Source organism: Cavia porcellus, unplaced genomic scaffold (assembly GCF_034190915.1).
Source record: "Cavia porcellus strain 051 isolate PalLab524CR breed Dunkin Hartley unplaced genomic scaffold, mCavPor4.1 scaffold_21, whole genome shotgun sequence".
NCBI classification, from domain to species: domain Eukaryota; kingdom Metazoa; phylum Chordata; class Mammalia; order Rodentia; family Caviidae; genus Cavia; species Cavia porcellus.
In genome coordinates, this window is record NW_026947504.1 from 34,782,126 (window position 1) to 34,926,304 (window position 144,179).

Below are 144,179 nucleotides of genomic sequence, written 5' to 3' on the forward strand. Positions count from 1 at the left end.
TAATTGTCCCCATTTTCCAGCTGTGTCTCTGTGCTGGCCCCGGAGAAGGAGCTCCAGCCTGGGCGCCCAACTGCTGTGGTCAAGTGGGGGCCCAGAACTGGCTGAGCCGCTGGGAAACCTGAGGCTCACTTGGAGCGCCTGAACTCAAGAAAGGAACCAATTATAAAAACCAGTTGGTTTCTTTCACTGCAAAAGTGGGCTTTCCTGGCAGAAGCAGGACCCTTACTGTACTCCTGGGGTTTGGGCTGTTCGATAAGGGAAAGGAGTTGGTAAATTACATTCATGGGCAGACTCTCCAGAGTGTGTGTCCCTTCCAGTGTACTGGGTCTCCTCTCCACCAAGAGATCCTGCTGGATCCCCTAAAGTGACAGGGTTCTGGAAACAGCTCAGATTTTTGTTGAAGGTATCAAAAGGGCCTGGGTGTCTTTTTGCCTGGGCAGTCCTAACCCACTGGCACTTCAGTGGCCCTTGCCTGTCCTCTGGGAAACTGCTCTGGGCTGAAACATTTTCTCCAGCCTCTGAGTACAGGTCTGTGACCGCCTTGGCAGGATACAGAACCACCTGCATCGTGTCACACATGGCTGTCTTAGTCATGAGCTCAAAGTGCTTGTCAGCTTCTTAAAGACTTTTGACCTAACTCAGGAAGCGCCTGGTATGGGTACCCCAACCCCAGCTCCCGGAGGCTCCCTTCTTCCATCCCATAAAGTCGGGGCCAGGGAAGCCTGCAGCAAGTTGCTGTAGTGGAGGCAACTTGTTTGGGAAGCTTGGGACTAGAACTGGGCTGGGGCTGCAACTGCAGCCACACGGAGCTCGAGCTAGCTTTTCAGGGGAGGAGAGGGTGGGAAGAAAGAGATCCAGGTAAATAAAGCAACGGAAGAGGCCAGGGCAGCCCCAAGCAGGTTATCAAAGGGATGACTCTTTGTTACTGTGTAGAGGCCATTCCACATTCTTCAGAAAGGGTCCCAGCCTGCAGGATCTCGGCTGGTGGCCCAGGCCAGGGCTCCAGAAGGGGGTGGGGAGCAGAAGGCTGCCGGAAGGGGCGGGCTGCCCTGCCAGGCAGATGAGACACTCCTTAAATCCACAGATCATTGACTCAGCTCCCTCCCTGCTCAAAGGTCCCCAGTGTTTGCTCCAGCTAGGGGGACCCCTGATCTGCCTGATATTTTTGGCTTCTGGGAACTGGGGCGCCCAGAGATAGGGCAGGCTGTCTCACCCACCTTAGCATGAAAGTCTATGTTGTGATCCCTTTTAGGTCAAGAAAATTACCCAAATGACACAGCCCATCCATAACTCCTCTTCTCCCTGTGCTGGCAATCCTTGTTGTACTGGACCCCAAATTCCCAGGACAACAGGACAATTAATGAAGAGTGAGAAGGAAGAAAAAATGTTTCCTGGGGATATGACTCAACTTAGAAGTCCCTAGTGTTGTGGAAAACTGTTCAGTCTCTACTCAATCCCAGGTTTAGGCCATCACACTCCATGGCCATCAGCTCACACAAAGAAAGACTCAATAATGGATGATCTGACCTCCACAACCCCACCCTGCCATGCCACAGCCCATTCGCTCAGCTAAATCTCTGGGAAGGAAATCAATAAGAGTGTCCTTTCCATAGGGCCTCCCCAGAGCCCACCACCTGTCCAGCCCCATTAGGCCACAATGGAGACCAACATGTTCATCCCGAGCAGCAAGGAGAGGCCGCAGCTGCCCACAGCTGCCTGGGCTGCATTCGATGTGACCGTACCCAATGAAGAGTGTTTTCCTCCCCAGCACGATGGCTGTCTGGTTCTCTCTTACCAAGCCAAGTCCCCAAACCCACAGGAAGCCACAGAGGTTTGCCACACAGAGCCGGGATGGGGGTGCCTGGAGAAGGGTCCCCCTGATTCCCTCTGCCCAGATGGGGGGTACCATCATGCCTGCGGACCCAGGGCAGGATGGCATTTTTTCTACTCACCTATCTGAAATATATTCTCACAGCCAAAGAAATCCCCAAGAGAAAAAAGAGACTCAAGAGAAGGGGTAGCATTTGGATGCAAAAACTTGGTTTTATTCATTGGGTGAAAGTTATACAAATAAATAGCAGTTGCTCATTTTCTTTGTTCTGAAAGGAGGGTCTATATGTAATCATTGTGTAATGAACTCTAATTCTGAGCACAGAAAGCAGTTTAAATTCGAGAGACAGAGAGAGAAGCATCCAGCATCTCAGGACTGGTGCCCTCAAGGGGATCTACAGCCTCTATCACCAAGAAATTGACGGATGGCAGAAAACAGGCTCTCCGGGCGGCCAAATGTTACCACGTGGCTTGGCGGGGAGGCCTTCAATTAACATTTGTTCACTCACCATTGTCTCGTGCCCACAATGACCTCTGTTTGTCATATGAAAATATATTCCCAGGAAGCCCTAAGGGGTAACTAAGCTCTATGTGGCTGTCAGGGAAGGGACTCAGATAAATATTTTGCTCTCCTGATTCACTGCACCCATCGACAAGTTGTTTTCCCCAGAGGGGAGTCAGGGATCTTAAGAGCCCCTGTAATCCATCTTCTTTATACAGGAGACTCTGGGGCCCAGAGAGGTTAGATGATTTTCCATAGGTTGCACAGCAAGTTGTTCAAAACCCGGAAGTTAAATGAGCGACTATATGTGCATTCTCTGCAGCCCACAGTTATCTGTACAGATGTTAATTATTACTATGCCTGTTGGTGCCACCTGGAAACACATCCCCAACACAGAACCAACAAGCACGATCCAAGGAACCAAAACTCCCATCCATCCACCAGAGGGTACCAGATAAACCAGTGTTCTTACAATTTTGAACACTTTCTCAATACTATCTATTTCTGTCTTTCAAAGGCACTTGCTAACTGCAGTTTATTATTTTATTGAGTGGTAAATTTTCCATAAATTCCATCCTAGATTTTTCTCAAGTGACAGAGAAGATTGCCACCTACTTTTGCCTTAAGGCTTTCTGCAAAGAGCTCTGTTTCTCAGTCAGAACTGATGTCCTCTGGTTGATCTCAGGAAATGGGTCCAGTCTCGAGCAGTAGAAGTTAGAGGTACAATTGACGTTGGCCTTTTTTCCTTTCTCTCCTCCCCACATTAGTGTTCGTGGCTCTTTTGGGGGAGGCACACGGACCACAAAGTCTACCTTTCTAGGTGCATTTTTTGAAAAAAGCCCATTTACTTTCCCAGGTCAGTGACAGCTCGAATTGGGCTCCGGAATCCCCAGCCCGAGATGCGCTGAGCTAGGTGGGCATTCGCAGGCTTGGCTTGGATATTTCAAAATGCCCTAAAACGTGGCGCAGCCGCTCCCCACCTCCTAAAGGTAGATTTGCATGGGGGGCGGATGTCAGTTTATAGAAATTTGAAATCAGCTTTTTGCCTTGGACTCAGTAGCATTGCCGCTGTGGGTTTTATTTTTTTTCAACGAATTGATCACTAAAATACTAATTATTGCCCCTGGAAGCAGAACCAGCCACTTCTGTGGCCTCTGACGTTCGCTGGGCGCGCTGGAGAAAGAGCAGGCTGCACTGTCCCCGAGGCCAGGGTTTGGGTCCCGCATCCTGCGCACCAGAGGGCAGAAGCTAGAGCGTGGCTGCGCCAGGCAGAGGGCTGCAGAGGCCCGGGCCGCAGCCCTGTGTGGGGCTAGACGTGGCCGGAGAAGTGGCTCTGCCAGACCTCGGCAACCACGGGTAGCCTGAGCGAACCGACCTCAGCCCCCGCGCTTCTCCCCAGCGGGAAAGCAGGAACCACCCGTGGCTCGCGTTGTGATCCGAGCCAGGCCCGCGTCCAGACTCCTGCGCTTGCAGCTCTGGGCGCTCAGGCAACTTCGGAAGAGGTGATTCTGGAGCCTGCCCTGCAGCGGGTCACCCCCGACTTCCCCTGGATCCAGCGATGGCCCCTACTGTAGCCTGCCCTCCCCCCACCCTGGAATAAACAATTTCCCGTACACGCTTTGAGCTACTGAAATGTACTTGCGTAACTGGAGGACACCCTGATCCGTCTAAACAGCCTGGACTCTGCGTTTTAGGGCCCATTTATCAATTCGTTGGAGTCACCCCACCGATGGGCAGGGTGCTGTGAGAACTAGTGAATTATTCAGCTTAGGTTTCCCTGTGGGATTCGGATCCTGAGTCCAAGACCAAAAAACCAAAACAAACCAAACCAAAAAAAAAAAAAAAAAAGTCCTCTTTATCAAGAAGCAGGTGCTCCAGTGTCTCAGGAAACCCCCCAAGTTACCCTGGTTGGTGGGCGTCTAGCCCCAGGCCTAGGGCTCCACCACTGCCTGGGGCCCCGCATTACTGGAACTAAGTCAAGGAGTTTCCTGGAACCCCCTCGAGGTGTTCCTACAGCCAGGGGCACCTAAAGCCTCAGGGGCTGGTGGCAGCCACCCTATCACCAGTGCCAACAGCTGGCACTCTCACTTCAGTAGAAAGCACCTGTGAGGTGGGTGACAAGGACAAAGGCTCCTCCATTCAAATTCTTACAGCTCGGGGAAGGATTTATTTCTGTGACCCATCAGCCTCGGAACCGGACAGCTCCTTAGAAAGAGAGGGATTTTGGTTTTGGTGTGGTGTGGTGTGGTGTTTTTTGTTTGTTTTGGACAGTAGCTAGCCAGGAATAAGCCTGACCACTAACAGAAATCCTTGTCTATAAGAGGGTCAACGCTGCCTTCACTCCTCACCCTGCTTAGGGAGGACATGAATAGTTCGTTTCTCCTTTGCCAGGAAAAGTCTAAATAACCATATGTGTTGGGGCTTGTTATGCTTTTGCGTGAGACAGAATATGTCTGTGAGTATTACTGTATGTATGCTCTTCTTGCATGATGCTTGCGCTCCTTCCCCAGTGGTCATTCCGGTCGCCGGTGCAGGGAGCTGCTCAGCTCACCCCTGGAGTTCAGGGTGGCAGGTCCCAAGGCCGGCCTGTTGGGCAGGGAAGGACTTCTGTGGATACAGAGCGCCTTCCGTTTCATCAGCGCTATGGGGTCCTCTCTTCATCTTTGGGTCCACGACGCCTAGTTCTGCCCGAAGAGTATTATTCTTTTTAAAATAACTGATCATTTTTGGGGACCCTCCCGGCCACCCCAAGGGCTAACCTCTGAGAGACAAGAAACCTACCTGCTCCTGGCCCGTGCGGTTTGGAAATACCACTGCACCCTAAATTGAACTAGTCCGCCCGTCGCCACGGGGTGCCTTCCCGACCGGCCCTGGCCCCCCACTCTCCTCCCGGAGGCTTCCCAGGCGCGCCCGACTCAGACCAGCTTTTTGCTTTGCTAGCTCCGGCTTTTGCAGGCGCCCCTTGGCGAAAAAACCGCTTCCGCTCGCCCCTTAAACATCAGGTGCTGCAAATGAGAAGAAGAAAAACCAACCAACCAACAAACAAACCTACAGGCACTCTGCAGTGGGAATAAAGACCCTGCTTCCATCCCTGCCTGGCTGCTAGCAGTTAACGGGGGCGGGGGGGGGGGCGCGAGCGGTTAACAAGAGCTGGACGCGTGCTCTGGAAGCCACAAGGCCCGCGGTGTCCGCAGGCGGCAAAGCGAGAATTGGAGCGATGAGCTGGACGAATGGGGCGAAGCGCACAGCCGCGCATCTGACAGCCGGCGCGCCGGTGGGCGGCGGACAAAGGGGCTCGGCGCTGGCGCTGGCGCTGGCACGGTTGTCCCATGTCTCCCTTCTTTTGTGCCCGAGCGTGACGATGCTCCAGGCCCAGCCAGCCTCCCGCGCGGGGTCTGCAGCGCCGCATCCCTCCGGGGTCCGGGCTCCCCAGCCCTCCGTGGGGCGGCCGATCCTCCTCGCCTCGCCGGGGCGGTGCGCAGCGCAGCCCGGGGTGCAGCTCTCGTGGCCCCGCAGCCGGGTGGCGGAGCGCGCACGCGCTGGTGGCCGAGCTCCACTCCGCCCGCGACTCTGCAGTGAGCCCGCCGGGGACGGCTCGCGGCCGGCCAGCTCCGGTGCAGCGTGGGGCGCCCGCTGCGCTCTCGGTGGGGTCGTGGTGGCAGGCGGGGACCCGACCCCGGTACCAACCCCCCTTGCCCGCCCCGAAAGTGGCTGCGCGAGGAGACCCGGGTCCCCCCGAGGTCCCGGCGGAGGACGCGGGTCGCGCGCCAGTTGCGCCTTCTAACAAGTCCCAGAGCTTGCGCCCCTCGATCCCCAGCTACATTCAGTCCAGAGCGGGCCCGGGGGCGGGACGAGGAGTGACAGCTTTGTCCTTTGAGACCTGGAGCCTAGAAGAACGGAGGGGAGAGAGAGGCCGCGGAGGCCCGGAATTTACGACCTGCTCGGCGGTGAGCAAGGACGCGCGATAAGGAGCCCGAACCTTTCGTATCTTTTCAAAGTCCTTTGCTCTCAGGGGGGCTTTGATGTTGAAAGGGGCCGGACGCGGAGGCCTGAAGACTTCCTGCAAAGCCCCAGAATGGGTTTCGTTCTGCTCCAAAACAGAAGTGGCAGGGGCGGGGCGGATCCTTTGGGGTAACATCCATGAGGCTTGGCAAATAAATGCCCAAGGTTTTGTGACCCTAAGTGTGAGTTCTGGTTTTCTGGAAACTCACATCCACAGAACCTCCCAGATTAACTGCAAAGAAACCCATTTCCCACCGGAACTCCGAGGTCCTTTGAATGGCTGCGGCTGTCTGTCCTGTCTTTAGGAAAATTGCACCCAAACACTATCACCCTGCCAGGCATTTATTTATTCCCCTGTCCAGCTATGGATCTCAAAGCGCTAACAGAAAATAGGTTTTCTTGGAAGAAAGTTTCTCATAATACCCGTTTAGGCCTAAAAGTGGGAAACCCTGGCGTGATACCTGGGGTTCTAATTCCTAACCTGGGATGGGGTGCAGACTGAGCCCTGGCTGACATGCTTAGGTCTCTAAAGGAGAATTCAGATTTTCTGGACAAATTTTCTAGGCAAGGTCTAGACTATGCTGAGCAAAGAATGCCTACCAATGAAACGAGGGTAATGGCTCCTGACTTGCTGAGTAGTTGTGAGGATTAGAGAAAGTCATTTACCTAAAGCAGTGCCTAATGCCTAGTAAATATAAACAGTCATTATTGTTAGCTGCAGTAAGCCCAGTTGAACTGAACTGAGGCACCACAGGAAGTACCTGGCCCTTTCTAACTCAATAAAAAGGTTGTCCCCTTTAGTACTAGGAAATGGGGGACATTTAAAGCATCCTTTAACCCAACTGTTTTGGTGTGAGTCTGTAATCCCAGGTACTCCGAGGCAGGAGGATCACAAGTTCCAGGCCAGCCTGGGCAATTTATCAAGGCCTTGCTTCAAAAAATAAAATAAAAGGGCCAGGGTTGTAGCTCAGTGAAAGAACCCTTTGCGTTCAAAAATAAAACAACCACAAAAGCAAACCATGTATAACACTGTATCTCACTTTTTTTTTTTTTATCGGTACCAGGGATCGAATTCACGACTGCCTGCTTGCAAAGCAGGCTCTTATGCTGCTGAGCTAAATCCCCAGCCCCTACACTGTATCTCAATAAAACTACAAAGTTTAAACTCTCTTTAAGTATGGTGTAACCTCTTCCTTGAACTTTATATTTTCTTCCCAATTAAAGATGGTTCAGATTGTGCCATCAACTCAGAGCACTGTGTTCTGGGAAGCAGAGAGAACTGGGGGCTGCACAACATCTCCATGAGAGAATATTGGCAAGGCACAGCAGGGGTTAGGTGACCTGGCCAAGGTCACACAGCTGATTGTACCTGAACCCTCAGTTCCAAACCACAGTGGTGTTGGGGAGCCTGGCTGCTCCAGGGAGGTTAGGGAGAGTTCAAAACACAATGCCCACTAATAATTCCACGCCTGGAGCAGCGGTGCTCAGAACTCCCACCATGGCTGCCCTGTCCCTGGGCCACAGCACACAACAGAGCCTTCTCTCCTACTCCTTTCACCGGCCTGTTGTTCAGGTGGTGTGAAAGTGTGGGTGTTAAGTTCCCCACCTGTCAGTGTGGCACTGGCCCAGGGTGGGAGTCCCACTGGCCCAGCACCCAGATCCCCAGGCAGCCGCCCAGGCCTGAGAGGAGCCGCAGGCCCTGGCTGTGGGGAGGAGCAGCCGCATAGCCTGGCGCATGTCTGCCCAGGTCTGCAGGACAGCTGCCTGCATGGCCCTACCTATATGGAGGGTTTCAAAGTAGGCTCTCAGCCCCTTTGCCCAGCCAGGGCCTCCAAAACCCCACTTAGGACTCTCTAGAGGATCAGCCCAAGTTTCCAGGGACATAGTTATTGGTGGACGCCCTGACACAGGCGTGTGTCCTCTCACAGTCCCGCCCCCAGCCCGGCACTGGGCGCAGCCCAAGGTGACTGGTTCTGCTCCACAGCGCCACCCCAGAGCACCAGCAGGGTCCTCCCTCCTCACTTACTGAGGATTTATGCTCTGTCTTGAAAGCCTCTGTCTTGAAAGCATCGCTTGGGGTTAATGTTTGCCTAGGACTGAGCATGTGTTTTCCACTCTTGGGAGAGGAAAGGAGGGTGGAGAGAAGAGAAAGGAGGCCGAGAAAGGGCAGAGCAAAGGGCAGGAGAAAATAGACTAAAAAAGAGGAACTGAAACTTACACACACAGCCTCACACACACACACACCGACACACACAACCTCTTCGGCTACGAACAGCAGGAAAAAATGTAAAGTGTGCAGAGCGATGTTGGCAGGGAATGATAGCCAACACAGGAGAAAAATAACCGTCCCTCCCCCAGCCAAAGGCCCACGTTCAGTGCCACGCTGCTGGATCCCTTGCTACTGTGGCAGGGTGTGGCGTCCACCTACCCATGGGCCTTCCTCCGTCTTCCGCACCCCTTCCCACTCACCCTGACCAGGGTGCATTGCCCTGATACTCCCCGTGCAGCCAGGAACCCCAGGGGGAGGCTGGAGATGGACTGGACTATTTGCTGGAACCACAGCACACTGATCTGTGCATGTAGAAGTGTTCCTGGCAGATCCAACCTGGTTGGACAGGGTGGACAGAGGAGGCCACTGACCAGCAGCCAGTCAGCTAGCCCCACAACAGCCCACCTGCCCCTTCTCACTGGTGTTTTCACCCCCGGAACTGCGGGTGATCTGTCCCTTTTGCCAAAGACCAAGCCCCCATTTATATTCTTACAGTCACCCTCTCTTTCCTTCTCAAAGCCTCTGCATTGTTGACATCTATTTTTCCATTCCCATCATCTGTGTCCACTTGTAAACAGGCTTTTGGATCACTTTTCCCATAAACAGAATTAAATTCCCTTTCATACCCTGTAGTCCTCTAGTTTATTTCTCTGCTCTTCCTCACTTCAAAGGAATTGCCTGCTGGCTTCTCCACTCCTCACCTCTCTCTCTTGAGTTTCAAGCACGCTTCTGTCTGATTACATCACAGACTGCACTCAGCAAACCATGGATGACAGACACCTTTTGCTGAGCCCAGTTACCAAAGTCCCGTCCTCTTTTTTCTCTACGCTAGCAAGCATGGAAGCTGTCCCGGGGTTGCCCTTTCTGTCTGGCTTGCGCACTCTGATGCTGACCTGTCAGATGGGCACGAGTGAAGTGCCTGGCACTTATGTATGCTCCCTGCATTTGCACAGAGGCACTAAGTGCTTTTATCCAGGCCTAGGGTTCTAAGTGCCATTGATTCTTCGATAACACCCAGATCCAGGTTGGCCATTAGTTTTCTGTCGAGATCCTCCATTTTGATACAGCCGAGGGTCCAGCACAAGAGTTCTAATGCCCTTTTCCTACAGCCCACCTGCTCAATACTTCCTTCCTCGCATCAGAAAAATGGCACCAGCATCAACCCAATTGCTGGGACTGGAAACTTAGATGTTATCTTTAATATTTGCTTCTGATGGGCTTCTTGTCAACCCCAACCCCTAAAATCCCATCAACTCTAACTCTAATATTTATTCTAAGAAGTCAGATAAATCTCTCCATCTCTGCTACCTCAATCCTAGTCCAGCAACCTCATCGCTCACTTTTACTAGTGTGACAGCACCTGGTGTGGCCCCTACACAACCACTCCATAGCGGCAATCCACTGGTGTCTCACTGAAAATGGAGGAAACACAAACTTTTTTGGTGGCTGGGTGTGGTTTTGGTGTTGGGTGTGGAACCCTGGGCCTGTAGAAGCCTAGGCAAACGTCCCACAGCTGATCCATGCCTCCAGCCCTGAGGTCTTTATACCAGAACCCTGTCCATCCTCTGACTCCTGCCTGCTTGCTTTCTCTCACATCCCTCACTTTTCCCTCTCCTCCAATCACTTTTTCTCTCTGTGGCCCCAAAACATCAAAACATGCTAGCCTCAGGCTCGTTTTCTTAGAGTAACCTGTCCTGGCACTTGACTCTTTCTTTCTGATCCTTTAGTTTTAAACTTAAATTCTACTGCTTAAAAAAGACTTCCTTACATGTTTCCTGCCATATACATATTTTTCCTATAACTTACATATTTTCTTATATTTTCTAGAGTCTGACATGTTCATACTTATGTATGTTAAACCTGTCTGTCTTTACCAGAGTGTCGGCTTATGGAAGGTAGAGCTCGCCCCCTGCCCAGAGCCCAGGACACTGCCTGAGGCTTCGGTGGGAGGCACCCTAAAAGAATTCACCACTCAACAGATCCCTGGTGGGAAGGAGTGTTGATTTTTTATTTTTTAATCAATGTAGAAATGAATATGTTTTAATAGCTCTATCTAAATCATTTGTAACTTTATTATGAGCAAAGTATTATATCTAATTCCTTCATTAATTCAACTAATATATTCACTGCTTAATATTAAATATTAGATTATGGGCTTATTGGAAATGCCCCAATATATGCACAATTAATTCTTTCCTAAACATTTCATTGTGTTGTTTTCTTCTTCTTTTTGGTGGTGGGGTGCTGGAGATTGAACCTCGGGGCTCTCAAAAGCTAAGCATTTGCTGGGCACTGATACACCCGCTGTTTCGCTTTTTAGCACAAATCAGTACTGAATTGGTTCAAATTGTGTGTGTGCTTCGACTTTCTTCCCTTCACTAATACTGTTCTGTTGCCTGAAGTTGTTTCTTCCTTCTTTACAGAAACTACAGTAACCCTCTGGAGCAGCAACTCTGCCCTTTAGTCCTGCAGCTGAATATTAATCCTGGCCCGCCCTCTACTGGCAGATAATCATCATAACCTAAGTGGATTGAGCCTTGGTTTGTTCTAGAAACCCAAGCGTAGGCTTTCTGTTCATGATAGGTTTTCTTAGATCATGTAAAACAAATTCTTGACAGATAAAATTGCCATGTCCTGGGTATTTCTCTATGGTCTCTTCTAGTTCTAGGATCCAAAGACTATTATTTCTATTTTGTTCCTTTCTATCCAAAGTTTAAAGATAGACTGTACAATAAATCCTGTTTTATTTGATCTCACGGACCAAAATCACGGTATTTACGTTGTACAATGTGATGTTTTGATACATGTATGCACAGTGAGAAGATTAAACGAAACTTTAACATATGCATTACCTCACATTCAAACCTTTTGAGGGTAAAAACATTTAAAATATATACTGTGACCTAGAAGTCAGCTGGGGAACGGTTCCTGAACACTGGGTCCACCCTGGGCTCAATCCTCAGCACTGTCAAATAAGCAAAAATCTGTGCTCTGAGCAATTTTCAAGAATATGGATCATTATTAACTGTGTTGAATTAACTATGCTGTAAAATAAGCCACTTTGTTGGACCATTTTTTTTTTTTTTAATAAAGTGAAGAAGAAAGCAGTGAGTGGAATGCTCAGAAACTGTTTTCAGACTCTGGGTCCCTGAAAAGTCCCGCAAGTCACTGAGCTGACTCCTAGTTCTGCCGTTTTATTTAAAAGCTGTGCGATTAGATGGACATGGGGGTGCACATCTGTGACCCCAACTACTCAGGAGACTGAGGCAAGAGAATTAAAAGTTCCAGGACAGCTTAGGTAACATAGAAGGCCCTTTCTCAAAATACAAACATAAAAGGGACCCGTGATCGAGAACTGGCCTAGTATGAGTGAAGCCCTGGGTTCAAGCCTCAGATCAGAAAAAAAAAATTAAAAGCCCTTGTAGTGACTATCAGAGTGATTAGAATTCTAGCTATATCCTTTCTAACTGTGTCCCAGCTCAGGTTGTGTAATCTCTTTGTGCCTCAGTTTTCTCGTCTCAAAGAAAGGAAGAATAATAATACTTATTTTAAAAGATTATTCTGGCCCTGAATCAAGGCCGGCAGCTTCCTGACGCTGTTGGTTTCAAGCAGGAGCCTAAAGAGATGTCTTTCTATGGTCTGTTGGCATTTCAGAACTTGGGCAGTGAAATGGTTAATTCATTAGAAAGAAACAGCTTGAAGCAACCTCTCCCTGCGCTGGTGAGCGGATGTGAGTGTGGCAGGCTGCAGTGGCCCAGGACAGGAGCCAATGGTGTTTACTGGGACTGGCGTCATGCTGGGACCTGGAGCAATCGGGAAACCAAGCAACACTTCACCCCGCCTATTTTGTTTTGTTGAACTTCAATATGCATGAAAGTATGGACAGCTATTTTGAAGAGAACAAGAGATTCTGCGACAGCCATTGGTAACTTCCCTATTGTCTGGTTCTGAAGACCTACAATGCCTTCCTCATTCTGTTTGGATCAGTTTTATACTATGTTGTTTTGTATGAATTCTCTGTATGAGAAGACATAGACAACTATTTGGAAGAAAACAAGAGACAATATGATAGATAGTGAAGATCTCAGGTCATCTAGCTTTGAAATTTATATCTCTTACATTGCTTTCTTATGTCCTATTTTGTTTTGTTTACTTTTACCCCCTTTAAAATAAAAAAAAAAGATTATTAGGAGGATCGAATGAGTCACCAGTTTGCAAAGTACCTGAAAGATGCTTGGAACACACCAGCAGTAAAAGTTCAATAAATGGTAGATATCTGTTATTATGAACACCATTGCTCAGATCACTTATCTGATGCCATTAAGATTGTTAGAGACAGCAGCCACCTAACAGCTCTGTGGCTCTGCTTCCAGACAAGCGTGAACCAGCAGGGGGCAGGGGCCCACTCCCCCAGCAGAGATCCAATCCTCTCAAAAACACATATCTAGTGCAGAGGCAAAGAGCCTTCCAAGTGGCCCAGCCAGCCTCCCCCAGCCATCCGTCTCACTGGCCCTTCACTAGAGTGGCCCAGTTAAACTGTCCGGGAAAGAATTATACAAGGTCCACCACCTTTTAACATCACACCATGGACAATTTCATTCATTCACTCATCAAACCTCTAGTACGTCCTAAGAGCTTACTCACTAAATGATCTAGAATTCTGAAGCAGTCCAGAAGGCAGAGGATCCATTGGATCAGGGAGGGAATGGAGATGAGCTTTGTGGGGAGGGTATCTGAGCCCCACCCTCCTCACACCCAAAGTGCTCAGGACCAGGTCTAGGTGCACCCTTAACCTGTAACTCAGTCAAATGGGTTGGGGTGAGTGTTGGAGGGAAGGAAGATGGAAACAGAAATTTTTTTTCTATTATCTAAGTTCCAAGCACTGAATAATAAACCCCAAATACATGTTCAGTGAGCGGAAAAACCAATGAGTATTAGATTTCAAGTTACCCACAGTATTGTTATATTCTCTCTTCATCCATTCGCTCCTCCTCCTCCTCCTGGCCTCATGTATTAAGACAAATCTTGGGATATTTTTCAACCTTTCTTTCATGATAAAAAAAAAAAAGGGTCACACAGACTATTTGGGGACAGCGTGGGGATATCTCGCAGGCCTCTCACAGGCCAAGCAAGTGCCCTGTCACCGAGCTTCAGCCTCAGCTCTCTTCCAAAACGGCTTCCCCAGGAGGCTCTCACACTGCCTCCTTCGCTCTCCTCTCCGGCCAGACACTGTGAGCACAGGCACCTGGGCCACTTGCTCTTTGCCTGTTGCCCTGGGATCTGACTGAGCCTGTGCGTGGGTCACCTCCCTGTACAAGCTGGAGACAGCTGTCCCTGTGACTCACAGGTCAGAGGACTCCAAACCTGCCAGCTACCTGTGGCTAAGCAAAAATTAGAGAAACCCTTAGCAGTGGGTAGTACCCGCCAGGCTTGGTTTTTCTGTCGGCCTGATTTTTATGACACCACTTTTGGCCCTTCTCAATCCACAGCCAGAAATGCCTCAACTTTCTGTCTTGCCTGGAGTAATCAAGAATTTCTTTTCATGGTCCAGAGGGTTTCCTTTGATTCCCCCTCCTTTCCAACTCGCTCCCCCAGACGGTAGCCCGTCAAGTGCCTGCACTTTCTGAGGTAGTCTAGTCCAGACTGGCCCTCTCTGGCAGTTTCCACCAGCCTTCACCCATTCTCTTTTGTCTGGGTTTCCAAGATTCCCTGATATCCAGCTGCCTCCTCTTCTACAGGACACAGCCAAAGCGAACTCTGGGTGTTCAGGAGGGGTGGGTCTTCAGCCTGGCCTTTGGCCCCTAAATCACTATGAGGTCTTTCACCCTGTCTTCTCTTACGATCACACACTCTAATATTTAATAACCATTTTACCTCTGCCCATGTATGTTCCTTCCCTCATATCTGGCTTAACACTTAGTAAATGCTTCACTCCTGTTTATACTTAAATGAATACATCAAGTATGAGCAACTAGACTAAGACACCCAATGCTATTTTCAATAAGTGGGCTTGAAACCCCTTTGCAGAGAACGTCTAACCTTGAAGCCTTACCTGACTGAGGAACAGCATCAGTAAAGGCAAAAAAGTGCTTCTCTAAATCTTCCATATCTGAGAACGAGCGTCAGGACCAGACAGCAGCTGCAATCAGTGGACGTCCCTCAGTGAGGCTCCCAAACATAGCCACAAGCTCACCGAAGCCCATGGAGCTGACCTTTTCTGTGTCCATTGCTGCTGCTTGACTGGAGGCAGCAGGTCATCCAGGTCCCCTCTTGGTGACTGAGCGAGGCTGACTCACCCGGAGGATTATATTTCCAGAATGCACCTGAATGCACCACTCAACGCTCAGCGTGCCTTTGGGAAAGCAGGTTTGTAGTGCTTATGTAATGAGTAAACATGGGCTTAAAGGTTTTTAGGGGAGGTGATCAAACCCAGGGCTTTTGCAGGCTAGCCAAGCATTCTACCACTGACCTACACCCCAGCCCGGGATTACTGTCCTAATCCAGGGAGCAGAGATTTCTGAGGGGTGGACAATTTCCAACCAAGCCATTCTCATAATCAAAGTCAGCAGGGTTCGTGTTTGACTCTGGCATTTGAGCTAGATGGACTCCATTGTTATCCCAGAGGGAAGTTTCCCCTGATAATTCACACGGGTTAGAGGCCAATCCACTTGGAATTTGGTTTCCTGTCTGTTACTGCTGCAGGGTGCTATGTTTCACTCCTCTTTGCTCCAAGCACTTACTTACCACAATAGCCACTTAATAAAAAACCTGGTGGCACAGAATGAGGTTTCAGAAACCTTCTGCCCCCTTGTCAGTAATCTCTTGAGCACCATTATGTGTTATTTTCTTCTTGAAGATATCTGTCCTTATCTGAAATCACCTTGGTGATTGTATTTATGTGTTTGCTTGCATATAATCTTCGTTCCCAGTGATTCCTTGTGCCTATAGACTGTGTCTTACTGCTTTCTAAGAGCCTTGACCTGTGCTGGAGGTAGGCAGGCAATGTGCTCACTAGGACTGAATCATTTGGCCAATTGACTACTAGATTAGATTTCACACCTTAACATCTCCCATGTACACACAAAACAAACAATGAAGAAGATATCGAAGAAAAGGAGGAGGGCAGGTTGCTTAGTGGTAAAGTGATTGCTGACATTGTGAAGTTCTGGGTTTAATCTCCAGCACCATTAAAAAAAAAAGAATAAAAAGCAGGTGTCAGAATTTAAAAATAGAAGACATTGCTATTTCTCCTTAGAATTAAAGATGCAAGCATACTGTCAAAGTTGTCCACGTTTGCTCCCATGTGAGTCAAACTTAACTGAGAGAGCATCAGGGTGACTGCGCCAGGCACAGGAGCCTCTGTGGTCTGTGAGAAGTAGGTGACAACAATCACTCTACAATCCATCAGCAGCGATGATTTTGTCCTAACTCTGTAGAGCTTTTCCTCCGCAAGGCTCTCACCTTTCCTCCTAGGACATGGAGACCTCGCTCCTTAAAAATAAGTTGATGAAGTTTCCTTTCCAAGTGAAAAGCATAAATGCTTATATGCACGGTCCCCAACCTACTGTAGTTCAACTAAAGGACTTTGCAACTTTAAGATGGTGTGAAACCACTATGCACTGAGTAGAAACCTACATGGATATTTGAATTCAGACTGTCCCTGAGCTGGCACTTTGAGCTCCTAGCCTCTTTCTCCATGCTGTGTGGCAGCAACGATCACAGCTCCCACACAGCTCCGTGATCACAAGGACATAACTTATGCTCCGCAGTGTCTTGTGTGGCTACGCTAGAACATGTCATAGGCTAGATGCCGTGCATACATTTCAGCTCGTGGTATTTTAGTTTAAGATGGAAGTAACACCATTGTGTGTTGAAGAGTATCTCAGTTACTTTTCTCTCATTGCTGAGACAAAATGCCTGACACCTAAAGTTAAAGGAGCAAAGGATTATTTAGCTCACTGGAGTCTATATCGGCCACCACCCTCCGAAGGAGATCCCCTCCAGATGCCACACTGTATATCACTATCCTCTGAACCTATCATCAGACCACTGGCCCTGGACCTGCAAGGTCAGTGAACACTAAACACCACAATCATCAAATTGCATTTTACCTCCTTAGCTGTCATCACAGCCTGTGTTTCTCCAGATCAGCTGGTTGCTTACAGGAGGTGGGAGTGGGGGTGGCTCTTCCTGGGGCTGGGTTCTGGCTGTCTCTTTGCCAGTGATGGCCTGAACGTGGCACTGGCGCTGGTTTGCAGGGAGGGCTTCATTCCTGGTGAATCCTTGTCTTTCCCTCTGCAGTCTGCAAATAGTGCTGACTCAAGGGGGAAAGGATTGGAGCTCGATGTTGCCCCTGTTATCTTATCCGGACTGCTGGGATTAGGACGGTGCCAATCTAATCAGTGGTCTGATCAAGCAATCACCACCCTTAATCCCAGCATTGCAAACTCTAGATACAGATTCCCCTGAAAAAGCCTGCCCCCATGACTGCATGAGGCTTTGCAGGGACATGTAGACACAAACCCTAACAAAGAGTATGCATATACAAAAAGTAGCTATTCATATGCAAAAATCACTGCATCACATGGTAGGTACATAGCGTGGGGCAGTGTAGGCTCAGGTCCAAGAGCCTGAACTCAGGAGCCATCAGGTAGAGTACGTTTGCTCCACCACTTACCACCTTCCTCCTGGAAAAGCACTAAACTTTTGGTAACTCAGTATCTTCATTTGTAAAAGTAATAGTATTTTTGCATGGGAATTTTGCAAAAATTAACTGAACTAACATGCCAAGTGCCCAACACGGTTCCAGTCACACATAACACTATACAGGTTCCTTCCACCTCCTTCCTTCTCCCTTCTCCTTTTCAACCTCTTCCTCCTTCTCCTCCTCCTCCTCCTCTGCTGAGCTACATTCCCAGCCTTTTAAAATTTTATTTTGAGACAGAGTCTTGATAAGTTACCCAGACTCTCGAACTTGCTATCCTCCTGCCTCAGCCTCTGGAGTAGCTGGAATTAGAGGCATGTGCCACTGTGTTTGGTTTGTGATGTGCTCTTGGTTTGATATTAACAAGACAAATATGAGGTGGTTTAATTGAGGCAGTTTGGGGGCTGGGACTCATGTCATCTTGCTGTGAGCAGTCCCTTTCCACGAACTGGGGACTGAGCTGCAGGCGATGAAGCACTGGCCTCTGGTCCACTGAGGCCTAAGGAGGTGGGCAGGTCTGGACCCTACATTTATTAGCTCTGCGTGCCTCAGTGATTCATCCTCATTAAAACTTAGTTTCAGCATCTGTTAAGCTGACACAGAACAAATTTCTAGCTCACAATTGGGGCTGTATTTTGCTGTTCTTCTTTTTTCTTTTTTTTGTTTGTTCTTTCCTGTGATTGCTAACATTACTATGTAATTTTCTTTTATTCCTCAATAGGTCCCCTTCTCACTTTTTTGGCAAGCTCATATCCCAGTGATTAGTTTTTCAGACTTTACTTTTTTCATTCTCCTGTTCCCCATCTCCTCTACATTAACTGGTAATCTCTAGGTAGCTAGTTAACCTTATGCTATTACTACTGAATACTGTATTGTTGTTTGTGGAAGTAAGGGTTTAGTAGATGTTTATTGTAGGCTAATAGTAGGTTAATATTTAGTTTGTCTCAGTGTTCATACTGTAATTATAGCTCTCTTTTCTACAGTTGATGTTGATACAATATTGGCCCTTAGAGTTTGTTGAATCCAGTTTGTCTTTGATGATCTGTCACTGTTACTGACTTTATTAGTATAGTCAACGTGACATAGTTCATACTATTAATTGGATTTCTCAAGAGGCCAATATCTAGATTGTCCAGGGGTCATTAACAATAGTGTAGCCTGGCCAGGTATGTGCCACATACCTGTAATCCCAGCACTTGAGAGGCTGAGGCAGGAAGATCAACAAGTATTCAACGCCAGCACAAGTGGGGTACATAGGTGAGTACAATGCCAGCCTGCACTACAGAGCAAAACCCTGTCTCAGAAACCACAAACAAACAAATACCGTGGCCCATACCTGGAGATCTGGGTACTGGGTCAAATATGCCACATTTCCTACCAAATTAATAGAGGGATGGATCCTGGGATGGAGCAAAGGCCAATATTTAGCCAGGCCTAGAGGGTACCACTGAAAAACAGACAGTAACTGAAGAAGTCTCCATACTAGCAACAAAGCAAGCCTCAACACAAAAATATAAACAACAAACTAGAAACACAAGAAGACAAAGTAACGAAATGCCAAAAAAAAAAAAAAAAAAAAAAAAAAAAAAAAAAAAACCCCACAAAAACACAACTCCCCAAATCCCCCAAAACCTATGCATTGCAGGGAAGGAAATCAAAAACCACACAGCTGAATTATTTGAAAATATAACAGAAGAGGTAACAAAACAGATCAGAAGATTTAAATAAACAGATAATAGTCCAAATAAACAGTGAATCTGTGAGTCTACAGAAGATACTATGAAAAAGCTCGTAAAGCTAAACACAATGATACAAAATCTGAACAATCAACAAACCAGAATCAGAGTCAAAAACGGGATTCTAAGATGTCTAAAAATTTTGTCAAACTCACTGGCAGCAGAAGTGACCAATGTGGTCAGAGCATCAGAATTACAACACAGAGCTGTTGTCTGTGACCCATTAATGAGAGGTATCATAAAACTAGTAAGAGAATATAAAAAGGGAGCCAACGCCTACATACTGAAATGAAGACTAATTTAAGGTTAACTGAAATCAGTGAAAAATCATATGGTAGCATAAATGGCATAAAAAACCCTGATAACTGAAATAATAATAGAAAAATTTCCAATGGGAAAAAAATTTAACATTTGTATAAGTGAGGCATATAAAATCCCCAATAGCCTCAGTCAGAAAAGAACTCTATGACACATCATAGTTAAAATCTCAAAAACAGAATCTTTAAAAAACAAAATAAATAAATGAAAATTTAAAAAAAGAACAGAATCTTACAAGAGGTCAGAGAAGGCCAAAAGTGTGGTGGCATACACCTGCAATCCTAGCACTTGAGAGACTGAGACAGGAGGATTGCTGCAAATTCAAGGTCAGCCTGGCTTACAAAGAGAGTTTAAAACTAGGCTGAACTGCATAGTGTGATGCTGTATCAAAATAAAAAGTCAAAGAAAAGCAAAAATCCTCTTATAAGGGTAAATCCATTAGAATTACAGCAGACTTTTTAACACAAAACTTAAAAGCCAGGAGACCTTGGTGTGAAGTGTTTAAAGCCCAAAAAGGAAACAATTTCTAACCCAGGATTATAAATCCTGCAAAATTGTCTTTCAAAACTGATAGAGAAATAAAATATTTCCATGATCAAGAGCAATGAAAGAAATTCTTGACCACCAAATTAATGTTCCAAGAAATTCTCAAGGATATCCTGGAAAAAGATAATGAAGCTCATGATAAAAGGTCTAACAGAATGAAGAGAGCAGGTAGGGTGAACAGTTAAGTAGAAGGGAGGGACAGGAATCAACAGCAGGAAAACAAGGCAATGCCAGAGAATAAGTCAATACCTAGTGGTGATAATTCTTAAGGTGAATGGTCTCAGTTCCCTCAATCAAAAGACAAGTTGGCAGAGTGGATAAAGAAACAAAAACCCAGCAATAAGCACTGTACAAGAAACATGTGTGATCCAAAAAAGAACACGCAGATTAAAAACCAAAGGATAAGGGGCTGGGGATTTAGCTCTGGGGCATAAGTACCTGCCTTGCAAGCAGGCAGTCGTGAGTTCGATCCCCGGTACTGATAAAAATGAAAAAAACAAAAAAACAAAACAACAACAACAAAAAACACCAAAGGATAGAATATTCCATGCAATGGGAGCTCCCCTCCAAGAGAAGGTGTAGCTATCCTATAATCAGACAAGTGGACTTCAAGACAAAACTCATCAAAAGATACAAAGAAGGTCACTATAGATTGGTTAAGGGAACACTGCAACCAGAAAAGATAGCAAACATTAACATATATGCACCAAACAACAGTACACCCAACCTCATAACACGATTACTAATAGAGATAAAAGGTCTCATAAACATAATTTACTGGGGGACTTCAATATTCTACTATCACAAACAGATCAACTACACAAAAAAGTCAACAAAGAAGTACAATTGTACTTTGGCTCATGGACTTAATTCTCTCCATGATTCTGGTCACACACCGAGTTGGATGAGAACTGAATCAAATTTCCCCGTAAGGTCAATATTGAACCTAACCTGAACTTGATTGTTTTTCATTCAATTTGCTTTGTGATCAGAATCATGGAAATAATTAAATTCATGAACCAAGGTATCACCGTATCAGAGATGAACAAAACCTTCAAATAAAAGGATTTAATAGATGCCTACAGAGTGTTTCACCCAACAACAGAAAATATGTTCTGAGCAGCACATGGAACTTCCTCCAAAATAAGTCACTTACATATTAGCCAATAAAGCAAAGCATCTTAAGCAAATGGTAAATAATTTATACTATGTACATTACCAAATCACAGCACAATGAAACAAGAAATTAATGGCAGAAGAAAGCAGAATTATACAGACAAACTAAACAATGCACTATTAAATGCTCAATGGATTAGAAAACATCAAGGAAAAAATAAGAGCATTGCTAGAACAAAATGCTAACAATATACCAGAACTTATGGGCTGTAAGGAAGCAGCTCTAAGAGGGAAGTTCATACTTCTAAATGTCCACATCACAGAAACAGAGTGAGCCCAGACAAATGACCCAACAGTACACCTCAGGATTCTAAAAAAACAAGGAGAATCCAAACTCAAAGCTAGCCAAGGAAGGAAATTATGAAAATAAGAGCAAAAATCAATCAAATTGAGACCAAAGAAACAATACACCAAACCAATGAATTAAAGAGCTGGTTCTTTGAAAGAATAAATAAAATAGATAAAGCCTTAGCCAAACTAATGAGAGAGAGACCCCAAATCAATGCAATTAGAAATTAAAAAGGTGAAGTCACAATAGACTACCAAAATCAAGACTTCTAATAACTACTTTGCAAACATATACATAAATGAATTGAAGAATTCAGAAGAAATGCATAGATTCCCAGATACATATGAATTATCACAATGGAATCAAGAAGATTTAAAACCCTGGATAATCCAATAACAGGCAATGAAATTGAAGCAGTAATCCTAAATGTGCCACCTAAGAAAATCCAGGTTCACATGAGTTCACAGCTGACTGCCTCAGAAACTTCAGGGAAGATCTAACATAGCTCTTTAATGAAATCAAAAGTTACCCTGATTCCAAAACCAGACAAGGGTTCAACCAAAAAAGAGAGCTATAGACAAATCTCTTTAATGCATATAGACATAAAAATCCTCAACATGATAGTCCCAAACAAAATGCAACAAATCATCAAAAATCATACATCCTGGGGCTGGGGATTTAGCTCAGTGGCATAAGCACCTGCCTTGCAAGCATGAGGTCGTGAGTTCAATTCCCGGTACCAAAAAATAAAAATCATACATCATAACTAAATAGGCTTCATTCTAGGGATGCAAAAATGGTTCTATACATGCAACCCAATAAATGTAATGTATCACATAAACCGAAGCAAGGAGAAACATCTCACTATCTCACAAGAGATGCATAAAAAAGTCTTCGTAAAATCCAGTATCCATTCTTCATAAAAAAATCAGTGAAGAGAATAGCTATCAAAAGACTTTATCTCCATCTGATAAATCTACTAGATTTATGATATTCTCTAGAGAACTGGGTAAAATAATCCTAAAATTCATATGAAACCTGAAGAAACATAGAACAGCAAAAGCAATCCCGAGTAACAAGAGCAAAGTGGGAGGGATCACAACCCAAGACTTCAAGTTATATCACGATGTCCATCAACAGATGAATGGGTTAAGAAAACATATTTAAACAATGGAGTACTACTCTGCCATAAATAAAAATAAACTTGAGTCATTTGTGGGAAAACGGATGCATCCTGAGTTTATAATGTTCAGTGAAATAAATCAAACATAAACTTAAATATCACATGGTTTCTCTTATATGGGAAACTCAAAATATAAATTCAGAGCAAACGAAGAGACAGATAATAGGAAGTAGGAAGATAGGTTTTTCTCAAACAGGAAGATCAAGAGATGCGGGAGGGTATGGAAAGGGGATGAAAAAGTTACATGTTATGCATGCAAAATTATGTACTGTAGACATGTATGAATAAAAATAAAAGAAGAAAAAGTCACAGCAATAAAAGGGTAACTATGGATGACAAAAGTGGTTATTACAGAAAGCCGGTCCAAGGCATGGGGTGGAGCTCTTTCCTCACATGCACAAGGGCATGGATTTGATCCCCGGCACCATAAAAGGAAAAAGAAAAAGAAAAAGAAAAAATAGTAAAGAAAGAAAAAGGAAAGTACTAGTGGTTGTTGAGGCCCAAGAGGATGGCGTAGTGGGGGTCCCTGGCTTGGAAAGATGCAAGCTTTTCAGAGGCAGATGGTGGCGGTAGCTGTGCAGCGATGTAAATATACCTCATTGACCCTGACCTGTCCACTTAAATTTGGTTAAAAAGGTGAATTTTATGTTATGTGTACTTTGCCGCCTCATTAAGGTAACTTGAGATGTGACTCACGGTGGGCACCTTAGGAGCAAAAATACACACAGCTGTAAGCACAGGGGGTGAGAAAACCAGGTCCCAGCCTTAGGCTACTTAGGGCTGGGATTGTGCTAATGCACACAAAATGCACTCATTACCAAGACTGACTCCTGAATAAAGGAGATAATTTGCATAGGGCATTGTTTTTCTTTCTAACCAACGGACTGACCTCTTCTTTAATTCTGCTACTTAAAATTTGTCCTTTCAGAAGAGGATAAAGAGAAGCAATGAAATCAGACCTGGGAACGCGGGGTCAGTTTACAAGCTGTGGTGCTAGGGCGCCATCTTCTGGCAAAATCACTGCAAAAGCCTAGCGAGCGCGGCTGGAACCACCTACTGCTTCTCAAGGGCGTTTATGAGTGGTGGTCCAGCTGTTTGATGAACGTGGGCAGTTATGCAAGGACACAGCCAGCCCCAAACTAAAGCCGAATCTCCAGTACGAATTGGTTTTAGTGAAAGTAATTTCATTGTTCATTCAGAGGTGGTTTTTTTTTTTTTTTTTTTTTTTTTTATCAGTACCAGGGATCGAACTCACGACTGCCTGCTTGCAAGGCAGGCGCTTATGCCGCTGAAGCTAAATCCCCAGCCCCCATTCAGAGGTTTTAAGCTCCATCATTCCTCCAGAGAAGGTTGACTTGTCCGTATCACACTTGGCACACAAAGTACAATCCTAGGAAGAACATCTGTACACATTACCCAATTTGGCACAAGAAATCTCTTAACGAATCGCCAGTGTGGACACGACTAGAGGTGAATGAAGCCTCGTTGGCCCCTGCAATACAGCTTGTGTATCTCTTATACAAAATGCTGCAGACCAGAAGCATTTTGGACTTTATATATATATATTATCTGTACCGGGGATCAAACTCACGATCATGCGCTTGCAAAGCAGGAGTTTATGCCGCTGAGCTAAATCCCCAGCCCTGGACTTTATATTTTTAAGATTCTGCAGTATTCTCATATACATAATGAGATATCTTGAGGGTGGGACCCAAGTTCAAACACAAAATTCCCTTTCCTTCTGCACTCACCTCACCCACTGAAGGTGATTTTATACAGTGTATTAGATGTACGGTTAGTGAGTTACTGTTTGACCATTACCCGTCAGAAGGGGTCAGGCATGGGATTCTCCCCTGATGCTGCATCCTGGTGACAGGAATGCTGCAGATTTTGGGGGTGGGGTGCAGTTTGGTGGTCGTGTGAGGGTTGGGCTCTAACTGTAGCACCTGCACTGCCCCCACCCCAGTACAGATTTTGGAGCATTTTCAGTTTCAGGTTGTTGGTTGAAGGATGCCCAATCTATACTATGAGTAAATCTTAGAAGCATAATGCTATGTTTAAAAGCAAGCAGGATCTAGAAGTCTACATAGACTAGACAGGTGAATTCCTTTGTAAGGAAATCAAATCTTTGTTGACTTTATCACTGCACCACTGGTGATCCCAGATACAACACATGTGTCTGAATCCATCCCTCAAGATGTCACACAGGAAATACGCATGAGCCCTGACCAAAATCACCAAGGCCCAAGGAAAAGGAGGACCTGCTGTGAACGGCGAGTTACACTGATTTGTCTCGTCAACGTGCACTTTGTGACAAGCTGTTTGAGAGGATTTGTTGGACTGTGGTCATTTCCTCCTTCAACCACATCAGAGTAGCAGAGGAAAGAAAGAATCTGCAAGCACTCAAGGCTGGAACAGCCACTGGCAGGGCACACAGAGAGGCCTCTCCACAGAGGGGAGGCGGATGCAAACCTTACTCCCCAGGGCCCTGTATGTCAGCGCAGTTCTGCATTGAGATTCTCCAGGTGATTTGCACCGGAAGGGGATCTGCAAAGGCTCTGGCTGCCTCACAGCATGGGGGCTGGAGACCAAGGCTCAGGAGAGAGGAAGGCCCAGAGTGGCTCCAGGATGGGGGAAATGGGACTTGCCGACTCTCTTGGCAGCACTGGCCCTGTGTACACAAGCTCCTCTGCTCATCATGGGCCCAATTTGGTCCAGGCACAAAGCTCCAGAATAAGAAAATAACTGTATCAGCCCAGTGTAGGTCAAGGACTCTCCACATTAGAAGGCCAAGCCCCCTGCTGAAATCTCCCCAGACCACCCACGCCATGCAGAAACAATGCCTTACTTCACAGTGTGATTCCCTAAAACTGGCACCGCTGGATGGCCAAAGAAACAGAGGATCACTACAACAAAGCCTTTACAATTAGTACACAAGCCAGGTGTGCTGGGCTCAGCTGAAATCCCAGCACTCGGGAGGCTGAGGCAGGATTGGCGCAAGTTGGAGGCCAGCCTTAGCTACGTTGTGAGTTCAAGGCCAGCCTGCACTACAGAGTGAGACTCTATCTCAAAAAATGATAATAAATGAAACAAAAACTTAGAAGTAGAAGCACCATGTGATCCAGCAATTCTACATCTGGGAATGTTAAGCCCACAAGAACCGAAAACAGGATCTTGAAGAAATATGTGTACATCTATATTCATGCAGCATAATTCATACTAGCACAAGAGAGGGAAGCAAGCCATACATCCATGGATAGATGTGTGAATAAATAAGACGTTCTGTGTGCACACAATGGAATATTCTACAAGCCTTAAAAGGAAGGAAATTCTGACATATAGTATAACACAAGCGACTTTGAGGACATCACGCTAAATGAAATAAACGAGACTGGGAGAAGATAATACTTTACTATTCCAATTTTATGGCAGAACGGGCTCATTCATGCAGATAATACAACAGTGGACACCAGAGACTGAAGGGTTGGGAAACAGATTTAATCTTTAGTAGGCACTGAACTTTAAATTTGCAAGACTCAGAGTCCTGAAGACAACAATGTGTACATATTTAATACTACTGTATCGTATTTTTAAAATGGTTAAGATGGTTGTGTTAGCTTTTTGTTGCTGTGGCCAAATACCTGAGAAAATCAGTTTCAGGGAGGGAAGATTTATTTTGGTTCACGGGTTCAGAGGTTTGAGTCCCTGGTCTGCTGGCCCCCATTGCTTCAGGCCTGCGGTGAGGCAGAAACCTCACACTGGAAAGTGGTGATGGAGGAAAGCTGCTCAGCCCAGAGACCAGGAAATGGGGAGGGTGAGAAGCAGCCGGCCCACACTCACGGTCCACCTCCTGCATTTTTCCACCCATGTTCCAGTGTTTCCTCTCCACAGTTTATCATCCCAGAAGTCAATGACCCTGGATCACCCTCAGACGTGCCCCGAAGTGCTTGTTAGTAAACTCTCTCTTCCTGCTCTCCCTCCTCCCTTCCCCTCCCCTTCCCCCTCACCCTTCAAACCACAGCACGGCTTCCTGATGGGGCTGGGCACCAGAGCACAGGGGTTCCAGCTACTTGAAGGGTGAGGTAGGAGGACAGAGAGAGCCCAGGAGAGTCTGAGATCAGCCTGGACAGCAAAACAAAACACACACACACACACACACACACACACACACACACACACACACGGCCCGGTTATGAGCCTGGGAGATGGGATATTGGGATCGAGGGCTTAGTCACATAGTGGATGGGGAGAAATGCGCAGATATGACACCTGCCCTTCGCCCAGGGAGACAGGGGTCAGAGAAGATGAAGCTGGACCTGCGGCACAATCCTGTCATCCTGGCTACACAGGAGGCGGGGTGGGAGGATCACAAATTTGAGACCAATCTCAGCAACCAAAAAGTAAGTGAAAATGAAACATCGACCAGGCACGTGGCACATGTCTATAATGTAGTACTCTGGGAACCTGAAACAGGAAGGCTCACAAGTCTTAGTGAGACCCTGTCTCAAAATAAAACAAATAAATAACAGGCTTACGGATGTTGCTCAGTATAAAGCCCTTGGCTTCATTAGCACCATAATAAATGAATAAATTTAAAAATTAGAAGGGTTGGGGTTTCCATTCACTGGAAGAGTGCCCCTGGGTTCAATGCCAGGTACTCTAAGTACTGCAGGAAAAAAAAAAAAAAGAATCTGATTTTCAAAAAGGTTTTTTTCTATAGAAAATATACACATACAAAGCACTGTTCACGACTTCAGCTAGCTCATGCTTTAAATGTCCCATCCACATATGATTCCAAAATAAACATTTCTATGTAGAAAGTTTATTTCCATCCATAAAATATATCACTGAGTGGCTGAAAAAGTTACATATCATTTTAAAACATAGATTTTTAAAAATCATATTAGCTTCTTAGCAAAATGCTTTCATGGTACGTATTTACAAGATTATACTATATATAAGGTACATTTTCTCCCTCTGGCCAGCCTTTGGATCTAGGTGAGGACACCAAGAAAGCTACTCACTGGCTCCTCCCACCTCGGGCATGAGATGATTCAGTTTTACAAAAGTCCCTTCGAAAATAAGAGCAATTGCAGACAGCTTCTAGAGAAAAGTCCAGCGAAGCAGCAGGTGATAATATGTTTTCTTTGAATGGTGGGATGAACCTTGTTTTGGTGATCTACAGCGTGACCAGTCCTTGAGGCTAATTTGTTTCTCTATGGCTCTGTGGGGACAGCGGCTCTGGAGCCATCTCTCTGCCGAAAGCTCGCCTGTTTTGGTAGATGGAAGGACGCTCTGGAATGCTGCCATCCACGTTCTGGTACATCTGCAAACGGGGAGAGACCTTCTCGTGAAGACATGCACGCTCTGTGCCCTCTGCCCAACTATGTAAATCAAATGACTGCGTGGCATAGATGATGGCTTTTACTACGCATGAGTCTTAGAGAACATCCTACATATACGTGGTCAAAGCAATGTTGTCCTTTCATTTGTAGGGAAACAAATCAGAGTCCAGTAGTTTCATTATTTTTGTATCTGTGGGACTGAACCGAGAGCCTGAAGTACCATTATAGCGTCTCTATTCTTAAAGACAAAATCTATTCTCAGATATGAAGTATTGCTCCAGAACCTCTAGAGCCAGGAGAAAAGCCACAAAAGAAACAAACAAACAGAAAAGCCATAAAGGAGAAAAGCTACAAGAGAAACCCACCAACTGGGGCATTAGTAAGGAGACGGATGATGACCGAGTTTCACTGGGAGTTTTACAGCCTTTGAAGTTTTTCCAAAATGAAAATGCTTTACTTTTTTTTTTTAAGATTAATTTCCACAATTTTTAAGAGGTGGTACCCATTTTTATTTATTTTCTCTACTCCTCCTGCTTCTTAACCAAACACCTCTGCGTCTTCTTTCTTTCTTTCTTTCCAGAAGAGTTTGCTCAGTACCTTTCTGTACCAACCTTGAAGCCAGCCACTGGGGACAGTATGAAGTAAATGCTGTTTGTAATCTATTTTCATGATGACTTCCACTGACTTACTTAATAAATGTGGGGCAAGCACTACTTTGTGTGACATAAACATAACCGGGACAACACACGTTTCATGAGTCAAATGGAGATGAAAGACAGACCCGTAAAGCAAAATCAGCCTAGCATGATGCAAGCCCCATACAAGGATATCTGGAAAGTGCTGAGAGCTCAGGAGGAGGCTGAAACCTGACATGGGGAGTTGGGAGGCTTCGAACAGGAGAAGAAAATTGATCTGGGTCTGAAGGTTGAAGTCTGACTGTTCACCCTCAGAGTCTCCTGTGTACAGGCTCTGTGGCTGGAATCTAGGGCCTCACGCACACTAAGCAAGCCCTCCGCCACTGCACTCCAGCCCCAGCCCCAGCCTAAAGCCTTCCTCAGGTCACCATTTGTTAAATAACATGTGAGCTTGTTATTCAGCGATTCCCTCTGGTGTGGAGGTTAGACCTAACGGTCATAACCTACATTTTTGCTGTTTCCATCTCCACTTGCCCGGTTTTCTGAGAGCTATTTCCCTTGCCCAGTCCTCGGTGAAACAAATAGATTCTACACAGCCACTCACATACGTCCAAGGAGAATCATCCCAGGCACAGGGGCATGGCTGGTTTTCTTATCCAAGGGTTGTGCGTAAGAGATGGAAAGGGGCAGGATCCACAGGAGCAGGCTTTGCTCACAGTGGGCAGGGCCCCCTGGGCTGGCCGTGTGGACCGAGCTCTGAACAAAGTGCTCAGCAAAGGCTGGACCACAGCTCACCATTACAGCATCTGCTTGGCACACACAAGGCCCTGTGTGCAGTCTCAACAGTGCCTAGCCCAGCAAGCATGTGAGGGCCGAAACCCAAACTAGGCTTCCCTTCTTCAGACCGGGTCAGCCTGGATGGAGCAGGCTGCCCTAGCCCCAAGGGAGCGCTGTCTTTGGATTCCTCTCACCCGCAGAGGGTGACATTTTCTTACTGCTTAATGAAGCTGCTGTTTTGTGTGTGTGTGTGCTAACCCTGGCTCTGATGCTGGAAGGGAAGAGAAGAGAAGAACCTTCTGTCGTGGCAACAGGGGAAGGGGAATTGATAAACTTGAGCATGGATTCCCACATCGATTCATCATCCATCCAGGGAGAGGCGGCATTCAAGAGTCACTGAGACCTCCCAGGCTCCTGCATAGAGGACAGGGGATCTGGACATCTTATGAGGATGCCAATACAAGAGGAGACTCTCGGGTCAAGACTCCCCCGGTCCTCAACAAAGCCAGGTGGCTCTCTGGCTCTGGGGGGCCTCGTCCTGGCTTGGCTCCCTGTCCAGCTGGCCTCCTTCCATATCCTCCGTTCTCTTGTATGCTAGTGATAGCTGTGGCTTCCCTCTAACTTTCCTCCATGCTGAACTTTTCAGCCTGCAATATCACACTCACCCCCAATTCTTCAAGAGCCAAAAGCTCTCCCCCGCCCCCCGTTCTCAGTCTGGCTGAGAGCTAAGTAAATGCCAGCCAATCTGTTCTCTTCACTCCTCATCTCCAGCTGCAATTCTTCTTCTAGTTTATCTCACCTGCCATCCGTTGTCACCGCACCCACGGTCTGCAGCTACCTTGGGAACTTCCCATCCCTCGGCCTTTCAACCCAACTCCAACTCGTGACAATAATTTAATTTATGTGATTTTCTTTTTAGAAAAAGTCATAATAGGAGAAAAGGATACACATCATCTAAGCAGGTGTGGAGACAAAACATGAAACCGAAAGTGGACTCTGAACAATTTAGAAAGACAATCAACGGAAAGAGTCAGATTTATATTTAGCGAACATTTCCCGAAGAGATACTAATTTCTCTCTATGTACTAACTCACATTCATCATCTTGTTTAGTTTGTACCACCACGCCATGAATTAAGATTTGTTGTTTTTGTTTTTTTGTTTGCTTGTTTTGGGGGGTACTGGGAATCGAACTCATGACCTCGTGCTTGCCAGGCAGATGCTGTGCCACTGAGCTAAATCTCCAGCCCAAGATTTGTTGTTAATCTTACGTTTCACACAAGGAAACTGGGTAGAATCCCCCTCTTCCCCGACAAAAGGAAGAGACTATGCAACTTCAGATTTGAACTTGGGGATTGGAAACTCAAGGTTCTACCCGCTGCTCGTGTCAGGAAGGGATGGCTTTTTCCATAGGAGGTTGCTCATGGAAGAAGCAAAGTAATCCCAACTCCCCAGAGCTCACATGGTATCTAGCTTGGCAACCCTCTTTCCAGGGAGGGCACTGAGGTAAAGTGATTTGTCTTAACAGACAAGGCTGGTGGGAGACAGGACAGTCGATCTGGTGTTCACCTCTGACAAGGTCCTCTGCCATATTATATGATCAGGCTACATATGATCATTCATGTTGAATTGGAAAAGGATTACATTTTATTTTTCATCTAATCCTCTGCACTGGACCTTTATGAGCTATTAATGTATTAACCAGTTGGGTGAAATCTTCAGGAAAGGTATTGTTTTTCTAAAAACACCTGTCGATAAATATCTCAGTCAGTACAGCTTTCAGAGGGCAACCCTGACAAAGTGTGGTAAGAAAGATAACGTGTACATCTGGATCTTAGGACGTCAACACAAATGCTGTAAAGCACTATGGTCATGGCTTAGCAAACCCTGGCTGTTACGTACCGCTTCTTCTGCATCTGCCAGCTGACATCCTAAAAAGGAAGTCAGGTTAGGGAAGGACGGCCGTTTCCTGGAGTCAAAGGCCCAGCAGGATTGCATTATAAAGTATCTGCAAAAGTGACAGCACAGGACCAAAATGAGGAAATCTGAACGAAGTTAAATGGACCAATTTTCCCTAGGATGCCACACTAGTTACTGTGTAGAACTCCTATGTATGGTATGTTTGTTTTGTGGCAATCTACTGAATTTAGTACTCATATGAGAAAGGAGAAATTAGGTAGGGATCCAGTTAAGTGTGCCGTTGAGATTCTAACCTCCTGGATTTTTCCAGCAAAGGAATCAAAAAATCAAGAAATAGGCACTTCTGAGGTCAGGCAAGGTTCAGTTTAGTTTAGAACCTCTAAAAAAGGAAGATTTTTTTCTATTGTTTAAAGAAGAATCATCTGATTCTTTTTGATTTTTATTTTACCTTTTTCTTTGTCATGCATTTTGAAGGGGTCTGTGACTTTCCGATTTCAACCAATCTATAGTCTGATTTCAACTTACATTTCTTCTGTAGCGTAGAATGGCTGATCCATCTTAAACCCACTTTGAATGAGTTTATAGAAGTTAGCATCCACTGGAATGCCAGGGTAAGGGTTCACACCTGAGAAAAACATAAACCCAATGTGGTCGTTCGTCAATTCCTTTGTCAGTTTGTTCATTCACTTGACAACACGTATATAGCATTTCCACTTGCCAACCACAGCCTGCAGCTGGTTCCACAATTGGATAAAGAAGTCACAAGTCTTCCCAAGCAGATTATGGGTCAGCGGGGAGGACTGATTTAAGGACATTAGCAAGACCAGGCGCTATGGGAGACTGGAGGCAGTATCTCGTACTTAGGAGGTAAGGGAGAAGGCATGGGATAGAGGGCACAGAATACACAAAGCCCAGAGCCCAGCAGGCCAGCAAAGTGCCCAACATACCCAGCGAGAATATCTCCCAGAGCAGTATTCCATAGGACCAGACATCACTCTTGATTGTGTAGATCCCTTCAAATAAGCTCTCTGGGGCCATCCATTTCACAGGCAGGCGGGCCTGCAACACCCGAGAGGGGAGCAGAGGTGAGTTCTCCACGAGCACACCCTGGCTTCTTTACTAAATGATTCAATGTATTATTTTCCTGAGGCTAATCTTTTTGCTTTCAAGCTACCATTCTAATAGCAGCCTAGCATGTACGCGTTCTCTCTCTCTCTTAAACTCATCTAGAACAAAGGCTTGTCCTGGAGTCTGCAGATGTAATTGCTCACTTTCCATTAAGAAAGGGCCAGTTAGTTGCCCAGAGCTAAGTGGGTTCAAGCGAAAGTGTGGACTCTTGTGACAGCATTTCTCAGCAGCAGGCGAGTGGAAATGCCACCCTCCAGAGCACAGGGAGGGAAGTTACTTCCAGAAGTGATGCCAGGCTGGCTGCTGTGCCTTTCAGGATTCCCAGGGGTGTGGGAGGCGAGTGTTGACTGCCCATAGTCTCAGATTTGAATCAAGACAGGGTGACCTATATCTTGGGGCAGAGTATTTTGAACACATTCGTTTTTGTCATGGGTTGAGGAGCATGTTTAATCTGCTGAGAAAAATCAAAGCCCAAAAAAGAAACTGTCACTTAAACCCTATACCAATGGGAGGGCAGGCGAGTTCATTCCATTCCATTCAGTAAAGAATTAATTGTGGTTCCAAATGGAATTCTCCTCAGATGGCTACAGTGTATCTATGTAGTAGCATCCTGCAGACTTATTACTTCAGCTGTGGTAACTGATGCACAGATTTTAAATCAAGTAAGATAATTATCTGAACACTGTTTCATTTTTCACATCCATTAGACATTTACCCTGAGAGCACTTTTTGTATTGGTTTTATTGTGCTTCTCCACCCCCCAAACCTTACTGTACAGTAAGAGCATGGGAAACAGTACCGTGGAGGTTAGGCACAGATTTAGGGTTTAGCTTATTAACGTTCAAATCTATGTGCTGTGTAGCCATGGAAAGTTACTTTTGAGTGACTCAGTTTCCACATCCACAAGGTGGGTACTTTGACGACTGAACAAATTAATATAGGTAAAGTGCCTCGAAGGATGCTTAGCATACAGTAAGGACTTGATCAGCATTTGGGGGCATTAATGTTTCACAAACAGAGACAATAATTATGAAGAAATCCCAAAAATGATAGCCACAAAGGGGCACAGCGTCTCTACCCCAAGTGCTTTAACTCTTTAAAGATCACTCCTTAAAGTACAAAATTAATCTATTATTTTTTAACAGTTTTCTTGTAAAGAGCACATTTGTCTTTAGTATTTTTTTAATAAACATGACTCAGTGATGCTTTTGGTCTCCTTATATTAACAATGACAAGATGGCAAATGTTTTTAATTACTGTTTAATATGTCCTATAAATTTTATACTTAATAATTTATGTGTGGTACATTTTGAAAAATGCTTTATCATAAGCCACTTTCTAGCTAGGAAAACCGAAATAAGTGCAGGTGGTGAAATTTTTGTTTTTTAAAGTGAAGACTGCACTCAAAAACCCCTAATGGGTCTATTCTGTATAGATGTCCCAAGGATAGATGTGTGGCTATTCCACTCAACTTTTATCACGGATGGACTATTCCCTGAAGCCGTAGGAAAGTGTTTTAAGAATAAGGAAGCAAGCTGCTCGTAGCTTTTTTCTTTTATGCTTCCATAAATCAAAAATGCATTACGGTGAGTGCACATGTTTACCGTAATAATGACAAAAGACAAACTAGCAGCATGAAAACACGGGAAGAAACAGCAGCCTCACATTGCCTCTGACAACGTAGTTGGAGTCACTCAGGATATCTCGAGCCAGCCCAAAGTCACAGATCTTCACTACCTTCCCGTGGGTGACCAGCACATTCCTGGCGGCCAGGTCTCTGTGCACACACTAGGAAGAATGAAAGTGGCGTGTTATTTACCCCAGCGTGTTCTACCACAGAGTGCGATCTGTCCCTTAGCTCACGGGGAATCACAGACAACATGGTAAGCGCAGTCAGGATGGATGTTGGGAGAAACAAAAGGCCTGAACCTGGGGGGCATTCCCGTCTACTGTGGATGTCATCCACGCTGCCGGAGGGCATGGGTTCTCAGAAAGATCTGGGCTGCCACAAATAGATGTGCAAGGCCAGGGGGATGCCTGGCTGAGTCCCCAGGAGGATTTCTGAAGCTGTTTTCCAGCACTCTCAGGGCGGGAAAGAGGAACACGCATAATCTCTTTCCTAGTTGGGAAATGATGCTAGAAATAAGATGGAGTAAGAGCAAAGAACGCATTCAAGAAACAAACGTACCTTTGGGGAGGTTTACTAAATGGAATTAGAAATCTCTGCAGTGAGTGATGTCATCCAAGAGCAGAACTTGGAGCTGTGGCTGCTGCCACTGCCCAGCATGGAGAGAAGGGAGCTGACTGCACGTCACTAACTGGGGACAGTTCAAATTCAAAACCCCAAGGGACTGTACAGTCCCTTCTGAATGTGTACGGCCTTCACACCACTGTAAAACCTTAAATGAGGCCGCTGAGAGTGGGCTGCTAAGACTTACTCAGCTACGGGCAGCAGCCTTGGCCAGGAGATCTAGGCGGCTATCTCGGCACCAGCAAAGGTACCCTGGAAGCTCTTCTGTCTAGATGGAGATGGGCCACCCATGAAGAACAGGTAAGCAAGAAGCTCGAGAAAAGCGAAGCCTAAACCACAGATAGAAACGACGAAGAGAAGCATGTGCTTCAGGTGAGACAGCAGAGAAAGAAGTCAAAATGGAGAAGATAGAAGACCAAAGAGATCAACAGACAAAAGAGGACAAAGTTTGAAAACAAAGAGCAGGTCACAGAAGGTGAAGAAGCTCGGAACGTCACTCTCAAATATGCTGCCCCTGTAAACTGTTTTAAATTAAGTACTTGGGAATCAGCAGGTTCCAGAGGCAGCATTTTGCTCTACAGTTCCCCGTCACCTGAGGATCAGACCTGCCAATGAGGCACATGAGTGCCTTTAATAAAATGTCTCCCTGCAATGTCATTAACCATTGGGAGATTAGAGCCATCTCACAGAGAAAGAGTGTGAAATCACACATCACACCCAGTGCCAGAAGCACTTGGTGGGAGATCACTGCCACTTTGTGTACCATGCTGGAGCTGCAAGCCAGGCCTCTCGCCTGCTGAGCTCACCCTCTTCGTCTGTTCTTTGGACACACGTCCGTCTCCTCTCAGAATCATTTACCTCTCTAACGCTGCCCACATTTCCACATCGCTGGCTCTTAGGAAGAAAGTGTTTGAGCTGCCATCATCTGGCCCCTCAAAGTTTCCTGTACGGTGACTCCCACACCCATGCATGGCCATGAATACATTTGTGCGCTTCTTCTCCTGTTAATGTGTTGCTAATTTATGCCAGCAGACCTGCAGACCTAAAGCTTTGAGATAAGGGGAATCCCTTGCCCCTACGAATGGTGGAGAAATTAGCAGAGGAATGGATTTCACCTAGTTACTGGCAGGAGACATGAGAAACGGGATAGAGAAGAGGGGTGATGGCAATGATAGGAAAATGCCCAACGGGAGAGAGACTGTGGTTTAGGGCAGGCTCCAGGGTCTTGCTGCCACCACCCTGATGGACGTGGGTTAGCAGCTGTGGAGGCAGAGAAAGCCAGGGCCACCGCCAGCCTACAGCACAGCAGCGCAAGTAGCACAGACGCTCAGGGTGGCCATCTCAGCAACTAGAGCACCCTGAAGCTTGGCTTCCTCTCTGGCTCTGGATCAAATGTTCTATGCGCAACCCGTGTACTGGGGCACAGCTGCCCAGTAAGACAGGAGAGTAGAGCATGGGTAGTGAATGTGACCTGTCAATTATAAAATCCCAGGACGCATGGACAGAGCAGATCCCAGAGCCCTGCACGTAGACTTCCCTTCAGAATCTGAGTAGGTTTTTGATCAAAGCCAGGGGCCTCTGAGGACCCATAAGGACATGACCTTGCTGCCTGGTGCACACACGCATGTGCGTGCGCACACACACACACACACACACACACACACACACACGACAAGATGCACTTATAGAAGCCTGACTCAGCATAGACAACCATGCACGCGCTCCATGGCTATGACAGTATGTGGGGTCTTCCATGTTTGATTTCAAGGCACATCATGGTCACCAGAAAGTTTCACCCTGGCAGGTAGGAGCTAAGTTCTGATTTTAGATAACACATAGGTAGATTTCCTCCTTCTGCTGAATTAGGCCAGATTCTTCCCTTGTTTCATCTAACAAAATGTAGGTAAATTAGGAGCACATGCTTGATGGCCTGAGCAGGAAAAGAAAAGCTGGTAAAGCTTAACTCAAGTGACTATGAGTCATTCTTAGGGGTTGTGAAGTTCTCTCTCTCTCTCTCTCTCTCTCTCTCTCTCTCTCTCTCTCTCTAAAAAGAAGTTTCTGTCTCTACTACCTTAAACAAAGTACCAAATTTTTTACTATAGGGTAAATGCAAGAGATACTGTTTTTTAGGTGGTTCTCCTTGCTTAAGCAGAGCCATCAAGCTGCGAAGTCTCAGTGGCAAAAGACTCCACCCTGATCTCCTGGGAGTTTCAAAGGACTGGGTAGAGCCATCAAGTAAGTGACTCAACTGCTCTCCCTAAAGAGTTAGTCCCCAGTCGGGAGACAGAGAGCCCTCACCAGGGTTTCTCTTCTATGCTTCCATGAAAGATGCCAGTGCTTCGGACAGAGATGTCTGTCTAGTGAACACTTGAGTTTCACAAGGGACCCTGTGGGCTGAGATTGAGTCTCCTTCTGCATGGGGTTCCATTTTAAGGACTCAAGACCTGGTTTCAGGTAAAGCCATCAAGTGGCTTAGCACCTCTCTGTTTCTATGAAAGACAACATCATCACGCCAGCTTCAGCCGGAGACCTAAGTCTAGTGAATACTGCAGTCTCCCCAGGGATGCTTCATGGGCTCTTTGGGCCTCCTCCTTCTGCGTGGGATACCGTTTTAAGGACCTGAGACCCAGCTGTCTCTCGCTCAGGCCCCAGGTTGAACCATGGAAAACCTCATAAACCACACTCCGTGGATTTCACTGACTGTCACTAGGCCCGATCTGGAAGGAAAGAGCATGCTAATTGAAAGCAACATCTACAAAGCAAAAGCAGGAAATTCTATAAGGCCTAGAGATAGTCTGTCTTCCTAAGCAGGTTGCAGTCATGCATTCTAAGAGATCCCAAAACACATGTTCGTCTCCTTGGGAAATCAAAAGACTGACAAGGAGACAAAAAGAGAAGCCCTGCACCCGCTCAGGACCCTCTCTTTATTCTCAGTCCCTGGGCAACCATTCTGGTCCTTCCCCAAGGGATGCAGTGACAAGCTATGAAAATCCTACATAGCAGCTAGTCACTAGAATTTCCACAAGACTAAGAAGAAAGCTATTTCTGAGAACCTCTGGATGACCTGAGGCTCCTTGTCAGAAAGCGAGACTCCAGTACTGCTCCAGGCACAGAAGTAGAGTCATTAGTGACCCCAATTCACCACAGCTTAAATGGGCACCTGTATTGAGGCTCCCATTTTTAATTAGCTCCATTACGTGGTAATCTTGCTAGGGCTATGGCTTTCAGCTCTTGATATTTTATTGAACCTGCCTCTATGCCATACCATCTTTCACAAGAAGTGTGGAAATTTCATCTGATACTTATATTTGGGTTCCTCATCACCAGCATAATACAGTGATACCTCGGTTTATGAACTTGATTCTTTTCATGATTCTGGTCGCAAATGAAGTTGGACAAATTAAGTAGTTAGGCTCGATGTTAACCTTATGTGTTGGTCTCTTTTCTCTCACTGAGACAAAATACTTGATGCTTAAAATGAAGCAAGGAAAGATTTATTTAGCTCACAGTTTGTAGAAATTTCAGTCCATACTTGGCTGGCTCCAAGGCAGGGCAGCAGCTCAAGGTGGTTGAAAACAACAAAAGCAACAAGAAACAAGAAGGGAGGATACGAGAGAAGACTCTCTGCCCCTTATACTGTCTGTAGGTTCCCAACCCTAGGATGTGGGTAGCACTTGTACCCATAATCCCCGCATTGGACCACGAGTCAGTCATAAACTCTAGAAGCCTGACCTCATGACTGCATGAGGCTTTGGGGGACATCCAGGCACAAACCACAACACCTTATGGGGAAAACTAATTTGGTTCTCCTCCAGTTCAGTTTGTGACCAGTGTCACGGAGAGATTTGAGTTTGAGAATCAAGGTACCACTGCAGTAAGGTTATTTTAGTAATTAGTTCTTTCCTCATTGTCTTCTGACAGGTTTGTTTCTTCAATCCAACCAGCGAGCCACAACCCTCAAGGTAGCTGAACAGAAGGTAGGGTCTATAGTCCTCTGCAGCCAGAAGAAACTATATGAGAAGGAGAACTCTACTCCTTCAGCACCCCATAAAGAATTATGGGGATCTGTATCTCTCAGCAGGGGAAAGAGACAGGAGATTAGGGAATGGCAAAGCTGGCTGGGGAAGTACGTGTGACCCATTAATTACAAAATCCCAGGCCACATGCACAAAGCAGTTTAGTCTCTTTGGGAAATCAAAGCCCTGCACAGGGACTTCTCGAGATTTAAGCTGGTTTGCAATGGGATGGTCCAGATCTGACATCAGCCTGATGAGCAGATGATGCAAAGAGAACACTCCACACTGAGGTTTTGCCACTGTGCTCCCTCTTGCAAGAGTGGTCACCCTCACACCATGAGGTGCACCCATTTTCCCACTTTTACTTGACCCAAACTCATGCTGCAAAGCCTGTTTTCTACCTTTAATAAAACTTTGCTACTATTTGTGGTTGTCTTGATCAATTTTTTACTCAGGACAGAAAGTACCTAGAAACCACCAGAAAGAGACTCCAGCGCCCCAAAACCCTGTAATCCAGGAAGGATTTACAAGGCTACACTTCATCTTCAGTGGGGACTTACCAGGCTTCCAACTTGACCTTCTGCCCTGGAGGTTCCAGGGGACTCTGGAGAGGCTGGGAGGCTACGTCAGCCACTTTCTAATAAAGGATAGTGCCTTGGTGCTATAATTAGCAAAGGGCTTGGGTGACATTCTAGGTGCCTTCACAGTGAATGGGGTGGGGAGGGTTCAAAGGACATACATAAGACATGTTAAAATCAACAAGAAAAAATGCAGGCAAATCTCTTTTTCCTAATTATAATGAAGCACATATCTTTTTTTTCATAATTATCTTGTTAACACTTTTGTTATTTTTTCCCCTTTAAAAGTAGCTTACCGATTTAAATTCCAGAAATTCCATCCCTTTGGCAACTTGATACGCAAAGCAAAGAAGATCTTCAAACGTAAGCACGTTCAAGTCCTCTTCTTCTTCCAGCCGCTTTTGGTTTTCATATTCAACTTCATCTATAAAACACAGCAAATCCTCACTTTTACCAAAACGTAAGAAGTTGCCTTATCAAATGTCCACAAGGCTATTAAAGTTAGCTGAGTTATCTCAAATAAAATTGATAGGTGGTGGTTGGTTTGCGCTGAGCTCCTGCTGCAGACCCAAGAGACCAAACCAAAATGGAATCACTCATGCTAAGATTCCACACCACCGATCAGACAGGAAGTTGTCTACACTTCTGAGAAATCAGGAAGGATTACCAGGTTCCCCAAACAGACCGGTTTCAGTTGCTGTGAAAACAAAGTTCCCGCTGCTTTAATCTTTGCAAAAAAAATTACAGAAAAAATAAACCCGAAGCAACCCAATGTAACCAATGCATTATCTGTGCTTTTCTGTCTTCCTGTCCCTGAGAAAGTAACTCTGAAATGATCAGTCTGCTCCTTGGCCTTCGTTTCTGCTTCCTTCAGTCTTGCTGTCTATAAAACCAACACCTTCTGCTCGCCCTGTGGGTACAGTTACAGACGAAGGTCTTTAAGTCAAATTTGTTGTAATTTTTGTGATTTAGTCTCTTGGTGGGTGCTAAAGTGCAGCTGTGAAACTGTTGTACCACTTCCTGGCACCACCAGGACTGACCTCTCTGGGTCGATGGCCTGTGCAGGTTCTTTCTGGCTACAGGTACGTTCTCCGCTGCTCTGATGACAGATAGCCTCCCGGGTAAAATTTTTGTTATCTCACTTTTTATTTTAGTTGTTGTTTTAGGTACTGGATATTGAACCCAGGGCTTTTGCACTGAGTGACATCCCCAGTTCTTTTCATTTTTATTTTCTAATTTTGTGACAGGGTCTTACTCAGTGGCCCAGGACAAGCTCAAACTTGCAGTCCTCCTGCCTCAGCCTTCCAGAGTGCTGAGACTATAGGTATGCACCACCACATTCAGCTCTTTGTACCCCTTTTTATAGTAGGCAGATCTGTCACGCTAATCAAGTGTCTATCATTTTATGAACTGCAGTTTGCACTTGGAGTTTTTCTACCTACTGCTTCTAATGGGCCTGTGAGGAAGGTATTATTAGGCCAACTTTATAAATGAGAAATTGGGACTCAGATGGTTAAATAACTTGTGTAAAACCATCCAGTCAGAAAACAAAGGAACCAAAAGCCAGTTCAACACCCGCCTGACTCCAGAATTTACCATCTTTTCAAGTTATCAGGTAATAAGATGCTCTAGTCGAATTATGACTTAACAAAGAATAACATGCTGGGTGTGGTGGCCTATGCTTGTATTCCCAGCATTCAGCAGGCTGAGGCAGGAGAATTGCCATGAGTCTGAGGCCAGCTTGGGCAACACTGTAAGTTCAAGGCCAGCCTGAACTCTACAGAAAGAACCTGTCTCAAAAAGCAAAAATAAAACAAACAAAAAAACAGGATCAAATAAAATAGTCCCCAGTGTTTATAAGTTGGCCACCAACATAAAATTCATGATAATAAACTTGGATTCTTTTGCTACCACTTACAAAAACGTATTAATAAAGCCCATCATTGACATTAGCAAAGAAAAAAAATATCTCTGCCATTACACTTTGTAAAAATAACTACCCCAAAATATTGTATCTATTTCTATTTTTATGACATTAAAAAGTGCTACTATTTAAGGTAAGCTATTACCTTCAGAATGAGTTGAATTCCCATTGAACCCTGACATCTGGTCTGAGTCCTGGTGTATTTGAACTTCTCTTGAAGCAGGCATGCTATTAAAGAGAAATTTCTTCATTGTATGCATTCTTCTTCTGAGCAGACATTTAATTCAAAAATATAACTCAACAGAGAACTGATTCCCAATTACAAATTCGACACACAGTCAGCTTGTCAATTTTTTTTGTGTACAGTAAGAACATCTGTGTCATTGGGGTGGCTGGTCTGACCAGGGTGAGAGCAATCACACCAGCTTCATTATCCACAAGCTGAGGATAAAGGCCACACTTTATGAAAGAGAAACCGGGCATGGGGAAATAAACATGATTTGCCACACCAACAAGCTAAAAAAAAGAGTCTGTGTTTTCTAAATTCCCATTTTCCCTTTAAAAGCTGGTGCAATGTAGATCTTGAACTCTTTCATCATCCACTTTTTTGGTTTTGTTTTCTGGGCTTTTTTGGTACTGGGACAGGAAACCAGGACCTCATGCATGCTGACCATGTGCTCTACCACTGAGCTACACCCCCAGTTTCATCCCTTGAGTTTGCTTTTCACAAAGCTCCTTAACTTTCCACATACAGCAATATTAATAAATAGATATAACGAAAAAATCTCTGAAAGTATATCATATAGAAATCCTCACTGAGTTTTGTGCCAGTTATGTAAACACATTATGATTCAATTTATTCCAGCATATGGGTTTATCCCAATCTACAGGTTGTTGTGTCTTTGAAAAATGGTTTCATATTTTTTATCACAAATATTCCAGAATTAATTACTTCAGCATATTTAATACCAGTGACCAGAATGAATCAAAGAAGCTAATTACTGACCAGAGTGCTGGTCATACACATGTGACTCATTAAAGTAGATCGATTTTCTGTTCTAGAATACACATGGCAGGCTGTGGGTGAGACTCGATAGCAGAGGGCTATGTTCAGGTCACAAGCCAATCGATCCACCCCCATATTTTAAAATGCAGATTATGAGTTCAGTCCCTTTTGTGCTGCAGTCCCAGGACATGAGCTACTTTCTATGATTATGTCAGGCACTTTGAAAAAAATCTTCCTTCTACCAGTCCCTGGGTGGCAGATTGAGTAACACGCTTCTCCCAAAATCAAATATGTATCTAGGGAGGGATGTGGGAACGGGTGGAGAAAACTGGCTCAGATCTGGTACCCATTCTGACAGACAGGGAGGGGTCTCACTGCTCTATATCAATGGAGAAACCACAGCATCACCTCTGACCCACAGGCGCTATGTTCTGATGTCCCAAGACCCCCAGCATTAATTATCGTTAGCAACTGATAATAAAATACAACAATTATGAAATAGACTGTCATAAAAGGTATTTAAAAACCTGTATTTTTTTAATTTCTGAACTTGGCCATTTAATAGTTTTGGATGCAGTTGCCCAAGGGTAACTAAAACCATCTTCAGTGAAACAGATAATCAGTACCACTCTGTAGCAAAGATCAGTAACTTTTCTAGGTCTTAGACCCACAGACCAAAAAACAGTTTTTGAAACTGCCCAGCGGGGGCGTGGGGGTTAAGCTGTCACACTTTGGCCACGTTCTGTGATGTGTAATGATGAAACCTTACCACAGACACTTACCTGGAATTTGGATGTGATTGAAAAGTGGGGTAAAAACTAAAATTGTGCTCTTTGAAAATCTCTGTCCATGTCCTGTGAAATTTTTCTCTTTTACTTCTTAGATAGTTGAGAAGGTCACCATAACAGCAATATTCAAAAATCAAGTAAATTGGTCCTGAAACAATGACAGTTTTCATTATAGATACGTAAACCTCACACTGCTTGACTTCTTCCAGGAGTCTTCAGAGCAGCATCCCATATGCTCAGTGAGAACTCAACTCCCTCCAATCAGGGCATATATTTTTTCTTAACCTTTAAATCCAATTTCAGCTTTTTGCTCAATTTTTTTGGGAAATCAGAATCCTCTCACTTTTTAGGGGGCCCTTGTACACAGAGCCTCCCCCACATCACTGGCGCGCAGAACTCTCCAGTCTCCAACTGGGAATCACATGCCATCTGCACTGGTCCCAAGCCAGCAGTGCTGTGGGAAGGAGGGGGGAATTTTAAGAAGTGGGGTCTCACTTGGGGAAATTCGGTATTTGGGAGCATGCCCCTGAAGGCGATACCAAAACCTCAGCTTCTCTCTCTCTCTCTCTCTCTCTCTCTGCTTCTGTTTGTCTGTTTCTATCTCTGCACCTCTCTCTCTGTCTCTGTGTGTCTGTCTCTCTGTCTGTCTCTCTGTCTCTCTCTGTCTCTCTCTGTCTCTCTCTCTCTCTCTGTCTCTCTCTCTCTGTGTGTGTCTCTCTCTCTCTCTCTCCCTCTTCTTCTTAACCCACCTAAGGTGAATGGCCTCTTCCACCATGCATGCCTACCATGGCACTGTGTCGCCACAAGCCCCAAGCAACAGAGCCATGAAACTATGAGTTAAAACAAATGCTTCCTCCTTTTAGCTTGATCATTTCAGGTATTTTGTCACCTGATAAAGTTGATAACATATTCAATTTGTTATTTGCCAGAGGAGGGAGAACTGTATTATTCTCCATTCTTCTCTCTCTCTCTCTCTCACTCTCTCTCTCTCTCTCTCGCTCTCTCTCGCTCTGTTCTTTTAGTCCCACTCCAGCCTTGCTGTTCCAAAGTATGACCCTTGAGCACTCATTTTGGGTGTTTCTGAGTAGATGTGAAAGAATCAGAGTGTACACTCCCAGGGGATTCTGGAAAGGTCGTTTGAAATCCTGCCTTGGCTATGACTTGTATGAAGGCAGCCAGCCTAGTATTTTTCATCACAGCATTTATGCAAGCAGAAGATTTCAGATACTACAGAAGATGCTTTCAGGCTCATTCGTGTTTTTAAGTAGGTTATCATTATGTGACATATCCCAGTAGAACAGGTGACATTGATCTGTTTGATTTTTGGAGTGCTCTAACTCCACTGGAGCTGGGGGACCACAATGCGACTGAGGGAGGGGAATAAGAATGAGAACAGATGTCTTCCGTCTCCAGGCTGAAACTGGAGTTCCGGGCAGCAGCCGGTTACCTGACAGTGTGCACGCCCCCAGCAGGTTCACGATATTCTCATGGTGCCCCAGCTGAGTCAGCATTTTGAGCTCCGACATGAGCGCCTCTCTTTCAGAACTGTCTGCTTTTTCTGTCAATGGAGGGGTGCAAAGAAAAAGTCAAAGAGCAATTTCACGTTTGATAAATTAAAATTTTCCCAGGTCAGCTCTGACTTGCATTACTTATAAGAAGGGGAGACCTGTGTGAATTTTAAATAATCTCCTGTGCTTTTAAGACAGAATTTCAGACTATGGTACCAATGTTGAGTCTACAGTGCCTTCAACTAGAGTCTCCTCTACTGACCAATACAAAAATCTTAGCGTTGGGTCTCAAAGCAAACAAGATAATAATAACTCACAATTTCCTTCCACAGCAGAAGTTAACACATACATGGAGAAACACTACTTCATTCATTCATTCATTCATTTCGACTCTTGGACAGTTCAAGTAGCAAAAAGCCAAGACAGAAGTGTCAGAAAGGATGCTTGGTTCCACCTGTGTTTCTCACATCTAGAACTTTCTGTTTGTTGGTAACCCCAAAGAGAAAGCCAAAGAGGACTAATTCCTATTAATCAAGTTCTCATCGAGTCTTTAATGATGATGAGAAATAGAACTGCCAAGCAGGCTGGCCTGTATTCGTTGGCCAATACACTCAGGCTATGGAGACAAGTTCAGACAGCTTTGCTAAGCATACTCAGAGCCTTGCTGAGAAGCACAGCAGGAGAGTAGTTACTGATGAATGCAGAGGGCTCCTGTCATTGAGGCTGACATGCAACTGCTCGGGCACCCTGTTCCAAGTGAATGCTGGAGCCCAGAACAAGGAGGCGGTCTTTGGACCGTTTATCCAAGTTCCAGGTACTCAACCCAAAGTTAATACACTCTTTCTTACAGAAATAGTAACTTTCCTTTATATTCAATGATGATACAATTAAATTTCTAAGTCCAGTTATTTGGAAGACATCCTAGCATTTATGAAGGTCTCTCCAGAGTGTTGGTATCATCTACTTTGTCTTGAGTGGGTAGTGAGAGGTATCTCTTGTCTCCTAGATCTTGGCTTTGGATTTGGACCTTCTTCTGTGAGCCCAGCACCCACCAGTATATCACACCTTCAGTTGCTTCTCATTTGAAAGGGATTGGACTTTAGACTGTTCATATGCTATCCCTCAGGACCAAAGTAATAGCTTATATTTCATGCCATGCCTAACTTTGCAAAGTGATTTTACCTGTCATTAACTTTTTCATTCATTCATTCATTCATTCATTCATTCATTCAGCAAGTATCTACTGGGTGCCTACCGTGCTCTATGCCAGGGAATGAAATACAACAAAGGGGTAGCCTGTGTCTGCGTGGAGCTTAGTGTCTCCTGGCAAAGGAGCCAAGGCCTTTACAGTACACATCTAGCTCCCCATCACATCAGTTCTGCTTCTGTGAAGTCAGTGCAAAAGGCAACTTCATATGCACTAAACATACACAGACTTTCTCTTCCTTGGCTTTATTCCCTACACAACACAGTACAACTACTTCCATAGCACTGACACCGAGTTAAGTGCTAGAAATCATCTGGAGGTGATTTAAAATGTACAAGAGGATGTGGATTGGCTCTATGCAAAGACAGCACCATTTTACAAAAGGAATCTGAGCACCTGCGAATGTGGGATCCTCAGACAGCGTGCTGGGAGCAACTCTGCACGGATACCAAGGTGACGGTAGTACTATAACTGTACCCCATAGTGCTACTATGTGCTGCAGTACTATAATGAACTATGGCAAATAAATGTAGGGTGCTGTGGGGGGCGCGCAAGAGCTAATGTAGCTAACATAGGCCTGGAGCTGTGGGAAAGGGGTCTCTAATGGCTAACCTGAGACCTGGAGAAAAATAGGAGGTAGCCAGGTGAATTCCAGTGGAGGGAGTGGGGAGCACAGAGCTTTGTAGACAGAAGTGACAGAAATGCAAAGAACAAGAAAGAAGAGAGCAATTGGGCCTGGTGGCACATGCCTGGAATGCCAGCACTCTGAAAGGCTAAGACAGCAGGGTCACAACTTTGAGCACAGCCTGAACAAATTAGCGACATGGGGAGATCTGAAAATATAAAAAATTTTAAAAGCTGGAAACATTACTCAGTGTAAAGGCCCTGGGACTGCTGAACAAAGAAGGAGGAGGACAGAGAGAGAGAGACAGAGCGAGCGAGAGAGAGAGAGAGAGAGAGAGAGAGAGAGAGAGACAGACAGACAGAGGAAGAAGAAGGAGGAGGAGGAGGAGAGAAAGAGAAAGCAAGAGTATAACATGATAGACACATACCCTGTCTTCTTGAGGCTTATGACTTAATTCCGCAGATAATACATTACTTGAATAATTGAACATTTAATTCTGATCATGAGAAATTCTATGGGAAAAACCAACAGAGAGCTAAGGTAACAAACATATTGCAAGAGATTTGGCTGGGGGTGGTGGTGCTGGGGACTGAATCCAGGGCCTCAGGCATGCTAAGCATATGTGCATCTACTGAGACAGACCCCCAACCTCAAGGGGTTGGAACTTGTCTGCAATTTGGAAAGAGAAAGCCTCTCCAAACAAGTGATATTTGAGATACCTAAGTGAAGGAGGAAGAAAGGCCAGGCAGAAGGATCTTCCTGTGCAAAGGCCCTGAGGGATTAGGAGTACCCTGCTCTGCCGAACTGAGAGAAGGGCAGGGCTAAAATGCTGACAGTAAGAGGTGGGGAGGCTGGACAGCATCCTAGCCATTCGAGGCTGAGTTAGACCAGTTAGAGAGCAACTGAAAGCCTTGGGCCGCGTTAGGTAGGAAAATGATATGATCTATTTATTTACCACCATCATCACCTGGACTTCAGCACAGAGAACCCAGCAGGAGCTAAGAGTGGATGTGGGGTACCTGCTTCGGAGACTATGACAGCCATTCAGGAGAGACAGACCTGGAGGAGGGTGGAAACAGAAGATGGACCTGAGAGATACTAAGCAGGAAACCTGATACAGATAGCTTCTGGGGGGTCAGAAAGAGGGCAGTGTCAAGGAAAGTCCTAGATTTCTGGTTTGCCCAAATGCATGGGATATAGCTCCTCATTGGCAAATGATTCCAGTCACTAAGAGGAGGAATACTGGTGGGAGGCTAGGGCTGTGGGATCTGGTTTGGATGGCTTGCATTAAAGGGACTTTAAAGACATCTAAGCATTTGGCCATGAGGACCTGACGCTCAGAGGAGACACAATCATGAGAACCAATGGTAGACAAGAGGACTCCGGGGGTAAGATGATCACTATGGTGAGCACATGGAGGTCCAAGAAAGAGTCCCCAGCGCTTGACACTCAAAGCCAGGTGGAGAAGGTGAGCCAACAAAGCACTGAGACTCAGTCAGAAGGGTAGCAGGAAACTCAGAAGATGCAGAAGCCAGAAGAACGAAGCATTTCAAGATGGAAAGACCAGTCAGAAGTGTCAACCTATGCTGAAAAATCCAATAACATGAAAACTGAAAAATGCCCACTGGGCTTAGCTGGTTGGAGGTGTTGAGGCTCAGAAAACAACACCCCAAGCCCTAAAGTATGACAGCTTTGGAAAGGAGCAATCCCAGGGTCTCTCATGCCAGCCCTCCAGCCCACTGTCTTGTCTTCTAATCCTCTTTACACCCAAAGCACACAGAAGAGTGAAGTTCTCTTCCCTGAAAGAAGCTCCCTTTCCAGAAGAAATGCAGTTGTTAAGAAACCTCGTTAACCAGGAAGCATCAATTCTCAGGTCACTGTCCCACACAAGACTCTGCACATTTCTTCTGAGCGCAGTATCTAACAGAGTTTACGTGCATAATAAGACAGACAGACGCACACACACCTCATACGGTTCATCTCTCACCTCTCCCCAACCTTGCTCTCACCAACCTCCTGAAACCCGAGCCCCCATCTGAGTTGCCATTGCTTTCTGTAACTCAGGATGCTATAAAAGCTTCTACCATCTGGCCTTTCAGCCATCTGACTCACTCTGCATTGGATTCCAGCGCTGTGATTTTCTCCATGCACCATAATGAATGTGCATTTTCTCCCGTTACTCTTCCTACTGTCAGGTCATTTTGGCCAGACCTCAGAAGGCGAAGGGCATGGTCCCTTTACCCCAACATAAGTCACTGCTCCTCTTAGCAAGAGAGCCAGCTGGGGGTTCTCTTGCAGAGTGAGTGATGTTACAAGGAGGTATGGTGAGTGTGAGCCTGGAGTGGATGGAGCCATAAAGTGGGACATGAGGAGTCAGAGGGCCCCAATTTGCTCTTCTACCCAGAGTTACTTCAAAATGTAATAAATAGTCAAGCATGGTGGTACATGCCCATGAGACTGAGGTTGGAGCGCTGCAAATTCAAGCCCAACCAGAGCACCTAGTGACTTAGCAAGACCCAGTCTCAAAACAAAAATTAAAAAGACTAGGGGTGTAACTCAAAGACCCTGGGTTCAGTCTCTAATACCACAAAACAAACAAACCAACAACAAAAACAAACAGAAGCAACTTTTTCTTTTGCCTGCCGTGACTGTAACCCTAAATATTGAAGCCAATAAAAATTAAATGGTGATGAAGTGGAGTTTTGTATTCATGCTTTCATGACTTGTATTTTGTATTTCGACTTGGTTGACTCTGACCCCAATCCATTCCTTTGAAACCTTGATGCATGGCAGATAGGAGCCCTAAAAATAATGGAAAAGAAGAGAAGTGGAGAGTGGGGAACTGGCTTCCCCTTGTGCGCATCTCTGTTGACATTATTCCACGCTACGTACTGTACCTTTCAGCATTTTGACTGCAACCTGGATGGAGACTCCTGTCTTACTAATTCCGTACGCTGTTGCATTCATCACTTTTCCAAAAGCTCCTGAGCCTAGTACCTTGCCTGCAAAGGTAAACAGGGAGTAAGTGTATTTCAAAGGACTCCCAATGAAAAGGAAATACCACAGAAACATCTGGAACACTCAGTTCTTACCAAACTCTAAGTTTTCTCTTGGAAATTCCCATTTAAGATCATATTCATACTCCCTGAAATCGATGTAGAAGTACTCATTATCCAACGAGCCAGTCACCTGTACCATTTGCAACTGGCTTTCATACCTAAATTGCTTCAGAGATGAAATAAGAGTCAGTGAGCAACCGGCAGCTTTTCAGATTTAGGGAACAATAATTAATCTCTCCCATTGCTTTTACCTTTTTGTACTTGTGACAAATTAGCATAATCAGGACCACAATGAACGGAAGACAGAGCCCAATCGTTGCATAGAAGGAGATGTTGTCTTGGATGAAAGGGAATGGGCCTGCAACAAAAAAGCATCACTAAGCAGTGAAACAGAATTCCTGTTCACTGTTTTAAATAATAAACCTCTTCTCATAATCTCACACATCCTACTCCCATAGAAACTAATGCAACATACCCACAAAGGACAAGTTCCTTTCCTAGAAAATTCTAAGTGATTCTAACTCATCTTATAAAAAACCTAAAATTACACCCATTTAAACCCACAGGAAGTACAGGTCAACCTTTTTTACATGTGGCTACGAACATGTCATGCGAATGTTGGAGACATCAGCTTTGTAACACTGGTGATTCTCAAACCAGTGGTGTGGGTGGAGAAGCTACAAAATTGTTTCACTCAGGCAAGGTTCTAAGAGCCAGACCGAAAATTATTAAAAAGCAGCCTAAAGGTCACTAAGGAGATTAACCAGAAGGAAAACATCAGGCTCTGAATTATTAAATCTGTTTTGCTAGCGTTGGATCTTTTGGTGAATCTTCATCGTATCAACTTATGGGTTCTCTATGTCGCTAACTTATGAGTCATAATAACATAAGTACAACTCTGCCCGAAACACAAAACAGTACCATGTAGGTCAGCGGGGATTCTTGCCTGACTCAAAAAGCCTTTTTCTCCAGATATAGACTATGCTCCCTCTCCTGTAAATCCCCCCAGTAAAAGGTAGCGACAGAGACCTCTTGTCGTGGGAAATTCCTGAGGGTAAAGTGTCATAGCAGCAGCTGGAGCCTACCTGGGGAGTTTAAAAGGATTGTTTCACAAGATGTGCCCACGGAATTGTATGCGCAGCATTTGACCAGGAACCCTTTCACGGCCTCACTCATGTTTAGGATACTGCTGGACACCCACTGCCCGAACACTTTCCGGTTGGCCTTTTTATTCCAGACCCCTTCTGTGATTTCTTCTGTGCAGCTGAAAAACAATGACAGATAGAAAAATTAAGATAGCTGTGGAGGGGAAGTCAGGGTTTCTGTAACTGTTCACTCAGAGATTTATCTATGACGAGTTATCAGAAATGATCTAGGGCCATGGAGCATTCTGATTGATTCAGAAGGTAACGACTTTAAATATGTCATGACTTCTTCTTCAGCTGTACCCATGAGAAGGTCAGTATGTCGGGGAGTTTGTGATTCAGGGAGGTTCTGATTACTTGGGAGACTTGTCTGAACATTTCTTCCAGGTCCAAGAGGGTAATGGGTATCCATCCGAGGAACAAGATGCTTGACTTGCTGATGCTTCAGCCAACACTTGAGGTTTTCCTGCAGAGAATAACATGTGTAATGAGCTCACGGGGTTGGTACTTTCCAGAAATAGTTTCAGATCTGACATCGGCATAGGCCGCCCATGTATTCTAGGCAGTGTGTGCTTCCGGCAGGTGTCTTGTTTGGGGTGTCTCGAGACGTCTGTGACTCCCTTTTTCCTTGCCACAAAACCTTCTCGGCAGGTTATGCTATGGCAGACAGAGACCTTCATGGGGACAAGATATGGAGGCATTATTGGGTCTTAATCCAAGACTTGTTGCCCACAGAAGGTGGAGACATGTCTTTTACCCTTTTTCTTCTGCCAAAAATGTATAGAATGCACCCTCCTCTTGTTCCTCTATTCCTCAGGCAAGAACCAGGGATACTGTGACAGGAGAGGGCACCATGATGTCTCCAAGGACAAGGTATCTTATGCCAGGAAGAAATTCCTTAAATAGTAAGCAGAGATTCTAGAAAGTTCTACACTCATGGCCTAGTGGGAAATTACTCAACCCGAGATCAGCAGCCTCACAAAACCTGGTCTCTTTCCATTGTGGAGGAGGTCAGTCAGATCTTCCCCATCAGGGCTGTACTCCTCTCAGCTCTTCTTTTCCTCAACCAAAGTGTCTACCTGTGAGTTTGTGCTGCTGCCTCAGCTTTAATGTTCATTAGTGTGCAGACAGAAGTTTCTACTTGTTCCCTTCAACCACACCTCTCCACTGAGCTCTACTGCTCCACTGCTCAGCTCCTCCTGGAGGAAGCTGAGGTGTAGACCTCCACCCGCACACTGCATCTCAAAATGATTGTTAGCTTCAGGAAGATATCTACAAATTCAGGAGGATATCTGCAAAAAGTCTGATGAAATACAGACTTGTCTTTTTTTTCTTTACTCATATTTTTATAGACCAATGACATATTAATTATTCAAACACATAAATGGCAGTGACATGACTTTCAGCCTTTCCTTAACATGACCTTTTGAGGTATTATATAGTCAATAAAGTCACATTAAAGCACATGCAGAGAAGATACGGAATTAGGTCTCTTAGCCAATAGGTAAAATGTCAAGACATTTTAGCACAGAAAACAAATTAGTTCCATAGCATCCTTTGTAAGCCATGAGTGGATCCACACAGATCAAGATTAACAGAGCACGAAGGCATTAAAAAGATAAAAAGAGAAAGAGAGAGACAGAAGTTGTTTTTGGTGACTTGACTTACTTCTTATATTCAGTGTGAACATTTTGGTGAACTGAGCATCATCATTTTCTGCATGGAATATATATTCTCCTGGTTGGTGCTTATGGTTGCAAAACTTAGATATGCTGTTTGAAAAAAGATTGAAGAGAGACTTAGCCTGATTTTTACAGAAGACACTACAATGAAAGACAGCATGCGTGGCAAGAAACTTCTACAAGGTTATCTCCACCTGTGGAAGTTCAGTGGACAAGGAGACATCCATATTCTGGACTCCGGCTACTCCAAGTGTGATACAGGCAGCCGCAGTATCAGCATAATTTCATTTGGAAACTTGGTAGAAAGACAAAATTCAGACCCCAGCTCACCTCAGTAGATACAGTATTTCGAGATGGTTCCCATGTGGTTCATATGTACGTTAAGGGTTAGGACTGTCTATATTTTGGACAGTGAACTTCCCAGAACATGGAAGAGACTCTGCAGGTGGGGGAGTTGTTCTACTTCTAAGATGACTAGCTGCATGATGTTGGGCCAAGGCAGAACCCCTGATTTACACGGCAATTATCAGTGGTGAGACTCAAATCCACTAAGTTTATACTACCATCTTTGCTTGATCTTGGCAGCCTCTCGTACCTACTTGGAAAGCTGACCAAGCACCTGATACACTCTGACATACGTAATTTGCTATTGGGGGCTGTTGACCATGTGTACCAGGCCTATGCCACGCTGGATGCTGCAGTGGGATGCTGGATAGCAGGGGAGGGGGGGGGGTAAAGGAGCTGCTGAATGTGCCTTCATATATTCACTGAAACAAAATCATAGAAAAAGAAAAGACGTGTCCTTAGCATTGAGTAAGAAATTCTAAGGCTTATTCAACAGACATTTAATGAGACCTCAGCTTTCTTATACTTTAAAATTTGAAAACAAGATCAGGCGTAGTAAGAAAAGGGTAGGAAGGTAAGCACGAGGAGCAGAGCAGAAGCTGACCTTAAACTAGGAGCTGTGTAGGAGGCAAAAGGCAAAAGACAAAATAAAAAAGGGATTCTGTGTTAGACAGCTTTCTATCACCATAACAAACACCTGAAAATGTCAATGTATAAAGCGAGACGGTTTGCCCTGCAGTTTCCCGTCTGTGATTGGTCGTGCCTTCTCCCCTGAGGCCCATGGCGCAGCAGCTGAAGTACACGCTACAGTGAAATCACTCATCTAATTATCAGGGAACAAAAAAGAGGAAGAGGAAGGGGCAGGAATCCCACTACCTCCTTCAGGGCCATCTCTCCAAATATAGGAAGACCGCCCACTAGGCTCTGCCATCACGTCCTAGTGACACCATTCCAGGGCATAAACCTTCAAACAGGGACATTTAAGAGACAGTAACGATCCGAACTATTCCAGCTCCTGTGCTCAGAAGTAGCAGAGTCCAAATGCGTGAACAAAGCCTACAGGAGCGTGGAGCATTAAACTGAAAACATGCAGAAGATCAAAAGAGACAGAGATCATTGCCGATGAGGGAAAGCTCAGTGGGCTTCACAGGAGGAATCGGACTTGAGATGTATCCCTGGAGGAGTCAGTTTAGAGGGCAACAGAAAAGAAGGGCAGGGAGGAGCCATGCCACCCCTGAAGGCAGGAGACAGGCGCACAGGGCTGCAGTGCCAGGAGCAGGGAGGCCTCAGGATGCTGAGCAGAGAATCATCAACTGATCATGGGTCCTTACAAACAAGCCTAACCAGTTAGACCTGATGGAGCAAACAGGAAGGAGATACTCAGAATTCCTGAGCAGAATTAAATATCATGAATATCTCACTTTACTTTTTTGCAGTGCTGACGATGGAACCCAGGACCTCATGCACCCTAGTCCTGTGCTCTACCACTGAGTTACATCTCCCAGCCCCACGAAGAGTAATTAAGATTGACCTGATGGCAGTATGAACAGTCTCTTGGAGGCAGTACTGACAATCAGAGATTCAGTCATTCAACAGTGAACAGTAGATCTTACGTTGTGAGAAGAATCAAGGATACAAGTGTTTGAAAAAATGGGTTTCTGTTCTCAGAGTGTATATAGTTCGGTGGTGAAAACAGATACGTAAAGAGGCAGTTACGGTAATATGTGGAAAGTTGGCAAGTCTCATAAAAAGAGAAGTAAAAGTTTAGATTTGGGGTTTCAGAGCACGGCAGATGAGTGTCATCTAAGGTAGTGAAAATGGGAAAGAAAAGAGCAAACCCAAAGGACACCAGACCAAAAACACTGAAGGTGCTGGACTGGGCACGGAAAGGGAAGGCAGTGGTGAAGTCCAGCTGATCTCTAAGATTCAAAACACACAACTGGGTATTTGCAGTTTGTGAGCACACGTTAATCTGACACCAGTGCTCTCTGTGCAACCTTAACTCCTAGTAGGAGATTGATTCTAGTGATGAAAGGCTTCATCTCTCTGACCTATCAAATGTTTCCAGCAGCTAAAAGCTGAGTGTTTAATTTTTTTTTTAACATATGCTTTGTTAACAAAAAGACTGAAACAGAGGAAAGGGGATTTCTCAGCCTGACCCCTGACTGACTTCTGGACAACCAGGAGGGGACGTTGGTGAAGAGGAGACTGGAGACAGACTGAGGGCTAGGCCAGACAGACAGCCTGAGGAAGGAAGAGTCAGTCTAGCTTCAAGGGATTCCCAGACTTTTGGACGGCAGCATTTACGTGACCTAAAAAAAGATGGGAGTTTCTAGAAGGGAAAATATCATGTTTGGGGCATTGGCCAAAGATCATAAAAAGAAAGACGAGAAGAGGTTAAAAAACAGAAACCGAAAGTGTAAATAAGGACCAAACATGTACACTAGATGTTGTGAAATAGGAAGAAAATGTTCAAATGGGAAGGGGAAATAGGGAGAGGGGAAGAGGAGAGGAAGGAAGGAAAAGAAAAAAGAGAAAGGGAGGAACCAATGGGAGCAAAGCTTTGGTAACTAAGGAGGGAAAGAGGGGCTGAAGGGCAGGGAGGGGACTGGGGAAAAAGAAGCAGCAAGATAGCACAGGTACAAACTCCCTGTGATGAATGAGACGGTGATGTCCATCTAAAGTGTACCAGGGAGCTTAATGAATTTTATAAAAGGGAAGAAAAAAACCAAGAATACTCACATAAAGAGAGACAGAGAGAGAGAGAGAGACGGGGTTGGGGGGGAGCTAAGAGAAATAAGTAAGGGAGAGAGGAAAGCCAGCCATGTGGCTACCTGGGGACCATGCCAGAAGCTCCAGTCAGTTTGGTGGGCAGAGCAATGACCAATTCCATCACTGTGTGCACGCAAGAAAAAGGCTTTGTAGATGTTTTTCCCCTTAGTCTTTTGGGCTGGCTTTACGGAGTACAGTTTGTACAAAGGCAGCCCCTAAAACAGTTTGACTCTGAACGATCACGAGGTAGGAAACCAGTCACATAAAGAGAGCACAGATCTGAATGCTCAGGCTGTCTGAAACTGCCTTTCCTTGCCTTTCTGAAGGTTAACCCTCGGAACAGTATTTATGGACTGGAACCGTGGGGATTCCAAGGGGACTCCTGGATTAGTAGACGGGGAGATGGGAAATTTCCTCTTTCCCCAAGGGTTTTTCTTAAAATGGCCCATCTGACATAGAAGGGGCAGCAGGAGTTCATCGTGAAATGGTATCTTGGAGACTAAGGAGATGGATTCACGTTACAACTATGAAAAGGATTTTCTCCTGTGTCATCAAAATGCAGGCTATTTTTATTTTCCATTTAGTGACCAGAGAACTGGGCCAGATCTTGCCAGGGTCCCGGGAGGAATTTTACTCTTGGGTAAAGATGCTTGCAAAGGTCTGTCTAAGGCAAATCAGAAGGTGGAGGATCATAACTGGGGAAGGCAGGAGCTGTGGAAGTGGGGAAGCCAAAGATGATGGAAAGTGGTTTCCACAGCATGGGAAGACGCCAGAGCCCAGCTCCGAGCCGGCTGCGGTCCAATCTGACCTGTGCAAGCTTCAGAGATGGGTGGCGAGCTGGCGATTTACAGTTTCTCTGTACAATACCAGCTTTGTTTCATTTCAGGACTCTTGACAAGCCTGAAGGTTTACGAGATTCAGTAGCAGAACGTGGTCCATGCTGGTTACACTTTTATTTTTCAGTAAACAAAAGAGTGAATGAGTGAGTATGTGTGTGTGTGTGGAGTTGTTTTTGTTGTTTTGTTTCTGGTTTTTTTGTGGTGTGGGAGTTGGAACCCAGGGCCTTGTGTGCACTGGGCCAGAGCTCCAATGCTGACCCAGTCAGTGTATTTCTGTTTTCTTACACCCTGGGCTCGAGAACCTCACAGTTTGAAATGAGTTGGCTGAAACCAAAATCTGCTGCAAACACAGCCCTGCACGGCTGCTATGATGTGGATGAATCACTCCACCTCTCAGGGCCTCATGCTGCTTGTCTGGAAAATGAAGGTAGGATAGTGCCCACCTCACCTAGGTTCCTGGAGAAGACATTTGCAAAATAAAAAAGCAATTCTGCAGAGATTGTTTATGACAATATCTAGCACAGAGTAGACCAAATGTCCCTGCGATGATGCTTATTAAGCCTAGCAATCATTTTGAATCAAAAAGACGTTTAGGGGCTGAGGTGTAGCTCAGTGGTAGAAAGTGCTTGCCTAGCATGCACCACAGAGGGAGGATGAGAAGGAACAGGAAGGGAAAGAAAAGAAAGGAAGGGAAGAGAAGAGAGAGGAAGGAGGAAAGGGGGAGGGAGGCAAGGAAAGATGAAAGGAAGGAGAAAGAAAGGCAGGAAGAAAGGAGGGAAAGAAAAACCGAGTTTCAAGCTGGGCATACAGAAAGCACAAAAATCACATTAAATTAAAAAGAAAGATGCAAGGGGAAAACATTAAAGTCAATCCCCCACGACAGGAATTGATTAAAATGAAAACTTCTAAACAGTTGAATACTATGCCGTCACTAAAGCAGTAGTGTAAATATGGTGACACAGCTATTAAAAGATACATCTCATACATGTTAACTGAAAAATCAGATTACCAGTATCACACTTTGGTGTCTGTACAAAGGTCTCTGTTTTATACTTGTGCTCTTGTGGCTACCCACAAAAGGTGAAAAGTGTTACCTTCTGAGACGAATTATGGGTAGGGCTCTATATTTAAGATGATTTCACACAGCACGAGTGAGGAAAGGGGCTGACTTTGCTCTGTGTGACTGGGCAGATACTCAGCCTCAGTTTCCAAAGTTTGTAAAATAGACTTAGGAGGATCAGATGTGATAACTCGCAGGAAGGACTCAAGCACAGCCTGGCGCAGCTGAAAGCTCAAGGTGTCTTGGCATCAGGAAATGGTTTTATATCAGCAGCGATGGAAAACATCTTAGAAATCTAGCACCCCCACTGCAACCCAAAACCCACTTATTTATCGCAAAGTGTCGAGACTGCAATTAAACCTGAGTACTGAGGTTTTACTTTAGAAAAAACACCTCATACATTTGGTCTTAAAAGGAAAACATAAGAACAGATGATACCGCTGACTCTGTTATTCTTTTTTGAGCACATGCATGGGCCCCTGTGCACGCCATTATCCAGGGCTTGGCGGCTGGGGTGACAGGTTCGCCACCATTGCTGTACAGTATGTGCTTGGTAAGTCCCAAGAGCAGAGTCTTGGGAAAAAGGAGCCAGGAGCACTGTCAGGAGCAGCAGAATGGGACAGGACTTAGCTGGGTGCTCACGGTGCCTCCAAGAATCAAACATGTTTTCCCTCCTTCCTTGTCTGCCCAGCCTCTTCTCTTCCAGAGAAATGGGGGTAAAGTATCACCAGAGGCTTTAAAAGTGTCTGCAACCCCCTTGATGTATTTCACAGTCTGCTTTTCTGTGCATCCACTTCTGTCCTGGGCAGGCCCGGGCCCCCCTCTGCCCCCAGAACCCACAGAACCACCTGCTACCGCTCACACAGGGAAACGTTCACTTGCTGTCGGTTGGGGCAGAACTGAGAATTGCTAAAACTAACTGTTTCAGGAAAAAAGAAAATACAACGCTTGGGCAAAGCTAAGGAGACTCCTTCAGAAGAAATTCCTAAGCAATCATAACATCCTAATGTTTTGTTTTTTTTTTTTTAACCACGAAACTGAGAAATGTAACATAGATTGGGTGTTTATTATGAAGCCAAAGGATAAGAAATTCTGCAAACTCAGAGGTAAAATATCCTGGAAGGTTTTATCAAGGCCAGGACACCAGCACAGAGCCATGGGGGGAGGGGTCCAATCTTATAAAATGCAAACACTTAAAGGCCAGGCCTACCATAACCGGTGCGGTATTTGAGGAAGTAAATTGGAGAAACGAAGCTGGGAAGGTGAGGAAGCTGGAGCGGCTTCTGGCACACACGCCACGACCACAGCAAAGCTGTCGCAGGAGTAGTGTTTATCACAGGGATCTGTCAGTTACAGACGAAAAAACTAATCCTGTCGTTTGGTCACTGAAAAGCTCTTGCAATGAGATTAAACTACTGTACTTCATCATCCCAATTCAGATCACCTAAATTGCTGAATCCAGCAGTCAAGGAGATGCATCTTACTCTTCATTTGGCTTACTAGGAAATTTTAAACCTTTTATAACTAAAAAAAGGTGGTTTTGTGTGTCTGTTACTATGCGCCGGCTCATACCGAGGCCTCTATGCACAATAGGCCAGCTCTCCACCAAACTACATCCCAGCCTGAGAAATTTTAAGTAGATACTGAGTGTTGGGTGTTGTAGTCTGTGATCCTTGAAGTATATAGGGTGCCACTGGCTTTGGCCCAGATCATGCACTTGGAGCAGCTTTCTGGGAGTGGTGATAAATTCATTCATCACCACTAGGGAACCAGGCATTGTGATACAGAGCACCAAGCTGTATGGACATGACAAACCCAGAGGTGAGATACAGCAAACAAAGAAGTAACTATGCTACCAGATAAGAGGAATCAGGGCAGTACAGAGCACTGCGGGGGTGAGGATCTGCCCTAGATCAACTCACTCATTTCGTTACCACTGTAGAAAATCTACCAAGGACCAGGAGCACCAATTGGAGCCATGGAGTGAAATCAAATTAGCCAGCCCACTGCACTGGCCCATGACGCAGGTGTCAGAGACACAGTCCCCTAATCAGTGCTTCTATAAAATCTCCAAAGGTTGTGCAAGATGTCACCAGGACAGCAGCAACCTGCATACCTGGGGAGGGAGAGGGAGACAGACATTATCTGATCCCTCTTGTGGCCGCTCACAGTTTCAAATCCAACAAGACAAAATTAAAGTGACATTTGTTGAGCTAAATTGAGCTGGTCCTCTATCTCCTTGAATCAAGTTCATCGGGAAGTCCTATAACACAAAAAGTTTCGCTAGCATTCTGGTAGCGAGTACACTGGCACACAATACAAAGGAAAGAGGGGACAGCAAGTGATACACTGATATTCTAAACATGGGCCACGGACAATCATTTTAACCCGGGTAGAATAGGGCTGACTCCTTGATCTGCTCCTGTTAGAAGTTTGGTGACACTGAACAAGGACATATGATGATGGGTTGGGACCTCTCTAAAGCAGTGGTCCTGAGTCAGGGCAAATTTTTCTACCAGGGAGGATTTGGCAATATTTGCAGATATGTTTGGCAAACACAACTGGGAGAAAGGAGATGTGCTTTCAGCATCCAGTGGGTGGAGGCCAGGGAAGCTGGTAGCGCTTGCACTGCCCAGAACAGTCCTCCAAAACAAAGAACTGTCCAAATCCAAATGTCTGTATGCTGCAGTGAGAGACATTAGATGGAATATGGATTAGTCAGCTCGTGGACCAAGGGCTGTACTCTTAATGATCTTGAAAATGAATCCTTTGAATACTAGGGGTTTTGAGCAGAAGAAGGTAGATGGTTCCTTACCAGCCCTGCACTGAACCTCCTTTTAAAAACCCACATAGGGCTGAGGATGTAGCTCAGTGATAGAGCACTTGCGTGGCATATGCGAGGCCCTAGATTCCAGCTCCAGAAATGCACACACATCTAAGCATAGACCTGCTCCAAAGAATTTTCTGGAATGAGAAAATATCACAATAATCTAGGAGAATCAAGGGGAAAAGGATTCCACACTTCCTTTTCCTCTAAACCACAGCTGTCCAACAAGATACATGCGCCACAACTACCATTTATAAATCTCCAGCGATCTACGTAAAGAAAGTCAAAAGAAGCCAGTGAAATAAGTTGAGGAACTGATTTCACTACTAAAAGATATTCTCAAATACCATCACTTTGACATATAATCAATGCACAATGTAGTAACATTTTACATTCTTTTTTCACACTCAACTTTCAAATGATAGTATATATTTTATAGTTAGCAAGACATCTTTATCTGGACTAGCCACATTTCAAGTGTCCAGTAACTAAATATGCTTGTGACTACTACATTGGTCATCACAGGCCTAAATCTGTGATAGAAATCACCAGTTTCTCCTTAAAATGAAGTATCATTCCTTTAATCCCAGATACTCAGAAGGCTGAGGCAGGAGACTCACTTGAACCCAGGAGTTTAAGACTAGTCTGAGTAAGATCCTTAATAACAAAAAGGGATTGAGAAGGAAAAAAAGAAATAAAGGAAGGAAGAAAAAAGGAAGCAAGGAAAGGAGAAAAGGAAGGAAGGAGGGAAGGAAGGAAGTTGGGGAAGGAAGAAGGAAAAGAAGAAAAAATAAAACAGTATGAGAAAGTTGTCCCAATTCTGATTCAGTATGTCTAGAATAAGAGTCAGAAATACAGATTTTTAAACATTTGCCCAGAGGATTCTTATGCAGTTGGTTTATGAGTCTATGTGCCGCAAAACATTTATTTCAGATCATCAACTTGCTTGAGAAATAGCATGTGCCTGTGAGTTCCTCCGAGTCTAGGCTGACACTGTACCATGCAGATAAGAGGGGCCATCTCTCTAGAAGATGCAAAGAAAGAGTTGGAGTTTGCTTTTTCAACTAGAGAAAGGCGAATTTCTTCCATAAGAGAATCTTGAGTACAGTTGCCCAAACCCACAAACTTTCTTCACCACTTCTGTTTGGGCTGTTTCTGCATTTTTTTTGAAAGTCTAAATCGATACACCTATAGGTAATGTATTCCTGTTTTTAAGGAGTTTTATTTCCTCAACCATCTGTGAGCGTGCTCAGGAAGACAACAGTACAGCCCAGTACTCTCAAATAGGAAATAGCAATATGGTGACAGAAAATGCCACACACCCATGCTCCAACTAGTATGATTCTGTTTTTCATGGAGTAGGTTACATTCTCTGAAGCACTGTAAGACTGCTAGCATATCCTTACTTTGTGCTGTTATATTCTTGTTTTCAATATCAAAACAATATTCTATAAATGCACGGGGCTGGATATAACTCAGTGGCGGAGTACAAGCTCTGGGTTCAACCTACGTGTCTACCTAAAAGCAAAACAAGTGAATTCACTTCCCTAAGTTCAAAGCTGTCATCAGGGCAACAGGAAGGATTGTGCAAGAACATCGAATCTTAGGACTCTTTGTCACCTCACCTGTATCCATCTTCAAGGCTGCTCTGTTCACAAGGAAATGATTTTCGAGAGAAGGTCCATGTACATCGGATTTGTGGGTAAGCCTTAAACTTAACAGAAAAACAAAACTCTTCATATTGGTCAATTGCATAATCTTCACTTGAATTGGTAGCATTTATAAATCCTTTTTCTGTAAAACAAAGTGCATTTATCAATTAAATACCTGGCTTCATATGGATTGCGATGATACATTTTCTTTTATTCATTCAGCACAAGAAAGTGCAGATGTTGGTGTGCTGTGGGTCATGTTTGACAGTCAAGAATGAAATGATGGAAGATTCCCCAGTGCTACACCTGAGCTTGTAATCGAGAGACAAGAGCTTTCTTTTCTTTTTCTTTCTTTCTTTCTTTTTTTCCTTTCTTCCTTCTTTTCTTCCTTCCTTCCTGCTAAAGATTAATCCCAGGGCTGTTGCTAAATGCCAAGTTGCTTAAGATTGGGACTCAAACAATTAACCTTCCCACATAAATTTCAAATAAAATTACAGATGTCACAGACCATTTCAAGCAACCGAAAAGCTGCCCAACTGCTGGTCAAACATGTATACACTGAGACCCTGCTCCCAGCAAGCATAACTGCATGTAGTAACAGTACATAAAATAATCTCAAGGCACAAATAAGCAAAAAAACCAATCTGGTTAGCAACACTCACAAGATTTCTTTATTTGATAAAAGAATCGTGGCCATTTCTTAGTATGTTTATTATGGCTAAAGGCTGCACCTCAATCTGCAATTACTTAAGCGGGGTCATTTTCAAAGCCGACACCGCCCCCCACATCTCTATTCATCTCAGCGCTTGCATAGTTCTCTCAATGGTGGCTCACTGCGTTGGCAGTAGATTTTTAGGCCAAGTACTTATTAAGCAGGGTCTGAGGCTAGGGCAGAAGTGCACAAGCAGATGGCAACATTACCACGTAGTATGGGCAAAGACGGTGGCACTCATAGGACTGGGGTTTAACGGGAAAGGGAAGAGAATGGGTAGCCCATCTTTGCAAAGCTATTCTAACATAACTGCTTCTTCAGCTTTTTGAAATTATATTGAAATTATTGAAATCAAAATCTGCATTACCTACCTCGCATTCCATGCTAAGAGCAACTAGAAATACAAATACAGATTGCATGAGTAGCCTGTCTTACCTAGGATGGTAACCAGAGCCGACTGACTGGCATGCTTGGAGGAGGAACATGTGTAATATCCAGTGTTGTTTCTTCCCACTGATGACACAAAAGCAAACAGAATCCGTATCATAGTTCTGTTTGTCGAGTAGGTGCTCATCTCAAAGTAGCTGCCCTAGGTGTTAAGAAGACAGAGTTGCATTTAACATCTTCAGCCTGTGCTCTTTGCTCGTTGCCCTGAGCTTTCAGACTGTAAACGTGTCCTGTTACCTCTTCCAGGGCTTTGTTCTCTAATTCCCAGGAGAGTCCAAATCCGTGGTTCACATGAACAGCTTTGCACCGTATCCATAAGGGCTCCCCCACTTTCAAGAATAACTGAGGCAGTGTGGTTCGAGGGGTTTGATTTAGATCTGGAAGGTGAGAACAGCCCAAAAAAGCAAAAAAAAAAAAAAAAAAAAAAAAAGGGATTTTTGTCTTTATCATGAAATACATACTGAAACCAGTAAAAAACAAAGTTTTTATTAACCAATGCTATTAACCACGTTAATAAATTAATCTTTTAGAGGCTGACTACACTTTGATGAGAAATCTTCACACATAGAACACATACTGTTACATTTAAAATGATATAAAGGGGGCTGGGTGTAGCTCAGTGCTAGAGTGTATACTTAGCATGCACGAGACCTTGAATTCCAGTCCCAGCACTAAAATGAAATGAAATGAAATGACATGTGTAAAGGATAGACTCCCTAAGTTGAATGACTCCCTAAGCAGCTGCTGCTAGTCTCTAATGGTTCCTAAGGAGCAGTCAAGACACTGACAACACAAGTACAGACAGCTCAGTGTTACCTATTGTGAACAGCTTGGTGCATTCTCTGCCCAGTTCATTTCTTGCACAGCACCTTATATCTGTTCCAAATAATTCATGAAGGACCTTTTCCTCCTTTTTAACAACAGCTGGATTTTCTTCTTTACAGCTGTAATTGGAAAACAAACAAATGCCTTCTGACTAACCACATTTTCAAATTACTGCTATGGTTGGTGGTGAAGCTCAGAGGCAGAGCACTGGCCTTCCCAAGGCTCCAGGGTGGATCCCCAAAACAAAACAGAACCAAATCTGAACAGAACACAACACAACAAACAAATGTTCAGGAGGTGAACACAGTGACAGCTTTGAGAGCCGATTTTTATTTCATCTCAATTTTACTTATTATTTTAACTTACCTGTGGGAATAAAATAAAACATTTAACTGTCTTTTGCTGGGGAGTTCTCTTTTGGTTATTGTTTAAAGACAGGGAAAAGAAGGAAGACCCAATAAGAAAAACAGAGACAGTGAGAAGCAAAGTTGTGATGGGTTTTAGCGCAGTTGGGCAAGGCCAGCATTTGCATCCTTGGATCACAGACCATCAGGAAGGGGGAGAGAAGCTGATTGTTGGAGGCACCAGGATTCCCAAAGCAAACAGAAGAAGAGAGCATGGATGTCCCTCCCGAGGGCGGCCGGCTGGGAGCCCCTCAGTGTTCAGCCCAGCAGCTCTCTCTCCCATCTCAGCTAAGAACGGATTTGGTCCCTAAGAAGAGCTTCCTACTGGTGACTCTACCCAAAGCACAAGGGCGCTGGGTCACTCTTCTCTATCCTTTGAATCAAGTGTATTCTTTTCCCCATTTATGTCTCCTTCCTTCAGTTGTTCCTTATTACAAGGCTGTATAACTGAGTTCGTTTAGAACTGTTGGAAAATACAGAAAAACCCAAAGAAAAAAATTCTAAGTTATTCAAATTTTTATCACCCTGAGATAACTGTTACTATATGGATGTGTCTTTCCAATTTTTACTTTTTTTCTCTATACACACAATATAATTTATGGATAGCTCAAGTAAACTTTTTATCTCCTTCTTCTAAAGTTTAAAATTGTAATCATATGCCGGATGTGATAGCACATGCCTGTAATCCCAGCACACGGGACGCTGAGGCAGGAGGAGCATTGTTAGTTCAAGGCCAGCCTGGGCTACGTAGTGAGTTCAAGGCCAGCCTGAAATTTATCGTAAGACCCCGCCTCACACACACACACACAAACCGTAGTCATATAATCTGGGCTTTTTCCCACTTTTTCTCATATTTTGTCTCATTTTTTAACAAAAGTGGCTTAGATTTTAACTTGTTCAAACTGCATGAATTCTTCACTTAGCAACAACTCAGCTGTGCCACCTAATGAACACAAAACTAAGCACTTACTCAGAACACACGACCTGCCAGGCCAGCCTGTGCTTGCCCTATAACCTGTGCATCCGTGTGTCGTAACAGTCCTCTAAGGTAAGCACTCTCCCCTGCTGGGGACCGGGCTGTGCAAGGGGGAAGCTGCCGACCTCTGTGCATTCTCACTGTATTCTCACTGTGTATTCTCACTGTAAAAGTTCAAACTCACAGACCCTAAGACAAGACAGCACCTCAGCTGCCAGGAGCTGAACGGCACTCCAAGGATTCCAGGGCAATAAACAGTCGGCCTTGGGGTAAGACAGTTCTCCTGATTAGCAAGATTCACTGCCTAAGAAATGTCTTTGCCCTACTTCTCGAGGCCTGGCTCACGTTCACAGGCTTTCGCCTGAGGCCTCAGACGAACCCTCCACTTCCCACACCCCTTTTACATTGCTTAAGATCCAATAAATATGGGCTATCCAGGGAAGTCTTTGTCTTACCTCCAAGAGAGCTCTAACTTTCCTGGACTCCCCCAAACCGTATCACTGGGAAGATTGGGGGCCTGGCCAAGCTCCCACTAGTCATGTACCCCCATTCTTCTGACAAGGCATAGAGTTTAACATGGCCAAGATTACACTGCTGGTAAGCAGTAGGATTTAAAGCCATGTTACTTGGTTCTAGAGCGTATCCCCTTACACAAGTATATTAAGCTGCTTGCCCAGAATAAACAGAATGACCACAAATTAAACATTTAGTCACAGAGAGTTTCTTCCTCATAAGGGAATGATACTTTAAAATCAGTGTTTTCCTTTCTGCCTCCAACCAAAATGTTCAGGGAACCAACATTCTGGTAATTTGAAAGGACTTTAATTTGTATAGAGTAACACCCAGGGAGGATCTTGTAGTTGATCTCAAGGCCTCATCACTTAAAAGAAAAACCCTTACCTTCCTCCCTGTAAGACCCACTCTAGTCATTCTTTACATCTAGGAGCCAACATTTTCTGTTGAAATGAAATAAATTAAAATTTAAATACAACATGATGTCAGCTGCATTAGACACAAACAAAATAATAATAGCAAAATAATAAATGTAGGCTGTACCTTTCACCCTGCAGATCACAGAGTACCCACTCGACAGTAGGTTCTGGAACACCCTCGGATACACAGACCAGGGCATCCTCATTCTCCAGCTTTCTGAAGTAAGGTCTTCTTAATGTGTAGAGCAGTGTATCTAAAGCATCATAAATGATTAGCACTTAAATGTTAAAAGTAATTGTCTTGAGCAGTTCCCTCAAGAAAGAATTCTTATCATTTTTAAAAGGTGAATACTTTATACCACAGCTGTGTCTTCAGCTCTGCCCTCCCAGGCAATACATAAATTCAACCCTCGCTACCGTATCAGCTTCACCATTTCTCTCCTTGGCCAATTTATTTGGCCGTTTCACAAACCCACAGAGAACTAGAGTAAGCAGAGTGAAGCCACATGAAAATACAAACGCTCGGGGCTGGGGATTTAGCTCAGTGGCATAAGCGCCTGCCTTGCAAGCAGGCAGTCATGAGTTCGATCCCTGGTACCGATAAAAATGAAAAAGACAAAAAAAAAATATAAACGCTGGATGGATGAGAAAAGGAAACTCACAGTGGCCTACTGCTTAAAATTGCTTTAATTAATAGAGAGTTTAAACTCAATTTTCTTTCCATAATTGCACCAACAACTAGGTAGAAACATATCATGATGCAGAAATAGGAGAGGATGAAGTTAGAAATGGAGCAGAATCTAGAGGGTTAGTTGAGCTGCCCTGCCATGAACCAATACACACACTGACACAAATATAGGCACACACACACACACACTCATACACAGATACACACTTCCCATTCGCATACACAGACACACAGACATACACACACTCCCAGAGATGCTTAACATATCGACTTTCTAGTCTTGCCTGGATTTTTCTAGGACTGGAAGTCATTCCATCTCATGGTAAATTATTCCCTTCTTAAAAAAATTTTTTTCCCTGTACTTAATTCTATCTCATCTTTCTCCTTACAATAAATTGTATTTAAAAATACTAAGTATTTTTTGCTATATATAATACATAAATATATGCAACTATGTAGATGGAGGAACACATAGATTTTTTTTTCTTAGAAATACATCAATTTTGAAACATAAAAGAAATAACAATACCCACGTATCCACTACCCAATTTAATAACTGGAATACAAATAAGTATCTCTTAGTCTGCTTTTGTGCTTCTCTCCAGTTTTCTTTTCTTTTTTTTTTAAATAGATTCTTTCTTTTGGAGGGGGGTACTGGGGATCAAACTCACAACTTCATGCTTGCCAGCAGGCACCTATGCCACTGAGCTAAATCCCAGCCCCTTCTCTCCACTTTTCAACCCTTGTTAACTTTTATCCTGAAGCCTCCCCGAACAATATATTGATTTCCTTTCCTCCCCGGCTTCAGATGGGATATCAGGCAATATGTAGCTTCCACAACTTCATTTTTGCATCCTCCCTTATGTTTTTAAGGTTTGCTACATGGAATTCCACTGTAAATATATCACAGTTTATTCATTTGTTTCCTCACAGTGGACATTTGAGTTCTTTCTTGTCTTTCCTATTGTCAATCATGGAGCTATAAATGTCCCAGATGTTCCTATGAGGCATGTGTGCAACAGCTCCTTTAATAAAATACCGAGGAGCGGGACTGTTGGTCAACATGGTGTGAACACTTTCAGCTTGCTCAAGACAAAGTGAACCAATTAACAGACACTTGCACACCCCACTGTGAGATTTCCTGTGCTCTATATACTTTACCAAGACTACCTAATTCTCAACCCACTAATTTTTCTAGTGGGTAAAAAATAGCATCTGATTGTGGTCTTAACTGTATTTCTCAATTATTAATTTACTATGTGTTAAAATAATGGACTGGGGCTGGGTGTGGTGGTGCTTGCCCTAACCCTAACCCTAACCCTAACTTGAAGGGCTGCTGAGAGCTGTGCCAGCCTCGGCTATGTAGTGAGTTCAAGGGCAGCTTAAGCCACACAGTCAGGTCTTGTTTCGAAAAATTCAAAACAAAACAAAAAAACCTTACTGACTGACCCAACTATAAGCTTTCCACTTTTAACTGTCAGATGTCATCTTTGGAAGAGTCTTTCTCCCAAAGCCCCTTGATGGAGTCCAATCATGCCACACCTGGTGGAGTAGGGCACATGCGTCATTGCTCAAATAAATGCTTACATTTCTAATGTACCTAAGTTTATCTTTAACACATTATAGACTGTTAATGTTTTATATTCTAGAAATAAAATGATGACTCATATCTGTTTCACTTTTTACTGATTTTTGAAAACTTGTTTTGCTTCTTACAGATTTTTAAATTTAATTTAATTTTTTAAAAAAGGGGTAAAAATAAATATAACAAAACAGAACAAAGCAGATCAGAAGAAAACAATGTGACATAGATTTCAAAACAAGACAATAGGAGATCTACAGTGGCTACTGTAATGTCTCTTGTTTTCTTCTAAATGGTTGTTGCTTCTTCAGATTTCTAAAAGCTCTTTAAATAATAAAACTACTAAGGCTATTAAATCTTTGTTGATATCTATTTCTTCTTCTTCTTTTTTTTTTTTTTTTTTTTTGTAGTGCTGGGATTTGAACCCAGGGAACACTGAGTTACATCACCAGACCTTTAAAAAAAATTTTTTTTTTTAAATTTAAAACAGAATTGACTAAGTTTCCCAGGCTAGACTTGAATTTGTGATCCTTTTTCCTCAGCCTCTAATCAGCTGGGATTATAGGAATGCACAACCCTGCCTGGATGGTGGCTTCACTTTTTCTCCCTGCAATTTTTAACTTTTGGTCCCAATTCTACTCTCTAAAATTTTTTTGAATGTCTAGTTTAAGCTAGGCATGGTAGTACATGCCTGTAACCCCAGCATTCAGGAGGCTGAGGCAGGAGGACTGCTGTGAGTTTGAAGTTAGTCTGAGCTACCAGGAAGTTCAAGGTTAGCTTGAACTGCATAGTGAGATGAGGCTCAAAAGAAAAAAGGCTTAAAAAGTTTCTTAAAGGATTTGTCTTGTTCCTTACGGTTTGCATATGGCCTGGCATTTCCATGCACCTGCGCTGCCCAGTATACAGAAGCAATTAGCTGTGCATGGCTATTTAAATACAGACACTACTGAAAAGTTAATAAAACTAAAACTTTGGCTTCTTAGTTATACTAGCCACACTGCAAGTGTTCAAGTAGCCAGGGGCTATGGACAGAGCAGATAAGGAACATTTTCATCACATCAGAAACTCCTGGATCATGCTGAGACCTTCCAACCCCAGAAAGCTATGTTTTTATTTTCTCATCATAGGCAAGGAAATCGAAGCTCAGATATACTCAGTGATTTCCCACAGGTAGTGGCATCGTGACCAGAGCCCAGAACTTCTGATTCCAAAATCAAAATGCTTCTCAAATTTTCCCTGTCACTCACCTGCTTTGAAAAAAATGGGGCCCCTGAATGCAATATGTTTTAGGTTTTTAAGGAACATTCACAGTCTGAGAATTCACAGCATGCATCAAAGATTCTCAGTACACAACAGTATACAACAATTCAGCAGAACTGAATTCAATCAACCTAGCTACAAATTGAGAGAAGCCTGAAGGCTATGTCTAAACCCCAGGACCGATGCGGAATGGGTCGAAGTCTGTTCTTCGGCACAGTGGGAATACCTCACAGCAAGGTGGACTTACTTCTTATACTCACTGTAAACAATATTGTGTAATTGGTAACTTCACTCTGGATAAAAAGCAGGTATTCTCCAGCTTGGGTCTCTGTCATTTTCAAAATGACCATGGATACAACTCCTCTGCAAAACAGGAAAGAGAACTGGTTACTTTGGAAAATGTGTGAAACTAAAAACAAAATTTCACACTGAGTCAGAAGGTGAGCTGGTGGCTCCTGACGGCTGTGGCTCGTTGGCTGCCATGCGGAGAGTATAGCTTTTGCTGGGGATCCTATACAGCCTGAGCATTGCTAATTCGACTTTGATTTTTGATTTTTGTTGTTTTGTTTTTGGTGGTACTGGGAATTGAATCCAGGGCCTTTGCACAGAGCTATATCCCCTGTCCCTTTAGTTTAAATTTCTTTTCTTTTCTTTCTTTCTTTCTTTTTTTTTTTTTTTTTTTTTTTTTTTTTTTTTTTTTTTTGGTCCTGGGGATTGAATTCAGGACTTGTACTTGCCAGGCAGGCGCTTTGCTACTGAGCTAAATCCCCAGCCCTACTTTTTATTATTTTGAAACTGAGTCACTAAGGTGCTAAGTTGCCCCGGCTGGGCTCGAACTTGCGATTCTCTTGTGTCAGTCTTCCAGGAGGAGGACCTCCCCTCCCCATGCCCAACTCCGATCCTGGTTTTGAGAGGCTCCCGTCCTAGAAAAATGAATGAGCTCCACCCCACTACCATCAGTTCCTGTTCCCTCTGCTCTTCAGAAAGAAGTCCGTTGTCCCCACACCACAGCCCTGGTGGCGTATGGGCCTGGGCAGCAGCCTGCAATTCTCAAGGACAAAGTACGTTCTGCGATCACTTTAACCCAGTCACCTGACCAGAGGCTTTGTGTCCCCATTGGCAGAGTCAGATGATTGTCCAAGTGATGCACCCTGGGGTAAAGAATGTTCCTCCTTCTGATATTGGCCCCTCTCTCTACATGGAAGAATTCAGGCCACTCTGACACCAGGTATTTTCTTGAGAAGCAATGTACCACTGACATACCACATAAATAGAAAGAAAAGGATGTCTCAGTGTTAATGCTTTTAACTTGTCAAATAATTGATCAAGAATTTGCTTGGGGCCATTCTCTTGAGAGTGATCATTGTGATGTGGATTTGGTGACATTGCTGGTTTGTTTGTTTGTTTGTTTTTGAGACAGAGTCTTGCTATGTAACCCAGGCTGGCCTTGAACTCACAGCAATTCTCCTGCCTCGGCCTCCCTTGTGCTGGGAATACAGATGTGGACCACCATGCCAGGTTTTGTTTATTTGTCCTTCAATGCTGGGGATAGATCCCAGGGCTTCCAAAGGCTCCAGCCATCACTGAGCTACACTTCAGCTCCTAAAAACTCAGGCATTTGATTTTTCTGCCTCTGAAGAACCAGAGTCTAGATATGATTCTCTACTGTTAAAAAGCTGCTAACAATGATCAGGTACTAAGCTAACTAACCAACAGAACAGCACTGACTTTCACTAGCAAACTGGGTTGTCTGTCCTGGAGAAATGAAGGCAACTTCTACAAAGTGAAAAGATTCCTACTTTTGTTAGTTCAATCTGCTGAGAACTGCTCGGGACATAAAACTGTAATAAGATTACCAGAAATTCTTTTTTTGTGTGTCTTTTTTCTTCTTTCTTTTCCCCAGCACTGGAGATGGAACCCACAGCCCCGTGCATGCTAAGCAAGTGCTCTGTCACTGCAGGGCCAAAGTTCTTAATAGAAAAATAATTCCAACGTAAAAGTAACCAAAAACCAGAAGTGGGTAATAGTCTCAAAAGAGGAAAGGAAAATGAATATGTTCTAACACTTAGACCTACACTTCAGAATCACACCCACCGTCCCGACACTTGCACAAGAGTTTGACCACGAAAAACAAATACAAATACAGAGCTGGTACAAGTTGGTCAGAGAAATGTTCTCCACCGTTTTGGTCAGGGGCATGGGACTCTTTTTCAAGCCGTTTGGAAACAATTTACTGCATTATTCTTGGAATGCAATGCTTTGCCGACAGCTGTGAGTAACCAGAACATCCCCAAGAATTAAAGAGAAAAGCAGCCTTAGAATCGATAACTAGCTATTTAAATGGTCTGTGTCCCGGGCCCTAGGTAGCATCAGCAAGAGGAGGAGGACAGCAGAGGGCAGCAGTCAACAAAGAGTTAACACAGAGCTTTGGTCATTGGCCTCAAATTGAGTCAGAGAGAGAGAAAGTGAGAGAGAGAGAGAGAGACAGAGAGACAGAGAGAGACAGAGAGAGACAGAGAAACAGATAGAGAGAGAGAGACAGAGAGAGTGAGACAGACAGACAGAGAAACAGAGAGAGCCAGGGAAAGAGACAGAGGGAGAGAGACAGAGACAGACAGACAGAGATAGAGACAGAGACAGAGAGAGACAGAGAGAGTGAGACAGACAGACAGAGAAACAGAGAGAGCCAGGGAAAGAGACAGAGGGAGAGAGACAGAGACAGAGAGACAGAGATAGAGACAGAGACAGAGAGACAGAGACAGAGAGAGATAGAGAGACAAACAGAGGCACAGAGAGAGAGAGAAGAGAGAGAGAGGTCAATGCTCCCTAATCAGATCAGAGTATATAACGTTGCAATTCTTATTGTACCATGGAACCATATAGATAAAACCAAATGTTCTTTCGCCAAGTGTTTCTCACAAAGGAGTTTTTGTTACTTTAACTGGAATGAAACGGAAGCTTTCTTCTTTGTATTTAACATAATAGCCAATTTAAAAACAAGACAAAAAAAAATCTCAAGCATTCTTTTAATTATTTGTTTTCCAATGCGCAGCCCTCGAGGCTGCTCTTACTGTAGCTCCTTCTCTGTCTGCTTCCCTCTCCCTCTGGGAGACTCTGTCTCTGCGTATATAATTTACATACCATTTTATAGATAAACCTCCTTAATGATATATTTAACTTTTAGAGCAGTTTAGATTTACAGAAAAACAGATCAGAAAGTAAGGGAATATCCTCCCTGTGCGCTTCTGGTTGCACGAAGTTTCCTGTATTGTTAATATCCTGCACCGGTGTGGTGTATCTTTTACAACTGATGAACCAATATTGAAACATGATTATTCATCAAACGCCATGGTTTACACTAAGGCTCACTTTTTGCATTTAAATCCTGCGGGAGTCGCTACTACCTAACGCCGTGTGCCCATGTCCTAACCCTATTTTAGTTCACTATTTCATTGGAGACAAGAGTTCCAATAGATACAGACAGAAACTTGAAGAGGCCTTTCAAACAAACCGTATTTGGTGCATGGAAATATTGGTCCCAAAATTCATGTGACTGTGCATCCCCGCCTCTCTTACCTGTTCAGGAAATCAAAGTGTGGCTGGCAATCCAGCGAGCTGTGTTTAAAGACCCAAAGACAGGAAATGTTCCCGGGGGTGGCGACCAGCACTTGCAGTGTGATAGACGCGGACATGTCCACCTCCACAGTGGCTGTGCCATACACTGCCCCCGCACTCTCAGGTCTCAGCATGCATCCAAGGTCTTCCTGAGATTCCGGCACCTACATTATAAATAGAACAATGAGAATTCACAGCAGCTGTAGATTTAATGGATTCTCTTCTTGGCATGGACCCTGTATCAAATCCATGCACAATGACATTCTATCCATACTCCCCAGGTATGCTGGGACCCATGGAGAGTGTGCTACTGACTGAAAATCCTATTGCTTACAATTCTGTAAAGAAAAAAACAAATAATTGCAGGCTGCATTTCTAATGTGATGTATAAACTGCTACAGGTTGATTGTGGTCCCCCCTTCCCTCCCAGTTCATACATTTAAACCCTAGCTCTCAGCCCATCAGAATATGACTTATTTAGAAACAGTCTTCATAGAAGTTATCAAGTTAAAATGGCATCATGAGGATGGACATTAATCCAATATGACTTGTGTCTATTGAAAATATAGGAGTTTTGGGGACACATACATACCAATAATCTACATAACAACAGACAGGAGAGTGCCAGGCAAACATGAAGACAGCCTACAAGCCCAGAACAGAGGAAGATTCTCTCCTAGAGTCCCTCAGAAGGACCCAAATCTATCAAAACCTTAAGTTTGGACTTCTAGTCCATATAGACAAGATCAAAAATTTCTAGTGCTCAAGTCACCCAATCCATAGACTTTTGTTATATTTATCTTAGCAAACTAATAAACAGACCAGAATTACAAACACTAGGTAAATGTTTTTAAAAGCATTAGTATAGAGATAAGAATCTTCATAGCAAAGGTAAATTGGTATGAGAATTTTAAAACCAAATTTTTCTGGACACATGACCCCACAGGCTAAGCGTCACTACCATACTTCTTGCCTGCTTTAAATAAGTGAGATATTTTGAAATAGGAATGTGGTACCAGCTTCTGCTGGACACCACTTCTTACTGCCCTACTCTATGTAAGTGCAGTATACACACATGTGTGTACACACTTCTTTAGTTGAAGAACAAGCTATTACTTCTGCTAAGTATAATAAGCCATATTTTTAACTCCTTGTTCACTTAGTATTTGACAAGTTCACTTAGTATCTGAGAAGTGTCTCACCATCTACCAGGTACTGTAGAGTTAGAAAGAAAAATCAAATACTGATCTTGTCCTCAAAGAGTTTTGTGTCTAGCAGCAAGAAATAGCTAAAGCATGATTTGCCCCATAAGATACCACATACTCTGAAAGGTAAATGTTAAGTACTGTGGAACTTAAGAGGGGAAAAGAAACCTCTAAGTTACTGTCAGTGATGCTTCACTGCGCAGTTCAACTGGGGCTTACCAGATAAGTACTAGTAAAAGGGAACTGACATAGTAGGAGAAAATATTCACACCATGAATTGCAAATAAAGGGCTAATACCGCTAATTGATGAAGAACTTTGGAAAAACCTTAGGACACAAGACCAATAACACACACCAAAGATGTACAAAGGTGGCCTTTCTCCATTTCTGATTGCAGCTTGTCAGAGAAAAGAAACCAAGGAAAATTGAGAGGCTCACACATGTCCAAGGAAAGCAAAAGAAAAAAACTGGGACAGCCAGAGGCAGCGCACACGAAGTGGGCTCCTGGTGGCCTGAGGGGTCCAAGGCCCTCCAAGGGTCCCTGGCTATTCCCCCAGGATCTGCAACAGCCCGCAAGTCAGAGAGCTAGTCTTCTTTCAAAGAGCAAAGAAGACAAAAATTCAAGGAACATCTGATAAGACAAAAATCACTTTAGCAATACAAATAGGCAAATCAGATTTCCAGAATGATGATAGCTGAAGATCAGATCTTAGAAGGGGCAAAACTTCTGAGACTTAAAACAAAAATGAACTCGTCTGAATGAGTGGAGAGCTGTCAGAGGAAGCGTGCTGAAAAGACCTGCTAACTCAGTCACTAGCCAGCCCACGGAAGAGAGACAAGATGGAAACCCAGCTGGGTCCTTCTGGACCACCATGGCAGAAGAGGAAGAACAAAGATTATTTACTGGCAGAGTAAACAAGATAATTGCTGAATGCCTGAACCTGATTACCAAGGGATGCCCCAAAGAAGAAATAATGACCACACTGAATACCTGATTAAAAATATCCCAGATGCTAAAAAACTTGTTAAATATTGGATATGTCTTATACACATTGAATCAATCACAAGTTCTAAGGAAAATATTATCTCAATTTATGAGAATGCCTTTCTGGCAGGAGCTCAGCTTACTAATGAGATGCAACAGAAAATTGTGGATATTATAACAATAAAGAAACAAGAAAAAAAAATAACTGTGGATAAATTATTGAAGATGCTTAGAGAACCAAGGAACAAATTTAGGAAATCAACATTGGGGATACAGATGTTAATCTAAAGCAAGGAAAACCAGAAATGGAGAATTTAACATAATAGAAATGTGGCATTTGAAGACTGTGAAAAATAGAAAGATCATAAAACAAAATATCTAATGACAATTTAAAAACCCTGACACAGAAAATAGATCAAGTTGATTAATTAAATATAACATTTCTATTATGCCATGTTCACAAAACATAAAAAAAGATGCAACTTGATGGAACAAATTCTGCATGTCAAGAGCTAAAGTTTCTAATACCACTGAAACATTCTTAACATCTTATAGAAGACTTCTAAACTGCCTGATATGTTAAAAGACAGTTACCCTTGTGCATCTTCACTGGAACAGTTATCAGAGTTAGGAGGTAAAACATATGCTTTTGTGTGCTGCTCGGTTACTTTTCTCTCACTGGGATAAAATATCTGACACCCAAAATGAAGGAAGGAAAGGTTTATTTAGCTCACTGTTTGTGGAGGTTTCAGTCCATCATCAGCAGGCTCCAGGGCAGGGGTGGCATGGCCCTGGGGCAACACTTCAAGGCAGCAGCCAGAGCAAAGAGGGAGCAAGCCTCTTTCCCTTGCTTATATTGTACAGACACCCCCCCTCGGACCCCCCACCTCTGCATCCAAGGCTGATGCAGCACTTACAAAACCTCCTTGACCTCCCCTTGCAGGAGATGAGGATATTTACAAAGAATCCTGGCTCCCAGCTGAGTCTGGCTGCTAAACTTCTAAACTTTGCAAATTGTATCAACCATAACATATGTCACCCTAATCTAACACTGTGATACCTCAGAGGAGAAACACAGATCAAAAAGAGAGTGAAGGACTTTGTTATTCCTGAGGCATTTTGGGTCTAGCTCCATAATTCCTTTGAACCTGGAATCCTAAGTATGCACGGAAGTAGGATCTGATATTGACATTCATGTCACACGGGTTGTTCAGCTATGTGTGGAAAACTAACCCTTCCAGGTTAATCTCAACAGACTGAGTTTTTCTTTAAGATAAGTACATTTCATCAGTTCATGTATTGTGTTTCTTAAATATAAATATATTTGTTATGATGTTATTTTGTTTACTTTATTAAATGTACATACAGTAACGGTGCATCATCAGAAAATGAGGTATTCTAGAAAGAATTTATATTACATGGACATATTTCAAAAAACTGTGATCTATGTTCCTGGCTTTTTTACTGTTTTAAAGAGAAAGAAACAGAAAAATCAAGAAGTAAACAATTAAAAACAACAACAAAAGCAAAATGACAACAATAAACAAACGGCAATATAGGATTTTAAAATAAGATGATAGGAATTTAACAATGGATGTTATACTGCATATTGTTATCCTCAAAGCAATTGCTTAGCCTCACAGATACAGGCATGCAAAACTGATCAAACAATGTAATTTCCCTTTAAGAAATTTCTTTCCCTTTTACTGTATCTATTGTAACTTTTGGATCTTATTTACTCTTTCAATTTTTTACACTAGCAAGACAATACTGTGTTTATACATGCAAGTCTGATTTATTTCACTTTTGAGTATAGTTTCTAGTTGCATCTATTTACCTATAAAAGCCTTGAGTTTATCATTCTTGATGGATGAGTAGTATTCCATTATACAAAAAACACCACATTTTAAAAATCCATTCGGCAGTTGATGGGAATTTGGGTTGTTTCCAAAATTTAGCTAATATAAACTGTGCTGCTATAAACATGGGTGCACATATATTGCTGTGCTATGATGTTTTCAATTCTTCAGGAAAAATACCTTGAAGAGGAATAACTGGATATAATGCATCCTCTAATCCTAGTTTTTGAGGAATCTCCATACTGATTTCCATATTGGTTGCACAAGTCTACACTCCCACTAACAATGGAGAAGGGGTTCTATTTCCTCACAGCTTCTCCAGCATTTGCTATTGGTTATTTCTTGACATTAATCAGTCTTTCTGGAGTGAGATGACATCTCAGTGTAGTTTTAATTTGTATTTTTTTGAATGACCAATGATGTTATACTTTTTTTTATATATTTATTTGCCATTTGTAGTTCTTCATCTGAGAATTTTGTATTCATCTCAGGTGCCCATTTTTGGATTGGTTCTTCAAATCTGGGGAGTCTGATTTTTTTCAATTCTTTGTATGTTCTAGATAAAAGTCCTTTGTCTGAGGGACAGTTAGCAAAGGTTTTTTTTCCCAATCTGAATGTTTTATTTTCACTCTGTTGGTGATTTCTTTTGATGTGCAAAATCTTTTTAAGAAGATGAGATCCCAGTTGTTGATTTTTTTGAAGTACTTCCCATGCAGTTTGGTTTTTGTTCATGAACTCTCTGCCTACACCTATGTCCTCAAGATTTCTACCTACTTTGTCTTCCAGTAGGTTTAGTGTTTCTGTCTTATTGGTTAGGTCTTTGATCTATTTGGACTGTAGTTTAGTGCACGCTGGCAGGCATGCATCTAGTTTAAGTCTTCGGCATGTAGAAAGCCAGTTTTTCCAACACCACTGATTAAAGATGCTCTCTTTCTTCCAGTGAACGTGTTTGGCCCCTTTGTCAAAGATAAACTGGCTGAGTGTGTTTGTAGTTAGCTATGTCTGTATCTTCTGTTCCATCTGTCCTCAGGTCTGTTTTTTCCAGTACCATGGTGATTTTATTACAGTAGCTTTGTAGTATAATTTCAGGTTAGGCATTGTGATGCCTCCAGCCTTGTCTTTGTTGCCAATGACTGCCTTTGCTATTCTAGGTATCTTACTGTTCCATATGAATTTTAGGAATGTTTTCTCTGGATCTGTGAGTAATGCTAATGGTATTTGGATGGAGATTGCACTAAATATGTATAACAATTTTGCAAGTATGGCCATTTCACTACATTGATTTTTCCTATTCATGAGCAAGGGATATATTTCCATTTTCTGAATTCCTCTTCAATTTCTTTTCATAATACTGTAACTTTCAATGTATAACATTTTTTACTTTCTTTGTTAGATTGATTCCTAAGTATTTCATTTTTTTGGTATGCTATTGTGAAGAGTGTGGTTTCCCTAAGTTCTCTCTCAGTGAGTTTTGCTGTTTGTGAACAGGAACGTTATTGACTTTGTACCCAGGTATACTGCTGAATTTGCTTACGGGGTCTAGAAGTCTGTTGGTAGAGCTTTTGGGGGACCTTCTATGTAGAGTATCACGTCATCTGTAAATAATGCTATTTAGCTTCTTCCTTTCCTAACTTTGTTGCTTTTATTTCTCTCTCTTGTCTACTTGCTATGGTTAATATTTACAGAACTATATTGAATAGGAGTGGCGATGGTGCATAACATTGTCTTGTTCCTGATTTTAGAGTAAAACCTTCAATTTTTGACCATTTAGTATGACATTGGCTGTTGTCATAAATGGCTTTTATCAAACTGAGGTACAGACCATGTATTCTAATTTTACCTAGGGTTTTTCCATGAATGTGTGTTAGACTGTAGCAATAGCTTTTTCTAGGAGCTGGGGATTTAGCTCAGCGGCATAAGTGCCTGCCTTGCAAGCAGGCAGTCATGAATTCGATCCCTGGTACCAATACAAAAAAAAAAAAAAGCTTTTTCTGCATTTGTTGATATGATCACGTGATTGCATTTATTGATATGATCATGTGATTTTTGTCTTTTTCTCTGTTAATATGGTCTATTATATTTATTGATTTGTGTACGTTGAACCTTCTCTGCATTCCTCGGATGAATCCCACTTGGTTGTGATGTATAATCCTCTTGATGATTTGCTGCATTCTGTTTGCTAGTATCTTATTGAGGATTTTTGCATCTATGTTCATTAGGGAGATTGGCCTATAATTTTCTTTTTTGGTTGAGTTTTTCCTCTGGTTTTGGTATTAGGATAGTATTTGCCTCCCAGAATGAGTTAGAGAGAATTGTTTCCTTTCAATTTCATTGAAGAGTTTGAAGAGTATTGGTAATAAATCATCTCTGAATTTCTTTTAGAATTGACCTGTGAATCCATTAGGACCTGGGCTTTTTGTTATTAGTGGTGGTAAGTTTTTAATTAAGTTTTCAATTTCACTTACTGATCTTGGGTTATTCAAAAGTTTTATATCTTTTTGATCCAGCTTTGTAATTCAAATGGTTTTAAGAATCTGTCCATTTGTTTTGTGTTTTTGATCCTATGAAAGTAAAGGTTTTCAAAGTAGGCACTAATGATTTGTATTTCCACAAGATCTGTAGTGATTTCACCCTTTCCATTCCTTACTGCATGGAGTTGAGCTTTTTTCTTTCCTCCTTTTGAAAAGGTTGACTAGGGATTTATCAATTTTATTTATTCTTTCAAAGAACCAACTTTTCAATTTATTAATTCTTTGTATTGTTTTCTTAGTCTCAAGTGAGTTAATTTCTGCTCTGATTTTTATAAATTTCTCTTCTTTGGGCTTTGAGTTTGACTTGTTCTTCGTTTTCTGAAAGTTTGAGGTATGGCATTAGGTTGTTTACTTGTGCTTATTCTGTTTTCCTGATATGAGAATTCACCACTATACATTTCCTTCTGAGGAATGCTTTCATTGTGTTCCACAGGTTCCAGTAAGTTGTATTTGCATTTTTGATTTTTATATATTGTTTAATTTCTTCTTTAATTTCATCTGTGTCCTGTTGGTTGTTCAGTAGGGTACTATTTAATTTCCATGTGTTTGTGGAGCTTTTGTAGTATCTTTTGTCGTTAATTTCCAAATTCTGTGCAATTTATGACCAGATAATATGCATGGAATAATTTCAATTCCTGTGCATTTAACTAAGCATGTTCTATGAGTTAGTAAATGGTCTATGTTAGAGAACGTCCCTTGTAAGCTGAGAAGAATGTTTATTCTGATGCTGTTGGGTGGAACACTCTGTACATGTCTACTAAGCCCATCTGTTTATAAGTTTGATTTAGTTCTGTTGTTTCTTTACTGTTTTTTTGTCTCGCTGATATATCTCTTTGTGACAATAGGGTGTTAAGGTCCCCTGTTACAACTGTATTATTGCTTATCTGATTTTTTATGTGTATTAAGATTAGTCTTACATAGTTGGGTGTTCCCATATTTGATGCATATATATTTATGATTATTATTTCTCTTAAAGTTTTCCTCTAACAGGTATGTAGTGATCTTCTTTATCTCTTTTGATCATTCTTAGTTTGAATTTCACATTGTCTGCATAGAGAATACAGAATAGCTACCCCTAATTTTTTCTGGGTTCCTGTTGCATGGAGTATTGTTTTTCATCCTTTGAATTTCAGTCTACGAATTTCCTTTCAAGATAAATGTGTTTCTTGTATAAAGCACATTTTTGGATTTTTGGATTTTGTTTCTTGAGCCCCTCTGCCTATTTGTTTCTTTTAACTGGTGAATTGGCCATTTACATTAATGGTTATAATTGAAATGTATTGGATTATGTTTGTCTTATTATCACTCTGCTTTTATTTCCCTACTTTTACCTTCTATTTAATCACATGTCCTGCTTGTTGGTTTCTTTCTGTTGTTGTTCTTGGAATTATGGTCATTTTTATCTCTTTCTAGAACGTCTTTCAGTAATCTTTGTAGGGTTAGTTAGGTGGTCATGAAGTCCTTCAGCTATTCTTTGTCATGGAAGTATCTTATTTCTCTATTGATTCTGAAAGATAGTTTTACAGGTTACATCAGTCTAGATTGGAAGTTGTTTTTGTTCAGTCTTCCATGCTCCCCTTGACTTGAAGGTTTGTGTTGAGAAGTTTTCCATGATTCGGATAGGCTTTCCTGTTTGGCGATCTATTTCTTTTCTCTAGCAGCTTTTAATACTCTGTTGTTATGCTGAATTTCTGGGATCTTGATTATTATATGTAAGGTATAGATTTATTATGGTTTATGGTTAATTGAAGTTTTATGGGCCTCTATTATCTGTATGTCTGATTCTTTTCCCATGTTTGGGAAATTTTTCTGCTATTATTTCTGCAAATAATCTTTTTATGTCATTTGTGTTGTCTTCTTCTTGTTCATTGACACTTAGCCTTATACTGTTTCTCTTTCCATCATCTTGCAGTTGTTGAATTATTTTCCTGATTCCTTGTTATTTTTAAGAGATCTTTCCTTTCACGATCACTATCCCCAATTCTGTTTTCAAGATCTGAGAGTGTCTTCAATTTCACTTATGCAGTTTTGTCAGCTTTCAGTGGGATTTTTAATATCTTGGATATCTCCTTGAATGTTTCATGTATTCTAATTGTTTCCCATATTGTTCCTTCAAGATTTCTATCATTTTCTATGCTTCTCTATTTTTTTTATCTATATTTTCTTTGGATATGCTCACCAGTTCTTCCATTATGTTTATGATTTCTGTATTTACCTGAGAGAGTATTTCTGATCTGGTTTGCTTTACAGCTTCTTAGAGCTGTTTCTTTATTTCCATTGCTATCATTTCAGAACTTTCAGGTGTGTGATTTCTAATTTAATCTATGTCTATGTCCCTTGTACTAGATGTGGATGGGCTGGAAGTTCCAGGTTGCATATGGTTCTTTTGTTTTGGCATTTTCCTGTGTTCCTCCAACTCAGTCAGACGCCGAGACTGAGTTCTTCCTGCACTGGCAGCCTGTTTGGCAGCAGGCCTCAGTGAGGGTCGCTGCGATGAAGGGTGGGTGATTCCTGAATCAGTGCACTGATTGGTTTGGCAGCCCCCCAATCCCAGTAGCCTCAAGAAGGTATAAAAAGGGTAGAAAAAAGGCTGCGTAAGGTCTTTTGCTTGCTTTGGTACCTTTTCCCTGCCATGACGGCTTCTCTCTGTGATGGCTGCCTCCCCTGGCATCCCGCTTCGAGCCCACTGACTATGCACTGAAACCTCTACAGTCATGAGCCAAATAAGCCTTAACTTTGGGCGTCGAGTATTTTGTCTCAGCAACAAGAAAAGTAACTAATGCAATGGCCTAGATTTTTTTTTAAAAAGAAAGACATAAAAACAGTGTTCAAACACATGAGAAAAATGTTCAAATTTCCTAAATAATAGAGAAGCACAAATTAAAGCATAAAAATATCATAGTCATCTATCAAACTTCCAAAATGTTTAAAAGCATGACAACATATTTTGATGATGACACTGTGAAGACAGTTACACTCACAGCTGTAGTCATTTACACTGGTAGAGCCCTTCCAGAGGGGAATTTGGCAATACTTTATAAAATTATACATGCTCTCACCATTTGAGCCAGCAATCTCATTTCTAGGAAGGTATCTCCAAGAGTCTGTTGTACCACTACTTGTACAACAATTGTGAAATACTGGCAACAATTAAATCCTTATAAATAGGAGAGTGGTTGAGCAAGTCATGGTATGTCTACACAATGGAATACTACCCAACTGTCAAAAATGGATGAGGACAATCTCTATGAACCAATTTGCAACAGTTTCCTGGATATACTCTTAAGAGAAAAAGGCTAAGTGGAAAAAGTCTCAACCTTCAAGTATGCTATACCACGTAAGAAGTAGGGAGCTATAAGGAAATACATGCGTACTTGCTCATTTGTGCATAAAAATGCAGGAATATTATTTTAAAATCTGAGGGGATTATAGGAGATAAAATGAGAATGGAAAATTGATACAAGGTGTGAGGAAGAAGTAATATTGCTTAGAGTATGTATGTATATATGTATGTACATATATGTTTGCAGTGAGCCCCAAACATGCTATGCAAGCATTGTACCACTGAACTATGCCCATCCCCAGCTCTAAGTATGTATTTTCTTTTATTTTTTTATCGGTACCAGGAATCGAACTCACGACCGCCTGCTTGCAAGGCAGGCCTTTATGCTGCTAAGCTAAATCCCCAAGCCCCTAAGCATGTATTTTCATACAGCTCTGACTTTTGGGACAACAGATGATTCACAAACTCAAAAACGAGCTAAATCAGGATATGACGGTAGTGATATTTTCAAAAAGAAAATAGGGAGGGTCCCGAAATGGCGTGGTGAGTGTTAGCATCTCAGCTTCTCCAGGACAAAGTGTCCAGAGTCTGAAAATCGATAGCCCAGAGTGAAATCGAAGCACGAGCAAGGTGACAGAGAGAGAAAAATGAACTCAAATGACACAGAAGAAACAGATCACACCTCGCAGGGGAGCCCACTCAGCGCAGCCCCAGAGGCCCACGGGGAGGCAGAGCGAGACTAACAACTTTTTGCTCACAGAGGACTGCATCAGAAGAGAGAGGCTCAGTGGCAGCCAGACCCAGCAAGGAATCCATGAGACACTGTGTCCAGGGCAGCGTTTGCAGTCAGCACCTCCTGAGTGAGCCAGGACAAGTGCCTGCAGCCACAGTCACCGCAGGGCCCGGTGCTGGAACCGCATCCAGGCACAGCTCCGTGGCTGCTTCACTGCACCCATTTCCCAGAGTGGGTGAAGGAGGGACAGGGAGACGGCCTGCTGGTGGACCGCAGCCTGGAGAAGTCCCAGCGGGAGAAGCGGGCTGGTAAACAGACCGGGCCCTTGCTAGAGGCCAAGTCCAGCTGGAGGACACAGGCCTGGAAGCCCACAGCGCTGCGTGTGCCCACCGTGCGCAGATCTCCAGGCCAGAACCGTTCTGGGGCGGACAGGGGCAGAGCCACGTCCTGACCCCTAACCCCAGGCTGGCGAAACAGCCACACGTCCAAAACAGTGGAAAGCTTTCTTTCATTATTTTCATTCGATTGTACTGCTTTTATTTTCCTTTTTAAAGTTTTAATTCTTTGCTTTTTGTTGTTTTCTCCTTCTGCATATTTCCCTCCACACTTTCATTCTGCTATTTCACCCCTTTTTTTCTTCCACGAGTCTGTCTCTGTGTGTGTGCTTCTCTTCCCCTTTTTTCTTTCCATATAGCTTGTAGGGAGTAAGAGAATTTCCCCTTTGCAAAATCTCTGCATCCATTCTACTATTACCCAGATCTCTTTACCCCACTTTATTCTCCTGTGTCTTGTTCATTCTCCATTTCTCTTTTCTTTTTTTAATTTTCCCCCTTTTCATTTGTCTCACTTGACTTTTTTCTAATATTTGTATCAGTCATAGAATGACTTTCTATCTCCATTTCTCTCTACCAATTCTGAACCCAGTTTTCCTTTCTAAATGTATAACACACCCTTGCCATCATCAGGATCCTTTGCCACTTGGCCCCATGCTAATTTTCTGCTTCTCATGCCATAGAGCAGAGAAAAAGAAAACAAACAAAAAGCCCACACACACCTCTGGCATTACCTGGTCCCCAACGCCTGGGCTTTAGATAGCTGATTCTACAAAATTACCATCGAATGCCATTTTTACCATTAGAAAAGACACAGCCATCACAGGGGTGCACATTAAGCATGGGTCAAGACTGGGGCTGTTACGACGCTTACAACTATAGCTTTGCATTTCTTCTCTAGGCTAAAGGGAGACCCAGAACAGGGTCTCACTGCGTGCTATTTCTTAACTAGCCTTGATAGCTACTACTGTAATGGAGTAGTCTATTATGACTGCAGCTGATCTGACTGCATAGGAATAATCTTGACTGTCTGCTGAATACACCAGCTCACCCAGGAAGAGGGGTAGCAAGGGTTCCTAACCCAAGAACCCAACTGGATTGAACTCTGCAAGAACGCCTGCAGCCTGGCAGAAAGAAGTCCCCAGTGTGAGTTAACGTCGGTATTGCAGGGGTGCGCTCAGAGGAGTTACTGGGGTGTAAGTGCTCTCCGGCAAAGCAACCTGGGAATCACACACGCAGGGTCTCACTGGGATATTTAATCTGGGTTCCTATCGGACACCTTACAGGTTTAAGTTTTTGTGTGTTTCTTGGTTTCTGTAGTAATGTGGGGTTGTGTTATATTCTTTCATGGCTCCCTGTGTTTATTAGGTCGTGACTTTTGTGTATTTTCTTTTCCTGGCTCTGAATTATAGGCATCTATGTTCTTACCCTCATCTTAGCTCCCTATCTAGGTTCCTCACCTCCAACGCCTAACGCAATATTAGCTACATATTTATTCTTTTTCCAAACACATAAGTGCCTCCTCCCAAGTTTTTAAATCCTCCTACTTAGCTCCCTCACGGTCACCCCTATCTGCTCCAGCCTAAGTCCCCAGTCCTCCCCACTGTAAGCCTTTGGTTCTTCCATATGTTACCTAGTTTACTGTCTTCCTTATCAGCCAGTTCTGAAAAACCACATAGCTCTCTTCATCCCAGAGCGAATCCCCTTTTGCGCATAGCTCATGTTTGCCCCCATAAGCTATCAGCTGAAAATTCTCAATATAAACCCTTCAGCTCAAAAGTACTCCAGTAAAATCAGACTCCGCATCAACTTTCTGTTCTCATAAATCTTGTTTCCCCCTTCATGTCTTAGTGTCCAACCTTCCTCACCCAACCCCTCCCACTCTCCACCCTACTGCATCAACCTCACTCAGGAACAACCAGAAATAGTAAACAACTACAGTGTGCACAGAGAACAGGCAACGGGGGCAAGTGAAACTGTCAGAAGTATCATACAGAAGTGTTGTTAGATTGACTCTGTGGATAATGCTAAACCAGAAGTGATTCTTCTGGCACAAAACAAGGACAGAGTCAAAATCACTTAAAGTAAATAACAGAAGGGGTAGATATTAGCACTGGACCTACAAAGCCGAACACTACTCATGGAGGTACATCCTCCTAAGAATCTCCATATGAGCCACACACTCTCCTCACTTCTCCAAACCTGCAGTGAACCTGCAGAACAAGGAAGGGGAAAAAGAAGGTGGCAGCTCTCCCAAGGAGAGCAAGTGGTCACAGAGGGAGAAGGCAGCAGAAATGTATGAAGAGTTCATAGAAGGGAGGAAGAGAAAAGATGGGTTCGAAGAGGAAATGAACCAAAAATTCACAGCAACTTCATTCAATACGCCACAGTGAATTCCAGGGAAATAAGAAAAAAAGAACTGGACAAGCTAATCAAACAGTTCAAAATGCGAATGACAGATTCAGTAAGGATATGGAATCCTTGAAAAGATGTCAGACAGGATTAGCTGAAATAAAAAACTATATAGAATTGCTATATCGCAGAAATGACCAATGTGAAGACAAAGTGTCTGATACTGAGGATAAAATAGTGAACCATGATTTTAAAAAAACTCAAAGGAGCCAAAGAGAAAATAAGAGAACAAGAGAAGACTATCCAGCTGCTACTAGATGATAACAAGACCAATGTAAGGCTAATCAGAGTTAGAGAAAAACTAGAAGACAGGACTGATGGACTCTACAACATACTTACAGAAATCATGGAAGAAAGGCTCCCAAATATAAGAAGAATTTAAAACACAAGTAAAGAATGCTTATAAAATACCAAACAATTATGATAAAAAGAAGCTCACCAAGGCATCATTTATTAAATTCACAGATAGCAAAAAACAAAACCAGTTAGAATCACAGTAGATTTCTCAACACCAACCCTAAAGGCTAGAGAGCTTGGAATGAAGTATTTCAAGTTCTAAGTTAAGTAACTTCCAGCCAATGACTTACTCAGCAAAGATATTCTTCAAAATAGACAGAACAATAAGGTATTTTCCACAAAAAAAAAAATACCTGCCAACTCAGGAGATTTATGAGTGTTAAACCAGGTCTAGAGAAAACAGTTAAGACTATTCTCAACAAAAACAATGAATGAGACACAGATAAAAACACAGAGGAAATTAGTGAGGTCAGTGAGTAAACAGCATCACCACCAACAAAAAACATCAGAAAAGAAAAACAGAAGATACACCGACAGATAAGACAAAGAGTAAAACCATCAATGCATCTCAGCAATATCTCTCAATGATTATGGCATCAATTCTCCAATCAAAAGACACAGACCAGCACATGGGGTCAAAAGGTTCACAAAGCACACTTAATCCCACAAGTCATTCCCAGACTAAAATTTAAAGGATAGAAAACAACATTTCATGCACTAGGACCCCAGAAACAAGCAGGGATAAGCAATTCTAATATCAGACATGGTAATTTCAAACTAAAACTGATTAGAAGAGACAAAGAAGGTCACTACATACTAAGTAAGGGAAAAGTTCAACAAGAGATAACATTGATAAACATACATGCACTGACTACTGGAGTATCTATCCTCATAAAATAAAAGCTGATATTCACATTAAAAGATCAAATAAATACTAACACTGCAGTTTTGCAAAGATACATCAACTAAACAAACAAACTTCAGAGTTGAAGCACACACTTAAACATAAATATTCAATGGATATATACAGAGTATTACAGCTCTCCACACCAGAATACACATTCTTTTCACAGTACATGGGACTTCTCCAAAATAGGTCACAGAGCCTGTGTAAGTGAACAGAGTTAAAACCAGCCTGACATACAAAAACTTGGGTTATGACCTGAATTTTAGCTTTAACTCTGACAAAAGTCTTGAGTTATGATCCAAATGCCAGCTGCTTGTGCTTCTAGATGGTCTCAGATACAGATTTAACCCTAATTTAGCTCTTGCTCTGGAAGGAACATTCCTTTCCTATGTGGGGTTCATCGAGGAATCCTGGGCCAATGTCTCTCTAAGGACACTGAGATCTGCTGGACAGAGGACAGAGACCTTGAAGGCTGTGTTGAGGAGACTAAACCTTCCACTGACGACTTGAGTTGCAACCACACCCTCGGGAAAGCAGCGAATTCATAAGTCAAGGGTCTGCTGTACGAAAGAACAGAAATTATATGCATACTATCAACAACAGAATAAATTTCAGAAAAGGTGAAAGCTCCTGGAAAACGAACAATATATTCTTAAACAACAAATGGGTCACAGAAGAAATGAAAGAAGAAACATTAAATCTTTGAGGGTTAATGACAATGATTGTATAACACTTGGAAACCTCTGGAACACTATGAAAGTTGTTCTAAGAGGAAATTCAATACAATGGAAAACCAAACAAGCTCAAATAGACAGTCCTATCAGAAATCTTAAGATACTTGAGGAGTAACAACAAATCGGCCCCAAATTGAAGTTAAGGAGGGAACTTACAAAGATAAGAGTGGAAATCAATGAAACTGAGATTTGAAAAACAGCTTAAAAATTGGATTGAAGAGCTGGTTCTTTGAAGAATAAATAAACTACATAATCCTCTACCCAGATTTACCAGGAGAGAGTGAGAAAAAACTCAATCAATGCAAACAGAAATGAAAAAGGTGAAATCACAAAGACATTACATAAGTTCAGAAGACAGTGAATACTTTAAAAAATTATAGGTCAACAAATTAGCGAATTTTGAAGGAATGGATATATTCTTAAACACACATAAACTACTAAAACTAACCCAAGAAGACATAAATATTTTTAGCAACCCAATATTAAGCAATGAAATAGAGTAATAAAGAATCTATTAACCAGAAAAAGCCCAGGACCTGGTGAATTCACTGCTGAACTCTACAAAACATTTAAGCATGAGCTGGATGTGGTGGTGGATGCCTATAACTCCAACACTCAGGAGGGTGAGGCAGGAAGATTGCTGTGAATTCAAAGCCAACCTGGACTACATAGTGAATCCAAGTTCAACCTGAAACACATAGCAAGAACATGTATCAAAAAAGAAAAAAAAAAAGCCTTGAAGAATGTTATATCACCAATATTCCTCAAGCACTTCAAAGAAATTGAAAGGAATGCAGTACTCCCAAACTCATTTATGGAAGCCACTATCACGTTGATCACCAAAATGAATAAAGGCCCAATTAATAAAACAAACTATAAGTCAATATCCTTAATAAACACAGATGCAAAAATACTCAACAAGACATTAGCAAACAGAAGGCAACACTTTATTAAAAAGATCAAGTAGGTTGCATCCTAGAGACGCAAGGAAGGTTAAACATACATAAATCAATAAATGTAATATATCACATAAAGAGCAGAAAGATCCAAAACTATATGATCATAGCAATAGATAAATAAAAAGCTTTTGACAAAATCTAATACCTCTTCACGATAAAAACCCTGAAGAAAACAGGTATAGGAGGACCATACTTAAATATGATAAAAGCAATATATGGCAGACCAATAGCCAGTATCATGCTAAATGGGGGAAAACTAAAAGTACTTTCCCTAAAATAAGGAACAAGACAAGGATGTACACTGTCACTTCTTCTATTCCACACAGTACTTGAAACATTAGGCCAGAGAAAGAAATAAGATGCATACATACAGAAAAGGAAGAACTCAAATTCTCATTACTTGCAGATGACATGATACTCTACGTAGAAGACCCAAAGAACTCCACCAAAAAATTCTTTTTTTTTTTTTTGTCTTTTTCTTTTTTTATCGGTACCAGGGATCAACTCACGACCACACACTTGCAAGGCAGGCACTTAAGCCGCTGAGCTAAATCCTCAGCCCCTCAAAAAAATTCTTAGCATGGACTGAAGTTCAGCAACGTAGCAGGGTACAAGATCAACACACAAAAATCATAAGCATTTGTGTACACCAACAGCAAGCAGAATGAGAAGGAAATTATGAAAACAATGCCATTCACAGTAGTTTCAAGAAAAATGAAGTTCATAGGAATTAACCTAACCAACGACAAGAATAACCTCTATAAAGAAAATTGCAATACTCTGAAAAAGGAGACTGCAGAGGACATCGGGAAATTGAGAGATATTCTCCACTCTAGAATAGGAAGGATCAGTGTTGTCAAAATAGCCATACTCCCAAAACTGTTCCAGATTCAAAGCAGTCCCAATCAAACAATACACTTTACAGATCTAGAAAAAACAATCCTAAAATTCATACAGGACCAGAAGAGACCCAGAATAATTTTGGACAAGAGCAAAGCAGAAAGAATAGCAAAACCTGATTTCAAACTAAGCTACAAAGCAATGGTGATAAAAACAGGATGGCACTGGAACAAAACCAGCTGCATGGATCAGTGGAAGAGAACTGAGGAAACAGAAACTTCCCACCTACATTCAGCTATTTGATTTTCAACAAAGAGGCCAAAAACACATGTTTGAGGAAAGAGAGCCTCTTTAACAAGTGGTGCTGAGAAAACTGGTTATCTATGCGCAGAAGATTGAAACTGTGCCCTCATCTCTCAGCACATACTACATTAAAATCAAAATGAATCAAAGATTTAAACACTAAAATAGAAACATTTAATGCCCGAGAAGATAAAAGAAGTAAAACTCATGAAGAGGTGTAGAAAAGGATTTTCTAAACAGAACCTCACACAAGAAATGACACCAAGAATCAACAAAGGGTATCATATCAGACTACAAAGCCTCTGCACATCCAAAGAATCAATCAGTAGAGTGAAGAGATAACCCGGAGAATGGGAAAAAAATTTGCGAGCTACTCCTCAGACAGGACTAATATCCAGAATATATACAACTAACTAAAAATAAATAAATGACCTATACTTAAAGATCCAGTCAAGAAATAGAGAAGAGAAACAACAGACGCTTGACAGAGGAAAATCCATAAATGGCCAACTAGTATATGACCAATTGCTCAACATCTCCATAGAGAAATGCAAAGTAAAACACTGCTACGATTCTGTCTTAGTCCAGAAAGAATGTCAATCATGAAGAAATCAAATCCTAACAAAAGCAGGTGAGGCTGTGGTAAAAAAGAACCCTCCTTCATCGTGGATGGGGATGTAAACCAGGACAATCATTATGGAAATTAGTGTGAAGATTTCTCAAAGAACAAATTAGAATTCCATATGACTCAGCAATTTTCTCCTAGGTATTTTCCCGAAGAGATTAAGACATCATATCACAGCAACACATGTATGCTGATGTTTAAGATATGCCATGTGCAGGAACCTAATAACCTCCACTAATATAAGCATCATATGCCATAACGTATGCTAAGATTGATAACATCAACAGGTAGGAAAAACGGGACGGGGTGCCTGGAGGAGGAGGGAAGCAGAATCAAGCTGTGGTACGCACATGTAACCACTCCCCAAGATGACTGCAAACTGCATGATCTGCAAACATGTACTAATAATATTAAAAATTACGAAAGGAATACAAAGGAAATTACTTCAGTTATACCACAAATAAATAGCAAAATTATAGTGAGTGGGGTAGAGTAGAAAATAACCTGAATAATTTTGGAAAACAATGCTTTGGATACAATCAGGCTAAAGAGAAAATGCACGCTACATAAGCACTGTATTCTGCTTAACAAATCTGTTTTTCCCTGTGGTACTGGTGAACAATTCTGGAACTAATTTATCTCTGCCCTATAATGGACTAAATAAATGCATTAGCAAGAGATAAAATTTTTATTCTTATGGACACAAGTGTGAAAAGGAAGGAGGGACTAAAACAAACCTTTCAATGTGGTACTGAAATCAGAGTTATCTGCATGAACTTGCCGTGAGAGACAGGAAGATATAAAAGAAATATCCCCCAGTTCTCTTTGCTGAGAAACCTAAAGCAAGGACATGCAGTAGAAATAAGCACACCCAGCTCTCAGGCCTTGATCTCCATAGACTTTCTCTTATGACTCAGTGGGAGAGTGCTTTCCTAGCATGTGCAAAGGTCCTGAGTTTGATCCGCAGAATAGTCAAAAACAAAGTAAATTATATTTCCTACGAAACTAACGCTCTTTGGAGAAATGGCTAATTCCAGACTGAAGGCACAAAAAATGCAAGATGAACCTAAATTACCTTCTAGTGCCAATAAGGAAGTACTTGAAAAAAGATGAGGACATGTGGAAAAGACAGGGGGCCAAACTGAAGTATTTACCAATGGTCAAGGCTGGAACTTACAGCAACAAAAATAAGGATAGTAACGGATTCCAAACTACAGAATAAGATAACCACACTGATTTAAATAACCAATAAGGCAAATAAATAAAATGAGGGCAAAGTACCAGCTCTTCCTCACAGAATTCTAGTGAATAAATATGAAGAGAATGAAGGATAAAGAGAATCACCAGTAGGCAAACGCCACAACACAGTAACAACGGCAGGCAAGACCCACCAGTGGATGCTAAGCGCAAGAGGGGAAAACCGTCCGATAAATGAGATATTTGCGTCTCTCTAAAAATACTTATTAAATACCAGCAGAAAGATAGTAACCTCATAGCAGGAACCTGGCACACACAGGCTTAATTTAGCACTCAAATTTCATGTCACAGTACCAAGATGAACCACTAACCACTGGCGTGAGGCTCTGTGAACAGCACCCGTTACTTCTGGGAAATTCTGGCCCCAAAGGCACGATCTCAATCTCAGTATGAGAAAACATCAGACAAATTCAACTCAAGGGATATTCCATAGCTTTCCAGTGTTTTTCAAAAACATCAAGGTCATCAAAGGCAAAGAAAACTGAAGAACTGTCATGAACTGAAAAAGATTTAGAAGACGTGACACCTAATTCATTGTGAAATGCTATCCATACATAGATGACTTTACTATTCCTATAGAAACAGATTTGTTAAGCAGAATACAGTGCTTATGTAGAGTGTTAAGTTACATAGATGTGATTCTGGACTGCAAAAAGGATCTCAGTGGAAGAACTGGTGAAATTTCAATTAGGCACGTTGCTTATAACATTTAATACTTTGCGTTTGATCATTGTACTATGTAATATAAGACGTGAACATTGTATCTTATTGGGGAAACGGACATGTAGGTGTAGAAACTTTCTTTTCATCCACCAATAAAAATTGTGTATAATATACATAAATACATATGCATACATATATATTTGGTATGATGAAAATATGCATTGAATTATCATGTACATTTTGATATTATATACATATGTAAATTATATACTATAATAAATAATTCTATATAACACACAATATAGAATGCTTAAGTCAAACTAATTAACTTATCCATCATTTCACAGCCTTACTGTCAGTTTTTTAAAATCTCTTAGAAATTTCTCTAAGAGAGTTAGAGAAATTTTTAAGGAACTTACAAAACATAATAATTATATAGTCACCATGGTGTAGCTCACCAGTACTTATCCCTCTTCTCTGAGACTCAATAGCCCTTAACCAGCACCTCTGTATCTCCTTCCTGGCACTATTTCTACAAGTTTTTGGCAAATCTAAAATTGTTTCAAAATGAAACACTTTTAAAATTGCAAGTCCAGAGAAACTAGGTATGTTGGTCTATAACAGAGAATGTTTATACCCATTTCCAAACCTTGTTACAGAAACAAAACAAAACACATCACAATACTAGACTCCCTAGAAGACTGGGGTGTGACAGAACAAATAAAATGAAGTGGCTTGTGTAGTCCATCTGCCTCAATGAGAGTACTGGGGTAGTCAGATCCACTTGGGTAACTCCAGTATTTTTGATGCATCAGAGACAGAAAGTTCATCATTAAAATAGAGTGCGAATTTGTTTTTACTTTGTTTAGGTTTCTCAGAATCATGACATGAGGGCACACATCCTGTCCACAAGGAATTTGAGACTAAATGTAGCTTTGACTTTTTAGAGGAAGAAAAGTATAAGTGAACTTAGTTTATTTGGGAGGAGAGGTCACCTCAAAGTAGTTTAGGTTGCCTGTCTCTGCTCACTAGTGATTTACAAGAAGAAGAAAACAAGTATGGCTCATTGCAATGCTGGGTTATTGCCTCTAGTAAAGTCATTACTTAAAAGCAAATTTAAGAATATGTAATAGTTTAAATGGCGAGGTAACACTAACATTAAAAGGAGGGTCAGAACCATCATTCCAAAACAGAGAAGTTAAATTACAGAAATATTCATATTTTAAAAAGCAATTAGGTGAGTTGCAGGAATAGTAAAGTCATCTTTTTGGATCAAGATACACTAGAAATGTAGCCTGAGGACGTGGACACTTATTTAGAATTCCTGATGTGGTTCAGCTCTAAAATGTCCCCCCAGATTCTCATGGCAATGGAAGGTGACTGGGCCACGGGGGTGCTCCATAATCTGTACCCTAAAAGCTGAATGTGCCGAAGTGGGCGTGGCTGGAAGAGGCAGTTCACTGGGGGCTGACCATGAGGAGGTAGGTGTATGTCTCCCCCAGTCTCCTCCCTTTTCTGTGCCTTCTGGCTGCCATGGGTTGAGCAGCTTTCCTCTACTATTCGACCTTGTGCTTACCAAGCAAGTGCTAAATCCCTGGCCCAGTGGGAAAGTCTTCTTAAAATTTGTTTTTAATTACAAAGAGAAAAAAGAAAAATGACAACACAAAATTTCAAAACAAAATAATAGGACAGTAACAATAGTTAACACATTGAGCATTGCTATCTTCAAACTAGCTGCTCACATTACAAGCTGTAGGCATGAAAAATGGATCAACAATGTAAGTACAAACCTTTGTTTTCAATGAACTAATAGAAATTAGTAGTATTGTTATTATGCTAACTCATAAATACATATTTTTTTCATTTTCCCTCCTTTCTCTTTTTTTCCCTCATTCCAGTTTCTTTTTCCTTTTAAACAGCTTCTTCTCATTTCATAATATCTGTTGTACAATTTGAACCTTATTTACTCTTCCAATTTCTTACACTAGGGATAAAATACAAAGTTTGCACATGCAAGTCTGATTTATTCCACTTATTAGTATTGTCTCAAGTTGCATCCATTTACTTATAAATGTCTCAAGTTTATCATTCTTTATGGCTGAGTAGTATTCATTGTATAAAACCACCACATTTTTCTATCCATTCTGTGGTTGATGGGCATTTAGGTTGTTTCCAAGATTTAGCTAATACAAACTGTGCTGCTATAAACATGGGTGCACATGTACTGCTGTGATACGATGTTTTTAATTCTTCTGAGAAAATACTCAGAAGGGGAATAGCTGGGTCAAAAGAAATCTCTGGGTAAAAAAATTCCTAGTTTTTTAGGAATCTCCACACATCGATTCACCAGTCTACACACTGACCAACAGTGGAGAAGGGTTCCTTTTTCCCTATAGCCCCAACAGCATTTGTTATTGGTTGATTTCTTGATGACAGCCATTCTTTCTGGAGTGAGATGGAATCTCAGTGTTGTTTTAATTTGCAACTCTTGAATGACCACTGATGTATTTTTTTTTCCATATATTTATTTGTTATTTGTACTTCTTCATTTGAGAAGTAAATTTGGGAGTCTGGTTTCTTTTGATTCTTTATATGTTCTAGATATAAGTTCTTTGTCTGAAGGACAATTGACTAAAATGTTTTTCTACTCTGTGAGCTGTCTTTTTACATTGTTGTTGATTTTTTTTGAAGTACGAAAGTTTTTTAATAAGCTTAGATCCCAGTTGTTGATTCTTTGAAGTATTTCCCATGCAGTTCAGGTTTTGTTCATGAACTCTGCTCACACATGTCTTCAAGATTTCCACCTACTTTTCTCTTCCAGTGTATTTAGTGTTTCTGTTTTAATATTTAGATATTTGATCCATTTTGACTTCAGTCTAGTGCACGGTGAGAGACATGGTCTACTTTTAGTCTTTGGCATGTAGAGAGCCAGTTTTTCCAGCACTACTTATTAAAGAGACAATCCTTCTTCCAGTGGACATATTTGGCCCCTTTGTCAAAAAGAAGGTGGCTCAGTATGTTTGTAGTGGGTCTGCATCTTTTAATCTGTTCCACTGATTCTGGGGTTTATTTTTATTTTTTTAGTCCATACTATGGTGAGTTTATCTTTTATCTTATGGTGAGTTTATCTTTTATCTTATGGTGAGTAGCTTTTAGTATAATTTCAAGGCAGGGACTGTCATGCTGCATGCCTTGCCTTTGTTGCTCAGAACTGCTTTTGCCTCCAAATGAATTTTAGGAATGTTTTCTCTAGTTCTGTGAGGTATGCTAATGGTACTTTGAACAGGATTGCATTAAAGCTGTATAACAATTTTGGGAGTTTGGTCATCTTCACTATGCTGGTTCTTCCAATCTATGAGCAAGTGATGTCTTTCCATTTTCTGATATCCTCTTCAATCTCCCTTTTCAGAGTACTATAATTTTCAAATATAGATCTTCTACTTCCTTTGTTAGATGGATTCCTAAGTATTTCTTTCTTTTTTTAATGCTACTGTGGAGGGTGTGGTTTCCCTAATTTCTCTGTCAGTGAGTTGTTTGTTTGTTTACAGGAATACTATTGATTTTTGAGTGCCAGCTTTGTATCTAACCGTGTTACTGAAATTGATTATTACATCTGGAAATCTTTTGGTGTAATTTTTGGGCTCTTCTATGTAAAGTATCATGTCATCTGTGGACAATGATAATTTCAATTCTTTCTTTCCAATCCTTATTCCTTTTATTTCTCTCTTGCTCTGGCTGACGTTTCCAGAACTATATTGAATAGGAGTGGTGACAATGGACATCCTTGTCTTGTTCCTGATTTTACAGTGAAAACTTCTAGTTTTTGTCCATTTAGTATGCTGCTGACTGTTGATTTTTCATAGATGGCTTTTATTAGACGGAGGTAAATACTGTCTATTTCAATTTTCTTTATCATGAATGAGTGTCGGGCTTTGTCAAAAGCTTTTTCTGCATCTATTGAGATGATCATGTTATTTTTGGCTTTGGCTCTATTGGTATGGTGGATTACATTTATTGATTTGTGTATGTTGAACCATCCCCTGCATTCCTGGGATGAATTTCACTTGGTCATGGTGTGTAAACTTCTTGATGCTTTGCTGAATTTTGTTTGCTAATATCTTACTGAAAGTTTTTCTGCCTGTGTTCATTAGGAGATTGGCCCTTTTTTGGTTGGTTTTTCTCTGGTTTCGATATTAGGGTAATACTTGTCTCCAGGAATGAGTTAGAGAGTATTCCTTACCTTTCAATTTTATTAAGTAGTTTGAGGATTACTGGCATTAAATAGTCTCTAAATTTCTTGTAGGATTCAGCAATGAACCCATCAGGACCTGGACTTTTCTTTGTTAGTAATTTTTTAATTACTTTTTTTGGGGGGGTACTGGGGATCGAACTCACAACCTTATGCTCACCAAGCAAATGCTTGAGCTGCTGAACTAACTCCCCACTTAAATTACAATTTTGATCTCATTAACTGATATTGGGTTATTCAGAATTTTTATATCTTCTTGATTCAGTTTTGGTAATCCACATGTATCTAGGAATCTTTCCTTTTCTTCTGTTTTCCATCCTATGAAAGTAACAATTTTTGAAGTAGGTACTGATAATATTCTGAATTTCAAGACTCTGTAGTGATTTCACTTTTTCATTCCTCAATGCATGAATTAGGGTCTTTTGTTTCCTTTTTTGATAAGGTCAACTAAGCGTTTATCAATTTTATTTATTCTTTCAAAGAACAAACTCCTAGATTCATTAATTCTTCGTATCTTTGTCTCTGTTGCATTAATTTCTACTCTGATCTTTATAAATTCCCCCTTGTATGGGCTTTGGGTTTGTCTTGCTCTTCTTTTTCTAGAAGCTTGATGTGCAACATTAGGTTGTTTATTTGTGCTTGTTCTGTTTTCCTGATGTGAGAATTCACCACTGTAAGTTTTCCCTGAGGACTGCTTTCATCGCTTCACACAGGTTCCAGTATGCTGTATCTACATTTTTGCTTAATTATAGATACTGACAATTTTCTTCTTTAATTTCATCTGTAATCCATTGGTTTTTCAGGAGAGTGTTATTTAATTTTCACGTTTTTATGGGATGCATGTGGTTTCTTTTGCCATTAATTTCCAATTGCATTGCACTATGGTCAGCTTGGATAATTTCAGTCCGTTTGCATTTACTTAAGCATGTTTTGTGCGCAAGTTTATGGTCTGTTTTAGAAAACATCCCATGTACAGCGGAGAAGAATATATATTCTGGTGTTATTGGGTGGAACATTCTGTAAAAATCTACTAAGTCCATTTGTTCACAGGTTTCATTCAGTTCTAAAAATTTTTTGCTGATTTTTTGTCAGTTGATATATCTTTGTGACAATGGGGTATTAAGGTCCCCTATTATTATTGCTTATTTGATTTTTCACGTTTATTAATATTTGTCTTACGTAGTTGGGTGCTCTTGTATTTGGTGCACATATGTTTACAATTGTAAACATATGTTTACATTTTGATGTTTTCCTCTAATAAGTATGTAGAAACCTTCTTTATCTCTTTTGATTATTCTTGAAGTTCACACTGTCTGCAAACAGAATAACTACTCCTGCTTTTTCTGGGCTCCTCTTGCATGGAATATTGTTTTCCATCCTTTGACTTTTAGTCTATGAATGTCTTTTTGCATTAGATGTGCTTCTTGCATACAGCATATTGTTGGATCTTGTTTCTTAATCCATTCTGACAGTCTGTTTCTTTTGATTAGTGAATTGAGGCCATATATATTGAGGGTTATAATTGATATTTTGTTAGCTTATCTTCGTCATGTTATTTTCCTGGAATTGGAGATTCTTGAGAAAGCTCAGAAGACCAAAATGTTGATAAACATGCAAACTGTAAAGAGCAGGCTCAAGAGATTTCAGCCGGCAACAAGGATTCTATTGGCAGTTGGGCTAGATGCCATGTGTGTTACACACTGACAGAAAATTTACCTATGTTTTCCCCATGTCCTGAGACTGTGCGAAATTAAGAGCAGATTAACTAGATTAATTCAACAAGTTGAAGAAATTTCAAGGCAGTCCAATATTCAGAGTGTGACATGGGCTCTATTGGCACATTTTAGATAGATCTATATTGAGAATCCAGTGCAAATACCACAACTGAATGATTTTAAAAGTTTTGAGTTTCATCAAAAATGAAATGTCTGCAAAGTTTGGGTAAAAGAGAGCATGGTTTCAGAAAAGGCTAGCATTAACTACAAAAGAGCCAAGGATTTTGCATCACTGATGATAGTAAAAATGGTTTGAGGGCATCTGAGGAGTCAGCAAGACCCTACAAGGGCAGAAAAGGGTAAAGGTAAATTCCTTTAAACGATTTTGCTTTGAGAAGAGAGAGCTCAGAGCTCCTGCTTAGAAGAGCTCCATAGGGAATTGGTCTCCCAGGATTAACTTCACATTGTTCAGCCAATCGGACCCTCTAAGGACTCTATAGTGTGATCCAAAATGGACAGGTTACTGGTCAAGTAGAAAAGGACCTTGGCATCATCCACATTGTGCTGGTTTTATGGCCACACAGAATGCAAGGACTGTGGAGTCCTGGAGACTTCCACCCACATGTCAGAAGAAGGCCTAAGATGCCAGGCAGGGACCTCCTGGGGGGGGCAGTGCATGAAGCTGGGAGAGTAAAGCCCAACTGCAGTGGGGACCCCAGGAATTTGGAGAAACCAGAAATGGAATATCTGCTGAGGAAAGCTGTGGGCAGGAAGCAAAACCACCCCTTGGAGGCCACGATGGTTGCAACCGGCAATGCACAGCAATAGGGGGACCCAAGCTCTTTGGAGTTCACATCTTGCCCAACGTGCTGGACACAGAGCTACAGGATTTAATGCTTGCCCTGCCGGATCCTTGAGGTTCCATTCCTAACTTCTCATTAGTCCCTTTCAGAATGGGAATGTTTATCCTGTGACATTCTATGCTGCTAAAGGTTTAACTTTCTCTTTAATTTTTGTAAGGTTCACACCTAATAGTTTGCCTTAAGCTTTGCAGGGAAGGCAGGGGGATGCCTTTCCAGCAATGCTAGAACTGTTAAGACTTTGGCAGCTCTTAGAGATAGGCTAAATACATTTTGTTTAATGAGATACGCATGAGTCTTTTGAGGGATGTGACACTAAAATGTTTCCCCAAATTCTCATGTGCGCTGAAGGTGATTGGTTGGGGCCACCATACTCATCAGTGGGGCAATTACAGATGGATCCATAGCTGAATATGCTATTAGGACCTGGGGCCTGGTCAGAAGAGTAGTGTGTTCTGGAAGGGTGTATCTTCCTCCCTGTTTCCCCCCTTCTGTTTGTGCTTCCTGGTTTCTGTGGGATAAGCGGTTGTCTTCTGCCCAGGCCCGTCCACCTTGCTGATTCTGCCTTGCAGCCTAGCAGTCATGGACTGAATCTTCTAAAACTATAAACCAGTATAAACCTCTACAATTTTAACTTGTGTGTGTGTGTCTGCTATTTTGTTCTAGCAATGAGAAAGTGACTGAGACAGCTGCATTGATAAATTTTGTCTACTAATAAGTGCATAGTTATTGAAGACATTGTTGTACATAAGATTTCCAGAAGGATGTCTCATCTGAGAACTGTAAGCTGTGGAAGCAGTCAAAACCATTTTTAAAGCCACTGAAAGTCTAACAATTTATTTGACACTGAAGTAGAAAAATACTACAGAGGAACAGATTCGACTTCAATGAGATGAAAGTACTCTGAAGATTGTTCATCTTTGCTGCAGTATAGGTTTGTATAGCTGCTTAATGCTTAAGAACTAATGGGTCTTTATATCTTCCTGAGTATTGCATGAATATAATTTATATTACATTAAAATACAAGTTTTATTACTAGCAAACAAGACCATCATCAATTTTCTTGAAGGTTGTGCTTTTTTAAAAAAACAAGTACATACATGCATTTTCCTATACTGAATAAACACTAAAAATTTAAAATATCTTAGCAAACAATATTCAAGTTTTTGTGGCCACACTGAAATACCTTAATTATTAATGAGCTGTTATGTTGCAATACTTGTATCTATTTCAAAATTAAATCAACACTTCTAACATTTAAGAACTGATGTATCTAATTGAAGATTTAAGGGGCTGGGGGTTTAGCTCAGCGGCATAAATGCCTGCTTTGCAAGTGTGTGGTTGTGAGTTTGATCCCTGGTACCAATAAAAAAGAAAAGACAAAAAAAAAAAAAAAAAGAAGAAGATTTAAAATGTTGAAAACTATTTCATGCTGTTTTTTTTTCTTGGATTTAATTTTCTTTTCAAACTGTTCTTAAAACCTAGTAATATTTTTGAAATCACTGATTTTGGGAGGTCACGATACCATGTATTTATGTATTAGATCTGTGTGAAAGAAAACAATTGTCTGAATCTCTGACTCGAAATTTCTATAAAGTTGGTTCATTCATATTCAATTTTTCCTGTACAGAGATTTCTAATATTTTCAGTCCTAATCGCTTATGCTTTTTTCTTTGGAGTACATTTTTTCGGAGCCAGTCTCAGCATGCAGTTCGAACTGGCCTTGAACTCACTCACAGCCCAGGCTGACCTCAAGCTTGCAGCAATCCTCCTACCTTAGCCGGCCAAGCGCTGGGATTACAAGTGTGCACCATCACACCAGACTAGAAAACACACAGCTTACAAATCAGAGAGGTAAGAATAGCTATGCTAGATGATTAGCAGGGAAGAAAGCAATGAGAAAACAGGTAGGAATCTGAAAGAGCCAGAGCCAGAAGGGAGCAATAGCAGAGTCAGCCCCAGTAATGAGAAATCACGGGAGGTTCTGAGCCAGGCCATCAGGGTCCTATGGCGCCTGGCAAACGCTGTGGGGCAGCCAGGGCTGAGAGGAACCACGGCAGGAAGAGGTTAAGATGTGCGCCTCTGGGGAAGATGATGAGGGTACATTAGGGAAGTGGCAGTGAAACTGCACAAGGTGAGGTGAGCTATGAGAACTATCGGAGAGAAATGACAAGACTTGGTAACTGACAGAACGTCAAGGCAAGGAAAGAGGAAGTAATCCAAAATGAAGTTCAGCTTTCAGGCCTGGGAACTAGACAGGGGTATAAATAGAAATCAGTAACACAAGGGTAAGAGCCAGTTTGGAAAGTAGAAATGATATAAATGGACCGTAATGTAACGATGGAAAAAATCTATTCATACCTTCAAGGTGGCTGCAAATTAGGGACTCAAGCTTGGAGGAGAAGCCTGAATGCTCTTGAAGGGAGACAGGAAATAGTTGCTACTTCTTCATGCTAGGTATCAGGGTCGTTTCTGAATCCACACCCAAGGAGAACGAGGATCATCATACACACACAGGCATACACGCACGCATGCACACACACACACACACACACGCATACACAGACACACACCCATCTCTAGCCCCACTTCTGGCTCTCAGCACTAGGGGTTGAATCTAATGTCTCACCCTTGCCAAGAACACGCTCTACCATTGGGTACCCTCAGCCCCAAACACAGTTCTTGGTGAAATGGAGTGCAAGGTAGCTCGGGACAGAGATGGTGCAGCCATCCTAGATGTGAATGTTTAGTATGCTTAACAAACAGAAAAGCCCACTTAGCAAAGACAGATGTCAACACCTTACAAAGTATGGTCTCTAGAGAAAAATAACTACATCTATAATTTTAATATTACATTACCGTGGGATACGATGACGGTTTCCCCACTGCCGAATCGTTGGTCTTATGATTGATTAAAACACACTTGATCACAGGCACATCTTGATTTGTAATAGTCTCACATATCATTACTGAAAACACAACTGTAAAACAAAATAAAAACGACATTGAGACAGGCACACCTTAAAAAGCAAACATGTATTTATCTTACCATAAAACAAAAACGAAATGTCATCAGGGAAAACCAACCAATATAAAAGCATGCAGGAAATGTAACTGCATAAAAGAAAGTCTGGTTTAAACGGATGTGGGGAAACTGAGGGCAGGGATACTGGACAGAACCGTCTGCAGTAATGGAAGTTCTACACCCGTGCAGTCAGATGTGCTGGCCGCCAGTCACCGCGGCTGTTAAGCTTTAGAAATGAGTTTAGTGCAGTCGAGACTTTGATTGCCTGTATGTGAGCTCTTCTTTTTTTTTCTTTACAGATACTTTTAGAATCTTTTCTTTATAAAATCACTGCGGTAAAATCATGATCCACTGTGCTATAAGCTGAACAAGATACTGTTTTGGGGAGGATTTTTTTGGTTTGCTTTTTTTGGTGTTTTTTTTTCTTTAGTCAATAATACTTTAAGGACATTTAAACAGCATAAGTCTATATTGACTCACATAATTACTATTTCCAGTGGTTTTTATGCCTTTGTGTAGATCCAGATGTTTATCTCCTATTATTTCTCCTGTCTGAAGGATTACATTTACCATTTCCTATTATGCCAGTCTGGTAGTGATTTCTTTTAGTTTTGGTACACCTTAGAAATGGATGCCCCTTATTTCTGAGTATAAAATATAAATTCTGAATGCAAGTACTTTTTAATTCAATCCTTTAAAGATGTTGTTTCACTATCATTTGGTTTACATTGTTGATGACAAAGCATTTACTCAGCCAATACATCATCCTTCCACGGGCGCTTTTAAGATTTTCTCTTTTAAGGCATTAGCCAATTTGATTATAATGATATTTTTATAATCTTCTTCATGACTCATGTACCTGGGTTTCATAGATCTATAGGTTTGTCATTTTTATCAGGTTTGGAAGTTTTTATACCAGTTTTTCTTCAAATTTTTTTCTAACCTCTTTTTTTTTCTCTCCTTCAGGACCCTAACCACATACATGCTTGACCATCTGAAAGTCTCTTAGGGCTCCCTGATTCTCTGTACATTTTGGATGTTTTCTAGTGCTATGTTTCCAACTTCATTTATGTTTTCTTCTGCAGTGTTGGCAATGCTACTAATCCTATTCAGTGCATTTGAAGTGTTCATGTCTAGAAGTTCAATATGAATCCTTTTCATATATAAGCTTCTGCGTAACAGGTATAGTTCCCCTCAATTTCCAGGAATAAATGGAATATAGTTGTAATAATTGTTTTAATGTTTTTGCCTGCTAATTCTACATTCTGTGTCATTTATGGCTGTATTTGGAATGACTGATTTTAATCCTTATTATGGATTAAATTTTTCTCTTTCTTTGTCTAATAACTTATAACTGCATGCTAGACATTGTGAATTCTAGCTGGTGACCAATATTTTTGTGTTCAGGAAAATATTCTTAACTTTGTTGTGAATACTTTGCTCATTTAAGGGCTAGCTTTAAATTCGGTTCAGTATGACCTAAACAGTATTTAGAACAAGGGAATTTTTTGATTCTCATAGACTTTACCAAAATTAGTAACTCTAGATCCTCAAAAGATATTGCTAAAAAATGAAAACACAAGCCATCAGTGGAGGAAAATATGTATAGAAGACACACATCTGGTAAAGAATTTGGATATATTCAAAGAACCCCTAACACCCAATAAGAAAACAGCTCAATTAAAAATGGAGAAAATATTTTAGAAGACATTTCACGGAACAAAATATAAGACAACAAGAACATGAATAGTTGCGTAACATTATCAGTCACTAGGGAAATACAAATCAAAACCGCAATGACATTGCTACACCCTAATTAGAGTAGTTAAAGAACAAAAATAGAAAACTGACCCACATGCTAACACTGAAGTTCAGCAACTGAAACTTTCATGCATTCTTGGGGTGCATAAAAATGGTACAATCTGTGAAAAACAGTCCAGCCGCTTCTCACAGAGTAAACATTTATTTAGCATTCAATCCAGCAACACAGTGACATTTTTAGGTATTTACACAAGAGAAATTAGAACCTATGCTGAAAGAAAAACTTGTATTCAAATTCATATAGCTGTTTATTTCATAATCAGCAGGAGCTTGGAGCAAATGAACCACCTGCTTAATGGATAAACACAGTATGGCAGATCCAAGTAGGACACTACTCAGCAACAGAAAGGACAAAAAATACTGGTATAAAACCACATGGGTAAGTCTCAAACAGAAACAAAAAGATTCAACGAGGTTGCAAAATTCCACTTGTATGACTCACCAGAAAAAGAGATTACTGGATGCCAGGGGCTGAGGGTAAGGGACAGATAGGAATCTTTAGGGGCGCTACACCTTGATAGTGGTGGCAGTTTCATGATTGTATTTTTAATTAAACTTATAGATACATACATTTGAAAAGGCAAAATTTATTATATGGAGACTGTACCTCAACAAATCTAACTTTTGAAAAGGCTAAAGGAAAACTTGCTGCCATCAATACTAAGGTTCTTTCCAACAATCCATTCTGAAACGCTAGTGGAAATTCCCAGATTCCAGTTTTGAATCCATTCAAAGGGAAACTTTGGGATTGAGGGGGAAAAAGTCTCAAAATGGTTGAAGGAAAAGCACTGCTGTAGGAGTGAAGGGAGACTGAGATAAAGTGGAGCTAGTAACTGTACTTCGGGCAGACGTAAGATCTGCTGTCCACTGAGTTACAGACTTTGACTAGCAAAACAAATTTGAAGATGTCAAGACACCTCATTTTCAGGTCAAACCTTTTGTGATGCAAGGAAAATCAGGCAGGAATTACAAACCTGAGTCCTAAGACCCTGCCCTGAAAGTTTAGCTTGGATAGCTTTGAATTTGAGCAAGTTATTTAACCCCTTAGCCCCATATTCTTCATCTGGTAGAGAGCAGTAAAGCAATAGACTAAGGTCCCATTTATACTTTCATTCTACATTCCTTCTCTATACATTCTCATGATTTTGTCTTCCTCTTCCTCTTCTTTTCTCTCTCTCTCTTTCTCCTCCCCCCTCACAGAGTCTCACTATATTGTTTAGGCTGGTCTCCAATTTTCAGACTCAAGCAATCCTCCTGCCTCAGCTTCCCAGTATCTGGGACTCTAGCTGTGTGCTACCACATTGTGCTCCCACACTTCCAGCACCCAAACAAGGACCAAACTTCTTGACTTTGCCTTCCTGATTACTCTCAAACCTACCCTCAGTTCTGCATCTCAGTTACCATTACCCAACCTCAAGCCTTTGTGACTGCCTCTGGCCTGAACTCCTGACAAGAACTTCGTAGCTAGCTGCCCTCCAGGGTCTGGTTGGCCCAGTCTCTATCCTCCACACAGACACTGGAAAGCCTTTCTAAAACACACACAAAGTCTCCGTATAAAAGCCTCCACAATCAGCACAAATGGTTCTCACCCTTTTCTGAGTCACAGATCGCTTTGAAAATCTAATGAAAGTCATTAACTCTCTTTCCAAAAATAAATAAATGAAACAGCACCTACTTACGCTCATCATGCGGATGTGTGTGCACACATACATGTACACAAGGCCCCTGAACCCACCCAGAGGCCATCCATACGGCAATCCAAGCCCTCTGGCATATTACCACACTCTTCCCTGTACGTTATATGAGATGCTCATTATACAAGATGAATTTCTTCTACCCACTGAATAGTCTCTGAGCAATTTGCTGAGTTGCAATTTTATACCTGACAATTCCTCTAATCCTGGCTAGTCTAAGCACTGTGTCCCAGCAACCTGGAATGGGTTGTGCTTTCCATCTACTCCAAGGTTTATCTCTGAAGCTTGTTTTCTGCTATTCTATTTGCCTGAAACAGTCTCACCCTCTGCGTTCTCTGTCAGCTCTCACTGATCTTCCCAGTCATGACTCTCACATCACCTTTTGTTGAAACTTTGCCTTATTTTCTCAGTCTGAGTAGAGTCTCGAATTTTGTCCTTATTTCTAAAATCTCAGCACAGTCTTCGTCCTATGGGTCTGATCTTTTCCTGCTGGCTGTATCATTGATCTGTGAGTTCTTTAAGAGAAGGAACCCATATAAATGCTGGATGGCACCTTTGTGTACATGTGTATGTGCATGCACGCACATGTGTGTGCTTGTGTGTGCGTGTGTGTGTGTGGTAGTAGGGATGGAGCTCAGGGCCTCACATATACTAGCAAGTACTCTAAAACTGAGCTCCTCCTTCAGCTCCATGCAACATTTCACATAGATCTTGAACACAAAAAAAGCTCTAAAACAGGTACAGGAAGAGTGACAGGGAGAGCGGGACAAAAAGAAGAAGAAAGGTCAATTCTTCTGACCTACCCTAAATCCTAATGATTTCTTCAGATTTGTGCAAAGCACCTGCCTAACTTAGCGCATCCGGGCCCTAAGGGTATTATCCGATGAAAGAGTGAGAGAGCTCCACTTTACAAATGAGGAACTTAAGTACAGAGAATTTCCTTCTGCACACATGTTTCCTAAGTGTGTTATTAATCCCAGTATGCGTATCTGAATTGCCTCCAAGAACAGAATCTCTAACCTGAGGAAAATCATAACTCAAATAACAAAAGTATTTAAATACTGAATTTGGTGAATATCTTATCATAAAAATGCAGTATTAAAAAATGGTAATATCCCACTTTAGTGCAGATAAAGAGTTCTACGGAAGATTCTTAGCTACCCATTGACCTTACAATGCCAGCAGTGAAAAAAAATTTTTTACTGTTTAACATAAAAAAAAATACCAAATAGTTCCTCTTTTCGCATCTTATGCAATTCCTGTAGCCACAAAGAACATTGTGTGTATGAACTTTATATTATTTTTATATTTCCTTCACATGCGTTGGTACCCAAAGAACAGAACCGCATGAGTCAAACTAACGACCATCATGACTTCTACAAAAGCTTTCACCACTTCAGGACCACCAAGGATATACTGACAGAAAGCACACATCAAAAATAAGTAAATCACTTCGGTATAAAGTGCACAGACCCCCACAAGACAGAAGAACTGTTAACCAGGTAACTATGGCTCCCTGAGAAACAGCTAAAGCTCCTTTGGAAGTCATGGGAATCTTCAGATCACAAAGTCACCGCATGGAAAACAAAGGATGGTGCTCAGGCACACTGCCTCCTGTGAGCCTTAAGAGTTTGCTATTTGAGTAAATGAAGGCGAAGCAAGGTCAGCCTCTGAGCAGGCTAAGAAAACGGTCCTCCCCTTGGATCTCCGTCTTATTATTCTATCATCTGCAAGGGCCCTTTCAAAATCAAGAAAAATGCTAAAACACAGTTCTCTTGATATTTTTGCTTTTTCTTCAAATTGAAATCTTTACTCAATGATTGGGCATTTGGGGAGTCAGCAAGGTGGCAATCTTTGGGGGATTTTTTTAACGATGGCAATCTTGAGCACTGCCTGACAGGGCTCCTGCTGCCCTGTTATCTGAGAGTGAGGACACAGAGGGACATACAGAACTGCAGAGACATTATCAAAGCAGAGCTGTCCTGTGAAGAGGAATGCTCTCTGGAAAAAGCAAAATGTAGTCAACTAATATTTTCCAAGAACCACTCAAAAACTATCTCGTGCTCAATGTGGTGGCGAGGGTAAGACACGAAGACCATTTAAGTCTGGGAGTTCAATACCAGCCTGGGCAAAACAATGTGGCCCCATTTTTTAAAAAAAATGCTTCCTCCCATGGCCACATTTAATTTTGGAACATCCATTCATTTTACTTTCAATGATAAAGCATTTTGTTGCTGTAGAAACCTGTCAATATTTAGGGAGTTTTAGGGAGTGAAAAACCTGAGTAGGGGGGTCCTATTCTGACCTGGCTTAAATTTCCCTCATCTTTTAATTAATAGATTTTTTTTTCGGTTTTTTGTTTGTTTGTTTGTTTTTGTTTGTTTGTTTTTCTCGGTACCAGGGATCGAACTCACGACTACCTGCTTGCAAGGCAGGCGCTTATGCCGCTGAGCTAAATCTCCAGCCCCAACTAATAGATATTTAATAATTAAAACTGTTGATACTACTTTAACTTCTCTCATGCTCCACTACCAACCAGAAATCACATAAGCAAAGACTATTGGAAGATTTAATTAACTAAGAGAAAGCATCATACTTAAACGCCCTCCCTGCAGGAAAAGATCACGCACTTGTTAAAGAGTAAAGCTAGTTAAATAATGTAAGTTCCCCACCTCCATCTCTTTCATCTTTGAACCCCTTATGCTTACCACAGTAATAGATATTCAAGAAAATCATATTAAATAATTCTTTAGAAAACTATTTTCCCCCTCACGCATGCTTTCTCTTCATTTTTATTACCTGAAGTCTTCCCTGGGAATATGTGTTCCTCTTCCATATTTAAAATCTCATTACCTGCTTATTTTTTCAGTTAAACAACAGAATTCAACCACAACAAATCTTAACTAAAAGTCACTAGAAGAACAGCTACTGGTTCACAATTAAGTAGTTCCCAATTACTGTGTACAAAGTACCTAAGAATAAGTCACTAGCTAATCAAAACCTAGATGATGGCAAGAATTTCAGAATTTGAGGTGCTTTAATGTCAGGTCACCAAGTCTAGTGACCCATCCAATCCAAACCAACCCTTAGCCAGCAACCTTTCCCCACTTCCCTCCTAACTCACTCCCCTCTGAACTAGCAGTTCACAAGAAGCAAAATACGGAAGAGAAGCAAAAGGGCAAAGGATGGCTATTAGAAAGGCTCTGACTGAGTTTTTTGATACTAATGAAACAGATCCTATCACAGTTGTTGAAATACTGAAATACCCTTCTCTTTCTATGATTATATTTGTCCATTCTTCCAACACAAAAGCTTCATGGCTCTTCATGAAAGCTAGTGCTTACAACAGAAGGGAAATGGGGATTCAAGGAATTTAAAGCTTTTAAATATTTAAGGCCCTAGTTTTTAAACTTCGTATTTTATTTAAAAAATTATAACAAGCATTTGCAAATATGTGAGGTCTAGAACCGCCATATCCCGCTAGTGGTAATGTAAACTGCGATGACCACTTTGGAAACAGACAGCATCTCCCCAAATTGAACATGTCTTTCCCATGCTCCAAGAAGTCATATAATCCTAAAGGAAATGGCTGTTTACACCCACCAAAAAGTCTGTTCACAGCAGTATTACTCATAACAAAATAAAAATCTTTTCAATGAGAGGACGGTTGATATACAAGTCGAACTGTACAAGATGTAAAGTGCATTCATACCAAGGATTGACAACCATCAAGAGAACCACAGCTACAAAGGACAGCATTAAATCTCACAAACACAACGTTGAGTAAAAGAAGTTCCTCATTAAAGAAGACATACTAGGGACCGGCACAGGGCTTCCTTGTATCAGCCTAGCACAAGCCCGGCTCCAGGAGTCTTCCCTAGCACCACAAAAAATAAGTAAACAAATTAATTAAAAGACATCCTAATAGTGGTTTTGGTTTACTTGAACTTCAAAAACAGGTTTTAAACAACCAGTCTGTGATATTCAAAGTGACACAGTGGCCCTCTCTGGGAGCACACTGATGGAAAAGAGGGCAGAGCATAAGTTGTTCTGTACTTTGAGTCCATAGTTAATGTGGGTACACTAATATTAAGACAGCTAATGGAACTGTACTCTAAGATTTGTGCCTTCCTTCTGTATGCCACTTACTCTTCATTTCCAAAAATCTGGAGAGAGGCAGAAATTTCTGAAATCTTTTCTATATCTAAAAACTTTCAGTGCAGCTGAAATACATAGATTCTACCACTAAGCTACATTTCCAGTCCCCTTGTATCTTCTGAAAGCCTTGTTACGCCATGGAAAAATACATTAACATACATAACAGAAAGCTAACTTTTTGTATTAATAGAACCCGAGAAACACATAGCACTATATCTTGCATACTTAGCAATTAGTAAAGATTTGTTTCCAAAATCTAAAATGTCTGTTTCTCCATTCTTTCTTATTTCACATTTCTTACGCTGTAATTCTGAATTAATTGTAAAAACATACTAGAAATCCTGCACGTCTGCATTGCAAACATTTTTTGTTTATCACAAGGATTTCAGAATTCTGGAGCTGGATGGGGACGCAGCCGTCACCGGGCAGATGAGGCCGGCTAGGTGGGGCAGTGAGGGCCGGTCCCAAGGTTGCAGACACAACCTGAGTTTCCAGGCTCCTGGTGCTCTGCCTCCTCCAACCCAAATTGATTCAAGCGACTCACATTTCCAGAGAGCTAACGAGAATTGGATCTCAAGATTTTTTTTTTCCCCAATCACAACTGTGCTACCCAGCAGATCATTTGGGAGGACAGTCCTCCGAGTCCTTGAAAATCCTAGTGAGGTTTAATCCTAGGATAAGAGAATGCCACAGGAATGGGGAAGACAGTATTTTAATATGTAAATCCTATTTGCATAATATTTTCAAAGTAACTATTCGTGATCAAACCAAAATCTGGCGGGGTTGGGGGAAGGCTCGCTCTCGGGGATGACTCGCTTCGCAGGAGGACGCGGGCGCATTTTGCCATCAGAGTTCGCTCCATAAATCAAAATCTCGGCAGAAGCGTCAGCGGCGCCCCGCGGGAGCCCACAGCCCTGGGGTCGGTCCGGGCGAGCCCGACCCCCCACCCCCGGCGTGCGCGCGCGGCCCCGACCCGGCGCCCAGCCCCGGCGAGGCCAACTGCGGAGCGCGGGCCGCTGCCCGGGACGGCGGCCGCGATCGCCCGAGAGGAGCCGCGTTGGAGCCGCGGGCGGGGGACGCGGGGTGGGCGCGGGCGAGGGGAGGCGCGCGGCGGCCCGGGAGCGGCGAGCGCGGGCGGGGAGGCGCGCGCGCCCGGTCCCGGCGCGGGGAGGGGACGGGGCCGGGGCCGGGGCCGGGGCCGGCGGGGGGCCTTACCGAGCAGCGGCAGCCGGCCGCAGCGCCGCGCCGACGCCGGCATGGCCTCCACCCGGGGTCCCCAGGCCGCGTGGGCCCGGCCCTGCGCTGCGGTCCGGAGCGGCGCGCCCCGCGCTGCAGGTGGCTCGCTCGAGGATGCGCGTCACCGGCCGCAAATTCCCTCGGACTGGTGCAAAGTGGAAGGGGGGAGGAACCCTGGCCCCCGAGGCGGGCGCTGCAGGCTGGGCCCTGCCCGGGACCGCCGCCTGGCGCAGCGCTGCGGCCGAGCCCACGTGCCCGCCGCGGTCCGCAGCCCGAGCTCCGCTCCGTGGCGCCGGGGGCTCCCCAGCTGCGGCGGGGAGGCTGGGCGCGGTCCGCCGGGGAAGTTGCACTGGCTGCAGTGCTCCGGCGGCCTCCGCCGTCCCCGGGAGTCCCCGGACCTTCTCGCTTGGATTGGGGGTGGGGGACGGCGGGGAACCGCAAGCCTCCCTCCTCGCGCACTCTTTGAGTCCCGTGGCACACACCGGTGCTTCCCTAGGTTTTATTCTATGCCCGGGAGCTTAATTTTAAGCTAGTTTTGTCTCCCCCTTCATCCCCTAGGATGCCCTGTGATCCTGTGAACTAGAAACAGGCTCAGTTTCAATGTCACCCAAAGCAGTCAGGAAGGTTAACAACCGGGAAAATAAAATAGAGAAACATCCTGAAGGATGCTTTCAATTAAATTCTCCATAGGTCTTGTTCTTGCTAGCATAATATTTCGAGTTGAAAATTTTCTTGGCATCGGCTTGGAATGTTGTGTTTGCCAGTCCTGATTTTCCTTTGGCCCTTTGCCTTTCGCAAATCTTGTTACCTCTGGTAAATGATGGCTGTAGATCAAATGATTTATGTCTCTCCCAATTATGGGAATTCTGTGCTTTTAATTTTTAAAGTCATTCCCCAGTAGAGCACAAACATCATCAGTGTTTGCTCTTGGGCGTGCTTTCTCCTCAGGTATAAAATACAGGGCAGTCAGAGTACTCCCTAGGGCATGGCAAGCCTGAAGTCTCTGCTGTGCTGAAGTGGGTACAGGGTTTATGACACACGACTACCACATTATAGAAATAAGGGGAAATAACTCCCAACCTGTGAAGTGTCCAAACTCCGAGTTTCTGTTCCCTAAAATCAAGGAATCAATTCTAGGAAGAACGGAGGTTAACATTAGGAAGAATTTATTGAGAGAAAGAAAGCTTCTGTCTTTCAGTGACAGAAGAGGGCCCAGAAAGTGGGTGACCCACCAACCCCACTTTTCAAGGGTGTTTTATTGAGCAAAGCTGTGAAGTGAGGCAGGTTCAAGATGGAACGAAAGTATAGTCAGCCGATAAGATTAGGAGCTAGGTGCTTCAGTGATACTGATTAAACACGACCAGATGGGAAAGTAAGTCACATCATAAGGGTACATGGGAAGGACATGGACTTTCCTGGAAGGGGTGGGTTACAGAGGATTTGGTCCTCCTATCCAAGGTGATTGAGTTTAGAATATTGATCACTGCAGTGCATTTCCTAGGGGAAGTATGTGAATGCAGTCATTTCTCTTTGCTTGAGGCTTGGCCTTCCGTGAATGTGCCTGCAGCCACAGTTGTCTTTTGTACTGACCTCTCCAGGGCCCAGCCCTGTCTTACTGCCTGCGATATTTCTAAATGACTTAGCTGTCTATAAGAAAGTTGCTATAGAACAGCAGTCCTCAACCTTTTTGGCACAAGGGACCCGTGGAAGACAGTGTTCCCACATAATGGGGTGGGGCTGTTACAGGACCATTCAAGTGCATTCCGTTTCTCATGCACTTTATTTCTACTACTGCACTGTAATACATAATGAAATAATTGTACAACTCATCAGAATACAGAATCAATTGGGGCTCTGAGCTTATTTTCCAGCAACTAGATGGTTCCATCTGGGGACCATAGGAGACTGTTCGGGACCCTCAAATGATAAACAATTGAGTCTAGAGGATGTCCTAGACCATCCTTGACCTCCCTGGTAAGCCGGATTGGAACGCGGAAACTCTCCACTTTCTGCTGGTCACAGCTGAAGCCCTAGGGCTACTGACTGCAGGCCAAGATAAGACCTGCTGAGGGCAAGGATCTTTTAAGCAGTGTAGTAGCAGAAGTAGAAATTTTGCCTGGGAAACTACAGTTTCATTATTAGGACTTGTCTCATCCTTGAAAGAATGTTCGTTCCTTCACTAGCCCACAGCAATTGCCTTTACTGTTCTGGAATCACTCACTACCCTCCCCGTGTACTGGCTAGTAAAAGTAGGGGCAAGCTGGAAAGTCTTTGTCTTTGCTCATCTTGAAGCATTGGTCTCTAGCCCCCATCTCAGGCATTTACTCAATTCTCTATCTCTTATCCTTCACCTCATGCTGGAGAGGTCAGCATTTCTCTGTTAAAGACAGTGCTTAGACTGACGCTCAGAAGCAACCTCTCTGACCTGAGTTATAAAACCAGAAAGCTGTTCAGTCATGGGGATCATTCCATGAGTGCATATACTGACACAAAATGATCAACTACGCTTTCCTGATACGTAATCATTCAAGAACTGTGTGAATTGTCCTACAGCCGAGGTGCTGATTAGTGCACACAACATACATACATATCTTCATATAAAAAACATTCTTGCCATTTCGTCAACATGGGTCCACTCAACAACCTGTATTGCGTACCACAGTGACTCATGTATCCTCTTTAACAACTGTGTCTTGATAACCTCTTCTAATCATCAAGTCATCTAGCGCTGGTGCTAGCTGAAAGAGGAACGTGTGCCATCTTTTGACGGCAGCCTCTCCCCAAAGTCCATGACAAAATGTCTTGTAACAGCAGGCAGAGTCAACTCTTTGCCAGCAGTAAAGGGCTTCTTAACTTTAGCAATCTAATTACGCTCTAAGATGGATGGTGTCAACGTCAGGATAAAATAAGAGATACAGACAATTCAGTAAATGCATGAGATGGGGCTGGGAGATCAGTGCTTCAGGATGAGCATTTGATGAAGAGGTGGCCTTCAATAATTGCTTCAGTTCTTTATGTTTACATTTTTCTTCTCTTTTGAAAACGTCTGAAGAGTTGTCTTTTAAGGTAACATGCTTGTTCTCCATGTGATGAAGAAGTCTTGAAGGTTTTCCCACTACATTGGGTAGCTGATTGCCATTTTGTTACACAAAGCAGGCAAGAAGGTGAATCACCTATTGCAAGGCACATGTAATCTAAGATTCTTGACATTTTCACAGCTTTCTTGGCAGTCGTAGGGGCTTCTGCTGCCTCTTCCTAGGGTCTTTACCCTCTTTTCAAAGAAGCTCTCCCGTGACATTTGTTCTTTACTCATTTGGGCCAGGTTTAACTTGTGGATATATCAACAAAGATCGTGCATTTTTAGGGGACAAGGCAAAATGGAACTGGCAAATGAAATAATGGAGGGGCCACACATGGACTAAAATAAGTACCATATTGTGCTGCAACGCCTCCCAACAGATGCATGTGTGCAACTGAAATACTTCAACACTTTTGCCACTATAAAACCTGACATCAGCTGCAGCTTAATTGTTGCTTGTTACTCACTGGTAAGGTTTTTTTAATGATTAATTTTAAAAATTTTTTACTAGTACATGATTGTAGTACATAATGATTACATTCATCATGGGGAATTAGAAAATGTGCCCAACACATTTTAATTATTTTTTTTCTGTTCCTTCCTCTGCCCCTCCCATCCCTCTGTCTCTTGGTCCCCTTCACCTTTGCAAAAAACTGATAAGCTTTTGACATGAGTCTGTAGCTATTGACTTACGAGGTCTCTGTGCAAGTGGAGCCTCTTTGCTAGTGTTAATCTGTGTTTGGAGCTCCCCCCGAGAGCTAGCCTCACTGCCTCAACCCCACTTCTGAGCATCAGGCATTAGATACTTTGTTTTTATTTTAAGGAGAATAAAATCAAGCAAAATAAAACAGAATAAACCGATCAAAACAAACCAGTGTGACACAGGACTTCAAAACCATAGGAAATTAACAATGGTCACCATAATGCCTTGTTGTTTTCAAAATAGCTGCAGATACCTTCAGACATAGTAAAATCAAACAAAACAGAACAGAACAGAACCAAGAAAAACAAAACAATGAACGCAATAAAGGACTTCGAAACAAGGTAAGAGTAAATCCAAAATGGCTACCATAATCTATCTTTTTTTTTTTTAATTTAAGGAGAAAAAGAAAAAAAAAACAGAAAAGGGGTACAAGTTATACAGAATTTCAGAAAAAAAACAGTAGGAAATCACTAATTAATAGATTGCATATTGTCATCTTAGAAATAATTGATCAAGTTACAAAATTAAAACGTATAAAGCGGACATTTAAACAGTGAGACTACAAATAGTTCTGTTCAATGATCCAACAAAAACTCAGTAATATGGTTATCCATATTATACATTTAAATATGCATGTAGTTATATCCTTTAGAGCACTTTCTTTTCCTCTCTTTTGTACAATGACAATTACACATTTTGGGTTTTATTATTCTCACAGTTCTTATTACTTTTTTTGAAGAGAGTAAAACCAAATATGACATACAAAACAGAGTCAGTCAAATCAAAAGGATGGGCATAATACATAATGTAAAAAACAAAATACAAGGTGATCAACAATGGTTACCACAATGCCTCTTGCTATCTTAAAAAGAATTGCCTATATCATCAGTTGTAATAAAATTGAACAAAACAGTAAAGAACAAAACCAATAAAACCAAAACATTGGAGACATTACAGAACTTCAAAAGAAGATAGTAGTCAACCAGAATGGGCATCATAGTGAATCTTACTGTCTTCACAGTAGTTGCCTATGCTCTTGAACTTGGTAGTATCAAGCAAAAGAGAATAGAGGAAAATGTCAAAACAAGATGGTGAGAGCAATACAGGGTTTCAAATCAAGTTAATAGGAAATCAAAGTGGGTTACTATAATATATCCTGTTATTTTTATTTATTATTCCCTTAATTAAAAAGATAAAAATAAAAAAGTAAATAATAAAAAAAGGAGATTGAGATAAAAGAGGGCATAACAACAAAACAGCACAGGTCAAAACATAACCATTTAAGCAAAGTAGTGTTTCACCACAAGATATCCCGACATAAAAGTAGTTACCATAGTGTCTCTTTCCTTGAAATCTTTGAGTATAACTTCGTATACTGTAACATCAAACATATCAAAACAATGTAAAACCGTTCAAGGGAATAACAGTATTGCAGGGTATTTAGAATCAACTAACAGAAAATGAACAATGGTTTCTGTATAATCTCCTTGTCTATCAAAGTTTCTGTTTATATTATCACATATAATAAAATCCAACAAGATACAATATGTTAAGACTGATGGAAACAGAAGAACAAAAGCTTGATGGGACTTCAAAACAAGATGATAATAAATCAGCACAAGCTATTATGATGTCTTGTTTTCTCCAAAATAGCTGTTCCTACCCTCCAACCTTCTCTGTCTCATTTTTGTTGAGCTCTTTTCCTGTCATTAGTTGTAAGTTTGTCTTCTTCATTTCACTTTCTGCTCCATTCATTGTGGTCTCTCTGCCACTGTTTCTGAAATCTTGGTATTTTTCTTTTTTAGAATATCCTGCAGTATTCTCTGTAGAGCTGAACTGGTGGTTGCAAATTCCCCTAGTTCCTCTTTATCCTGGAAGCACCTTGTTTTTCCATCAGTTTCTAGGGACAGTTGTGCAGGATATATTAGTCTTGGCTGGAGGTTATTATGTTTCAAAGCTTGAATTATTTCCCCCCATGCTCTTCATGATTTGATGGTTTGTGCCAAGAAGTCTGCTGTAATTCTGATGGGTGTTCCCTTGTAAGTGATTTGTTTCTTGTCTCTGACGGCTTTTAATATTCTATTCTTATATTGGATTTCTGGAATTTTGATTATTATATGCCTGGGTGTAGTTCTGTTGGGGTTGTAGGTGGCTGGGGTCCTAAATGCCTCATATATCTGAGTATCTTTACCTTTTGCTAAATTAGGGAAATTATCCTGGATTATTTCTGTGAATAGCCTTTGTAGTTCATTTGTTTGTGTTTCTACTTCTTTTACGGTCTTAATTCTTAAGTTATAGATCCTCTTATCATCTTCTAGCCTTTGTACTAATGCTGTTTCCTGGTAATCTCTTTGAACCTGTTTCACGTATTCCATGTTTTCTCTATTTTCTCCATCAAACAATTCTCCCCTTTTTTTCTGTTCTTCCATTCCACCATCTGTTTTTCTTGGGCAGTGCTTAGCATTTCTCTAACTATTCTACTCATATCTTGCTTTATTTCATTAAATACTTCACTTTTGAACTCGTCTATGAGGCTCTGGAGATATCGCTTTATGTCTATTGGTGCTGTGTCTGATATTGAATGTTTTCTGTCCTCATTCTCCTTTGCATTTACCTTTCCTGGATCAGTGTTCTCAGAACTGGGGACTAAGGACCCTTTCTTGTTGCTCCCTCTTCCCATACATTTTGTTCCTTCCATACAAGCGTATACAGGAGGCCCAGTTTCTTTCTTTGTCGGTTACAGTTTGTTTGAATCTGCCGGCTAGGTGTTCCCGCCTACTGCAGTATACTAGGGAGACACAGACCTGGGTAGCCTCTGCTGGGCCAGCCCCTGTAGGTCAACCTACTGAAGGCTTCACTGCTAGGGTGCACTGCCAGGCGCAGGGACCTGGTTTGGGCTAGCCTACTTGGTCTTAGTCCATGGTGTCACCCAGGCGAAGTGCTCCCCACTAATGCCGCTTGAGAGGGAATATGCGACTAAAGTCACTGCAGCGTCCTGTTCCGGCTAGTCTGCCTGGTCCCAGAATGACCTTTATTGGAGCCTCTTGGTTTATGGAGGGGTCCCCATTCCTCTCACTCACCACAGGTCAATGCAGGGCTCCCCGCCAGTCCCGCTCTCAACTCCATTCACCGATTCCTGCTCTCAGAGCTTTTATATCTCTGGCCCTGCCACACCAATTCAGACGCAGCAGCAGTGGCAGGAAATTCAAATCGCGGCTTCCAGAGGCACGGGTTCCAGCTTCAGTGCTGAGATTTTATCTGTTCTGGTTATAGCACCGGGATTGTATTTCCAGTTGGTTCCTCTCAGCTTAGTTGGTTCCTGGGTCAGCAGGGTATATCTCCCCTTGCTTAGGACTCCTCACACCACACCTCTCCTGGATTCTAAGCTGGCTAACTCAGAGAGCCTCCATAGCTGCTGTTATCTATCTGCCATGTTCTCCCCCATAATCTATCTTGTTATCTTTGAAATAGCTGCCATGCCATCAGATATAATAAAATCCAACAAAACAAAACAGAATGAAACATTATCCAAAAAAACAATGAAAATGATACAGGACTTCCAAACAAGATAATAGGGAATTAACAATGGTTACCTCCTTCAGAAGGAGATTCCCCATAGATGCTACACTGTGTATTGTTATCCTCTGAAGAGATGATCAGACCACTGGCTTTAGACCTGCAAAGTCGTTGAAACACTAAATGCTGCAAGCATTAGATTGTATTTTACCTCAATAGCTGACATCACAGCCTGTGTTTCCCTGGATCACCTGGTCACTTATGGCACGATGGAGGCCAGGGTGTTGGCTCTTCTTGTTTCCCAGCCCCTGTGCTGAAAGGGGCTGGCATCTGGCTCTCCCCTCAGCAACCTGCACATGTAACTGATTTGCAGGGAGGGCTTGCTTCTTAGTGGCTTCTTGTTCTCTTCCCCCACAGATGCTGACTCACGGAAAAAGGCTGGCTCTCTCCTGCCTGCACATGGTGCCAATTCTCCAGGCGTTAGATTCTTATAAGGAGTCTACAACCTAGATCCCTCTCATGACTTTACATTAGGGCTCCTATGAGATTCTAATGCTGCTGCTGATCTGATAGGAGGTAGAGGTCAGGCAATAATTCAAATGATGGGGAGTGGCTGTACATACAGATAAACCTTCCCCTGATGGTCTCCTGCTGTGCCCTTGGTTCCCTACAAGCATTGGACCAGTGGTTCATGGCTTGGGGCTTGATGAAACTTGATGTGGAAAATAATATGTTTTCTCAAAAATATTTAAAAACCATGTGATCTTTCAATTCTGCTCCTGGACATGTGCCCCAAAGAACGGACAATGATGCAACATGACAAAGGACATTTGTGCATGCACATTCATAGCAATGTCATTTATAGAAGCCAAAAAGTAGAAGCAACCCATGTCCACTGACAGAGGAGTAGAGTTTTGAAATGTGGGAAATATACAGTGCAGATTTTTTTAGCTTTAAAAAGGAGGAAGGTTTTGAAATATGATAGGTGAATCTTGAGGACATTCTGCTAAGTGAAATTAGCCAGTCACAAAAGAAAAGATACCATATTGCCACCAGCTAGTGTGGTTCTGTAATCACACACAAGTTGAAAATCAGAAAAGGGTCAGTCCTTGAGCTACTTCTCCATTGCTTATGCCTGCCACTACTGTCCACCCTCCTCCTCCTTGTACAGGCCACCAAGATGTGACCAACTGGCTCAGGGTTTCATTGCTTAATTTGCATAGAATTCACAAATTTAAAAAGTGTAGCACTTTTACTCCAAAGAGCACTGAACTTGGAATGTCAGTAGCTATCAGCTATTGGTGTTAATGGCCCTTCTTGGCACTTGGAGCAGCTACCAGATACCAGCGGGCCTCAAAAACCCTTCTGGTCACTGGAGATGGTGGCTCCTGGCAGTTGTTCCTATTTGCCGTGTGTTACCATCTCTGGATATTGGCTGCTTTCAGCACAGAAGGCTTTTGATATTACCAGCCTTTGCCACACCCATTCAGCCTGCTCTATTTGAGACAGAAACCAAGAAGAGGTAAAAATATGCCATCTACAAGAGGCTTTATTAGAATTTACACTGCAGCGTACAGGGAGACTGTTCCCTGGGCTGATGCACTGAGGGTATGGGACAGTGGTCATTTACAAAAGGAAGGCTCCCACATGCTCAGCGTCACACTTGATTTCTGGTTATTGGGAAGGGAGCAGCCCTTCATGGACCTGACTGAGAAGGGCTGTGAAAGGGCAGAATCATCCAGAGAGGCTGCAGAGTCCAGTCATGTGGGAAAGGTCCACACCTGCACCCTGCTGCAACCAAAGCAAATGTCTCAGGAGCAGCAGTGGGGTGTCTGATGCCTGGAGGCCTCCAAGATGTTTGGGAAGCCACAAAGCAGAATAAAAAGTACTTCCCCGGAAGCATGAGGCCCTTTACTCCCATCTCACTATGATTCTAGTACACAAAGTAGGGGGTCAGGTTAATAAAGAAAGTAAAAATGTGGCTTCCCAGGACCAGAGGGAGGCAGTACTGGAGGTTGTTCAATGGATACAGAGCTTTTGTTTTGTAAGATAGTGTTGTAGCTTGGCATGACTGATGCCATCTTGTGCTCTGTATTTGACTGATGCCCTGTATTTGACCCAGAAGAGTGAAAAATTACTCAGGGTACAAGACCCATGAGAAAAGCAGAATGAGCTGCACCTACAAGAGAGAAAAATTAACCTGCTCAACAAAGAAGCAAGATACACGTGTCAACCGAAACTAATGTAAGATTCTAGCTAAACTATTTCCAACACGATGTCTTGCTTTGTGGCTTTCTGCTGAAAATGCCCTGTAACCCTCCAGTTTGGGGCCCCTCGATCTGACTCTACAACAGGGGTCTTTGCAGGTGGTTGCTGAGCTCAGCTAATAAAATTCCAAAATTTATCAATTTGGCTGCTTGGAATCCTGTATTGTTTACAAACCCACTTCAGATAGAATGTGTTCTAGAGATGGATGCACCTAACCACTGCCGAACTGTACACTTAAAGTAAGTAAAATAGGAACTCAGTTTATGGCTTAGTGGAAAAGCACTTGCCTAACATGTGCGAGACCCTAGGTTCACTTCTAAGCATATACACACACATGCGCACACACTTACACACACACACACACACACAAGACAAGATGATAAGTCTAATACATGTGTATGTTATTACAATTGAAAAATTTTAAAAATCTAAATATCTGCTGGTTGTGGTAGCAAACGTCTGTACCCCAGCTCTTGAAGAGGCTGAGGCAGGAAAATTACTTGAACCAGGAGTTTGAGACCATCCTGGCAAACTTAGCAAGACCGTTTCCATTTCTTGAACATTATTTAAACAAAAGTCTAGTGTCTGCCTTAGCTTGGAAAGAGGACTGGGGGAAGAAAGCATGAATAAGTTGGACACGAGGAAATAAAAAAGAGGCAGGCTGGTATTAGGAAGAAAGTGGGCTGGTGAGTCTTCCAGTTGCTAAGATCTAAAGCACTGCCTTTAATGTAAATCTCAGTTGTTGCAGGTTTTAAAGGAAACAGATCATTAAAAATTTCAAAATAGCCCAAGTGTGAAATTTTGGTTCCAAACCTCATGATATAAATCCTATCATGAGGAAGCTCCTAATGAGGTAAGAAGCATTCAGGAGGAATAATTAAGAGAAATCAGAAGAGAGTTTGTTTCTGTGTTGGATGAAATAGCTCATACAAGTCATACAAAGAACTTATTTTCTCTGGATTCTTAGCACGATAGAGTTCAGTGACCATATAGCTATGCAAGTGATCATTCATCTTTCCAACAGCTTATTGGGTTTCCAGCTTTTAAATTATACAAACATCTCCCTCTCCCTTCTCTCTCTTCAAAAATTATGTCAGTTTCAATAACAGCTGACTGGTGAAACATTTTAAAGTCATTTTAAAAATACAAAGCTGTATGTCTTCCTGAAAATAATGGAAAAGCCTGAGGAACATTGTAATAGGACTTGGATGAGTTCAGTTGATATATTAACTATAAAGCACAAGTTTATACATTTTTTTTTTAACAGTTTAAAACCAACAGCTAGGGGCTGGGGATTTAGCTCAGCGGCATAAGCACCTGCCTTGCAAGCAGGCAGTCGTGAGTTCGATCCCCGGTACCGATAAAAAGGAAAAAGACCAAAAAAAAAAAAAAAAAAACAAAAAAACAAAAACAAAAACAACAACAACAACAACAACAAAAAACAACAGTTGGCAAAATCTGACAATACCAAGTGTTCACAACAATTTGAAACGATGAGAAACTCTGGCTTATGGCTGGTAGAACTCTAAATGGGTATAAGCACTTGGGCTTTTTGTTTTATTTTCTGATACCGGGATTGCGTCCAAGACCCCCTGTATGCTAAGCAAACCATTGAGCTACATCCCCAACCCTTTTTATTTTAATTTGAGATAGAATCTTCATAAAACCAGGCTGACCTCAGATTTTGGATCCTCTTGCCTCAGCCTTCCAAGTAGCTGGGACTACAGACAAGCACCACCTTGCCTAGCTTTGACAAAGTACTTTGAAAAATAATTTAGTATTACTTAAACTGGTCACATGCATACTCTCCAGCCAGCTGTTTTGCCCCAGACACATAACTTAGAGAAGTGTTCACATATGCACCGCAGGTGTCTTGCCCATGATCCTAGTGCTGTGTGAGGCTGAGACAGGAGAATTTCAAATACAAACTCTGTCTGGGGAACTTACAGAGATACTGTATCATAATAAAAAACAAAATGGGCGGGATTATAGTTCAGTGCAAATACCCCGGATTCAATTCATAGTGACACACGCATACACACACACACACACACACACACACACACACACACAAATGCACATGCACACACACAAAATGTTCACAATTTTGTAGTACCAAAAGTTGAGAACAGGGACTGGAGATGTGGCTCAGTGGTAGAGCTCTTGCCTTGCATGTTCAAAGCTCTGGATTCGATTTCCCCGCACCACACAAAAAAAGTTGGGGACAATCTAAATGTCCACAAAAAAAGAATAAATTGTAGTATATTCGCACAAGAAAATACAACAGTGAAGAACGAATGAGCAGGCTTGTGTGATATACCCCATAATTCCAACACTCCAGAGGCTGAGGCAGGAGGATCACCAAGAGTTCAAGGCCAGCCTGAGCTACAAAGTGAGTTCAAAGCCAGCCTGAAATTCATAAGGAAACTCCGATTCAAAAAAACAAAAAATAACAACAACAACAAAAAAAACACACCCAAATGTGCTATAGTTAACTTAAAATAGTATGAATGAATCTCAAATACATAAGGGCAGCAGTAGGTCTTCTGTAAATTTTTTATAGAACCCAGTAGTGAAACAGTCAGGCCCTGGGTTTTTCTTGGTTGGAAGTTTTTAATTTACACTTTCAAATTCACTGACTGGTACTGACTTATTTAGAATTTTTATGCTTTCTTGGTTCACCTTTGGTAATTCATATGCATCTAGGAATCCACCTGTTTGTCCTGTGTTTTCCATCTTATTAGAATACAGGTTCTTTTTTTTTTTTTTAATTTTTATTTAAGGAGAAAAGAAAAGAAAGAAAAAAAAACAGTGAAGGGGTACAAGTTATACAGATTTACAGAATAAAAAAATGCGCAGTAGGAAATCACTAGTTAATGGATTACATATTGCCATCTTAGAAATAGAATACAGGTTCTTGACGTAGTTATTGATGATCTTCTGACATTCTGCAGGATCTTTTGTGATTTCTCTTCATTTCTAATTGTATGAAATTGAGTTTTTTCTTTCCTCTTCATATGGTTGGCTAAGAGTTTATCAATTTTATTTAATCTTTCTAGAACCTACTCTTCAATTCGTTCATTTTTTGTGTTGTTTTCTTAGTCTCCATTGCATTAATTTCTGCTCTGATCTTTATAATTTCCTCCCTTGTACAAGCTTTGGGTTTAACTTACTTTTTTTTCTACAGATCTGAGGTTCAACATTAGGTTGTTTATTTGAGCTCACTCTGTGTTCCTGATATGGGTATTCACTGCTATAAATTTCCCTCTTAGGACTGCTTTCTTTGCTTCCCATAAGTTCTGGTATATTGTACTGGCATTACTGTTTAACTGTAGATACTGCTTAATGTCTTTTTTACCTTCCTCGGTGACCCACTGGTTGTTCAGGGGGGTGTTACTTAGTTTACACGTGTTCATGTAGTTTTGTAGTTTCTTTTGTTGTTGGTTTCCATTTTTATTACAATATGGTCAGATAGTATGTGTGGAATAATTTCAGTTCCTCTGCATTTACTTAACCATGTTCTATGGGCTAGAATGCGGTCTATTCTAAAGAACATCCCATGTGCACAAGAATGTGCATTCTGATGCTGTGGGACGGCATGCAGACATCTACTAAGTCCATTTGTTCACAGGTTTAGTTTAGTTCTGATATTTCTTTATGATTTCTTTGTCTAGTTGATCTATCTATTTGATTTATGAAGGTCCCCCATTACAACTGTATCACTGCTTATTTGATTTTTTCAAGGCCATTAATGTTTATTTTATGTAATCAAGTGGACTTACTTTTGGTGCATGCATATTTATGATTATTATCTGTTCTTCTTGGAGTTTTCCCTTAACAAGTATGTATTGACATTTGTCTTGTTTGATTAGTCTTGCCTTGAAGTTCACATTGTCCACAAATACAATAGCTAACCCTGATTTTCCTGAGTTCCTGTGTATTGTTTCCCATCTTTGACTTTCAGTCCATGGATTTTTTTTTTGAGTTGAATGTTTTTCTTGTATGCAACATATTGTTGGATCTTGCTTCTTTGATTGATTTGTTGTTGTTGTTGCTGGGGGATTGAACTCACGACCTCATGCTTGCCAGGCAGGCGCTTATGCTGCTGAGCTAAATCCCCAGCCCCTGGATCTTGCTTCTTGATCCATTCTGCCAGGATGTATCTTTAGATTGATGAATTGAGACCATTTACATTAATGGTTATAAATTCTATATATTGGCTTATCCTTCTCACATTATTTTCCTATTGTTAGTTCCGCTCTATTTAATTGTTTGCCCTGCCTGGTGATTTCTTTCTATTGGTGTTTTTGGAATTGTGGTATTTGTTATCTCTTTCTAAAATATTCTTCAGAACATTTTAAACTTTTTTTTTTATTTTCAAGAGAATAAAACAAAACAAAATAAAATAGAATAAAGCCAATCAAAACAAAACAGTGAAAGTGATACAGGACTTCAAAACAAGATAATAGGAAATCAACAATGACTTCTATGATACCTCTTGGTATTGTCAGAATAATTATCCATACCATCAGACATATTAAAATCAAACCAAATAAAAGGGAATAAAACAAATGAAAACAAGACAGTGAAAGTGATGCAGGACTTCAAAACAAGACAATAGGAAATCAACAATGGCTACCATGATATATCTTGTTATCTTTGAAATAACTGCCCATACCATCAGATATAATAAAATCAGACCAAATGAAATGAAATGAAGCCAATCAAAACAAAACAATGAAAATGGCATAGGACTTTCAAACAAAATAACAGTATCTATATAACATTTTGGGTCCCACTAACTCCTTCAGTCTTTTATACTACGAAGACAATGTGATGTTCACCTGTGTGAGTCCAAGCCATTTCATCCAGGAGCATGATCACAAGTTGCATCCATTTGCCTACAAGAGCCTTGTGATTATCTTTCTTTACATAGCTGAGTAGCTTTCCATTGTATAAAAATGCCATATTTTTCTTACCTGTTCTTCAGTGGATGGGCAAGCTACCCCTTCTTTTTTCTGGTTCCCTATCACATGGAGCATTTTCTCTCCTTTGATTTTCAATGTACGAATTTCCTTTCAAGTTAAAGGTGTTTCTCATATACCACATATTGATAGATCTTGTTTTTTGATCCACTCTTCCTGTGTTTCTTTTTATTGGTGAATTGAAGCCAACTACATTAATGGGTATTGCCAGCGTGCACTGGTTTGTCTCTGTCATGCTTTTTTCCTGCCGTTAGCTCCCTACTCTTCCCATCCCCTCAGTTGTCTGCCCCACTTGGTAATCCCATTTTGCTGCTGTTTCTGGACTGTGGTCATTTTTATCTCTCTCTAGAATGTCCTTCAGTATTCTTTATAGGATTGGCTTGGTGATCATGAATTCCTTCAGCTGTTCTTAGTCATAGAATAACTTAGTCTTATTTCTCTATTAATTTTGAAAGATAGTTTTTCAGGGTATATCAAAGTGAGGTGAAGTTGTTTTCTTTCAGGACTTAACATACTTCACTCCAAGCTCTTCTTGACTTGATAGTTTGGGTTGAAAAGACTACCATGATTCTGATGGATTTTCCTTTATAGGTGATCTGTTTCTTTCCTCTAGCAATCTTTAATATTCTGTTCCTGTGCTGAATTTCTAGGATCTTGGTTACTATATGTCTGGGTGTAGATTTATTTTGGTTATGGTTAGTTGGAGTTCTACATGCCTCACTTATCTGTATGTCAGGTCTTTTCCCATGCTTTGGAAGTTCTTTACTATTAGGTTTGTAGATAGTCTTTTTATGTCATTTGTGTTGACTCCTTTTTCATGGACACCTATCACTCTTATTATTTTTCTTTGTGTTGCCTTGTAGCTGTTGAATCATTATTTCTTGGCTCCTTGTTATTTTTTTATTTAAAAAAGGAGATTAAGATAAAAGAGGACATAACAACACAGGTCAGAACACAATTTAAGCAACATAGTGTTTCACCACAAGATAACCTTACATAACAGTAGTTACCATAGTGTCTCTTTCCTTGAAATATTTGAGTATACCTTTGTATACTATAGCATCAAACATAACAAAACAGTGCAAAACCATTCAAGAGAATGGAAGTATTATAGGGTATTTAGAACCAACTAACAGAAAGTGAACTTTGGTTTTTATATTATCTCCTTATCTATACAAATTTTATTTATAATATCATATATAATAAAATCCAATAAGATACAACATGATAAAACTGATGGAGACAAAAGAACAAAAGCTGGATGGGACTTCAAAACAAGATGATACTAAATCAGCACTAGCTATTATGATGTCTTGTTTTCTTCAAAATATCTGTTCATACCATGACAACAACAAAGTCAAACAACCCAGAATAAAACCATTCCAATTAATGAATGAAAACATTATAAGGCTTCAAAGCAATATGAGGATTCATGATTATTACATACTCTTATGTATTCTTACCATTTACTACACTAAGGAAACTATTTGGTATTTATACATGTGAGTTTGATTTATTTCGCTTATGAGTATAGTCTCAATCTATAAGTATCTCAATGCGATCATTCTTTATAGACAAGTAGTACTCCATTGTATAAAAATACCACAAATTTTTTATCCATTCCTCAGTTGATGGACACTTAAGATTGTTTCCAAGATCTGGCTATTACAAATTGTGCTGCTATAAACATGGGTGCACATATATCACTGTGGTATGATGTTTTCAGTTCTTCCAGGAATATGCCTAGAAGTGGAATAGCTGGAACAAATGGGACTTCCAATCCCAGCTTTTTGAGAAATCTCCAAACTGACCTCCGTAGTGGTTGCACCAGTCTACACTCCCACCAACAGTGCAGGATATTACCTTTTTCCCCACAGCCTCTCCAGCATTTGTTATTGGTAGTTTTCTTGATTCTGGCCATTCTTTCAGGAGTGAGATGAAATCTGTGTGCTTTTAATTTATATTTCTCTAATAAGTACTGATGATGAACATTTTTTCATGTATTTATTGGCCATTTGTATTTCTTCATCTGAGAATTGTGTATTCATCTCAGATGCCCATTTTTGAATTGGATCTTTGAATTTTAGAGGTCTGATTTTTTTAATTCTTCATATATTTTAGACAAAAGTCCTTTGTCTGAGGGACAGTTCACTAAGATTTTTTCCCAGTTTGTGGGTTTTCTTTTCACTATGCTGGAGATTTCCTTTGACATGCAGAAACTTTTTAATTAGAGGTGATTGCAGTTATTGATTCTGGGAAGTATTTCCCATGTGGTTTGATCCCTGTTCATGAATTCTCTACCTACCCCTAGGTCTTCAAGGTTTTTACCCAATTTGTCTTCCAATAGATGTAGTGTTTCTGTTTTAATATTCAGATATTCAATCCATATATATTTTAAATTAGTACATGGTGATAGGCATGGGTCTAGTTTTAGTTTTCAGCATATAGAGAGCCAGTTTTTCCAACACCATTTATTAAAGAGACTGTCATTCTTTCAGTGAACATGTTTGGTCCCTTTATCAAGGATAAGGTTGTTGAATGCATTTGTAGTTGTGGTTGTATCTTCTAATCTATTCCATTTATCTTCAGCTCTGTTTTAATTCCAGTACCATGTTGATTTTACTTCAGTTGCTTTGCAGTATAAATTCAAGTCAGGGATTGTGATGCCTCCTGCCTTGCCTTTGCTGCTTAGAACAGTCGTTGCTATTCTAGGTCTCTTCTGGTTCCAGATGAATTTTAGGAGTGATTTCTCTAGATCTATGAGGTATGTTGATGGTATTTTTATTGGGATTGCATTGAATCTGTATAGCAGTTTTGGGAGAATGGTCATTTTCAGTATATTTATTCTTCCTATCCATGAACAAGGGATAGCTTTCCATCTTCTGAGATCCTCTTCAATTTCTTTTTTCAGTGTATTATAATTTTCCTTACGTACACCTTTCACTTCTTTTGTGATAATAATTCCTAAATATTTCATTTTTTGGTTGCTAGTATAAAGGGTGTGGCTTCTCTTATTTCTCTCTCTGCGATTTTGTTGTTAGTGTATAGAAATGCTATTGATTTTTGAGTATTGATTTTTGTATCCAGCTACATTTCTGAATTTGTTTATTATATCTAGGAGTCTTTCAATGGAGTTTTGGGGGTCTTCTATGTAGAGTATTATGTCATCTGCAAATAATAATTTAACATCTTCTTTTCCTGTCTTTACCCCTTTTATTTCTCTCTCTTGTCTAATTGCTCTGGCTAGTATTTCCAGTACTATATTAAATAGGAACGGTGATAAGGGACATCCTTGTCTTGTGCTTGATTTTAAGATAAAGACCTTCAGTTTTTGGCCATTTAGTATGATACTGGCTGTTGGTTTGTCATAGATGGCTTCTATTATACTGATGTAAAGACTATCTATTTCAATTTTCTGTAAGGTTCTTATCATAAATGAATGTTGGACCTTATCAAAAGCTTTCTCTGCATCTATAGAAATGATCATGTGATTCTTACTTTTGGCTTTATTGATATGGTGGATTACATTTATTGATTTACATATGTTGAACCATCCCTGCATGCCTGGGATGAATCCCACTTGGTCATGGTGTATAATCTTCTTGATGATTTGCTATATTCTATTTGCCAATATTTTATTGAGCATTTTTGCATCTGTGTTCGTTAGGGAGATTGGTCTGTAGTTCTCTTTTTTAGTTGGGTCTTTCTCCGGTTTTGGTACTAGAGTAATATTTGCTTCCAGGAATGACTTAGGAAGGATTGCTTCCCTTTCAATTTCATTGAAGAGTTTGAGGAGTGTCGGCATTACGTTTTCATTGTATTTCTTGTAGAATTCTGCAGTGACTCCGTCTGGGCTTGGGCTCTTCTTTGTAGATAAGGACTTAATTACATTTTAAATTTCATTAATAGAAATTGGGTTATTCAGCAGTTTTACATCTTCTTGACCTAGGTTTAGCACTTCATATGTTTCTAGGAATCTGTCTATTTCTTCTGTGTTATCAAACCTATGTGAGTAGAGGTTTTCAAAATAGGTGTTAATGATCTGTATTTCTACAGAGTCTGAAGTGATTTCGCCTTTTTCATTTCTTATTGCATGAATTTGAGCTTTTTCTTCCCTTTTTTAAGTAAGGTTGGCTAGGGGCTTATCAATTTTATTTATTGTTTCAAGGACCCAACTCTCTGATTCCTTGATTCTTTAGATTGTTTTCTTAGTCTCTATTGTATTAATTTTTGCTCTGATTTTTGTAATTTCCTCTCTTCTTTTGGCTTTGGGCTTGACTTGCTCTTCTTTTTCTAGATGATTGAGGTGTAGCATCAGGTTATTTATTTCTGTTTGTTCTGTTTTCCTGATGTGGGAACTCAGTGCAATAAATTTTCCTCTGAGGACAGCTTTCATTGCATCCCAGAGATTCCGGTAAGTTGTATTTGTATTTTCGTTTGTTTGTAGGTATTGTTTAATTTCTTCTTTAATTTCCCCTGTGGCCCACTGATTACTCAAGAGTGTGTTATTCAGTTTCCATGTGTTTGTGGGAATTTTGCAGTATCTTTTATCATTACTTTCTAGTTTTACGGTGCTATGACCCGATAACATTTATGAGATAATTTCAACTCTTTTTCATTTATTTTACTTTATTTTATTTTTGTCTTTCTGAGGCAGGGTCTCGCTATGCAGTTCAGGCTGACCTTAAGCTCACTTTGTAGCCCAGGCTAGTCTTGAACTCACAATGATCCTCTTGCCTCAGCCTCCTGAGTGCTGGGATTACAGGTGTGAACCACCATGCCAGGCTTACTTTTGCATGTATTTAAATATGTCCTGTGAGCTGCTCTATGGGGTGTTTTAGAGAATGTCCCATGTACTGCTGAGAAGAATGTGTATTCTGATGTTGTTGGATGGAACACTCTGTATATGTCTATCAAGTCCATTTGTTCACAGGTGTGATTCAGTTATTTCTTTGCTGATTTTCTGTCTGGTTGATATGTCTCTTGGTGTCAATGGTGTGATAAGGTCTCCAATTATAATTGTGTCACTGCTAATTTGGTTTTTCATTTCTGTTAATACTTGCTTTATATAACTGGGCGCTCTGGAATTTGGTGCATATATACTTAAGATTGTTATCTCTTCCTCTTGAAGTTTTCCCCTAACCAGTATGTAATGACCTTCTCTATCTCTTCTGATTATTATTGGTTTGAAGTTCACATTGTCTGCAAACAGACTAGCTACCCCTGCTTTTTGGGGGGTTCCTGTTGCATGAAGTATTGTTTTCCATCGTTTGACTTTCAGTCTGTGAATATCCTTTTGGGGTATATGGGTTTCTTGTAGACAACATATGGTTGGATGTTGTTTCTTGATCCATTCTGCCAGTCTGTTTCTTTTAATTGGTTCATTGAGACCATTACATTAATGGGTACAGCTGTTATATGTTGGTTTATTGTTGACATGTTATTTTGCTGCTGTTGCATCTTTATCTTTCTGTTTTGTTTAATTGTTTGCTTTGCTTAGTGTTTTTTTTTCTAAGTGTATCTAATCTATCTTTCAGTATTCTTTGCAGGGTTGGCATGGTGATCATGAAGTACTTCAGCTGTTCTTTGTCATGGAAGTATCTTATTTCTCCTTTGATTTTGAGGTACAGTTTTGCAGGATACATCAGTCTAGGTTGGAAATCATTTTCCTTTAGGATCTGAAATACTGCACTCCATGCTCTTCTTGACTTTATTGTTTGTGCTGAGAAGTCTGCTGTGATTCTGATAGATTTTCACTTATAGGTCATCTGTCTTTTCTCTCTGACAGCTTTTAATATTCTATTCTTATGTTGGATTTCTGGGATGCTGATTATTATATGTCTGGGTGTAGTTTTATTTTGGTTATGGCTATTTGGAGTTCTATATGCTTCACTGATCCTGATGTCAGTTTCCATTCTCATGTTTGGGAAAATTTCAGCTATTACTTCTCTAAATATCCTCTTGACATCCTTCATGTTGTCCCCTTCTTTTTCATTTATCCCTATCAATCATATGTTGTTTTTCTTTGCATCATCTTGCAGCTGTTGAATTGTTATTTCCTGATTTCTTGTTATTTTTAAAAGATCTTTCCTTTCCTGTTCACTGGCTGCAGTCTTGTCTTTGAGGTCTTGAAATTCTATCTTTCATTGAGGCAGTTTTTACAACTTTCAATGGAATTTTTGATTTCCTGTACTGCATTTGCTTTATGTATTCTGTTTGTTTCTTATATTGTTCATACAGGGATTCTACCTTTTTGTTTCGTTCCTCCAATTTTTAAACTGTGTCTTCTTTAGATATGTTCAGCATCTTTTTCATTTCTTTATCATTTCCTCTTTTACCTGGGAGATTATTTCTAGTTTGAATTCCTTTAAAGTTTCCCAGAATTGCTTCTTTATTTCAGTTGTCATTATGTCAGGTATTTCAGGTGTATGGCATATATTTTCTTCTGTGTACAAGGCTTCTAAGGTTTCTTGGGATGGGCTGGAGGTTTGAGCTTGTATTTTGGTCTTTTGTTTTGTCATTTTCCTATATTTCCGTGTTTCAAGTGTTATTCCAAGGCTTCCCTAGGGACTGTTGGAAATCCTCTTGTATGCCCTCAGCTTCTGGGACTCTGGCCACCCAGTTCCCCGGATTGAGAGAGGGTCACTGGGGGTGGGGCAGGCAGGACCAAGCCCTTCGGGACAGGTTGAATGTGGCAGGAAGCTGTGAAGTTCCTTGGCTGGTGGGAGCAATGATCCCAAACTCCCTGGTTTGGGATGGTGCAGGGACACTCACCTCAGGCAGCCCAGTTTCCAGAATTTAGGGCACACCAAAACCATGGAGTCTGGTAAGCACAGCAGGAAGTGGGGAAGTTAGTGCAGGCAGGCTCAAGACCTGCTGAGCTTGTCTAGTGTAGGAAGCTGCTGCTTCCCTGGCCTGGAGCAAGGATCTTAAACTCCCTGGGCTTGGTGGGTGGTGCGGGGACACTCACCTAAGGCTGCCCAGCCTCTGGAACTGAGGGCGCTGGCAGGCCCAAACCCCAGAGTCTGCCAAGCAAGGAGGAAGCAGGGAAGTTAGTGCAGGCAGGCTCAAGACCTGCTGAGCTGGTTGGCTCCTTGTCATTTTTAAGGGATCTTTCTGTGATTGCTAGCTGCCACCCTGTCTTCAAGGTCTAAAAGTCTATCTTCAGTTTCTTTCAAATGGTTTTGTCAGCTTTCAATGGAGTTTTTATCTCTTTGAGTCTGTTTCATGCATTCCAATTCTTCTCTGTATTGTTCATTCTCCTATGCTCCTCTATTTTAATGTCTTCTTTAGATATGCTCAACAACCTTTTTATTATTTATTCTTCTTTTATCTGAGATAATATTTCTGATCTGATTATTTTTACAGCCTCATGAAATAGTTTCTTTACTTCAGTTGCCATCAACCCAGAAATCTCAGGTATGCAATTTATATTTTCTTCCCTGTCTCCTGGGCGTGTTCTTTTGGGCTGGAGGCCAAAGATTGTCTTTTGCTCCTTTATCTTGACATTTTCCTGGGTTCCTCCAGACAGATTGTGAGGCCCCAAGAACTTCCTACAGTGTACCATTCGGTGTACCCATTCACAGCGTGTGTGTAGGGGGTCAAGCACCTAGGTTTCTCCTAACCCAGGTTCCCCAAGAGGTGATGGGGTGCAGGGCAGGCTTCTCCAGACACTCGTGGCTTCTCCAACACATGGCTGGCTGGTTCTCCTGACTTGCACTGGCTACCCACGGGAGATCCCAATGGCAGCCAGTGTGCATGCGAGGGCTGGGCTAGCTGCTTCTCCTTGCCCATGCTGATTACCCGTGGGACAGTCCTGATGGCAGCTGGCATGCCCATGGGGCTGGAGGGTGCTGACTCCTTCTGAGCATTTTTGAGAGTTGCTTTGGTTATGAATTTCTTCAGTGGTTCTTGGTCATGGAAGTATCTTACTTCTCCAATGATTTTGAAAGATAGTTTTGTGGGGTACTTCAGTCAGGGTTAGAGACTGTTTTCTTTTAGAGCTTGAAATACCTCACTCCAAGTTCCTGATTTGAGGGTTTGTGTTAAGAAATCTGCTGAGATTCTGATGGGCTTTCCTTTATAGGTGATTTTTTTTCTCTTTCAATATTATTTTCAAACTTTTAGCACTCTGTTCTTATGCTGACTTTCTGGCATCCTAATTATTATATACCTCATTCAATCTGCTGCATATATCTTCAGTGGAATTTTTAATCTCCTGGGTTTCTGTTTGGATCCGTTTCATGGGTTCTAGTTCTTTCCTATGTTGGACATTCATGATTTCCGTTGTTTCCTAAGCTTTTCTATTTTTATCTATGTCTGCTATAAAATCTTTCATTTTGATTCATTTATTTTTTATGAAGGATTATTTTTTTCTATAGTCCCATCCATTTGTTTTTTTTTTTTTCATTTCTGCTGCTATCATTTTGGAAAGTTTCATCCAGTTGCTATTGATTTCTTCTATCTCGTTGTGCTCTAGACTTTTCCCGAGTGGTTGGAGGTCTGAGGTTATATTTTGCTTCTGCATCATGTCATTTTCTGTTTTTCATTTCATTTTGTTTTCTGTGTTGATGGATGTAGGTCTCCCATGCAGAGAGTTTTATCACTAGTATCAAGGCTTCCCAAGGAAATGTCTGTTCCTCAGGGATGTCTTCTAGGTGTAGGTTGTTCTTGGTCTTTGTGTCTATCTCAAGAATTTACCTTCCCAGCTTATTAAGGGTGAGAAGTTGCTATTTGGCTCAGCACCCAGTGCTTTGGTTCTGATCTATGGTGATATTATGACCACAGACAATCATAGTGTTTTCACCCAAGAGAGAAAAACTGATTGTAACAGTTATGGCATTCTGACTAAAGCAGTATATTTAACAATAACAAGAGCATCAAGCACAGTCTACTTACTGACAAGTCATGATAACTGTTAATGTGATACCCTTTAATCATATGAGTAAGTTCCACAGTTATGTAACAAAATCCAACATACACCATGAACTTCTATGCAATGGTTTCCCCATAGTGGAGTGATTTTACCCTGTGGAGGGGATTTAAGAAGGGAACAAATCAGAGAGATGAATGAGGACAAAGACAGTAGAAACAAGGCTGGAAGGCAAAGGATGATAACCCAAGTTTTGGGAAACTTGAGAACCCAGAAGAGAAAGAATAAAAGAAAAAGCAAAATAATATTGAAGTGAACCAGAAAGAGAAGAGATAATGTTCACTAACATGAAAATATTGTAAGATTGAGAGAAACAGTTGAAAGAAGATGAATAGAAAAAAAGAAAAAGGAAGGTAATAAAGCTAAATAGTGGAAAAAGAAACCCAACCAGCTAGCAAAGGGAAAAACAATCAAACAAAGAAAATTAATAAAATTCCTCTGGTGTCCACGGTTCTGTGGTAGCAGACAGATAGCAGAAATGTAATTCTGCCAAGTTTGGAGTAGGATTTGGGCCAGGTATGGGGCTGATCTTGCTTGGCCTCTGGGCCTGGAACTGGTCTTTAGCTGACAAGGTTTTAGATGTCACTTCTGCTTTCCATGATTGTCTCTAAGGTACTCTCCTCCTTGGTGTGGCACCCTCAGGTAGGGAAATTCCAGGATTCCTCCCAGATCTGTATATAGTTGACTCCTTGTAGAGCTTCCTCTGTCCCATTCCACTGACTCCTCTTACCCATTTGTTGGGGAGGAGGGGTTGCCTTTGTCCTGCTTGGCTGCTTATGCTGCTGGGCCAACGCTATTCTGCTGGTCAGGCTAAAGGGACATTTCTAGTCTTTTGCAGTTAGGGCTCAGACAGGTTTTTGGTGACCACCAGAGTGGAGTCTAGTTGGTTCCAGTAGAATTCTCCATGGTCTGCTTCTCACCGGTGACATTGTTCACTCATTCCATTCCATTCTGGGAGAGACAGTGAAGCAACTGGGCACTGGCTGTTGGCATTCACCCAGGGTCCTTTGAAATAAAATGGTGACCCTGCCCATCTGCTTCTGTCTGAGCCTCTGAGTGCCAGAGCTCAGCGCAGTTCACCTCACCTACCAGCTCCTGGCTCTCTGTGGTCCGTGAGGAAACAGTGTCTCTGTTCTCGCTACTGCCTCAGACTTTTCCCTGCTGCAGGGCTGCTGCTCCCTGCGAGGGCCCTGGGCTGCTGGTCCTGCCTGGGGTGTGCAGTGTGCATGGCTGGAGGAATACATTCTTAAGGGCTATCAGGAAACTGAAGGTATGATTAGTGCAAAAGTGGTTATCTCTGGAACAGGCTAGAAAGGAACAGAGACACTGTTTCCTCAGGGATTTAGTTAGAGAGGCAGATTGGTTGTTTCTAAGGTACTGGTGATATCCTTTTTGTTTTTAACCTCATGATAGGTGCTGAATTCTGTTTATTTTATTTGCAGTGCTGGAGACGGAAACCATTCTAGACAACCACTCTACCAATGGGTTAAACCTCCAACAGTATTGTTGTTTTATTGTTGTTGTTGTTGTTGTTTTTGGTAGGGGGGGGGGATTGGACTGAGGACTTCGAGCTTGCAAGGCAGGCGCTTATGCAGTGAGCTAAATCCCCAGCCCAGCATTATTGTTTTTAAGCAATAAAATTATAGGAATTTAGAGAAGACCTAACACCAGACTTCTCAAACTCTTTAATGAAATTGCAAGGGAAGCAATACTTGCTTCCTGGAAGCAAGCATTACTCTGATATCAAAACCAGAAAAGGACCCAATTAAGACAAAGAATTACAGGCCAACCTCCCTAATGAACACTGATGCAAAAGTCCTCAAAAAGATATTTGCAAACAGACTGAAGCAAATCATCAAGAAGGTTACCCACCATGGTCAAGTGGGCTTCATCCCAGGGATGTAAGGATGGTTCAACATACCTAAATCCATAAATGCAATACACTATATTAACAGCCAAAGATAAAAATCATATGATCATCTCAATAGATTCAGAAAAGCTTTTGACAAAGTCCAGCGCCTATTCATGATAAAAAAAAAACCTTACCAAAAACTGGAATAGATGGTCTTTATCTCAATCTGATAAAAACTATCTGTGACAAACCAACAGCCAACATACTACTAAATGGACAAAAACTGAAAGCTTTCACGCTAAAATCAAGAACAAGACAAGGATGTCCACTGTCTCCACTCTTATTCAACATAGTCTTAGAAACTTTAGCTGGAGCAATTAGACAAGAGAAAGAAATAAAAGGAATAAAGATAGGAAAGGAAGAAGTTAAACTATCATTATTTGCACACTCTACCTAGAAGACTCCAAAAACTCCACCAAAAGACTTACAGATTTAATAAGCAAATTCAGTAATGTAGCTGGTTACAAACTCAGCACTCAAAAATCAATAACCTTCCTGTACATGAATGACATACTCACTAAGAGAGAAATCAGAGAAATAATACCTTTCACGATACCATCCAAAAAATGAAATACCTAGAAATCAATCTAACAAAGGATGTAAAAGATCTCTACATTGAAAGCTATGGAACTCTGAGAAAGGAGATTGAAGAGGATATTAAAAAATGAAGAGATATCCCATGCTCATGGATAAGAAGAACCAATATAGTGAAAATGGCCAACTTCAAAAAGTGTTATACAGATTCAGTGCAATCCCAATCAAAATTCTAATAGCACATCTCACAGAACTAGAGAAAACAATCCTAAAATTCATTTGGAACAAGAAGAGATCTAGAAAAGCAAAGGCAATCCTGGACAACAATGACAAGACAGGGGACATTACAATCCCTGACTTGATTATGTTATAAAACTATTGTGATAAAAAGTGTGATATTGGAAAAAAAACCCAAAGATCAATGAAACAGATTAGAACACTAAGCCACCTTATCTTTTTTTTTTGTCTTTTTCATTTTTCATTATTTATCAGTACCAGGGATTGAACTCACGACCGCCTGCTTGCAAGGCAGGTGCTTATGCCGCTGAGCTAAATCCCCAGCCCCAAGCCACCTTATCTTTGACAAAGGTGCCAAACACATTCACTGGAAGAAAGATAGCCTCTTTAATAGTGTTGGAAAAACAAGCAGAAGAAGAAGAAGAAGAAGAAGAGGAAGAGGAAGAGGAAGAGGAAGAGGAGGAGGAGAAGGAGGAAGGAAGGAAGAAGGAAAACAATAACAGCAACAACAACAAGAGGAGGAGGAAGAACAGGTGGAGGAAAGGAGGAAGACAAGAAAAACTCTCCAGCTGCAGAATTTCCTGCCAACAGTCCTTCATTTATGCCTACAATGATTTCAAAATAATCACCTCCTTCCACCAGTGGGCAGCAAAAAGGATATGAGTCTCCCCAGGATGCCATAACAAAATACCATAGACTAGGTAGCTTAGACAACAGAAACTTATTTCCTCACCATCTGGAGGCTGGAAGTCTGAGATCAAGGTGGTGGCTTGGTGGCTTCTTCCCGAGAGCTGTCAGCCTGAACCCGCTCCAGACCTCAGTCTGGTAGTTTGCTGGTAGCCTTGGCTTCTTGGATTCTGTTGGAAGTGCCTTGATCTCTGCCTTCACGTTTGCATAATATTCTCCATGTCTTTGGTGTATGTGCCCAAATTACCTAATTATACATATTCTAATGATCTTGCTGTAACTTGACTATAAAGGCCCTATCTTCAAATAAGGGCACGTTTTTTAAAATAAGGGAACATTTTAAGGTATGGGGTATTTTTTTTTTTTTTGTAGGGGGACACAATTTAGCCCTGTATTGGCCAGGACTTCTGTTATTGGGGCAAAATAACTGGGCATCTGCTACTTAAAGAAGAGAGATTTCACAGTTTCAGAGGTGTCAATACATAATTGACTGGCTTCAAGGCAGAAACATCACAGCAAATAGGCTTGGAGCAAAACTGCTCACTTCATGGTGTTGGGAATTAGAACACAGGGGAAAAGTGTCAAGAGGAAGAGGCCAGGGCCCAGATACAGTACCTGAGGTCATACGGTCCATGACCCAGTTATTCCAGCTGGCCCCCTCTATCAGCTATGAATTCATCAATAGGTTAAACCATTGATGAGATTGGTGCCCTCACAATCTTATCACCCCTTAAGGAGTCACTTAATCTAGTCAAGTTGACAAGATGTGGTGGGTAAGCTCATAAAGGACAGATTTCAAAATCAGTACCCAGAAATTAACCCATGTGATTTTTATACAGATTGGTTATTAATTGGCTTATTAAATAGGTTTTATTTTTACAAACAATTACACTATGAATGACTTTAGAAGTTAAGACAAAATGGCAGCTGTCGAAAATTACACTTTCAGAAAAAAAGGAAATTGGGGCTGAGGATTTAGCTCAGCGGCATAAGCACCTGCCTTGCAAGCAGGCGGTCATGAGTTCGATCCCCGGTACCGATAAAAAGGAAAAAGACAAAAAAAGAAAAAAAAAAGGAAATTATACTTTCAAACACTGTCATTTTAAAAAATCTAATGTATATAAAAATGATCCCATTTAATGTTTAGAAATTATGCACATGCTTTTTAGAGATTATATACATATGTGTTCTTTAAAAAGGCAATACAACAAAATATACTATCTCTGATTCGTGGCATTTTTGTGAGATGGGACTGTTTTCTCTATTAGAAATCTGAAGTTCAGACTTGTTAAGTGACACACCCAAGCCCACAGCTGCTAAGATGCTGGATAGGATTGGAGTTCAGATTGACTGTGATCCAAAACTCCTGCCGGTAACCATTATGTCTCTGCATAATAATTACTATGGTTTGAATGTGTACAGTGCTTTATAAACAGTATTTCATTTAATTATAATAACAATCCCGAAGGTTAAGTGTTACTCCCATTCAGAGCAGTCTAGAATACCATAAACTTTGAGGGAGGGAGAGATGCTCCTTCAAAATTTGTCAAAAATGAATGAAGACATAGAAAATTTGAAAAACGTAATTAACAAGGGGAGAGTTAACATGTGGGTGTTGAATTTGTATCCTACAGCAGACAAAACCTTTCTATGGCACCTGTAAACACGGATTACCTGTGAGGCCATATAACAAGAAGTACATTCCTTTGAGCTGCGGCGTGAATGCGACAGTGTTATAGCTTCTGTAGATGCCCTCCCAGAGCCTCATGTGCTCTGAGTGAGACTTTGGGGAACCGGCTAGATCATGAATGTGTGATGCTGGATTATAAGTATGTGATAACAGGATTCATCCACTGTTTTTGGTTTGGTGTAGTTGAGGGTAATCCTACCCAGGTTTGTGTGGCACTGACTCATAGGCACGTGGCCTGGATGGAATATAAGGAGAAGAAGGTCAGGCCCACTGCTTCTGCCCTCCCTGCCATGGACTGTTTCTTCTCTGCTACGCCAGGCTGCCCTGCCTTGGAGCCAGTTGGCTATGGACTGAGACTCCTATGAACTGTGAGCCAAAATAAACCTTTCCTCCTTTAATTTCTGGGTGTCAGTTATTTTGTCCCAGCAGTGAGAAAAGTAACTTAGTAGAAGTAATTCCATTTTGACTATATAGACAAGGACAATGCCCTAGGACAGGGTACAAATAATGTAGAAGACATTTAGGATTCGGAAAAGCAATCCCCAAAAGCTGCACGGTCTCCATCCTGCTAGTCCATTACACAGAAGAAATGAACTTCAGTTTTACACAATCCATTATGCTCTAGGTCTTTTTTATAACAACAGCTTAGCTTTACCCTATTTTTATTACCACTGCTTCTCTATATAAGCCCCAACTAAGCATTGTAATGTGCTTTAACTTAAAACTCATTATGTTCTTCATGGCTTCTACATCTTGATACTTGATGGCTTTTCTGTTTGGGAGGGCCCAATCCTTTCTCACCATCCTTCCCCGTTCCAGTTTGGTTGACTTGCTCACTTTTTAGATTCATCCCTTGACTTCATTATCACCAGCACCACCTCATGTACGAGTTAGGTGTGTGTTTTTCACTTCTATGTATAGTACCTTACCGCAATTCTTAGCCTTTACGTTTTCCAATTGATACACATAGCCATGCACACCTCCAACTCTTATTCATACTCACATTCCTAGACCTTAACACAATGACTATTGTACAACGTGCTCTCATAAATCAGTAAATAGCAGTTGCATTGCTACATAGGTTTGTTGAGAAATTCCTACAAAATTGTTGGCTAAGAGAGGTTTCAAACATACTGAAAATTAGAGAGAACAATATAATAATAAGTGTATCCATCACTCCATTTAAAAAATGATCAATAAAAAAAATTTAAAAAAAAAAGATCACTGCTTTGCCATTCCTGAGTATGAATGGATCAGTGAGTGAAATTTTTAGACAATGCTTTAACGAAAAAAGATGACTTCAGTGAGAAGAATTTAAATCACTGTAGTGTAAAGGCAAGAAGAAAAGTACAGAGCTGTTTCTTACTTCCTCCTTTTTTTTTCAGTGCTGGGCATGGTACCGAGGGCCTTGCACATGCTAGGCAAACACTGTACCATTGAACCACACTCCTAGCTCCTCTCTTGCAACTCGGTACATCTTAGTCTATTTTCTGCTGGTATGATAGATGCCACAGCCTGAGTAATTTGTGAGAAATTGATTTTTTGCAGTTCTGGAGGCTGGGAAGTCCAGAAGTAAAGGACTTTGTTCTGCATCAGAACGTGGTGGAGGGTATCACATGGCAAGAGAAGCCAAGCTGGGGTGGAAGGAGAGAGCATAAGCAAGACAGCTTGCATAATAACAAAGCCACTCCCATGATGACTAACACATTCCCTCTGTAACAGTGGTAATCCATCCATGCGGTGGGATTTATGTGTGGTGCTGGAACAAGCAGTCTGCCTCTGAGCTATTCTCCCAGTCCCCTAATCACTTCTTAAAGTTCCCTCCTCTCCATTCCGTGACTGTGGCAACTGCACTTCCCCCTGAGTTCTGGAAGGGATGTTCACAATGAACCAAGGTGCCTTCTCTGTGTTAGGCATCACGGTTACACAGGTAAGGAAGGGAATGCCTCTATTTAAAGAAGTGTATAATGTCATATAGCCTGATCATCCCATAGGCAAATACTTCAGCAGTTTTGGGCTGGCTTTGTTAGAAGCATATGCCAGACATAACAGGGTCCCAGTGAAAGATGTACTCAATCCCCTGTACAACATTCTCTTCATTGCTGGGTTTTAGAACCTTTAAGGCTTCCCCTTAAAGATATTGCCTGCTCTGTATCTCTCAAAAGTTACTTATTTCTCTGAATTCCATATATAATGAAGTGCTAGAATATTGGCATTCCTGTGGCTCTCTATTCCTACATCCAGACTCTTGCTTTTTTTTTAAAATTCTGTTTTAAAAAGAATTTTTACATCTAGCAGAAGTATACATGCTCAATGCAAATGACGAAAAATTGGGACGTGTCCACAGGAACAGCCATACTAACTACCACCAGTAACTAATCACAGTTTATGCTGGCTCATCTAGTTTTCCCACTCTACATATATGTAATGTAAATCTCAACATATGGTTAAAAATCATTTTATATAAGCACTGACTTAGCTTGCTTTACAAAATATCAAATATTGCCCATGTGGATGATATTACACTGTTTTAGATGCATGCTCTGTCATTGGTTGAATCATGATTTATGTAACTAATTCATGATGTTGAACACTGTATAGAAAGCTTTATTTTAATTAACATTTGGTTATTACGGACTCAAATTTTTTTTAACAGTGGACCACTTATATTTCTTCCTCTGTGAAGTGTCCATTCATTTCTCTAGCCCATTTCTTTTTTTTAATTTTAAAGAGATTAAGACAAAAGAGGACATAACAGAGCAGATCAGATCAGAACAATGCAAGTAACACAGCATTTCACCACAAGACAACCCACAATTAACAGTAACTACCATAATGTCTCTTTCTTTTTTTAAATTTTATTTAAGGAGAAAAAGAAAAAAAAGCAGAAAAAGGGTACAGGTTATACAGAATTTCAGAAAAAAATAAACAATAGGAAATCACTAGTTAAAGGATTACATATTGTCATCTTAGAAATAGTTGTTCAAGTTACAAAATTAAAGCATATAAAGCAGACATTCAAACAGTGAGACTACAAACAGTTCTGTTCAATGATCCAACAAAAACTCAGTAATATGGTTATCTATCTTATACACTTAAATATACATGCAGTTATATCCTTTAGAGCACTTTCTTTTCCTCTCTTTTGTACAATCACAATTACACATTTTGGGTTTTATTACTCCCACAGTTCTTACTACTTTTTTTGAAGAGAATAAAACCAAATGTGACATAACAGAACAGACTCAGTCAAATCAAAAAGATGGACATAGTATATAATGTAAAAACCCAATACAAGGTGATCAGCAATGGTTACCATAATGCCTCTTGCTATCTTAAAAAGAATTGCCTATATCATCAGTTATAATAAAATTGAACAAAACAGTAAAGAATAAAACCAATAAAACCAAAACATTGAAGACATTACAGGTCTTCAAAAGAAGATAATAGTCAACCAGAATGGGCGTCATAATAAAGCTTATTGTTTTCACAGTTGTTGCCAATACTTTCAAACTTGGTACTATCAAGCAAAACAGAATAGAGGAAAATCAGTCAAAACAAGATGGTGAGAGCAATACAGGGTTTCAAATCAAGTTAATAGGAAATCAAAGTGGGTTACTATAATATATCTTGCTATTATTTATTTTTCCCTTAATTAAAAAGATAAAAGTAAATAATAAAAAAAGGAGATTGAGATAAAAGAGGGCATAACAACAAAACAGCACAGGTCAAAACATAACCATTTAAGCAAAATAGTGTTTCACCACAAGATAATCCCAACATAAAAGTAGTTACCATAGTGTCTCTTTCCTTGAAATCTTTGAGTATAACTTCGTATACTATAACATCAAACATATCAAAACAATGTA

The 144,179-nt window shown here is 41.7% G+C and overlaps 1 protein-coding gene and 1 non-coding gene across 2 annotated transcripts; one reads left to right on the forward strand and one right to left on the reverse strand.

Moving 5' to 3' along the window:
- The first annotated feature begins 12,164 nt into the window (after positions 1-12,164).
- Positions 12,165-12,300, forward strand: LOC111753726 (small nucleolar RNA SNORA2/SNORA34 family). The gene has a single exon (XR_002788520.1). It is a non-coding gene; the product is annotated as a small nucleolar RNA SNORA2/SNORA34 family (small nucleolar RNA).
- A 15,057-nt stretch (positions 12,301-27,357) lies between these two features.
- Flt3 (fms related receptor tyrosine kinase 3) lies at positions 27,358-111,952 on the reverse strand. Its single transcript, XM_063232553.1, has 24 exons — positions 111,747-111,952; positions 102,693-102,814; positions 73,046-73,248; positions 69,717-69,832; positions 66,064-66,193; positions 63,619-63,746; positions 63,040-63,179; positions 62,791-62,944; positions 61,617-61,785; positions 52,135-52,238; positions 50,824-50,932; positions 50,407-50,585; positions 49,573-49,679; positions 49,355-49,487; positions 49,160-49,264; positions 44,370-44,480; positions 42,917-43,070; positions 41,274-41,356; positions 39,501-39,628; positions 34,025-34,147; positions 32,179-32,290; positions 31,757-31,856; positions 31,214-31,319; positions 27,358-27,881 (listed from the first exon to the last, which is right to left on the reverse strand). Exons 1-24 carry the CDS (start codon positions 111,787-111,789, stop codon positions 27,759-27,761), a joined length of 2,982 nt encoding a protein of 993 aa, XP_063088623.1. The 5' UTR covers positions 111,790-111,952; the 3' UTR covers positions 27,358-27,758.
- Between the last annotated feature and the right edge of the window lie 32,227 nt (positions 111,953-144,179).

Coding starts and splice junctions, on each gene's coding strand:
- Flt3 (XM_063232553.1), bottom strand. CDS start 111,789: ATGCCGGCGTCGGCGCGGCGCTGCGGCCGGCTGCCGCTGCTCG. Junction 102,815..111,746: donor CGGCCGGCTGCCGCTGCTCG/GTAAGGCCCCCC, acceptor TTTGTTTTACAG/TTGTGTTTTCAGTAATGATA. Junction 61,786..62,790: donor GGCTCTGGTTACCATCCTAG/GTAAGACAGGCT, acceptor TTTGTTTTACAG/AAAAAGGATTTATAAATGCT.